Consider the following 138299-nt stretch of genomic DNA (forward strand, 5'->3'; position numbering starts at 1 on the left):
CATGTGAGTTAGGAGCTGGTATTGTGCCCTTACATGGTCAAAACGTGAGCCCCTGAGCAGGCACTCATGGGTGGGTTGCTGGAACACTGAGTAGTGAGGTGTTTTTTCTTTGTAGGTGGAGTTGGTGGGAGGGGGATAAACAGGGTTTTCCAGCTTGTGAAGAGACTGAGCAGGAGTTCCAGCCTGGCCATGACCTCAGTTTTAATTGTTTGCTAGTAATGTTGCTAAACTTTTCTGGTATTGAACCAGTCAACATTTATAGTATACACTCTTCTTGATCATGAATCGTCGCTGACACTTGAAGTGTGGCTGACACTTTAAAAACGTTTTTCTTTCTTAGTAGATAATGGATTATTTTTGTGGTGCTTCCTTTAGGGATCAGAGGAAGTTCTGAGTGAGTAGCATCCCGAAAGAATGTGCTTTTGTTGACGTGGGCAGGACCATGACCCAAAACGTACCAGTGAGAAACTGGCAAAGTTGTTACCTATATGGGCCAGGCGCCAGAGAAACGATAAAGCTTTCCTGGAGAGAATGAGAATGAATGTTTATGAATGAATAATTGATTGCTCAGTGCGAGCAATTACTGTGGCCCCCGAGTGGACGTTTACAGTCTGAAACTGCTCACCTACACAGACCTTCTATGGAGACTTGCTAACTCCCCTTCTTTGGTACCTAATAGACATATTAAGGTTCCAGACTGCCAAGGTTCTAGGTATCAGCAGGTTAGAAAACTCACACCGGATCCCAACGACACTGTGTGTCTGTGTATATCTGTTCTTTCTTTATTCCATCCCTGCCTGTGGTTAGGGAGGGTTCCAAGACCCAAGTCACACGTGATTGGACAGCTGTTCTTACTAAATATTGGTATCAGGGTTGTTACTGCCTCATAAAATGAATGCCTCTTTTCCCTTAGGGTTGAGTAAGAGATGAGAATTAATGAGTCTTTGGAAAGTTGGTACATTTTTTTGTTTGTTTGTTTAAGCTCTGACACTGACAACCCTTGGAGGGCAGAAGGGGTTGGGGTGGGGGAAACTGAACCTTCTTGGTATCTGGCATGAATTGTCTTTGCAGTTTCCTTCAGCCATTTCTTTTAGAAACCTATCTTACATTTGAGACTGCAAGTGTACTGGTATAAGATCTGATGAGGAGATAAGGCTACTGAAAGTTCAATGAATATGGATGAGACAACATCTTGACAGGCCCTTCTTACACTTAGCTGCTTGACTCAGCAATTCCAGTCTGGAGAAATGGACTTGCATGAAACGAAGGCTTCTAGATGAATTTATGACAGCTCTGTTCATAAACAGACCCACAAGGAATGGCCTAAAGCCATCAACAGTTGAATTGGTAAATTATGGTAGACCACTGGGGAATTCGAAGAAGTGAGCTAATCTGGATACTCTACATGAATTCTGAAATGTTGCTAAGTGGAAGAAAGCATTCTCTATGACACTGTGGATACAGCTCTTGAGGCAGGTAAGACTATGAAATTAGAGATAGCAGATTAGCAGTAATAGCTAGAGGCCTGGAGGCAGGAAAAGATTGGAAAACCATGGAAATGGCAAACTATTTTGTGCTTTGTAGTGGTTACAGGCAGGGTGTGTCAAGTTTATCAAATTCTATTTTTAGACATAGGCATTTTCAAAACTTAACATTTTAGGTGTATTGGTGTATTTCCATCATGTATGTCTGCACCACATGCAGGCCTTAGAGGGCATTGGGTCCCCTGGAACTGGAGTTAAGAGATGGTTATAAATTGCCATGTAGGTGCTGGGAACTGAACGTAGGTCCTTTGGTAGGTTAGAACTGCTAACCCCTGAATCATCTCTCCAGCCCCCAAATTGCATGCATTTCCTTCTGTATAAAATACAGTCTAATAAAATTTATTTTAAAGATTGGCATAAAAATAAATGTAGCACTTGTTTATAATTTAAAGAATACAGACCATCTCCTTTTTTCTAATATTATTTAAGCTGTACAAGCCTTTTCTGTTTTTCTTCCTTTCAAAAAGATTTATTTATTTAATTATATGAGTGCTCTATTCTCATGCACATCAGAACATGGCATCAGATCCCATTACAGATGGTTGTGAGCCACCATGTGGTTGCTAGGAATTGGACGCAGGTCCTCTGGAAGAACAGCCAGTGCTCTAACCACTGAGCAATCTCTCCAGCCCTCTTGCCCCATGCCCCAAGTCTTTTCTTAGTATTTGCTAAACTGTTTTCATTGATCATTTAAAAAATCTGAGTTTTGTTCTGTTGAGAAACTGTAACATTTTTCTTTTCACCCCTCTCTGCTTTAAATGCATTCGCCCTTTCTACTTTAGGCTGCTTTGCATTTCTTTTTCTAGTTTCTGGAATAAAATACCTTATTCTTTTTCGTGTCTATTTTTATAGGGTTGCTTCTCCCGTTTCTGCTTTAGTTGGATTGATCAGTGTTTCTGCTCTCCGTATTTCTCTGCTGACTTCAAAGTTGTCCGTTTTGTTTTCTTCATTCCATAGACAGAGTGTTGAGAGGACAGCTCTCAGGAGCCAGTTCACCATGTGGGATCTAGAGATCACTACACAAACATCTCTACCTGCTGAGCCATCTCTCCAGCCCTTCCTGAGAGACTGCTCATAGACCCCATTCTCTGCCTAGTTGTTGAACGGAGCTGTTAACAAAGCAGCCTCACATTTGGTGACCCAGTGGGCAGCCACCATGCATGGTATCCCACTGCAGAGTACTTCCCAGGTGGCTTGAGAAAACTACACTAGAGCTGCACCCATGACTGCTACTGCAGCCACAATGTCTGCTTAAGAGGCCTTGGTACGGTACAGCTACACCAGCTTACATTAGTAACAGGAATGTCAATCAACCTCATCCAGGCGCCTCTTCCTGTAGCAGTTCTCACTTAGGATGGGAAGGCGATAGGTGACTCAGGAAAAGAAAGAAAGAAAGAAAGAAAGAAAGAAAGAAAGAAAGAAAGAAAGAAAGAAAGAAAGAAAGAAAGAAAGAGCTGGTAATTTGGAGCTTATTCGAGGTTTGTGATTGATTGGTGCTTAAGTGAAGTTGAAGTGGGACTAGAAGCTCATGTGAGGCTGTGATTGGTAGAATTACAATCTATTCACAGGCATGTGCCACTGGTGATGTAAGCAGAATGATTTCCACACCTTTGAAGTTCATTTTGGAGGATTTTTCCTCCCGAGGGCTGCAGCATTGAGCCCAATAAGACATCTCTGAATGCCCTTTGACTGCCGTGTGGTCTGTATTAGTGGTATAGTGGGCTGAACAATCAGACTTAACAATAGCAACCACAGAAAAGAGGCAGTTAAGGGGCCCAGACAGTCACTGTGAGCTGAGAGCCCTGGTATCCAAGCTCTGAGATACATTATCAAGAGGCAGTTGAGAGTTCCAGACAGTCGCCAAGAGCCACAGCAGCTACAGTAAGCTAATACACTAGGAAGAATGTGAGAAGTATTGTGGTAAAGTCTATGGAAGATGACAGTGCACTAAAGGTTAAAGGATCAAACTGTAACTCCAGCCCCTGAGTCTTGGTCCTCTAAACCCAGAAAAGCGATCAGATTGAGCACACCCAACAATAAGCCTTTGTCACCAAAAGCTTAGAGCTCTCACTCTCTGCATTAGAAGCCTAGTTTCTAGCAAGCCTCCCGAACTCAGGGCCAGTAACATGAAGAGCACTGTTCCCTGCTCCTTGCAGTTGGCTTTAGATAAAGCAAAAGAGCCCACAGCCAACCACTTGTGACAGTTTCAGATTGGGGTGTGTGTGTGTGTGTGTGTGTGTGTGTGTGTGTGTGTGTGTTTAAACCAAAGTTGGTAAAGGACCAGCATGCAACAAACTGAACATATCTGAGACATAGAGCTTGATGAGTTCTGACATTTGTACACCTGAGAATCTATGCCTGCAAACAAGATCAAGAACACATCCAGCCCCATTTTCTCATGGCCTCTGCACACTGCACAAAGCTCCCACGGTTCCCTATTCATGCTTCCTTCTGTCTTTTTTCTGTCTCGTCCTGTGTACTTCCGTTGCTATGCCTGCATGTTCACTTGTATTTTCTACATCTGATGTCAGTGCTACCAGCATATTTCCACACCAGATTATTCTGTTTTTATCAGCAGGAGTTAATTGAATCTCTTAAAAATAGCCTCGACTTCTCTACTCAACAGAGCCCTTCTTTACTTTCCTCCACACAGAACTGAGCTATAACATATAGGAGTTAAAGTAATAACTAATTGTCCTTGTCTACACATCTTGTCACCTGAGTCATTTCTGGGTCTGTCTCAACAGGTGTGTTATTATTATTATTGTCGTTGTTGTTTACTTCATTATAGGATGCATATTTTTATATTCTTGTGCTTTGCTCTAGGGCATGGTTTATTACTTGGAAACAGTCAAAAGCTCCTTTTTGCACTTTGCTCCTATGCCTTGCTATTTGAAGGCAGAGCAACCGCTAAGACTCATTTTCCCTTTAATGACGGGACACCCTCTCTGAGGACTCCACCCGATGGGCGATGTATGAATTTGGAGGCTTTTCCATTTTGGCTGACAAGAACGCAGACTATTTCCAGCCCTGTGTGAATTCCAAGGATTGTTCCTTCTAATCCTTTCAAGTTGTTCTTTCCCTGGCACCGTGTAGTTTCCTCCCACACGGACGCTGATCAGTAGTCAGCTACAGCTTCAAGGGAGATCCTCACCACAGCTCCAGAAGGCTTTTGGCTCACTCTCTCTCTCTTCACGCCGCTTCCTCTTTCCTGGTACTCTGCTGGCAAACTCTTCTTGCTCTGACCAACCTGGACTTGGTTCCTTTTTCTCAAGCCAAGGAGACTCTAGGGCCCTGAGTGTTAGCCTTTGTTAACACTGCAGCAATTGGTATAGCCTGAGAGCTTGTTCTTTCTGCTCTTTTAGGGATAACCTTGGCTCCCTGATGGTCAGTGTCTGAAGTCATTATTCCATACACCAGGTTTTTAGTGCCTTCAGGCTGTTGCCTTCTATGTCCTCTGTTACGCCACCTTGATCCAAATGACTTTCTCTTGTTTTAATGCTTGAAAAATAACATTATAGTCAACTACTAAATTTTTAGATCGGTGGTCAGGACAGATTATCCTGATGAGTAGGTGACTTTTAAATGAGAAAAAGTAGAAAGGAACAGAGAGAAATGAATTCCAGACAAAGGGAACGGGATACACAAAGACTCAGATGATACCAATCTGGCCATTTCCTCGGTACAGACGAAAGCCTGCTTGCCAGGGGTATTGTGATTCTATTCAAGTAGAGAATGGTGTTTGTTGAGGTTGTAATAAACGAATGGGCACTTGGGTGTGTCCATTAGGAGGAATTCAAACTGTAATCTCAATAAAATGGTCATTTAGGAGTTTTATTTTATATTATTTTAAATGATAGAATGCAAACATTTATTGTATACACACATGCTGTTTTGATATATGTACACGCCATGGAATGGCTAAAATTGAGCTAATTAACGTATACCCGTGTACTTTTTTTTTTGTGTGTGTGGTGAGAACACCTTAAATCTCCCTTTAAAACTGCATTTATTTGTTTGGGGTGGGGATGCGCATGCGCCAATGTGTGTAAGGGAAACCAGATGACAACTTGTGGACATCTATTCTCTCCTTTTACTATGTGGGTCCTGAGGATCAAATGCAGACCTCCAGGCTTGGCAGCAAAACCTTTACCTGCTGAACCTCCTCTAGACCAGAAATCTATTATTACTTAAATGCTTTCAACAAATGTTATGATATGATTAATAATTTAAGATCAGTGTTACTGCTAGTTGGAGAATAACCCAAAACAGTAAGGATGAAGGCATGTGAGGTGGCTCTTATGGTTAAAGACGCTAAGAAACCCAACAACATGATTTCAACTCTCAGAACTCAACATGGTGGTAGAAAAAGAATTGACTCTCACAAATTGTCTTCTCATCTCCATATGTGCACCATGCCCCCATCCCCCCCCAAATATTTATAAAAAGCAGTAAGAACGGACAGGGTCAGAACTGTTAACTGGATCCTTCAAGAGTTAAGGGATAAGAGCTGGGGGTGCATCTGTGGTAGAGTGCTTGCCAGCATTTCTGGAGTCCCTAGTATAACACGGCAAGGAAAGGGAGTCTACATGAGTACTACAGGAGGCAAGAGGGTCACAAGCTCAAAGTTGACAACCTACAGAGACCTAGACTCAAAACACAAAACCTGAAAAGGACTGGGGAAGGCAGCTTAATGGTAAAGTTGTTGCCTAGCATGCTCAAGACCGTAGGATCCTCAGGGTTCAATCCCTAATACCTGGAGGACTGCAGAAAGTCTAGGTGTGAGTGAACCTAAATGGTGGCCTAGGATAGAAATGCACTGGCAGCAAGGAATGGCTAGCGCTGTAGTGCAGGGAAAAACAGAACTTCTAGGTCGCATGTAAAAACAAGAAAAATGGCATCACCTGAAGGTGCATGTCAGCTACCAAGTGGCAAGTGGTGCTTTCACTATGTTCCAGAGGACCTGGGGGTTGAGGGAGAAAACACTGGTGCCAAGGAGGGTCCATATTCTCGTATCTCTCCCCTCATCCTTTGATACATTTGCCCCTGCCCCTCCCCATTCTTAAATCAAGTCCTAAATGAACACAACAACTTTATCTACTTTTCAACCAGGTCAAATTATGCTATTCAGAAATTTTAGAGGGTGGCAAACTTTGACTGAGGTAGTCTGAAGATTAAGGGTACCATTATGGATACATTAATTTCTAATGCCTATTCTATATCTGAGTGAAGACGTTAAGTGGCCAAGAGTTCATATAGGTTTGGAGTTCTGGCCTTGAGATCGATTTTGGAAGGAAGTCACGTAAGGATGGTGTTTAAGTTCATGGAAGTGGGTGAAATAACCCAAGGAAAGGACCAAGATGAAGTACTGAGGAACATAGCATTTAAACACCATAGAAAGAAGACCAAGTAAAGGTGACTAAGGAGTATAGGGGAAGTGGAAAGAAAATGAAGTGAACTGAGGGATGGGTGACACCAGCAGGCAGCAGTCCATTTACCCAGTACAGGTGTAAGAGCCTCCTGAGTGCCCAGTTCTGTTATAGGCAGAAGAATAGGTTGAATAAAACCAAGGTTATGATGAGGAAAATGGGCAATAAAGAAACAATTATGTCTCTAATTAGTTGTCAGAACATTGTATTGGAAAAGTCTGATGAAGAAAAACAGAATAAGGGACTAGTAATGGGCAGATCCTGAAATCTAGGGAGGTCAGAAAAGCCCCTGAATAAGACAACAAAATGTGAACAGACTAGAAGCAACTGGGAAGCCAAGCCATGAAACTTCCAGAGATCATTGCAGGCAGGAGGAACAGCAAGCACTCAGGTGAGGTGGGAGTGCTAGATGTGTTTGAACAGCAAAGCCACTCCTATAACCAGAATAAGATGGCAGGTACAGATATTGGATTATAGATGGTGAGTGCCAAGCTGTGTAGGACTTATCAAAGACTTAGATTTTAGTCAAAATGAGGGAAAGCCACTAAAGATGTGAATGGGATATATCATATTTGAGATATGAACATGGAAGGTATAATTTTCAGCTAACTATGCTAAAAAGCACCCAAGAGTGCTTTAGTGGGTTCTTGGAAAATGTGGCTGAGTTTTCCCCACTGCTTGTTTGTATATAGCCTCCATCCTGTTCTGATAAAATAATGGCAGTTAATGTTCATTTGAAAGGTATTATATTGGCCTCTCCTAACAACTCCATGAGAGTTATTTCCTATCTCCCTCACAACTGTAAGAGACAGATTCCTTGACTGTTTGTAGACCGGGCTATTGGATCAGAGTATGGAAAACTGACCTCCCTAAGCTGACTCTGCCCATGACCCTGAGATCTGTGAGATCCCACGACCCCTAAACACTTTTAGAAAAACATGTTTATCACAGAACCTCTAAGATTTTTGCAATCTGAGAATTTCCAAGAATTTCTGGGTTCCTTCTAGACATTACTGAATGTGTTTCTACATTTTAAGTAAATGAACTCTAACTCCCCAGTTCCTTCTACCCACCAAGTCTATATACCTTCAACCTTTTTCCTGGTCACATGGATTTTGCCTCTTGCATTCTCTTGAAATGTTTCTCTCAATTCCTACTCCTGGTGTCCCATGGCCTACTTTGGATGGTTTGTTCCTTCCTGGCCTCTTAAAATTAACTCGCCCATAAAGAAGGCCTCTATCTATTTTTTTCTCTCCTTAACTCATCCTATATTCTGTGGCCAGAAACACAATTTGCTGAAACACAAGGCTTGATGTTCCTTTGCTTGGACGTTCTCCTGTGTTCCTTTGCCTTGAAGTCCAGACCTGGAAACCCAATTTTCCGTTGTCTGATCTCAGCGTTATTGCCACGCTGCCCATTGGAACACATGCTCTGGGAAGCAAGCCCCACTTTCACTTCTGTTTGCTGCTTATGTCTCTGTACCTCTGGCTTCCTTTCTGCCCTAAGAGATTCTATTCCAATGATGCTTGAGATTTAGATCAGGGGTTACCTTTCAATGAAAACATTTCTGAGTCACACGAATGACCCATCCCCCCTGCTTTTATTCCCACATCACACCTGATACATTCTCGAACATGGCCCCTGTTGCTCGCACCATCGTATTTGCCTCCCTCCCCATGCACATGGCTGGATGCATCTGTAAGTTTTTTGATGGACTGTGACTCATTCATTCATCTTTGAATTCCTGTTCATCTTTACTCAATAAGAATTATTTCATGGAAGAGAGAAGAAGGTAAAAGGCAGGTGAGCATCCTGGAGCAGATGGTAATGAATATTGATTTTCTCCATGTGTAAGGCAACTAGAATTGGCGAAGAGGGGCACAGTGCATACACTTGTGTGAGACGTCTACACGCCACAGTTCCCACATGGAGGCTAAGGTGGATGCTCTCTAATACTGTCATTGGGAGTTCGCCTGCCCTTTCCTCATTTGATCCACTCCCTTTCATGATGTTCAGTGCCTGTCTTTATGTTCCATCTCACCATTCCTGTGTGTAGAGAACAGAGGAAGGTCAGAGTGAATGTATGCTGTTGACATTGGCTTAGAAGGATGGCAAAGCCATGTGTGGATGTTAATGGTGTGTACAGAAAATGTCCCTCATAGCTTTCTCTCCATGGATATCTATAGCCTCAAGATCTCTCCTCCACAGAGGCTGTTCCTACCAAGTCCAGACCTTGTAGCCCAATCTCCCTTGTCTGATCTCAGCTTACCTTCAGCATTGCTGCCCCTCTGCTCATGTGAACACACTCTATGGGAAGCAAACTCCACTCTCACTTGTTTGGGCTAAACAAGACTTCTTGATACAGCAGTAAGCTCTAAGCCCTGTCTTCTTGTTTGTGCTTAAGAACCCAGCCTCTGTGTTCAACTGTATTTAATAAGCACACCGAGCTTCCAGTGTGCTGAGGTTTTTATCAGACAGCCCAAACCAGCCCATCCAAGATTTCTGCCCATGTGTGTCTGTGTGCTATCTTTTTTTCCATTCCCTCACTGCCCTGGTGAGGTCTGACCTTGGAGCTACGCTGGATGAGGCATCTACCCATATTCTTGGAGTGAGGTCATCAGATGATGTATTTTTGTAGCTCATGTCTATCCCTTGGGTTCTTTCTGTCTATGACTGGGACCAGGTAAGGTCTCTGAAAAAAAATGCTTAGGCCTCTGAGCCAGAACCTTTCCCCCTGTCAAGATCTAGTGGTCAAGGCACTTTGGGCTTGTGACATCCAACGGGCCATACCCTCTATATTCTTTCTCTTTTGGGATGTCAGACATTGCTTCATCACAGGGATCAGGATTGCTCTGTTCCCCATTTTGGAAGTTGCCAGTGTTATTCAGGTTTCCAAAAGATGCTAATAATTGGAACAGAAACAGAAACACAAGCCAAAATTGGAATGAGGGCTTATAACAGAGAAATCGCCTTACTTCATCTCTGGCTGGCCCGGTAAATTACAAACAATTTATGGGTTGAAGTATTAGTCAGTAAGTGTTCCCAGGGCTTCAAATCCTCATAATTAATTTGATTAGTGGATCACAATTGAGACATAATGAGAGCAGGTGTACATTTGGGATCTTTGTATCTGGCTAAAAATACAGGCCTGACAAAGCACCTGCCACTCCTCTCTGCCTTTCTCCTTTCTCCAGGGAAGTCCTAGACACTGAATAAATTTGGGGGGCATATGTTCAGTCAAAAACTTTTCCACATTGTAGAAATAACAGTGTTTAGAAGATTATAAAATTACAAATGAATTAAAATATTACCAAGAGATTATCTTTTGTTGTTTCATCTTTTTAAAGCGTATCTTCCCCCAGATTTGAGGTCATGCTGTTTGTTTTTTTCGTTTCTCCTGCACATTATCCTTGCACGTGCCCTTTAGGGAAAGGCATTCAGAGAGCTAATTTAGGAGGAGGGGGTTCTAAACCCAGATAGAGTACAAAGGCACCATTTAATTCATCATCCAGTATCATCCAAAGTGGGAGTCTGAGCTAGCAGGCTCTAAGGTTAAACATAACACAAATGTGTGAACTATAGCATATTCACGTGGTCTTATGCTTATGATGTCATGACCATTGTTCTTGGCAGTTAACATGGAGGACATTGTGAACTTTATATTTATAATACTAGTCTTTAAGATTTTATTTTATTTTTTAAAAGAAACTATCCCTCATTTACAGAAGAGCTTCTAGATTGCATCCATTTCCAGGAGAGTCCTTGGGTTAGAATTTTTTTTAACTCAGAATTCATTTGGGGTTGGTTTTATCAGCACGAGGATGGGGAGGGTAACAACCCAATAGGTTTGAAGGAGGAAAATAGCATCTGCTTTAAAGTCCTACTTCATCTATTCCTCCTGGAACAAAGATCAGAAAGAGGCAGAAATATGATTTTTATCTGCTTGCTTTAAAAAGACCCAGGTTAAGCAGGATTCATGTGCATGCATGTCTGTGTGTCTGCAATGGAATCATGTTTTAAAGAGGACTCAGCTGCATTATATTTATAACTGTGTGTTGCTCCCAGCTCCCAGTTCCCAGCATGGCTCCTTGTGGTGGCTCACGTCTCTATTCTCTGTGTCCTGATTTCTGTTCTAAAGCATGCAGCTTTGAAGAAAGTAGACTTTCCTTTCTCCCCACCAAACCCAGTGCTAGTTGTGACTTTCTGAGACTCCTACTCTGGTCCAGCATGGTTTCTTGCTCTGACATGTTGGGCTCATTGCAGGAGAAAGTGTGGCGTTGTGTGTGTGTGTGTGGAGGGGGGAGACATACCTCTCCCTTTGTTGTAATCAACCAATCTCTACCCAGAGACCTGCTCTGCTTGGCTAGTGTACACGGACAGTGAGAATTTAGCCACACCACACACTTATTTGCAAATATTAACAGCTTTCTAGGTTAAGGAAATATATTACTTCTCAAAAACTAAACTTTAGTGAAAGTGCTCGAGGAAGGGATTAAAATGCAGATTTCTGGGTTGCATGGTGATTTTGTTTTCATTATTTTTAATTGAACTTGGAATCTCCCTTTTAAGCAGATAACTGTTCGGAAATTCTGCTGCTCTAGGTCAAAAGAAGAAGAGGAAGAAGAAGAAGAAGAAGAAGAAGAAGAAGAAGAAGAAGAAGAAGAAGAAGAAGAAGAAGAAGAAGAAAGAAGGAGGAGGAGGAGGAGGAAGAAAAGAAGAAGAAGAAGAAGAAGAAGAAGAAGAAGAAGAAGAAGAAGAAGAAGAAGAAGAAGAAGAAGAAGAAGAAGAAGAAGAAGAAGAAGAAATGGCAAGGAGATAAGGAGATACTGGGTGTCCTGTATTTTACTGTCTATTGCCAATATGACAAAATCAACTCTGTTGTCAGTGTCCTGGCTCTATCCTTTGGGCTGCACATTTTGGATCACCTGGGGGTAGACAGTATTTTCATATTGACCTTAGTGGTGTGCATAGGAGCATAGTGGTGTGAATTAGGAGCATAGTGATGTGCATTTAGGAGGGGCATATAGTTCAATTTAGAACATAGCACAGGATCCCACCCACTCAGTAACATATGGGATAGACCGCTACATCTCTCTAGTTGTAAAGTAGACGTGCAGTATAACATGCAGAACTGAAAAGTTTCTGGGATGAAAGGCAGGGCACCTGTATTCTATGATTTGTTATGATGTAGTTCTGCAAGACTCCTGATTTCTGTTGACATACACATAACACTCATTCAAAGGTCCCTTTTGTGAACGTTGACTTTTTAAATCAACCCATCTCCTGTATTTCCCCTCTTTATAAACTTTCTCATATGTCGAAGTTTTGCACAAAGCTCTCAACCAGACATTGTATGTACAAACATCGGCATGTTGTAAATAACAGAGCATAATACAAATACATTGATATTTCAACCCTTTTATGTAGACAAACTTTTTGTAGTGGAAAGCATACGTTTTGAAGCCAGGTGACCTGAGGTTAAAGTCTAGCTCTGGCATTCATTGGCTTCTTGATCTTAAAGGTCCTAGTGACAATCTTTAAGCTCAAGTTTCCTCATTGGGATTAAACAAGGAATCCCGTAAAACACCCGCAAACTTGCTTAGACTCTAATAGGAAACCTCTGGATGTTAACTCCCATCTTAATTTTCTAATTTTCTGGGTGCTAAAGGATATAGTTCTCAAATTTCTCTCACAGAGCTTATTACTCAGGACTCTTTATAGCATACAAATCATTCAATTTAAGTAAAAGACCATCGATGAAATGTAATGAGTGGCTCTAAGACTTACTAAAAATGCTGAAGATCCAGATATAGGAGACAAGTGGGAACCTAGAGAGGCCACACCAGGACTGCAGCTCAGTTCACACCCCTGAGCAGGGTGGCCACCCAGCCTCCATCCACCACACCTAGCCCTGGCCCAGGCCCCTGATGCTGCTGCTACCTCCGGGCAAAACTGATTGTTCGGTGTGCCTGCCTCTTGCACTACTTTACCCAGATTCAGAAACCTATGTGTTAAGAGGTCACCCTGGCCATACTGGGGCTAGGGGCCTCTCCTCCAGCTTTGGTGGTTAGGAGGTGACTAGACTTTCTGGCTTCAGTATTTGGAACTGTCCAGATATGCAAAAAGAAGGCAAGTCGTGGCAAAAGGCCACCATTGAGCTTCCTCCTGATTCTGCATGACCCCATATATACATCACCCCTGCTTTCACATGCATTCATTCTCAGGGTGAAGGATTTCTGCTTCCGAGTTCACGGGCAGTTTTCAGTCCTTCGGAGTTCTTTCTCCCTTCCTCTAGACAGAATATGGGCGCCTTCTTTACTGCCACCAACCCTCAACAAGCCCAAATCTTGTCCCATCTTTCAAGTGCTAACACAGATGTCTCCTTTATTGTGGTCATCAGCCCCACCCCTGGGACTAACTTGTTCTTTCCTGAGTCCACCCTGCTCCTTCCCTATCTCTCCTACAATGACACCAACCGGCCTATTTTTTACAATGACTATGCATTATGCCTCTAAAGGTCTGGCCTTTCTTCCTCTCCTGGACCCAAGAAAAGGCTCCTCAAGGACACCGTTCTCATCCTGTAGCCTTAATTCTTAGAGCCTAGGAGAGCCTTAGTATATATTTGCTAACATTCAAACATTCATTTCTCAGTGCTTTCTCAACGTATTGTGAGTCCTTTCCAATAGACAGGAGACAATTCCATTTTAAAAGTGGGCATAACCCATGGAAATGTACGCTGCAAATGGAGAATGTGTAGGTGTAGTCTCTCTCTCTCTCTCTCTCTCTCTCTCTCTCTCTCTCTCTCTCTCTCTCTCTCTTTCTCTCTCTCCTCATTTTCTGTTAAAAAGGCCACATACGTTTTTTTAAAAAAAAGATTTTTGCCTAAAGGGTTTCTCCTCTATGGATTCTAATTTGGTTGGGGCCTCTTGGTTCTTTGAACCAGATGCACCAGCCAGGGCACAACAAAAACAAACAAACAAACAAACAAACAAACACCACACAGGTCTAAGCCCCAGGAGAAGTTATGCCAAGTCCTTGTAGCCTTTCTGTCCCTGACACCCAGAACAGGTGCAAGGAAACATCGAGTCCCAGCCTGCTTGATGGCCCGAGCAGAGCTTGAGCCGCAGCCCCCGCCACATGGTCCGCCCTCCGGGGTGGACTTTTCTGCTAGGCTCTGACCTCCCAGCCCCGGGAGACGGCACGTGACCGAGAAACTTTGGCGGGCGGTGTTGGCGCGGGCGGCGGCGCGGCGGTCGAGCTCCCCCGCGCGGCGAGCTCTGCTGCGGGGAGGCGCTCGCCCTGTGCCGCGCAGCCTGTGCGTGCGGGAACGGCCCCCGCAGCCCAATCGGACTCTAGAGCCAGCGGCAGCGCGCCTCTCGCAGGCGGCGGCGTCCAGCGCCCGGGGCCGGGCTGCGCGGCCAGCCCCGAGGGCTGCGGCGCCAGGGACGCGCGGGGCCCGCGCTCCGCCGCCGCCGCCGCCGCCGCCGCCTGCTGCTGCGAGGTCATCGGGATCTTATCTTGCCAGCTGATGCCCGCTTTTCCCACTCTGGATCTGGATGGGAAGTTGGGGAAGATGGATAGGGTCGTGTTGGGGTGGACCGCTGTCTTCTGGTTAACAGGTAAGAGTCGTTTGCTACAGCTACGGATAACTTTATATGTATTCCCACAGTGGTGGTGTTCCACTCCACCCTCGTTTTCCTCCTTTTTGACAGTGTTAAAGCTGCTTAGCCTGTGGTGTGTATGTGGTGTGTGTGTGTGTGTGTGTGTGTGTGTGTGTGTGTGTGTGTGTGTGTTTGGATGATGGGGGAGGCAAGGGAGAATGCCGGATTGCAAAGGAGCTGGATGGAGATGCAGGTGTTTGACTCACTAGCGCTATGAGGCTGTTCTTAGGAGGTATATTTCCCCTCCAGACAATGGTTCTTCCTCCCTCTTTCTCTGAGTTTGTTAGGCTCCGAGTCCTGGGCAAAGCCTGGGGAAAGCCCAGAAGGGGTTGATTCATTAACAGCACTGGTTTTCTGGAGGCAGGGGTTGGGAGGTGGGTAGGGGAGTGTCTCCCCAGCTACTTCCCTAGAAGAGGAGGGAGACCCAGGGACATTCTCTGGGGCTCTCTGGCTGTAGGGGAAAAGGTTTAGGAAGATGAAGAACAGCTTGATTGGCCCTGGAATTTAAGGCCTGATCAGTCTTACTGGAGCCATTTGGAGAAGATAAAAGGCAACCCTGTAATAGATCGACACCCCTCCCCCCAACAAGGTTAATTTGTATGGAGGTTCAGAGGTAACTTTGGCGGTGTCTGTAGCGCACCTCTTCTCCTTTTGTGAACTTTCTTCCCATCTTCTGGTGCTAGGAGAAGCCCTGTGTGTAACACTGTACAATTCAGCAATTCTGGGTTAAGGAACAAGTGGCGCTGGGGTGGCCACTTCAGATTCACAGAGTAGCCCACTGAAGGCAAAATGGGGCAGGGTGAGGAGGCTTTGGATGGCTGGTTGTGGGTCAGAGGCAACCAAAGAGACAGTGGAGAAGACAGAATAAGGTGTCAAAGGGTCATGATGATAGGATCGGGTCAGTGGTAGGCAGAAGAGAGCAAATGGCTGCAAGAAGAAGAAAGTTTGTTTCCTCTGGGGCATGCACCAGCTCCAGGAGGGTGCGGTAGGGTGGGGTGAGATGAGGTGGGGTGAGATCAAGACACTAGGAAAACAGGATCTAGCTTAAAATAGCCAAAGCAAATCTGAAACGAGAGAAAAGACATGCAAGAAGGAAGAAAGACAAATACCCCCTCTTCTTTTACTCTCAGAATGAAATTATCAATTGCCTGAGTTCTTTCCCCATGGCAAATGATAGGCCCTAACACTGCTCTTGCCCCCAGCTGGGATGAGGTGGGGGTGGGGAGGGTGGGGGGGTGGCATCCTCAGTAGAGTTAGCCTCTTATCTTGGCTGCTCTGAGTTCATCCCTCCCACATTATTCAAATATGAATCATCTAATTCCAGGGTTTGGCTGATTCTCGCTTCTCCCTCCTCTGGCCTCCCAATGCTTTCCACTGCCACCCTCACAGATCCTGACTCCCAGGTGGCCTCTACTGCTCACTTGCCATCTTCAGGGGGCCTGGGACTTGAGGCCTGTGTCATGGCTTCTCTGAAGTCAGGCAGGCATCTTAGGAGGTCCATGAATCAGAGATGCTTTTCTCGACGTCCCCCTCCCAATACTGGATCTGCCCAAGAGGAGTACTCTAGGGACTCACAGAGAGTGGGAGAGGAGCAGCATATGGGCTCTAGATGGCTAACAGTTTCTTATGAAATGGAAACCCATTAGTGGAGGGACCACAGGAAATCTAGTTCAGCCCCCACCCCCCTTGGTTTATAGAAACAGAGGTGCAGAGAAACAGTATGCATATTTGAATCTGGGGCGTCACCTCAGTCCCCAGCCAGAGTTCTGTGCCCCAGCTCCACCTGCTTCTCTGGCTTTCTGGGGGGAGGCTCTGTTGCTTTAATTTTGTGTGGAGGGAGGCTCTGCATTGTCTGTGCCTTCTGCCTTCTGCACCTGGAGAGCTGGCTCTGCCTGGAAACAGGCAACAGGTTACTTATCAGGGTGTCTCAGCTGTCAGATGGCAGGGGTGATGTGTGAGGGAGGGAGGCTGCGTCCTGGGGTGCCATTGACTACCCGCTGCCACCCCCTGACCTGCCCCCCTGCTGTCAGAGGTGCTGATGGACAAGGTTCCTCTCAGCCCCTGCAAAGTATGAGGGAGCTAACAATGGCTGCCGGGAAAAGGTGGGGGGGCTGAGGAGAGGGGATCAGTCAAGGATGAGAGGGCTTTAGACTCATTCCTCACACAGTAGCTCTGCGAGGAAAGGTAAGGCATTCCCATCCAGCTCAATCAATGAATTCTCTCCTGAGACAAGGTAAAAGGGGGAGGGAGAGAGGGGAAAAAAGCAGATTAAAAATGAGACAGAGCCAAGAACAAACCACATTCATCCTCTTCCTTCCTCCCTCTCTCCCCTCCTCCCCCATGCTCCCCCTCTCCACCGTTCTACTCCCCTGTTTTGCTTTGAGGCAGGCTGAGCAATTTCTAATCAACACTTGGGTTCTTCTCCTCAGGCTGTAACGGCTCCTTCCTTGTCTTTCCTTGCTGAAGTCCAATTTTTCCTGCTACATATTTAGCCTCCTGATTTCTCATTGTCAGTGCAGGGCTACTTCCTGCAAGAGATTGGTGTTGTTGTTGTGTTGCTGTTGTTGTTGTTTTGAACAAAACAAAATGCTTGCCAGCTGCTAGTTTAGCAACAGGTGCCCTCTAGCAGTGAGACTTGGAGGAGGGCTCATTCCGTCTTTGTTCCCTTACGGAGGAGGACCTTCAGGCTCAGTCTCCCCTGGCAGCAGAGGCTGTGAGGAACAAGGTAGCTCTACTCCGAGAGCGCCCACTCCATGGGCTAGCTGTAGGTTTTCCTAGATACCCTTGAGTGACTCTGTGATGGAGACTATTGGCTCCATCAGCTTTCCTGTGGGGACCCTTTCATTCGCTTATCAACCTATTCTGAAGGCTCGTCCCCCAACTCCTGCGGCTTCTAAAGGCAAGAATAAGTGCAGAGACTAAAAGTGCCAATGGGACACAATCCTTACCCTTGGAGAAGGGTCAGTCTAGTTGGTGAATTTGCCCTAATGGTTGATGATTCTGTAAGAGCAGTGTAGGCGCTATGGTGCCTGGACTAAGCATACTCTATCCAAAACATGGGGCTCTAACCCACACTTCTGAAATGAAGTTCTTCCTGAAGAAGGGACGGCTGAATTGAGAATGTTTTTATGCAGCCAGGGAGTCACCACCTTGTCCTACGCACTGTGCCGGGGTTAATAAGAATAAGATACAGCCTCTGCCTTCAGGGAGCTCGGTCCGGAGGCAGAGAAGCTGGCTGTGGGACTGCGGACAATCGTTTTAGCATCGTGCAAAAGCAGTAAGAGAAGTCTTCCCTCAGTATTGGGAGGTGCCTCAGACAATCTCCTTATGGTATTGGGGCATGGCTGTTACCTGGGCCACTTTGCTATCTGATGACCATGTAAGGATGGTGGCTTAGGTATGATTACCATGTAAGGTATGAAGACTTAGACTATATAAGTACTGCATGCTAACCGGTTGTCCACAGTCAATATTTCTGACCCAGAATTGTTCCTGTCTAAAAGAACTGCAGGGACAAAAATGGAGAAGAGACTTAGGGGAAGGAGGTCCAGTGACTGGCCCAAATTGGGATTCATCTCAAGGGGAGGCTTCAGGGTCTGATACTATTACTAATGCTATGGTGTGCTTACAGATAGAAGCCTAGGGTGTTATTAATCCTGGGAAAGGAAGGCTCTCTTTTAGAGATTGCTAATACCTAGCTTCCATCATCCCCTTTATGCCCTGTATGGTGCCTACACTCCCTCCCTTCTATGTTCTGCCTTCTTCCACAGAAGGAACATTGTTTATACCAAAACTTCTTTCAGTATTTTATCCTAGCTGTCCCCACTCACCATCCCCAGCCTGGGTGCTTCTTGCTGGATTAGAAGAAGGTGGCTGTTCTAGTACCCTTATTGCTGCCTACAGTTTGGACACATGAGTCTGCTGAGTGGCTGATTTACAAAGGTTTGAGTAGTGTACACTCTGTGCTCCTATGTGTTCATAGTTTTAGTCCAGGTACTCAGTGCTTGGTCTAGTGTTGGCAGTCTTAGTATAATAACTCGGTGGATGGAAAGATCCCTAACCTGGGAGTTGAAGGTTGGGTTCAAAAACTGGCCCTTCCATAAAGAGCTGTGTAGCCCTGGGCAGGTTTATACCTTGGTCTTCCAGTCTGTTAGATGGGTGGTTTCTAGGGTTGCCTTTGGCTGTGTGATTCTGAGTCTCCATTTAATTTTGATGACCTGCTAATTCACTGTGAGGGAAACAATAAATCTCAGTTGTATTCAGTGTTTTCCATTCTAACCAATGTTTAGAATGAAAAACAAAAAAACACCTAAAAAACAAAACAAAACAAAACAAAACAAAAAAAACAAAAACAAAATACCACCATCTAGGAAGGGAGACCTGTTGTTGAGATTTTCAGAAGAACAAATGATTAGCATTAAGCTTTTGGAAGACAGAATTGGGTGGTCAGGTTAGGTAGAGCAAGGTAAATACTTTGGATTAGGTGGCCTGAATCCAGGCCAGCATGGCCTTAGCATATTCCTCCAATTTCCAGAACCTACTCACCTTTTCCCTCCTTTGGGCATCTGTTCTTCCTAGTCTTTAGTCAGAAGCATACAGAAAGGTAACGGCTTTCGGTGGTGGTTCTTGGCATTTTTGCACTATGACGTTTTCCTCTGTGTTGAGTAGCTTTCATATACATTATCCCATTTGATCCTTTTAAAGTAAGGTCATTACTACCTACTTACACTCAAGAAGCCCAAAGCTCAGAAGAAATAAGGGACTTATTTGTCCATGGGGTTTTATGGATTAAAAAATTTCATGAGATAACGGCATGTCACCACTTTAGCATAACTTGGCTGTTTCAGGTGTCAGGATCCAAGGCAAGCATCCTATTTTGGTTAAGGCAGCTCAAACTGTAACTCTTGATGTTAGTGAATATATATGATGTGGTGTCTTGGATATCGAGGGTTAGAGTTTATGGAATTTACGGAAACAGGGCAGTGAAAAATGAGAGAGATCGACTGTTGGTTTTCTCTAAATTAAGTCCTGAGGTGTGTGCACAGGGGAGAGTGTATAGGAAATACTCCAGAGAGGCAGGGGCTGTGTCCTCTCGGCAGAACAGACACTGCCGAGAATTTGGGACTAGGTGTTAGTGCTCTACACCCAGGAGCCCTGCAAGATGTGGCTGTGCTGTCTGCATGCTTAAAACTGCGGCTATGGAGATAGGTTTTTGGCTCTCCGAAAACGAAAAGAAAGCATTTTGGATGACTGGAGCTCTCTGTGGGCCAAGAAACAAGAAAGAACTCAGACGAACAAGCTACTTCCTCTCTTCTCCTTCTTGTCTGGAGCTTACAGGATGCAGAGCTCTCAGAGTGCTCACACTGTTACTCCTTCTGCACACAGCCTTTCCAAGGGGCTGATACAGAAGAGAAGCAGGTCAGAAGCTGCAGTGTGTGTGTGTGTGTGTGTGTGTGTGTGTGTATGTGCACACATGTGTACATGTGTGTGCTTGTAGGTGTGTTTAGGGGTAGGGTTAGCACAAACTGACTTTTCTTTAAATGCTAGCTTAGTGTTTTATTTTATTTCCTTTGACTTAGACATGCAAAGCTCACTCATCTCACAGTGCTAGTTAAACAATTAAAATTAAACCATGTTAAAACTCTCAGAACAACGTTCAGCACCCAGTAATAGCCCAGCACTTCTCACAAACCCTGCAGGGCATATTCATTAGCATTTTGATGCAGCATTAAGAAATAAAACTCAATAGCTCACTGTAGTTGATATTTACTTTTTAATTATGTCACATGGAAGACGCAGCTAGTTGTGGCTAGCTGAGTGTTGACTTGGTGGACTTGACTCGGTACCAATTGTCCTTTACCAGTATGAAGGAACAGACTCTTAACTCACTATGCTGATCTCATGGTGGAGGGCAAGTGTTTGGGAGGATTGGGTGGGAGTATAGAGGCAGTGTGTAGAGCCAAATCACACAAGGGCCTTTAAACAGCTACTTGGACATGTCTCGTGACTTATCTGCTCATATTACACTGGGTAAAGGAGATCCTGCGGTCCAGCGTATAGCCTGTGGAGTTGGGACCAATGCAAGATTAGAAAGGGAACAGTGAAATCCATCCTCTAACAACTGCAATCTTGTCCTCACTATGTAGCAGAATCTTTAGAACCCTGCAGAATGGAACTGTTGATAACAAAGGCCGCAGATGGCTGAATAGGAAATTCTCAGGCAAGGAGATGTGATCCTGCTGTGTGCCGTGGTGAGAGCTGGAAGCAGCTTTTAGAGACAGTGATACTTGAGGAAGTCCTGGAGAATAAGTAGGAGTTAGAAGGGAAGGGAGCTATGGGGAGAAAGAATAAAGAAATGTGCAGGGGAAACAAGCTGTGTAAAGGCTGAGAACCAAGGCCGGACAGGACAATTTTTTTGTAAACTACAAATGTTTATCTGTGTTTGAAGCATTTAGTGCTGCAGGAGCAAAGAAAAGAGAAGCCCCTTTATCCTCCAGAAGGCTAAAGGGAATCTTGAGAAAAGGAGTCAGAGCCAGAGGCATGCCATGATCAAATGTTCATTTCAGAAAGAATATTTGTGCTCAAGGTGGTGAATAGATTAGATGTGGATAAGGAACCTTGTAAGAGAAGAAGGTATGATGTGACCTGAACCTGTATGGTACAGTGACATAACAGACAGACATGGGGCTGGAGAGATGGCTTAGAGGTTAAGAGCACTGGCTGCTCTTCCAGAGGTCCTGAGTTCAATTCTCAGTACTGATAGACATGGACAGACTTACATGGTGGAGGAAGTATGACTGGCTGGATGCAGAGGTTGAAAGGGAAGGAAGGATGCATCTAGATTTCTAGCTTGGAATTTCTAGGAATCCATGGACATGAATTAATATGAAAGGGGAGACACATAAAGGAGGGGCATGGAAATCCCTCCATCTCTTTCTCCTAATTATGTTGTAGGCTAGGCTGCTGTAATTAAGGTACCCTAAACCATACTGCATCAGTTACTTTATGCAGTGTTTGATAAAAGCAACTTAAGGAAGAGCTTGTTCTGGCTCAAGGTTCATGGCTACAGTTCACCATGGTGGGGTGGTCTTGGTGGTGGGAGCCTGAGACACCGATCACATTCTGCAGCCTGAAGCAGAGGGAGGTGAATGTTTGGCACAGCACTTTCTCCTTTTCATGGAGGTCAGTTCTTCCCACCTCATTTAATGTCATCCCAGACATGCCCAGAGTCTTACCTCCTCAGTAATTTCAGGTGTTATAAAGCTGATACTCTTACCTGTCATACATAGTGACTAAATAAAGTACTTTATTTTCTTTCTCATTACAGTTTGGATCTGTGGGGCTATAGCTACTATTTCTAACACGTGGCTCGTAGCTATAGGTTCTTCTCAGCATCAGGGACAAGGAAAATAGAGTTGAAGGTAAACAGCTTGCTGGCAGAGAGATGATAACCTAGAAGCTGTATACTTTGTTTCTTAAATGTAGTCATATGGCCACAGCTAGCTGCAAGAGAGTCCAGAAAATGTATAGCCTGGTGGTTGTCTAGCCAAATGAAACCAGGGATGTCTTATTACTAAAAAGGAGGAAATGGTTATTTCTCCTTCTCTAGAAGGATGAGCTTGAATATGGTCCTATCTGAAATGGGAGCATGGAGATTATTAGAAGGAAAACATACTAGAATGCTAGCATTAAAAAAATTTCCTTCAAATGTTCTACCTGGTTACCCCAGGTCTAATGTAGATGAAGGATTCAGGTACTGGGGCAGCAAAGAAGTGACCCTGGTGTTGGGGTTGGTTTTGTGGGCAGTGTTATTCAGGTGGTGAGTTCTATACTCCAAGATCTGGTTGCAGTCTGGACATGTATGGGAACAGGTCCAAGAATGGGGAGGTAGTGGTGGTGAGAGGTGATGGAGTCACATGATGAATCCTGGGAATCAGACTCCAGAGACCAGCATCAGGGTAAAGATGCTTATATGCAGTGTTTGAGCCAATCCAAGCCCCTAAATCCTTGGCCAATCATATTTCGCCACACCTTCGCTATGCCCCAATGAAAGCCCTGTTGATGAGGTTACTCACAAGTAGGGGGCGGGGCTGTTGAGGGGAAGGGATCCATCTTAGATTTGATGCCATGTGCAGCAGATCAGGACTCTTTGAGCAGCCGTAGGAACCTGTGATCCTCACTCTCCATGGCACATTTTTTCTTCACAAGGTTGACCTCCACATCTTCACAGACACCTGCACTGTACTGACCAATGTGCTGTAAGGAATGTTCCCCAATATCTCTGATTGGTAAATAAAAAGCTAGAACCTGTGACTTGGGCAGGTGGGAGGGGAAGATAGGACTGTGGATGAATAGGGGGTCTCAAGTAGGGACCACAAGGTAGAAGGGATAAAGGAGGAGGAGAAGAAGTGTGCCCTGAGGACACCAGTGGAACAAAGCAAGTCTCAGTTGGCAAGTAGCACAGGATCTATGGCTGGGGTGTGGAATAGAATAGCTCAGAATCTGCTCAGTTTAGGCTTAAAGCTTATCAATAAAGAGACCAGGTTTCTGTGTTTTCTATTTGCAAATTATACAGGCTAAAATGGGTATAGAAATGCCCTGGAGATACCTGGGAACAAAAGGGAGCATAGGAACCCTCCATACATTACTACAATATCATGGCTCTAGCCAGTTTAAGCATGGAAGAAATCTTTTTTTCAAAGAATTTGATAAACTTGGGATTCAATGGGAAATGTAGAGAACAAAGCTCAGAAAATAGGCAAGTACTAAAATGATGTCTACTATTCTTAGTAAAGACTTTTTATTTTATTTTTTTTAACCTTAATTGATCAAGAAGATGGTTTCTGCTTCCAGAAGAAAACTGTCAAGCTGCATTTTCTTTGTCTTTAAACCTTTTCTGTAGGTGGGCACTGGAAATGCTTTGCTCCCATCCCGAATACACAGGGATGCACGGTCTTTCGTTACTTGGTTGGATTATAGGCTAACCCCACTGAAGATGTGGGCATTCCTTCATTTGTCTACATTTAGAAAGCCTGCCCACTAGTTGTCTCTAAAAATGTCTTGGAAGGTTGAGACAACATGTTTAAAATGTGAAAACAAGTGATAAATGTTCTTACATTTTAACTTGAAGGCAGGAGACGGAACGTTTGAACTGCCATATTGACTAAAGACATACCTTAGTAGTCTCTAGAGAATAAGAAATTTGTCAAATCTGCTTTGGAGACTTGAAGACTGCAGGGATGGGTAAGCTTTATACAAAGCTTCTAGATGCTTGTCTCCAAGGATACTTGTTTGTGACCTTAGCAGCAACTTTGCTTCTCTAAAACCGGGGTGTGCTTACAGAACTGCCTCTCAACGATGCTGGAGGAATGGCTGTCAACAAGTGGGGAAAGGAACTTGCTTTAAAAGAAATGAAGGTGCTTAAATAAGAACAGCCTTGCTCTAGAGACCGCTTGTGTCATGAGAACACAGTTTGTCATGCTGAGCTGCCTCAGCTCACTTCTTTCAGGCAGCTCCCTAGATTTGGGCCAGAATGCATGCTCTGCACTGAGGCCCGCATGCTGAGAAGGCTACTCAGACAGTGTTGGTTCACCCCACATTCTTTTAGACCTCAGCTACATTCTACAGCCTTGCTGGATGTTGGGTATGCAGGCTCAAGGAAGTCCTGGCAACTAACCCCAGGCACCTTAAGATAAAACAAACAAGCAAGTTTAGATTAAATATTGTACCAAGATGTGGAACTTGCCTTTTCTTTGTGTTGCTAGTGCCTAATGAAGTGGTTTTTTTTCTTTCTTTTTTATAGGTTTTGACAGAATTAAAATACCCAAAGTCAATGTTTTCTAGGATCCAGGGAGACAGAGTATGTGTGAGAATAGTCAGTCTAGGATGTGACTCCTCCCTCTATGTACGTAGAAAACTCTTTGGGGTCTTTGATGGCTATATAGTGCTTCCTGTAATTAGTGTTTAACTTTTAAAAGGAGATCTGATCTTTACAGGTGTGCTCTGTACCACATACACTGCCCTGCCCCCTTTCATTTATTTATTTGCCTTTTTCTCTGCCTCTGCTTCTCCGCATTTACCTTAGTTTGGAGGGTGGGCCGGATTCTTTCTGCACCTCTTAAATGATTAAGAAAATGTCAAAACTCATGTTCTGTAAGTTGTCCTCAGTGCCTGGGCACAGAACACCAGCTTTCCTACTGTGTGCTAGCCAGTGCCTACAGTCAGAACATCAGACTCCCCACTGTGGACCAGTGCCCAAGCTCAGCATGCCTGTCTGTCTACTGTGTGCTAGTACTCGTTCCTGTATTTGCCACACCTCTCCTCAGTGCTCCTCTCTGGCTCCTTATAGCTATGTGTCCCTATAGACAAAGGATGAAAATGGATAGCTGGAATGTATATGGGGCCAATCATACCTAAGATCTGCTTTTGAATCTTATTTTGTTTATGTGTGTGTCTGGCATGTGTATGTGGGTGTAAGGAAAAGGTGCAGTGGGTCTCCTGGAGCTGGAGTTACAGGTGGTTGTGAGCTGCCCAATGTGGGTATTGGGAACTGAACTCAAGTCCTTTGGAAGAGCAGCAAGTGCTCTTAACTGCTCGAGAACCATGAATAAGATCTTAAATCATACCAAGGCATTGGGATGTAAGAATTTTACCCTGGAGAGACTGAGGAATAAGTAACCTTTAAAGCAAGAGACTGAGATGATTGGATGATAACAGGTTTAAAAAAGAACGCTTTAGAGAAATGTTGAGTATAGATTGGGCTAGAAGTGTGTGTACGTGTGTGGAGGTACGGAGGACACAGTTCTCACACCCAGCTGGTAGCACTAGCCCTATAAAGTGATGGTTAAGGACTTTAGAGCCAGTCAGCCTGGGGCTCAGCACGACTGTCACTTGCTATGCTGATATATTAGTCAGGATGTGCGTATTCTTAGAGCATCAGCTTTCATATGTAAAACAAGTGTGATAATAACGCCTATCTTACAGGTTTTTAAAGAATTTGTTAAAATGCCACAGGAGAGGGGCTTATCACACAACATCATACAACTATTATATGAACTAGAAACTTGGTTATAATGGGGTCAGAGAAAATCCAAGTTAGGGGCCAAAGGCAGTGAGCAAAGCATGCGGCCGAAGAGCTGACTACGAAGTACGAAGTTCAGTACTTCTCCCTCATGGTGACCACAGTTCCAAACAGAACTAACTTAAATGGAGGAAAGAAAAAATATATTCCAACTTATAGTTTCACGGGGTTTCAATCCATCATGGAAGGGGAGTCATTGTGGATGTACCATCATGGATTGAGATGTGACTTAACTATGCATGAGGAGATACAGGAAACATGCCTCGCCCTTTGGAGAAGGGGCTACCTCTGGGGTCTGGAAAAAGCAGATTGAAGTTCTGGGCAGGGCAATCGGGTTGCAAATTAGCATACCAAATTAGGAACAATTTCTGAATAAGGCAATCACAGGATGAGAACAAGAGATGCTGTCAAGTGGGCATGAGAAATCTAATCTCTCATCCTAGGGTTAGGGCCAGATGAGCAGTTCTAGACCCTCAACTTGTGAGGATGGGTTTCTGATGAATGGGGTTAGAGCAGCCTTGGAAACTGAATGCTACTTACTGTTGGAAACTGACAAAGTAGAGGCAGGGATTACCATTTTAGTTTTAATTCTTAGCAACTGTGGCCCTCAAAAGTCTGATAAAGGGGCACTCAGAACTTCTGGCTATGTCCTCTGAACCAACCCAACTCTGTCCTCAGTGCAGGGTCCCATTGCACCTGCATCTGCATCTGTGCTCACATAGTGTGCATGCATCCACACAGTGTGCATGCACACTCACACCCCCGCCACTCTCCATTCTGACTTCAAGGACACGGGCTAGTGACTCAGTAAGCATAGAGAGACACCATCACTGTGGAACTCCTGACACATTCCAGTGTGCTTGTGCATTTTCTCTCTGTGCTTCCATTTTCACAGCCAGCATCTCATGCCTGACTATCTGCCCTTGCCTGGCTTAGGGACCACAGCTCCACAGAAGCCAAGGTACTTCTTGATAGTGAGAGCAACAACAACAGCGGTTGCGTATTTCAGTGCTTAATATATATCAGCTGTTGCCATAAGTATTTAGGATAAAATGTCATCTAATCTTTGAACAACCCCATAAGACTGTTACTATTATTATGGTTTTACTCCTAAGAAATCTGAAGTTCACGAGTTGAGTACCTTGCCTAAGGCCATGTAGCTGGATTCTAATTTAGGACTGCTCTCCAAATTCAGGCCTTTGGACTAACCGTCATGCTGTAAAAAGGCAAATGTCTCTGAGAACCTGTTTCTTATGCTTTGGAGCATGAGTTTGTGTGCCTTCTTGGAAGAAGCTGAGAACTGACTAACCTCTATTAATAATTGATTAAGAGAGTTCAATGACTTGCCTTCTTCAAATGGCTAATCTCATTAACAGAGAATAGACATGGTGACAAGGTTATTCTCAGCAATTATCTGATGAACAAAAACCCAAAGTTGTCTCTCTCTTTAAAATAAAAGTGTAAATAATGCTTGAAACCCCAAGAACACTTTCACGTAGCGCTCTTTCCCCTTGATGATTTTATTTACCCAGAGAGACTAGGAAGTGAGATATTCCCAAGTAGAGCCTCAGCGGGGCACAGGACAGAGAACTGGCATGGTCAGGTGAGTGATATGTCCTGGGAATAATGCCCATGCTTCATTATCCAAACACAGCCATTATTAATTGAAAGCATTTCACCTTTCTGTCCCACTTATGTCACTGGGAGACTGGGAGGAGAGTAAAGAGTTGAAGAATTACAGGGCCGAAAATTGTTGCTGTACCATTTAAGGAGTAACTGTAAAGTCATGTACATTTTCTATCTCAGGTGTGTGAGTCAGAGAGAACGGAATTAGCGACATCAACATTTGGGGTGGGAAGTTGCAACTGAGTTTCCTGACAGAATTATTTGCCCCTTGATGGGGCCGGTCTACAGAATATGGTTATTATCAAGCTGGGTGCTAGGAGATGGTGGTTGAGATATAGTAGCTTCAAAACAGGATGTGAGGGCACAGCTGAAAATGGTGGTGGGGACTGTCACGTGAGATCTACGTCTCAGTGAACCTCTATTGAGTCTGTTCCCTGATGAGCCTGGTGTGATAGTGTGTTCATGTTGTGTTCCTGGCGGGGAAGACTGTTGATACTTACTGGGTAGGTGAGGAAAATGGATCTCAGATTGCTACACAGACTTTAAGGCCTTACCACTAAGTGTGTTGCCAGATGATATTCCAAGCCCTTCCTGTTTGGTGCCAACACTATTTTAATATACTATGCAATCTATGAGTCACCTACTATTTCCTCTGCACAGCCCTTGAAGCTCCCATACTAATACTCCTATATTGGCTCAGCCATTCCTTTACTTATTCATGGGCAGCCTCCAAGCACTTGGCTGGTCCAAAACACTCTCTTGTGTTCACTACCACGTTCTGTGGGATGCGGGAATCATTTTCTCACAACAAGAATGAGGACCCACATTTTTGACTGTGCCTTTCATGGAGGAGAGATGCTGCTCTGGAAATCAGGAGACGTGTGTACACCTTGTCCTTGTCAAGGTTGCTTCAGTAAAAAGGCACATTCATAGGAGGTGTATGTTTGAGCTGAGGGTGAGCACTTGGCACCCTTTCTCACCTGTCTCAGGTCCATGCTGCACTTGGAAAGCAAAATCTTCTGCCCCATGTTGGCTGGGGTGGAGCATGCTTTTAATCCCAGCACCCAGGAGCCAAAGGCAGACGGATCTCTCAGTTTAAGGCTAGCCTGGTCTACAGAGTGAGTCCCAAGATAGCCATGGTTATACAGAGAAACCCTGACTCAAAACAAAACACAAACACAAACCAAACCAAACCAAACCAAACCAAAAGCCTTCTGCTCCAAGCTACCTGAAACCAACCTGGCGATTCTTGCATTCAGCTTGGAAGCTGTCCCATCTTCATGTTCCTTTCTTTGCTTCGTATTACAATTCTTCTTATGCTTCTAACAGAAGTCTCTAGGTTAGACACTCTATAGACTCTCCTATTCATGTAGGAAATTGTGTTCTCATTGCTTAGAACTTCTAGACTCTAACTGATGAGATCCCACGGGCCTTTGTCTCTCAGACTCCCCTTGGTATCTCGATCGTTGAAATCCCCCTGTTCTCCCTGATCACCAGACCTCAGCTGGTGTCTCTTCTCATCTGGTTTTTAGTTTTTCTTCTTTCGATTACTCTTAAAAGCTGTTCAATCTAGTCTATTGCTTTGGGACTGAGGTCTCTCATAAAGAGACTTCTTTGCTTTGTTACTTCTTCCCCTTTGCTTGGTCACCATCTGGAAGGGAAGTTGATTTGTCTTGAAGTGTTACTTCCTGATTTCATTGTTTTTCTATCAAGTACCCATAGGCTTCATAATCCAGACAATATATTATCATTTCCTGAAATGGCATGAAAAGAAATTCTCACAAAATTGTCACAATAACTGTTTATATAGGAGATATGTTGCTAACACAAAGAAGGAAGGGACACTCTGGACAAAGAAGACATTAGGATTGGGTTTTGAAACATGGGAAACCGTTCTCCCAGGGAAGAGAAGCCAAGCATTCCAGAGACAAGGGTCATCATGTGCAATTACTTAGAGATGTGGAATAACAAGGGTCACTCGGAGAAACTCTAGGTTGTTTGGAATCTGTCAAGCTTGGTGTTCAAATAGAGTTACTTCAAAGGGGTGAAGCTGAGGGCAAGAAGCTAGATGATGCACTTTTAGGATATCTTGCCAAATGTGGTGGTTAGTTTCAATTATGAACTTAGTGAAATCTAGAATGACCAGAGTTATAGCTTCTCGACATGCCTGTGGGGATTATATGGATTAGGTGGAAGTGGGGAGACCTGCTCATCATGGGCAGAATCCTTCCCTGGGCTAGGAACCTAGGCTGTATAAAGGGAAGAACGTGAGCTATGCACACAGATTCCTAACTCTGTTTCTACACTGTGGGTTCAGTGTGACTGCCTGCCTCAAACTCCCACTGTTCTATCTTCCTTATCATGATAGACTGTAACCTGGAACCGTGGGCCTGAATACATGCAGAACAAGGATGTCAGGACGGAAGATGATATCGTGTGGCAAGAGGTAGGGTCCATGGTATGGATACTGTTCCGACATGTTCCTTCTGTTTTGCAGCCATGGTTGAAGGCCTTCAGGTTACAGTGCCTGACAAGAAGAAGGTGGCCATGCTCTTCCAGCCCACTGTGCTTCGATGCCACTTTTCCACATCCTCCCATCAGCCTGCGGTGGTTCAGTGGAAGTTCAAATCCTACTGCCAGGATCGCATGGGAGAATCCTTGGGCATGTCTTCTCCCCGAGCCCAAGCGCTCAGCAAGAGGAACCTGGAATGGGACCCCTACTTGGATTGTTTAGACAGCAGAAGGACCGTCCGAGTGGTAGCTTCCAAACAGGGCTCGACTGTTACCCTGGGAGATTTCTACAGGGGCAGAGAGATCACAATAGTTCACGGTAATGATGCCCCTGTTCTGAATCTAGCGGGTGGGAGGGAGGTTCAGGGTTTTCCCCAGACACAGGGGAAAGTAAGTCAACTCTTAGTCTTTCAGCCACTCAAGGATCTGATTTTGTGGGCGATGGGAGCAGCAAGAGCCCTGGCATTTTGCTCTGAGTACAGGGAGGGGGTGTGGACAACATGGCATGTAGGAAAGAGAGATAAGCTCTGGAGTAGGCTTTCAGAGCCTGGTCTCCCATCTCAGAGATTGGTGGCAGAACTGTTTGAAATGAGTTTTAGGGGAAGAACTCGAGGCAGACACTCTATACCTCGATTGCCTTCCCTGCCTCTTTCCTGACCCTGAGAAATAGACTTCCCTAACATCTCCTTTGCCTGGAGAAGGGATGTGTGCAAGCTACAGATCCAGGAGGGTGAATCAACTCCACAATCTCTCCAGCTCCCCAAGCTTTAGATACAAAAAGTCACATGTCTTTTGTGACGTGAGTCACAAGTCTCATGAATGATTTTATTATTAAATTATTTGAAGAAATCAGTTTGTTTCTAGGAACCCAGGATCATTCGGAAAATTACTGTGTTTTTTTTTTTTTGATTTTTAATATTTTTATTACATATTTTCCTCAATTACATTTCCAATGCTATCCCAAAAGTCCCCCATAGCGCCCCCCACTTCCCTACCCACCCATTCCCATTCTTTTGGCCCTGGCATTCCCCTATATTGGGGCATATAAAGTTTGCAAGTCCAATGGGCCTCTCTTTCCATTGATGGCCGACTAGGCCATCTTTTGATACATATGCAGCTAGAGACAAGAGCTCCGGGGTTCTGGTTAGTACATCATGTTGTTCCAAAAATAGGATTGCAGATCCCTTTAGCTCCTTGGGTACTTTCTCTAGCTTCTCCATTGGGAGCCCTGTGATACATCCAATAGCTGACTGTGAACATCCACTCCTGTGTTTGCTAGGCCCCGGCATCATCTCACAAGAGACAGCTATATTTGGGTCCTTTCAGCAAAATCTTGCTAGTGTATGCAATGGTGTCAGCATTTAGAAGCTGATTATGGAATGGATCCCTGGATACGGCAGTCTCTAAATGGTCCATCCTTTCATCACAGCTATGAACTTTGTCTCTGTAACTCCTTCCCTGGGTGTTTTGTTCCCAATTCTAAGAAGGTGCACAGTGTCCACACTTTGGTCTTCATTCTTCTTGAGTTTCATGTGTTAGGTGCCGCTGTAGACCTGGTTCAAAGACATCAACTACGCCTGAAAGTTGACTAGAACTACTTCTACTTGGCGGCTGTACCCTAATTATTCTCTTGCTTTAAGGATGCTAATTTGTATTATTTTGTTTGAAACGAAGTGAGCATTTTCCAATCAGTATCTGGGCAAAGGAATAGATACTCCAGAAGGGCGCCCCTGTCCCAGGCCCCATCGTTCAATGCCTTCCTTCCAGAGGACAGAGGTTTAAGAGCAGGTCCTCCTTTCTGTGATAATAGATGCAGATCTTCAAATTGGAAAGCTCATGTGGGGAGACAGCGGACTCTACTACTGTATCATCACCACCCCGGATGACCTGGAAGGCAAAAACGAAGACTCAGTGGAACTGCTGGTGTTGGGTGAGTGAGAACCAGGGGCAGCATTTTCATCTTAGGCTGCTTGCGTCCCGTTCATGTTCTCCCTGCATGCATTAGCAGACTGCATACATGATTTTTATCTTGTGTGAGCAGACCAGCCTATTGTAGAATATTCTCCTTCTGGGTTGTAGCTCTGCTCATCATGCCTTGCTTCAGGAAGGCTGGGGCTCTCTTTGGAGCATCGTGAGAAGTGCTTCTGATCTCCTGAGTGTCCCTACCTTTCCTACTTTCACCTTTAGCCCTGATTTCCCTTACCCCTTTCTTGTCTTTTTATGTGGTGGTTAATTATGTGAGAAAGGACCCTGGGACCGTCTGAGATGTGTACACATGATGCGATCTACCTCTCGTTAGTCTCTATCATATTTCACAGGCCTCTGACATTTTCTTGAACAATTAATTTGTCTCTGCTTAAGATAATCACGAATGAGCAAGGTGTGTGTAAGCCGGAGAGTCCAGTAATAAAATGCATCCAATGAGAAGAGCTATTTAGAGGTGTGCTAAGTTTAACCAGAAGTGTCCAAGTTATTCTCAAGCAAATATTTGTAATCTTTATTAACACTAACTGTTTCATAAAGGAAAACTCCTTGCTTTGGCTACTTTTCCTCTTGTGGGTTGGAGGAATGTTAGCGGGAAATGATCTCTTTGAAGACTGAGTGCATAGTTTGCATTTCATAAATGTTGGCTAGATAAAAAAATACTTAGGTTAAACCAACACAGAAAACAAAGAAAAGCCCTCTATTAATTGTAGGAAAAAAATAATTGAGGATATACCCATTAAATTGTATTCAGAAGACATCGTGGTTTTGTGTTTGTTGTTCTTGTAGCCTCCAAAAGTTAACTGAAAGTGATTTGTGGGAACATCCAAGAGGGCCTTGTTTAAAATGTAAATGAAGGTTAAGGCTGATTTTTTTTATTTTTCCCTCCATGAGAATCCCAATATGTAGGGATAAAGTGGCATTTTCTATTTAGAATTTTTAGGTTCCGTCATGACTTTGGCAGAGCAATAGTTCTCATGCCTTAGTCTTAGAGTCTTCAAAATGTTGGTTTTCCTTGTTAGACGGGTGATTTAAACATAATCCTTAGGGCCAACATAGAAACTAAACTGCTGTGGTTTGTACAAAAAGGGAGGAATATGAATTATTCAAAGGAAATTAAAGGAGTAAAAGACTTACTGACAATGTCAAGAACACAGAGAGGGTAAGACTTGAGCTCTGCGGTGGCTTTTTAAATCAGACAGAATCTAAGAGATACTTTTTTCTTTTTCGTTTTCTTTTTTGCCTAATCTTAGAACTCTAATAGCCAAGTTTGCAGTAACAAGAAGTTTGTTTGAGCTTGCAGTTAGATAATTGTGAGCACAGCTATTAGACCGAGGCAACCATCTGCAGAGAAGTAATTGTGTGTAGAGGAAAAGAGGCCAGGTAAGGAACCGCTTTAGATAATTTGGTCCCACTTCAGCAGATGTGGGGTGAAGTGGAAATGAATGGATGAAAAGTTTTGTCATCTGAGGATAGGCTAAGATACACATTCCTCTGGACTGAATCCAAGCTAACTGCGGAGCCTTTCTTGGGGACCAAAGGGGTCAGCAGCTGGTAAATGACTGGAAGGCTTGATGACAGTGGTCACCAGTGATGGGAGGAGAGATGAGGAGCAGAGCTCAGTACTGAGAAGAAGTGACCACAAACGAAGGACACTGCAGTCAGAGTTCTACATAAAAGCGGCATCACTGAACCGATGCACCCGATGCACCCGATGCACCCGATGCACCCGAGGGACAGGTACAGCCCTGCTCTACTCTACGCTAATTAGAAACATCCAGAATGGGATCATTTGCTATGGACAGTTTTGGGCAAGACTGTCCATTATTTAAAGGAATTGATTGCAATCTGTGAAAAATTTGAGCGCATTAAAACACTAAGTGCCAAACTCTGAGTCTTTAGCTTGGCCTCCCTTTATAATTTTTTTCAAAACTACTGTCACATTAAAAAGAAATTAGAATTGTTTGGTTGTTATAGTCTGCAGACTATTTTGTTTAATGGTCTTTTTTCCTGGGAAACCAGGAAAGTAACCTGATTTCTGGGTTCTCTGTCAAAGATTGGGGTGGCCTGAAAAGATTCCTGGAGTTCATAGTTTGCAAATTACAGCACCATGAACTAGTGGTTATCAAATTTTCTGTGAGGAATGGCTAGAGGATTCATTTTAGTAAAAAGAAGGACTTAATGACCAAAGGATATGTTTTCAATATTTGGAGTGAAGGTTTGCACAAGAGGCATTGGAAACACACTCCCTGCCTGGCAGGCGGCTCATTAGCGGGAGGAGTGCAAGCCTGGGTTGGATATGTAGGCTGCTGCTGAAGCACAGATGAAAGGTACAAGACTCTGAACCAAAATAGGGCATGGAGACACCTTAACTACAGTGCTGAGACCAAATCAATCGATCTTGAAGATGTATGAAGAAATTGAGGGAGATATGTCAAACAGGATGCAAAGATTTCTAACTAGTGGGTAACCAGCTATCACATTAACGAAGAAAAGGAATGTGGGTGGAAAAGCAGGTTAGAGAAGCAGAGGGATGAGTTGGGTTTTGAACATGTAGAATTTAAGATGTCTGTAGGACATCACCAGGGCTCCAGGGACTGTGTTTCATTGGGATATTTTTTATAGATTGAAACTCGTTATGTTAAGTAATATAAGTGGTGTTACCCAAAATTGTCCATGACAAATTGATCACTGGCAATTGCAAATGTAAGTCTGGAAATCAGAAAAAAGTGAAGACAGAAGACAGTGGGTTTAAGAATCATGACCAAAAACCGAATCCAAGAACACATCAAAACAACCATCTATCATGACCAAGTAGGCTTCATCCCAGGGATGCAAGCATGGTTTAATATACGGAAATCCATCAACGTAATCCACTATATAAACAAACTCAAAGATAAAAACCACATGATCATCTCGTTAGATGCTGAGAAAGCATTTGAAAAAATCCAACACCCCTTCATGATAAAAGTTTTGGAAAGATCAAGAATTCAAGGCCCAACCTAAACATGATAAAAGCAATATACAGCAAACCAATAGCCAACATCAAACTAAATAGAGAGAAATTCGAAGCAATCCCACTAAAATCAGGGACTAGACAAGGATGCCCACTTTCTCCCTACCTATTCAATATAGTACTTGAAGTTCTAGCCAGAGCAATTCGACAACAAAAGGGCATCAAGGGGATACAAATTAGAAAGGAAGAAGTCAAAATATCACTATTTGCAGATGATATGATAGTATATATAAGTGACCCCAAAAATTCCAGCAGAGAACACCTAAACCTGATAAACAGCTTCAGTGCAGTAGCTGGATATAAAATTAACTCAAATAAATCAATGGCCTTTCTCTACACAAAGGATAAATGGACTGAGAAAGAAATTAGGGAAACAACACCCTTCAAAATAATCACAAATAATATAAAATACCTTGGTGTGACTCTAACTAAGGAAGTGAAAGATCTGTATGATAAGAACTTCAAGTCTCTGAAGAAGGAAATTGAAGAAGATATAGGAAAGATCTCCCATGCTCATGGATCGGCAAGATTAATATAGTAAAAATGGCTATCCTCAGAAAAACACCTGGGTCGCTAGGGCGCAGGGTCGGCTGACATTCGCCAGCTACCCACAACACCCACCACAGGATCTTAAGACTTCTGGTGAGTGGAACACAGCTTCTGCTCCAATCCAATTGCACGCGGGATCTCAGACTGCATTAGTTAGGGAAGCAGAAAACTGCCTGACTATGACCACAGGCCTCTTCCAGCTGGACCAGCACCGGGGTACCGCCAGCTACCCACGACCCCCGCCACAGGATTTTGAGAATGCTGGTGAGTGGAACACAGCTTCTGCTCCAATCTTTAAACAGTGACAACGACAACAACTAACCCCAGAGATTACCAGATGGCGAAAGGTAAACGTAATAATCTTACTAACAGAAACCAAGACCACTCACCATCATCAGAACCCAGCACTCCCACTTCGCCCAGTCCAGGGAACCCCAACACACTGGAAAAGCTAGACACGGATCTAAAAGCATATCTCCTGATGATGGTAGAGGACTTCAAGAAGGACTTTTATAACACACTTAAAGAAATACAAAGGAACACTGGTAAACAGGTAGAAGACAGTAAAGAGGAAGCACAAAAATCCCTTAAAGAATTGCAGGAGAACACTGCTAAAGAGTTACAAATCCTTAAAGAAAAACAGGATAACCTAATCAAACAGGTAGAAGTCCTTAATGAAAAACAGGAAAACACATCCAAACAGATGATGGAAATGAACAAAACCATACTAGACCTAAAAAGGGAAGTAGACACAATAAAGAAAACCCAAAATGAGGCAACACTGGAGATAGAAACCCTAGGAAAGAAATCTGGAACCATAGATACCAGCATCAGCAACAGAATACAAGAGATGGAAGAGAGAATCTCAGGTGCAGAAGATTCCATAGAGAACATCAGCACAACAATCAAGGAAAATGTAAAATGCAAAAAGATCCTAACTCAAAACATCCAAGAAATACAGGACACAATGAGAAGACCAAACCTACGAATAATAGGAGTGGATGAGAATGAAGATTTTCAACTCAAAGGACCAGCAAACATCTTCAACAAAATTATAGAAAAAACTTCCCAAATCTAAAGAAAGAGATGCCCATGAACATACAAGAAGCCTACAGAACTCCAAATAGACTGGACCAGAAAAGAAATACCTCCCGACACATAATAATCAGAACAACAAATGCTCTAAATAAAGATAGAATACTAAAAGCAGTAAGAGAAAAAGGCCAAGTAACATATAAAGGCAAGCCTATTAGAATTACACCAGATTTTTCACCAGAGACTATGAAAGCCAGAAGATCCTGGACGGATGTTATACAGACACTAAAAGAACACAAACTCCAGCCCAGGCTACTATACCCAGCCAAACTCTCAATTAACATAGATGGAGAAACCAAAGAATTCCACGACAAATCCAAATTCAAACATTATCTCTCCACGAATCCAGCCCTTCAAAGGATAATAACAGAAAAAAACCAATACAAGGACAGGAACCACGCCCTAGAAACAACAAGAAGGTAATCCCTCAACAAACCTAAAAGAAGACAGCCACAAGAACAGAATGCCAACTTTAACAACAAAAATAACAGGAAACAACAATTACTTTTCCTTAATATCTCTTAATATCAATGGACTCAACTCCCCGATAAAAAGACATAGACTAACAAACTGGCTACACAAACAAGACCCAACATTTGCTGCTTACAAGAAACTCATCTCAGAGAAAAAGATAGACACTACCTCAGAATGAAAGGCTGGAAAACAATTTTCCAAGCAAATGGTATGAAGAAACAAGATGGAGTAGCCATTCTAATATCTGATAAGATTGACTTCCAACCCAAAGTCATTAAAAAAGACAGGGAGGGACACTTCATACTCATCAAAGGTAAAATCCTCCAAGAGGAACTATCAATCCTGAATATCTATGCTCCAAATACAAAGGCAGCCACATTCATTAAAGAAACTCTAGTAAATCTCAAAGCACACATTGCACCTCATACAATAATAGTGGGAGACTTCAACACACCACTTTCACCAATGGACAGATCATGGAAACAGAAACTAAACAGGGACACAGTGAAACTAACAGAAATTATGAATCAAATGGATCTGGCAGATATCTATAGAACATTCTATCCTAAAACAAAAGGATATACCTTCTTCTCAGCACCTCATGGTACCTTCTCCAAAATTGACCACATAATTGGTCACAAAACAGGCCTCAACAGATACAAAAATATTGAAATTGTCCCATGCATCCTATCAGATCACCATGGACTAAGGCTGATCTTCAATAACAAAATAAATAATAGAAAGCCAACCTTCACGTGGAAACTGAACAACACTCTTCTCAATGATACCTTGGTCAAGGAAGGAATAAAGAAAGAAATTAAGGACTTTTTAGAGTTCAATGAAAATGAAGCCACAACATACCCAAACTTATGGGACGCAATGAAAGCATTTCTAAGAGGAAAACTCATAGCTCTGAGTGCCTCCAAAAGGAAACTAGAGAGAGCACACATTAGCAGCTTGACAACATACCTAAAAGCACTAGAACAAAAGGAAGCAAATTCACCCAAGAGGAGTAGACGGCAGGAAATAATCAAACTCAGGGGCGAAATCAACCAAGTGGAAACAAGAAGAACTATTCAAAGAATCAACCAATCAAGGAGCTGGTTCTTTGAGAAAATCAACAAGATAGATAAACCCTTAGCCAGACTCACTAGAGGGCACAGGGAAAGCATCCTAATTAACAAAATCAGAAATGAAAAAGGAGACATAACAACAGATCCTGAAGACATCCAAGACACCATCAGATCCTTCTACCAAAGGCTATACTCAACAAAACTGGAGAACCTGGATGAAATGGAGAAGTTCCTAGACAGATACCAGGTACCAAAGTTGAATCAAGATCAGGTTAATGATCTAAACAGCCCTATATCCCCCAAAGAAATAGAAGCAGTCATTAATAGTCTCCCAACTAAAAAAAGCCCAGGACCAGATGGGTTTAGTGCAGAGTTCTATCAGACCTTCAAAGAAGATCTAATCCCAGTTCTTCACAAACTATTCCACAAAATAGAAACAGAAGGTACTCTACCCAACTCATTCTATGAAGCCACAATTACTCTGATACCTAAACCACAAAAAGACCCAACAAAGATAGAAAACTTCAGACCAATATCCCTTATGAATATTGATGCAAAAATCCTCAATAAAGTTCTTGCTAACCGAATCCAAGAACACATCAAAACAATCATCCATCCTGACCAAGTAGGTTTCATCCCAGGGATGCAGGGATGGTTCAATATACGGAAATCCATCAACGTAATCCAGTATATAAACAAACTCAAAGACAAAAACCACATGGTCATCTCGTTAGATGCGGAAAAAGCATTTGACAAGATCCAACACCCATTCATGATAAAAGTCTTGGAAAGATCAGGAATTCAAGGCCCATACCTAAACATGATAAAAGCAATCTACAGCAAACCAGTAGCCAACATCAAAGTAAATGGTCAGAAGCTTGAAGCAATCCCTCTAAAATCAGGGACCAGACAAGGCTGTCCACTTTCTCCATACCTATTCAACATTGTACTTGAAGTCCTAGCCAGAGCAATTCGACAACAAAAGGAGATCAAAGGGATACAAATTGGAAAAGATGAAGTCAAAATATCACTTTTTGCAGATGATATGATAATATATATAAGTGACCCTAAAAATTCCACCAGGGAACTCCTAAGCCTGATAAACAGCTTCGGTGAAGTAGCTGGATATAAAATTAACTCAAACAAATCAATGGCCTTTCTCTACACAAAGAATAAACAGGCTGAGAAAGAAATTAGGGAAACAACACCCTTCTCAATAGTCACAAATAATATAAAATATCTTGGCGTGACTCTAACTAAGGAAGTGAAAGATCTGTATAATAAAAACTTCAAGTCTCTGAAGAAAGAAATTCTAGAAGATCTCAGAAGATGGAAAGATCTCCCATGCTCATGGATTGGCAGGATCAACATTGTAAAAATGGCTATCTTGCCAAAAGCAATCTACAGATTCAATGCAATCCCCATCAAAATTCCAAATCAATTCTTCAACGAATTAGAAAGTGCAATCTGCAAATTCATCTGGAATAACAAAAAACCTAGGATAGCAAAAACTCTTCTCAAGGATAAAAGAACCTCTGGTGGAATCACCATGCCGGACCTAAAGCTCTACTACAGAGCAATTGTGATAAAAACTGCATGGTACTGGTATAGTGACAGACAAATAGACCAATGGAATAGAATTGAAGACCCAGAAATGAACCCACACACCTACGGTCACTTGATCTTCGACAAGGGAGCTAAAAACATCCAGTGGAAGAAAGACAGCATTTTCAACAAATGGTGCTGGCACAACTGGTTGTTAACATGTAGAAGAATGCGAATCGATCCATTCCTATCTCCTTGTACTAAGGTCAAGTCTAAGTGGATCAAGGAACTTCACATAAAACCAGAGACACTGAAACTTATAGAGGAGAAAGTGGGGAAAAGCCTTGAAGATATGGGCACAGGGGAAAAATTCTTGAATAGAACAGTAATGGCTTGTGCTGTAAGATCGAGAATTGACAAGTGGGACCTCATGAAACTGCAAAGCTTCTGCAAGGCTAAAGACACCATCAATAAGACAAAAAAACCACCAACAGATTGGGAAAGGATCTTCACCTATCCTAAATCAGATAAGGGACTAATATCCAATATATATAAAGAACTCAAGAAGGTGGACTCCAGAAAGTCAAATAACCCCATTAAAAAATGGGGCTCAGAACTGAACAAAGAATTCTCACCTGAGGAATACCGAATGGCAGAGAAGCACCTGAAAAAATGTTCAACATCCTTAATCATCAGGGAAATACAAATCAAAACAACCCTGAGATTCCACCTCACACCAGTCAGAATGGCTAAGATCAAAAATTCAGGTGACAGCAGATGCTGGCGAGGATGTGGAGAAAGAGGAACACTCCTCCATTGTTGGTGGGATTGCAAGCCTGTACAACCACTCTGGAAATCAGTCTGGCGGTTCCTCAGAAAATTGGACATAGTACTACCGGAAGATCCAGCAATACCTCTCCTGGGCATATATCCAGAAGATGTCCCAACCGGTAAAAAGGACACATGCTCCACTATGTTCATAGCAGCCCTATTTATAATAGCCAGAAGCTGGAAAGAACCCAGATGTCCCTCAACAGAGGAATGGATACAGAAATTATGGTACATTTACACAATGGAGTACTACTCAGCTATTAAAAAGAATGAATTTATGAAATTCCTAGCCAAATGGATGGACCTGGAGGGCATCATCTTGAGTGAAGTAACACAATCACAAAAGAACTCACACAATATGTATTCACTGATAAGTGGATATTAGCCCAAAACTTAGGATACCCAAGATATAAGATACAATTTGCTAAACGCATGAAACTCAAGAAGAATGAAGACCAAAGTGTGGACACTGTGCCCCTTCTTAGAATTGGGAACAAAACACCCAGGGAAGGAGTTACAGAGACAAAGTTCGTAGCTGTGATGGAAGGATGGACCATTTAAAGACTGCCGTATCCAGGGATCCATCCCATAATCAGCTTCTAAATGCTGACACCATTGCATACACTAGCAAGATTTTGCTGAAAGGACCCAAATATAGCTGTCTCTTGTGAGATGATGCCGGGGCCTAGCAAACACAGGAGTGGATGTTCACAGTCAGCTATTGGATTTATCACAGGGCTCCCAATGGAGAAGCTAGAGAAAGTACCCAAGGAGCTAAAGGGATCTGCAACCCTATTGTTGGAACAACATGATGTACTAACCAGAACCCCGGAGCTCTTGTCTCTAGCTGCATATGTATCGAAAGATGGCCTAGTCGGCCATCACTGGAAAGAGAGGCCCATTGGACTTGCAAACTTTATATGCCCCAATATAGGGGAATGCCAGGGCCAAAAGAATGGGAATGGGTGGGTAGGGAAGTGGGGGGCGCTATGGGGGACTTTTGGGATAGCATTGGAAATGTAATTGAGGAAAATATGTAATAAAAATATTAAAAATTAAAAAAATGGCTATCCTGCCAAAAGCAATGTACAGATTCAATGCAATCCCCATCAAAATTCCAACTCAATTCTTCACTGAGATAGAAGGGGCAATTTGCAAATTCTCCTGGAAAAATAAAAAACATAGGATAGCAAAAACTATTCTCAACAATAAAAGAACCTCTGGTGAAATTACCATGCCTGACATTAAGCTGTACTACAGAGCAATTGTGATAAAAACTGCATGGTACTGGTACAGTGACAGACAGGTAGATCAGTGGAATAGAATTGAAGATCCAGAAATGAATTCACACAGCTATGGTCACTTGATCTTTGAAAAAGGAGCTAAAACCATCCAGTGGAAAAAAGACAGCATTTTCAACAAATGGTGCTGGCATAACTGGCGGTTATCATGTACAAGAATGAGAATTGATCCATTCTTATCTCCTTGTACAAAGCTCAAGTCTAAGTGGATCAACGACCTTCACATAAGACCAGAGACACTGAAATTAATAGAGGAGAAAGTAGGGAAAAACCTCGAAGATATGGGCACAGCGGAAAAATTCCTAAACAGAACAGCAGTAGCTTGCGCTGTAAGATCAAGAATTGACAAATGGGACCTCATAAAATTGCAAAGCTTCTGTAGAGCAAAAGACACTGTCAATAAGACAAAAAGGCCACCAACAGATTGGGAATGGATTTTTACCAATCCTAAATCTGATAGGGGACTGATGTCCAATATATACAAAGAGCTCAAGAAGCTGGACCCCAGAAATTCAAATAACCCCATTAAAAATGGGGTTCAGAGGTAAACAAAGAATTCTCACCTGAGGAATACCGAATGGCTGAGAAGCACCTGAAAAAATGTTCAACATCCTTAATCATCAGGGAAATGCAAATCAAAACAACCCTGAGATTCTACCTCACACCAGTCAGAATGGCTAAGATCAAAAATTCTGGTGACAGCAGATGCTGGCAAGGATGTGAAGAAAGAGGGACACTCCTCCACTGCTGGTGGGATTGCAAGCTTGTACAACCACTCTGGAAGTCAGTCTAGAGGTTCCTCAGAAAATTGGACATAATACTACCGGAAGATCCAGCAATACCTTTCCTGGGCATATACCCAGAAGTTCCAACTGGTAAGAAGGACACATGCTCCACTATGTTCATAGCAGACTTATTTATAATAGCCAAAAGCTAGAAAGAACCCAGATGTCCCTCAACAGAAGAATGGATACAGAAAATGTGGTACATTTACACAATGGAGTACTACTCAGCTATTGAAAACAATGGGTTTATGAAATTCTTGGACAAATGGATGTATCTGGAGGATATCATCCTTAGTGAGGTAACCCAATCACAAAAGAAGTCATTAGATATGCACTCACTGATAAGTGGATATTAGCCCAGAAACATAACACCCAAAATACAATTTCCAAAACACAGGAAATTCAAGAAGAGGGAAGACCAATGGGTAGATACTTCATTCCTCCTTAGAATAGGGAACAAAATACCCATGGAAGGAGTTACAGAGACAAAGTTTGGAGCTAAGACAAAAGGGTGGAGTATCCAGAGACTACATCACCTGGGAAACCATCCCATAATCAGCCACCAAACCCAGATAGACACTATTGCATATGCCAGAAAGATTTTGCTGAAGGGACCCTGTTAAAGCTGTCTCGTATGAGGCTATACCAGTGCCTGGCAAATACAGAAGTGGATGCTCACAGTCATCTATAAGATGGAACACAGGGCCCCCAATGGAGAAGCTAGAGAAAGCACCCAAGGAGCTGAAGGGGTCTGCAACCCTATAGGTGGAACAACAATATGAACTAACCATTACCCCCAGAGCTCGTATCTCTAGCTGCATATGTAGTAGAAGATGGCCTAGTCGGCCATCACTGGGAAGAGATGCCTCTTAGTATTGCAAACTTTATATGCCCCAGTACAGGGGAATGCCAGGGCCAAGAAGGTGGAGTGTGTGGGTAGGGGAGCAGGGCGGAGGGAGGTTATAGGGAACTTTCGGGATAGCATTTGAAATGTATATAAAGAAAATATCCATTAAAAAATAAATAGAAAAAAAAAAGAATCATGACCAATAGACAGGCAGAACCACATGAGAGTAGACGAATCAGTCTAGATACTGCTATAAAACAACGGGGCCAAGAATAGAACCAACTCCTTGGCGGTATGTTCTGGTGTTACCTCCCAATAGTGGTAACATTGATACTATACGTGTTCTTTCCTTCCATTCTTTACAAAACTTGGAGTTTTGTAATCACGTTGAATGATGGATTCCACGTAGCCAAGGGCCGATACCTTTTCATGTTTATATCTACCATCTCAGGAGTGTTCGAAACTAAAGATGTCTTAAAATGACAACGGCGCAGAATGTCTAGGTCATTCTTATTTTGTGCCTCTTAAATGTTCCCTAACCCTGCATGTCTCTGTCGACAGAACAAACATCTGTAGCCTCAAGTGAAACGATATGGTTCCAATTCATTTCATCTCAGCATGAGATTCTGAACCAGAATAGGAGACTGAGAACCTTAACAAAAGCTTTGAGACCAAAGCAATCAATCTTGAGGAAGATGAGTTAAACAGGTTGCAAGGATGTCTAACTAGGTGGGTAACCAGCCATCCCATTAACGAAGGAAGGGGATGTAGGTGGAAATGCAGGTTAGAAAAGCAGGTGGATGAGTTGGGTTTTGGACATGTAGAATTTAAGATGTCTGTGGGACCCTACCAGGGCTCCAGGGACTGTGTTTCATTAGGACAGAAACCGATGCCATTAAATAAGTAATATAAGGACTTACTTGGTCACAATCATTGGTCACAATCTTCTTCAATGTATATAAGTGATTAGTAGTGATAGATTCATCAGAAACTGTGATTGAAAGCACTGGTTCTAGTTAACTTAAGGGACAAGAAAAAAAGAATGCATTGAAGGGTATCAAAACCAAAAGGAGACCTAACGAATATACCTTATTTTAGGAAAGAATTTATTAGCCTCTACACAAACATCTTCTAACCTCAGTGACTTTTCTGCCCAGAAGTTTATTTCTACATTTGCCGCAGACAGACAGATAGTTCCCCTCCAAGAGGTACCATGGGGGTCTAGGCTTCTCTTTTGCTTGGCTTTGCTGTGCTGGACTTCTGCTCCTAGATGAAGGGGAATGAGGATGGGGTGGGGATCAATAAATATATAGATGCTCAACTCGAGCTTCCTAGTATCTATATCTGGAAGTGAATGGAACACTTCTTTAGTCAGGGGTTTTTTTTCCATTAATTTATTTATTCACTTTACATCCCAATGGCAGCCTTCCAGTCCCACCATCACAAGCCCCTCCTCCCATTACTCCCTCCCCTTCTCTCAGGAGAAAAGGGGAAGCCCCTCTTGGGTACCACCAAAGGTACATCAAGTCTCAGCAGGACTAAGGGCATCCTCTCCCACTGAGGCCCCACTAGGCAGTCCAGCTAGGGAAAGGGGACCCAATGGAGGCAAGAGTCAGAAACAGCCCCTGCCCACACTTTGGTTGTTGGGGACCCACATGAAGACCAAGCTGTGCATCTGCTACAAATGTGGAGGGAGAGGGCTAGGTGCAGCCCCTGAATGCTCCTTGGTTGGTGGTTCAGTCTCTATGAGTCCTCATGGGCCCAGGTTAGTTGACTCTGTAGGTCTTTTCTTTAGTCATTTTGGGAGAAATAGAAGAAAATAACAGTGGTTAACATAGTAGTTGTTCTCAGCATTGCTCAAGATGCTTCAGGGCCCTTGGCTTTATGTTGTGGAAACTGTTGAAAAATATCTTTAGGGCTCCCTTGGTAGAAAAAAAATGTTATTTTCCATTCTTGTATTTTCCCAACAACAAGAACAAAAAATTAGCCTTAAGAGAGAAATCCCAATTGGCCCAATTAGGTCAGTTGTCCACTGCTTAGCACTGGGAAGTCAAAGGCCTTTGGGGGATAGTCCACCAATATAAAGAGAATGCACACGTGAATACCCACCACACACACACACACACACACACACACACACACACACACACACTCCAAGTAAATGTCATCTGAAGGGATGCCAGCGGATGCCAGCGCTGTGCCCACTCACACTGAAAATAAGCTGCACTTCATGATGCTTTTCCTGTAATACTTTTATGGGGTAGGAGAGTAGCAATTATTCCCCCCATCTTCCAATTTAAAGGAATCCAGTGCCCTACTGTTATGGCTGCATCCAGGTTTTCAAAGGTGTCAGTGATTCAACCCTATTGCTTTTCATCCCTAACGTTATCTGTTTACACAATACCACAAATCCTGAGTGTGCTAAGATGCTACCGTTTTAGCTATGGACTAAAAATCTGTGGTTGCTGCTAGGGGCTGTGGGTCAGGATTTCTACTCACCCCAGGCTCGCTTCCTTGGTTCTCTGCATTTCTTCCTTAAACTCTCTAAACCATTGACCTAGGCCTTCACGTCAAAGGCACAGTTGCTCCTGTCTAGATTGAGTACCTCCCCACTGAGCAGGAGTCGCCCCTCCCTCCACCCATACATCTGAACCTCAGTGGCCATGGAAGCTTGTTCAGAGGTTTCAGAAATATCCGTGACTGACTCCCAGAAACGGGAGGACAGCCACGGTTGCAACATTAAACAGGAAAACTCTCCCAAACACCCTTGGCTGCCCTTTTGATGATTCAGAAGGTAAAGTCATTCTAAAGTTGGAAAAGCACACGGTGGTTTGGTGCTTTGAGATGGCCGTGACAGATACCCTAGAGACATTTAGACAGGGTGGATGCTGGCAGGGCTGCACCAGCAGACAGTCACAGGAGGTGGGGTGTCCAGAGATCAGCCATTTGGGATTAGACATTGGTCTGGGATCAGTGGCAAAGACTGGCTGTCACCATGCCACTGTTTGGGTAGGAATAAAGTTCCCTGGTGCAGCTCCAGCTGGCAGGAAGAAGTCTTCACCATTTCAGGAAGGCCCCTGCCGGGAAGTTATTATTTTAAAATCTAAAAGCAGCCTGTTCTTTTTCTTACTTCTTTCTATGTACCATATGAGGGCCTGACCTCTCCTTTCTGATGTCCCTTGTAATAGCTTGTTGTTTAAAGATCTTTAATTTTAAAAGGGGGACAGGGACCCCTGTGGAGATGAGGCTGAACACTCCTGCCTCTAGCCTGAGATTAGAATAAGAGGATGCGAGCAAGGGTGCTTAGCTCAAGCTAATGGTAAATAAGAGGATTTTTCAAATTTGAAATTATAGGTGGATGGGAGAAATCACAGAAGCTCCCTCTTTGATGAGCTTTAACACATAGAACAAGTTCAATCCAGGTTGCTTAGATACAAGGAAAACAATATGGCTTTCCACAGGCCTTTCGGTGATTTTTTTTAAATTTCATTTCAAAGGCCCCTGGATTTAAAAATTAATTCTCCACAGAAGGTAATTTCTCAAATCGCCATTCACTGCTTTGTTTTGTTTTAATATTGTTTCCATCTCAGAAAGAAAAGATTTTGCTTATTGATCGCACTTTAAACCAAACAGCAAAGTGGGGAAGAAATTATCCCTGCTGTCACCTTGAGCTGTCACATTTCCACAGTTATTTTGATCGCCAGGGATGGAGGTTCCAACTGACTTAGGTGTTTCTTTTGGCATAGGTAACAGGCAAACCCCAGGGGCATCCCCAGATTCAATAAATGAATTCTGGTGGCTGATCGACCAGTGTGTCACAGAGCAGGTCTGTCCTTGCCTCTCCCTCCTGCTCCCTCCTCAGCTCCACTTTCAGGCAAGATCTCTTCACATGAAACAATGAGGACCTGGGCAGGCCCCTGACTCTGCCTGCCTCAGGATAGACAGCTGCTCTCTCTCTCTCTCTCTCTCTCTCTCTCTCTCTCTCTCTCTCTCTCTCTCTCTCTCTCTCTCTCTCTCTCTCTGCATAACTTTTAGCCCTGCTGTTGGAGGGAGGCAGTCCACCCCCACTGGGGCTACAGAGGGAAGAAGAAGCCCTTTCCCGAAGGAAACCAGGCAGTTGTTTCCAAATGAAGAGGAAAGGAATGCCAGGCAGGCAAAAACACACACTGTTAACATTTTGTGGAATTCGTCATCAGTTTCTGCTTCGTTATGGGCCAAATGTAGTGCTAACTGAGGAGGCCAGAAATAGGTGTGCTCTCAGCAGGTCCCCGAGAGTAGGCGCCAATTTGGGATTGATTCTTTCCCATGAATACAATGCTGTAGAATTACCTTTGTTTTCCTGTCATTTTTCTATTTTTTTCCTCCATCTCCTCCTACGACTTACCCAAGAGTACTGCGTAGATTACCTAGGCAAGTAAAAGAATGGGCGGGCATGGATCTCTCTCTCTCTCTCTCTCTCTCTCTCTCTCTCTCTCTCTCTCTCTCCCTTAATTCAAGCTATTCACAGTCCTGTGTCTGGTAGAAAATAAATGTCTCTGCTCACTAGTGATTTTAAAAGCCATTAAGAACCGATTAACTAATCAATGGATTTGGGGGAGGGGATATCTCCCAGGAGGTGAGATTTAATGGAAGTATTTTCTAAGATTGTGTGGAAATGCCCTAGCACCCACCCCTGCTTCCCTGCAGTTCCAGTTTGAATCCTGTCCCACATCCCAGTGATTTCAGTTCAGGCTGTTCAGAGAGGCTACTTGTTGCCAAGACTCCCCCTCCCCCTCATCTCCCTCTTTGCCAGCCATAGCCCGGTGCTGCTAACCAGGGAGATTTGCCCATTAGAAGGGCCTCAGCTCCCAGAGTTCCCATGGCAACAGCCTCCTTGGAGGTCTTTTGTTGCCTGCTAAAACTTTGATCTCAGAGAGTGGCTGCTGCTGTTTCTCTCTGGAAGATTTACAAACAGAGGGAGAAGGATAAAAGAATTGGGGAAGAAAAAAAAAGTTTACTCCTGGCAGAAGGGAGAGGTGGGGGAAAGGAATTGTAAGAGCCACACTCTGGCCCCAAGTCCAGAGAGAGAGCCTTTGGAATTTCCTACTTCTCTGCATTCCTCTCCCCACATTTCATTTGCAGACTTGACCATGCTTCAGGCTTGGGCTCATCCCTGGCAGGGTGGAAACATCCTACTTTAGCACACACCAGCACCTTCAGAATTCTACATGACTTGAGATAATTCCAAAGACTCCCATGAACAGAGCGGCCAAATGAGGAGTGGGCTGTCCTGGGCAATGCTGTCAAGTCTCTTCTCCAGCCTCTTTGTCCTATCCCTGGCCTGGTCTGCCCTAAAATTTACTCAGATGCCCCTGCTGTTTTTATGAAGAATGAGAAAATGTATTGAAAGGAGAGAGGAGAGCCAGAGGAGTTACCCAGGCATCTAACTCCTCTTAGAAACTGTAGCTAAGAGAAGAGGCAGAGAGTCCCTCCAAGATATGGAACCAAGCCTTTGATGTTCTGGGCGAGCTTCTCTTAGTTTCAGGAACTCATTGCATAGAGTCCTACCTAATCTTGTTCACTGATAGACACCACAGAGCTGGTCAGTATTGCTTCAGTTCAGATTTATATTTAAATTGTGATAAAAAAAATTTCATGAGTATTTTTAGCTGTACTGGGATCCCACACAATGAAGACACAAAATGCATAAATGACTTCATTGTGTCCCTATTAAAACTTTGTGTCCTTTATGAAGATAAAAGTTGTGGTTTGGTGGCGATGAAAGAACAGTTTAAAAAAAGATTAAAGCTGTGCTGGGATAATAAGTATCTGTCACAGGTTCTCAGTAGAGGGTGCTTGCTCTGCAGGAGACATTTGATAATGTTTGGATGCCTGTTTTGCTTGTCACACTGGCCAGGAGTTATGAACCCAGTGAGGAGAGGCTGGGAAGGCTTTGGAATACAGACCAGTTCACGATACCCATGCTCTGACTTTACACATCCCAGGTGCCAAGTGTAAGGAAGTCCGCTTGGATACTGCGCATGGTCCGGTGTGAGCATGGCATAGAGGCTTGGGGCCAGACAGCCCTTGGTGTACTAATACGAGCTTAGTTTCCCCAATCTGTAAATCGAGAGAGGGGTCTTAAAGGTCATCCCAAAGGCTGATTGTTAAGAAAAAACCCAGTAGATATTAGTTCCTTCTCTTACCTCTTGCCACTCTCCACATGCCCCCACCAGTGTGTCATCCCTAACCTGAGGGAACCCTCTTTAAGGAAATCTATGTTGAAGTACTCCTGCTAAACGGTTGGTTTTTCCTTAAGCAGATTTAATGGGCCTCTTGTGAATTGACCAAGAATAGACTCACATTTTCTCTTTGACGCCCCAGCCCCCTTTGAAATCATCCTGATGGTGATAAACTTGGGGATTATCTGACCAAACATACCTTGTTATCTTTGGGTTACCTCATTTTGGTTGCTATTGCAAACACCCCGTTTTCTGAGACGTTAGGATGTACAGCTCCCTTCAACTACATCAATCAAGCATTGCGGCCCAGGGAAAGAAGGTGCCTTCATGGAATGGTAGCTGGTTGGAAAATATACCCAAAGACTTCTGACCTGACACAGCTTTGAACTGCCCTGCGTCACTTAAAAACCAAATGAGGCCTGGCAGACGCTCTTCATGAGTGTCCAGTCCCTCAGCCACCCCAGCCAAGGCTGGCCCCAAGCTTGCTCTGCCCTCCCTCCTCATAAGCAGCCCAGCTCACTGTTTTTGCCTCACTTGTTGCTCATCCCTGTGGGAGGAACACGGCCTTCAATTAGCGTGCATTCCTGGCCACCTCGGTTGCCGTGGTTACCCCGGGAGGCGCTGGAGCAGCTGGGTCAACCCGTGCGCTCTTTGTGGTCTTCTGAGCCATTGCGTGGGGGAGGGGACACAGTGCCAGCGCTGGAGTGGGTGGTACCGGGAAATCGGCTCAGTCCCCCAAGGAAAGAATGGCAGTCCGTCAAAGCGGGTCAGGAGACAGTTCCATTTTCTCCAAAGCCAGCTGCCTCTATTCAAAGCATGCAGGTTTGGTTCACACGGGGACCGCGCCTCGGATTTTGTTGAATTGGCTTCCCAGAGAGGGCTCTGGGAAAGGGTCCATCATGGAAGCCCTTTATACCCCAAGAGCGCTTGGCCACCAAGGTAAGGGCAGGAACTCTGGCCTGAATGACCTTATAGCAGTGTACCCTCAGTGCCTGTCTGAGACCTCAGGGCTTTTTTGTTTAAGGAAAGTAGTGGTCCCTGAATATTGGATCAAGTCTAGTGGATATCATTGTGCTAATCTGTTTCACCCAGCACAATAAAGTGCAAGAAACCACACTGATCCCCACAAACTCAATTTCCTCCTTCAGTGGCGTCCTGCCATCCTCATCGAATTTTGAGTCAGTCTAGCTCTCTTCTGCATTCCACCATCTCAGACCAAGTCAAGCATGTTATATTACTAATGATATTTTCCATCCATTCACTGTTTGGGGGCCGGAGGTTGGATCACTAGAGCACTTTGCACAGGCCAAGTACCTTTGCAACCATTATTATTGTTTGTTAGTTTCTGTCTGTATGCCTTTTAATTAGATCACACAGTGTCATGATGTATCCAGTAATCATTTTTCTAGTTGCAATTGCAGGACGTGTTGCAATTTTTTTTCAACAATCTCATCCAACATTTTGTACATCCAGAAATTATAGTTTCATTATGTAAGCAGAGGGGTTCCACAAGCACAGACTGATTTCAGCCATTCAGTGCAAATACCAGGAGATTAAGAGGCACCATGACGTCATGGGGATGGGGGTGGGTGTTTGGGTGGGGGACAGTAGACCCCAGTTCTATTCCTCGATTGCTTTTTAGGCAGTTATACAACTTTCCTTAAGATTTTTAATCTCTCTGGTTTTCTGAAGACATCGGGTGGAGGCTGTGGTAACCTTTGTGGTCCTTTGGAGCCATAAAATATGATATAAAAATATGTAAATAAAAGAAGTCAAGGCCTTTGACCAAACTTACAACCCACTGCCAAAGAGCTGGAAGCCTTTATTAACAGTTAATTGCAGAGGGTCCAATAGTTGTCACTGTATAGAGAGAATTCACTGTCAGGGTGATTCTCCTCTAAGTCTGTAATTTAAAGTGAACTAAAATATAAAAAACACAAAAGGAAAAAAAATAAACACAAGAAATGCTTAAATACATAGTTTATAAATATATGTGAAGGAAAAGGAGGCTCTATCCACATTTGTGACAGATAGTCATAAACTATATTTATTGGAAGCATGGTTGCCATGGGAATATAGAATAAAATCAGGCATGTGTGTGCCCCTGGGAAAATTCCAAATATATTTGGTATTTTAAATAGCCATAGAAACAACCCTTAGGAGCATCTTTACACATAAGGACGAGGGCCAGAGGAAGGCACCTGCTCTCCTCTGAGAGGTAGAAAAGCAGTATATTTGAGAATTGGGAGTGGAGTGTGCAGAGGGTGGATACAGTACAGCCCTGCAGATGGATCCCGAGCATCCCAGGAAAGCTTGGAAGCATTCAGCAGAAAGGAGAAGCTGGAACCGCAAAGACTGGGGAGGCGTTTGCCACCCTCCTGAAGAGGAAGTTCGCTCTCACGGTGCCCTGGCATGCCTGAGAGTGGCTCTTGTTATCTTATTCAAAGAAACGGACAGAGATCACCGTGTTTTGGGCAACACAGGGATGGAAGGACTGCTCTCACCTCACCGTTACACGAGTTTCTCAACACTCTGTCTGCCTGCTGCATGCAAAGGAGCCAGATTTAGTCTCCGAAAACAAGTTTGTATGGTATCTAGAATTTCACCTCCCTTTATACCTTGAAGGCTTTCAACTATCAGACCCTGAGCAGAAGTGTGAAGGGCACAGACCAAAGCAATCTCTTAGGGTAAAATTTACATTCGTATTATATCTCTATAACCAATTCTTTTACCATACACTAGCCTTGTCTGTTTTCACTGGTGTGAGTGAGGTGGCAAGATGTTCTATTGCCTGGAGTACATCCTTGGCACTGAACACTGATTCCCCGGATGCTAACTGTTTTGCCATATGTTGAAAACTGATGCATGTGTGGATTGACAACGGAACAGCTCCTTTATCTTCCCTATTAAGAGCTCACTGGATTGGGTGGAAGGTTCTATAAAGAGCAACATGTCAGAAGTCTAGCTAGAGGTGCAGCCTACCAAACCATGGGGATTTACTGTTGGAAAGCCTTGAAAGTTCTGATGGGTTGGATGAGGGGCCTTCTGGTACTAGGCTGCTAAGATGCTGAGCCTAGGGCATAGTCCCCACTCTACTGGGACCTCTAGCCTGCTAGGCACATGTAAAGGAATCACTGCTGAGAGATAAATGCTCTGCTGAAGGTGTGTGCAGTGTCCCTGGGGAGCCTGGAAGAGGAGATGACATCTTATTGTAGCAACCACACAGGGCTCTGTCAGAACGTACTGTTAGAGTCCTGTAGACCAAGTAATAAGTACTGGACCAATGCAGTTCCAACACTTGTTTTGCTAAAGAACGAGATGAACTACCCTGAGGGCTGTGACTACCAAGGAGAGATTAGCACCTTGGGAGAAATGCGGCAAGGAAGTGAGCTATGAAATGTGCAAAGACAAAGCTACGGGATGGAGAAGTAGGAAGTAGAGCAAGGACTATGTCTCTGGCTAAAGCCCTAGGACCAGAGGGATCCCAATGTCCAAAAGGCAAAGGAGATGGCTAGCGGGTAAAAGCACATTGCTGGATAAGCATAAGGACCTAGGATCTCTGTAAGTGCCAGCTGGACAGACTGCCTATAATCCCAGCTCATAGAAGGCATAGACAGAGGACACCAGAAGAAGCCGGCTAGCTAGATGAGCTGAATCAGTGAGCTCTAGGTTCAAGTGAGAGACCCTGCCTCAAAAATTAAGGTATAGATCAATTCAGTAAGATTCCTGATGCCAATTTCTGGCCTCCATGTGTGTGTGCACACATGCACAGAAGCCTGAACACACATATGTACCCAAGCACATGTGAACGTGTATACATGTTCATACACATATGCACAGTCAAAGGAGGTTGACAAATTACAGTTCTTAGGTTGGTGTTTGAGCTTCGTGGGTGGGTGTGGCTAGAATGAGCCTCACAGATGACCTGTCTCTGTTCCTGCTTCCTGTCTACACCTGACAAAATATCCACGTCTTTGACAAGTGAATGAATGAATGGGTGGGCAAGAGACATTCCGAAGTGAGCTGGTTTCCAGGAATATGTACAAACAGCTCAACTGGGGCTAACTTAGAAGTGGCAGTCTGAGGAAACAGCTGGATTTGACAGTTAGGAGGTAAGAGATGCAAATCATGCATTCGCAGGGCATGCTCCTACTCTGAGCATCCAACCCGAGGACCACATGTAGTTGTGGCCTGGATGCCGGCGTGCTATGAAACTGATGCTTGTATGTGTGCATGCATGAGCTCTTCAAGTGCTTTATGCTTCTGGCTTATTCATGTGGAAATTTTCTTAAAGTAATGGATTTTGCAAGCTTTGCAGAAAACTAAGTGTGTACACGAGAGCCACATTTTCTACTGATCGTTTGAGCTATGATTTGAAGAGAGTAAATATGGCCTTCTTGCCGCAGGGTCTGCTTCTCCTCTTTCCCTTAGACATTAAAGTGACTTGTAATTACCTCTCTTAAGCTGAATTCTGGAAGAATAACAGTGATTCGCAAGCACGGTGAAGCTCTGCTGAAACCCAAGCTGTATTTACTGCTATTGTCTCCGAGATCAGACCCTTGCTGGGCAAGATAGGAGAGAAGAAACGGATAGCACATTTCTAACCGACAGTAGCATTTCTTAGGAATTGTTATGGAAGGAGCTGGAAGCAAAATGGTTTTCAAAAATATAAGACTGCGGCATAAATTCAATTTTTAAAATGCCGTTTAGTTCCAATAAAGTCAGAGTCTTGGCGCAAAAGCCGGAGAGTCTCATACCTTCCTGCTGTTGATACAGTGGCCTTGTCTCTTATACCGAAACTCTTACTACCATGTGAATTCTAAAGACATTTTATTTCACCCACTTGACTGCAAGAGTCTCTCACCCACGCCTCCCTGGGGCTAACTGCACTCAAGTGCATGATGGGAAGTCAGTCTTCACCTCTGGAAGCATCAGTTATTGACTGTTGCTTCAGGGAAAACGAGAGGCTTGATGTGTGCATGCCTGTTAGAGTGTCAAAGTTTGTGAATTCCTCTCCATGTTTCTGATACATTCTCTCTTTAGTTTAGAGTTTCCAATGACTAAATAATGAAAAAGCCCAGGGTGCAGGACAAAGGTCTCTTCATTGATCTGTCCCCCTATGATGCCCCGGTCTGCGTCCCCAGAAGTAAGAAAGGCTAAGAGGTGCTGTGTCTTACTGTTGCTTTGAAATCTTAATTTGAACACTGGTAACCAGAGCTGTCATTCTGCATGCAGGAGCAATGTGAGAACACTGTCAAGGGAAACCAAACAGCCTATGGGGAAATCCAGCTTTCGCTGTGTGCATAAACCCTTTGGAGGATGCGAGCTCATGATCTCAGGGTTCTGTACAGCCCGCAGACATATTTTGTTTAGCTTCTCCACTCTTTAAAAAAATATATGAATTAAGTTGTTGACATTTTTAAGTTATGATATTCCATCATCAAATCTGGGGTCTGGTGAACTTGAGTGAAGGTTCACCTTATGCATCCCCATTGGGCAACAATGGGCTAGAGCCAAAGAGTGGTGGCCTCATAAAGACACTGCCACTTGCCACATCCTGGTGTTCTCAGTTGTCTCACAGATACACAGCTGTGCACATTTGCACTACCAGCTAGCTCCTACAGACCTTTGGGTTTGAGGTCCCATTCACTGAGTATCAGGTTGGAGAACTAAATATGGTGTCCATATGAGGATATTTTGCAAGCAAAAATGGTACCTATTAATAATTACATCAAAACCATGGGCATAAATCAGGACTCTCAGAAAATGAAAAGATATATATGAACCATTACATCCCAGTCCTTCCATCTACTATGAGAAAACTGAGACCAGGAAAGGGAGGGATTTGCCTGAAGTAGTCACCGTATACACCATTCCCTACTGCCTTGACCCCCCCCCTCCAGTGTTTTTATGGTATAACAAGTGGAATAAGTATGAAAATCATATCCTCTTTGGCCATCTGGATATCTTATAGTTGATTGACATCATAGCCAGATGTGGTGACAGCACATCTGTAATCTAAGCACTCAAAAGGCAGAGAGATAGGAGGATCGTGAGTCGCATGCTAGGCTGGGCTACATAGCAAGACTTTGTCTCCAGAAACCCAAGTGAATGAAGGAATAAGTAAATAGTCAAAAACTGTACACACACACACACACACACTTGCCTATCATCTATAAATAATATGGCTAAGGTCATGAGACCACCTACAGATTAGTAGCTTATATACAGAATAAATTTATATTATGATCCAAATTAGTTATGTGGCCCATGATACACCTGGAGATATTTCAAACACTGGTAGACCTGAGGTCTTCAGAATAAGCATGATCATAGTTTCTCATTTAACTGCATCCAAGATAGAGATACCATTTGTCTAGGGAGGAAAACACAACAGGAACCTACCATCAAGCGTCTGATAACTGTTATGTTTACAAACCTTGTTTGTTCCTCTCTTAGTCACTGGCTATTATTATATGGTAACGAGCACTAAGTGTGTGTGAGATGTCTAAGATCCCAGTTTCTTAAACCCTTGACCATCTGCTTATTCCCTTGTTTCCAAGACGTATTTTTAGAGAACATTCTGGACGAGATCATTATTATAATCATGTGCTCAGATTTTGATACCAAACTCCATCTCATCTCTTACCTAGGGAGTTGTGTAAGCCCGAGGGGCACATCTTGGTATTTTGTGAAGGAAGTCTTCTATAGGACACCTTCCTTTTATTTTTTCTATTATTTTACTCTCATACGATACATTCTGACCACAGTTTCCCCTCCCTCCACTTTTCCCAGTCCTCCCCCATCATCTTCCCTCACTCCCAGATTCACTCCTCCTCTGTTTCCCTTCAAAAAATAAGCAAGTCTAATAGAGATGTCATGTAACAAGTTACAGTATGACCAGGTGCAAATTCTCATATCAAGGCTGAGCAAGGCAACTCAGTAGGAAAAGGGTCCCAAGAGCAGGCAAAACAGTCAGAGACACCCTCTACTCCCACTGTTAGGAATCCCACAAGAGCACCCATCTATGACAACTATAAGGTATATTGCAGGGGACCTAGCTCAGACCCATATAGGGTCCCATGACTGTTGCTTTTCTGTCTCTGTGAGCCCTTATGAGCCCCGCTTAGTTGATTCTGTATGCCATGTTCTCAAGGCAGAATGCCTTTCTTAATGCCCAGTTGGCTCTCCTAAGAGACCTTGCACGCCTCAGAAGCGTCTTCTAGTGTCAGCTGTGCAAAGATGGAGGTTCAAGAAGAGAGACTTTCTTGCCAAGGCTTGCTATAGCAGAGCTAGCCTAAAGCATCAGCCTATGATAATATTCCTTGAGAATATGCATGTAGCTTTCCAAATGTGGACCTGTTGCCCTTGCAGGAGGCTTGACTAGGATGCACGTTACCATGGTAATTTCTGCTCCTGTGGAGAGTCTAGGAAACAGAGCAAGTGATAATTTCTTTATCTCTACTCACTACTGCTTTTCCTCCCCGGCTGGATCCTCTCCAGTGTCTCAGGTGCCCTTCCCCTCCTTTGATCTTTACCAAAGCTGTTTTTTGGTGGACTTCCTTAAAGAAGAAGAAAACAGTGACTAGCTGTGACTTCTAGACTCAAAATGTAAACCACCCATTTGTTTTTCTACACTTGATCTTAGCCAAAAGGCTGGGAAGCAATAAAGTTGTTTTCTAAATGAGCAAAACCCACGTGCATGAGTTTTGTTTTTATATGAAAGTCAGACTTTAGACAGATGGGTGGGAAGGTATGGTGTGCTGTGTGTGTAAGTGTGTTTGTGTGTGTGTGTGTGTGTTTGTTCAAATATGGACTAATAGTACTTCCACATATACCTCTTGTTGCATCTAGTTAAATGAGAAGATTCATTTATGTTTACCTTTTAGAGCTCAAACATACCAGTGTTTTAAATATCTCTAGATATGTTGTGCTCCAAGTCATTAACTAGATTCATAGTGGAAAGCCATCCTTGGTATAAACTACAGCACAGTGGACCTGTGGAAATACGATGTTCAACAGTTACATGTGGTTACTGAGCCCTTAAAGTGACAATATGTTGCGGATACTGGCGTAAGGGAAAAAATGATATTAAGTTCATTGTTTCTGTTCGTGTGTACATTTGTAATGTTATTACTAGGAAAGATAAAATTAGCAGTGTTGTCAGCACTGTATTGCCATTGGATGGTGCTGTCCTAGAGATCTTTGCCATGTGCTGAAATAAAGAAGGATTCAGGTGCATGGCTTAGATGTATCAGGGTGACCGTTTATCATCACAAGACAGATGGGACGTTTGCTACTTGCGTGCTGGCATAGCTTTCTATGCTATAGTTCCAGGGTGGTAGTGATACCTCAGGCCTTTCCCTTGATATAAGAATATGGTGAAAATGTGCAGAGCATCTTCTATAAGTCAGGTTCAGCTCCCCCCTCACATCATCATATTTCCTGTACAGCTCTTCACTCCCTAGAGTCCCTGAGAGGCACCTGTTCTGACACCACTCTTAAAGTTTCTATGCAATATCACACAGAAGGCACTTGGGTACATACCACGCCAGCTGTGGGTGCCATATGGAAAAACCATACCATATACATATGTACGGAGTATTTCTGAAGCCAGAAGGAGTGGAGAGGAGTGTGTGTAGCCAGCCTAGCGTTATCTTTTCATTGCCTTTGAACATTTTAATCATTGAGATATCTTTGAGCCATAAATAGAACCATGTAGCTAGTTAACTCTAAGTTAAAACCAAATATGTACTTTTGTTTTGATATGGACATGGGGCTGTGTATGGATTGTATGAAAATGGAGATTGAATGTTTAGATACAGATGGGTTTGACTTTCCACTGAAGTGTGTGGAGAAGGATGTGTGAACGCACGGGGATGGTGAGTGTCAGCCTGCTCAAGCAGGATTTCTCCTTCGGAGGCAGAGATTTCCTCTTCCTATAAACAGTCAGAGATGGGGTCCCCTCTCTGCTTCCCCCTAGGGTAGGTGCACCCTTCCCTTGCACGGCCACCAGAAGTGCTTGGCATAGTCATTCCCTGTGACCAAGGCCAGCCTTGATGCACCTCTCCTAGCACAGAGCATGCAGACCAATGGCCCTATGAGGGCTTGGCACTGCTGGGTGCCAGGAACAGGGCTGAGTTTTCCTTTGGAGTAACCTCTTTCCTTCTTCTTTTGCTTCTACTCCTTCTAGGCAGGACAGGGCTGCTTGCTGATCTCTTGCCCAGTTTTGCTGTGGAGATTATGCCAGGTATTCGGTCATTTAACTCTTAATTTGCTGTCACTCCATCTGTCTGCTTCTGCGTTAGTCACTAATTACTTGTTTGAGGTTTTTTTTGTTTTTCGGGTTTTGGTGGTTTTTTGTTTTTTGGTTTTTTGGTTTTTTTTTGTTTGTTTGTTTGTTTTTTTTTTTTTTTTTTTTTGGCACATTGATCCGTGTAATATTTGTTGTCTTTTTCCAGGATGAACTAATTCCCTTGGATAAGCCTTTTGCGTACCTTCTTTTTCTAGGTCCTAAAAGAACATTGAGAATTAAGAATAAGTGGAGATGGGGACCCAGTCCCTTGCTGTCAGGCATGCCGCTTCATGGCTTATCTTGGGGCCCATCTCAGTATTTCACTTGTACCCAGATAATTATACGCCCTTAAGTATTATTTATGTATATTCCTTATTTCCCAGATTATATGCTTACCCATTCACTATTATACAATCATGTTACACTGAAGTGCCTTTGTAACTTTACTGAAAAGAATTTTTTTTTAACGTAAGAAAGACATATCTTTCTTCCTGCCAAAGCATGCATTCCCAAGCCCATACTTGTATATTTAGACCCTGGAAATTCCTAGGCACACATGGACCATATGTCAAGATCACGAACCCAAATACAGATCTGCATCTCTTCATATAGCTTCAGGTGAAGGTACAAGCCAGACAAACCAATCTGGTGCTGAGCTGTAGCTGTGGTTGAAGGAGGTTCAGGGAAAACTGAAATTGAATTATAGAAAAGATGAGACTCGTAAAAGGAATAGCAGAGGGTATAATTAGCTTTGATTTCTGCCATATCGTTAAGGTCCTCCTAATAGTCAGAGAGAAAGATAAAATAATTCTGGCCATTTGTTTTGGATTGATTGAAATTTTAAAAAACGTCCAGAGTCTTCAAAATCCAGCTTTACTAATTGTTCTGTGAATCAATCCAGCCTTGTATCTTTAGTTGGTCAGCCAAACTCAGACCCTTTTCCTTATTGCTATTATACTCAGGGACACAAAGAGACAATGTAACCTCTCTTATCAAGACTCCACTCCATTTTTTTTCTTTTTTTCTTTTTTTGGTTTTTCGATACAGGGTTTCTCTGTGTAGCCCGGGCTGTCCTGGAACTCACTCTGTAGACCAGGCTGGCCTCGAACTCAGAAATCCTCCTGCCTCTGCCTCCCAAGTGCTGGAATTAAAGGCATGGCCCTCCATTTTTAAACATTTATTTACACGGATAAAAATGTCACATACAATGTTTCAAAGTAACAAAGTTGTATCTCCCAAATCGGAGGAGGAGTTTCTGTATTTTATATCCAGTCATGCTCACCTCAGTTTCCTTCTCTTTGACCCCAAGAACCCCTTCACTGACTTGTTTATTTATTTACCTGTTTATTTATTGAGAAGGGCTCTTGTTACTGTAGGCTTGCCTCATCTGATACTTGCTGTGCAGCCCAGGCTAGCCTTCAATTCGCAGCAATCCTTTCTGGGAAAGCACTTTCCCGAGTGCTAAGATTACAGGCATGCTCTGCCAAACCGAGCTCAGACAGCATTCCTTTGTTTCTCAATATAACCTGCTAGTCTTTACCCATAACTGCTTCAATTCCCTATAGCTGACCTAAACAACCTCAGAGATAAACCCGGCCCTCTTTAGTTATTTACTTACAAGGCTTGGGCTCAAGCCACTTGCTATCGGTTATCCTCTACAAAAATGTTCTCCACACAGTTCAAGTCAGACACAGAGCTTTCTCCTTCCCTAGTAGAAGAGAGGTTGGCTTGGCCTTGAGTGTATTGCAGGTGAATAAGTGGGGGCCATTCAAAACTACGAGCTGTTTGTTTTCTCTCTGAGGAAATGATGTCCCAACCAAAGGTCAAATGACTCAACAACTGTCACAAAACTCTTTACATGTAAAAGTCACATTCTGAAGTTCTCAAATGAATATTTGTTTAATGGGAGGGACAGTTAATAACCAAACTTTTAAGAAAAACAATATCTACTGAAGCCCATCATAAAGGGATTTTGAGTGAATGGCTTTTAACTATCTTGATCTTTTGGCTTTTAAGGAAAGCATGGTTTGTAGCAGTGTGTCCAAGTCTCCAGGAAAGATGTGGGCTCATTGCAAGCCCAATAGCATGATACTGAGACAAGTCACCTGAGAGTCATAGTCACTTTTACATAAGCCAGATAGAATTTGCTTCCTTTTAAATCTTTTGAATGAGCAAATTAAAGGAAATTAATGTTCAGCCTCAGACAGAGTTATGAAAATTATAGAAGTCGACAAACATATTAGCTGTGCTATTCATCAGTGCTCTGAGTCACTTAATTCTTGGCTATGCTGGCTGGCTGGCAGCTCATCTTGAGGGTGATCAAGTCAAACCCATGCTCTAGGGATAGGAGCTATAACTCTATTTGAAACTATGCCTCACCCTTCTACCCCCACTAACCCTGGATAGTTATTGAGGTATAAGCAAGAGTTTTGGACCTCTGCCCTGGAGCTAATGATAGGAAAGGTATCCCAGGAAAGCTGACCAATACACTCTGAGCCTGGACCACATAAAGGTGCTCTATATAGGCCTCAGAGGTGTATAGGCCTACCTCAACCTAAAGATGTACAGATTTTGTTTGTTTGAGGTGGGGTCTCTCTTATAGTGCAGGCTGATTTGATCTTTCTGTCTTAGCCTTCTAAGTGCTAGAACTATGGCTACGGCCCACCATGTGAAGCAAGGATCTTTAACTTATAAACAAGATTGGCTTCGATCTAAAAGACATATGTTTACAGAAGCCACCAGTTAGGAGCCCAGCACACAATAGCCCACCCTTCAGCTTTTGCCCGACTTTTGTTCCAGTTAGGAACCCCAAAGTCTCCAGTCACAGAGCTGGCTACTTGATGTACCCCCAAGAGATACAGGCCACCTGGTTCTCTTTTCTCTGTGCCCTAGTATTTCTCACTCTGGGTTCTTCATGAGTCTGGAGACCCTATGTCCTGGCTAGATAGATGTCCTTTTTTCCCAGGTCCTTCCCACTCACCTCTTTTGCAGGGAGACACCCATCCGTGGATGCCTTGTCCTGAAAGGGGGCTACCTCGAGTAGATTTCTTTATGCATCCTTCCAGAGTGGGTGTTTGTCGGCCTGGTGATCCTGGGGATTTTCCTCTTCTTCGTGCTGGTGGGGATCTGCTGGTGCCAATGCTGCCCTCACAGTTGCTGCTGCTATGTCCGCTGCCCATGCTGTCCAGATTCCTGCTGCTGCCCTCAGGCCTGTGAGTAGGGGTATGTGGGGCCATGTGGAGCCATCCAAAGAAATATCACCTCTCCATCTGACAGCCATGTGCCCTGGGGCTCCTCCTCCACTCCTTACCTCTGGCTGCAGGGAAGACTGTTCTTGTTCTCCACCTCACCTCCATGCACATCTCTCCCTCTGCATGCGGTTTATCCACATGTGTCATGCATTCCTAATGCTCATGGACATTGCAGATGAAAGGAAGGGCGGGATCAGAATGGTGATGTTTGGGGTAACGCTGCACCCTCTCCTTGGAGCATTCAAACAATGACATTGGTCATTGTCCTTCGGTGCCGAGAACACCCTCCTTTTATAAGTGGAGTATAAAACCTGTGACTTTGGGGCACCATCCAGCAGATACCCATGAGTTGTATTTACACATAAGCTGAATATGACCACAATAGGGATCAGTCCACATTTGGGGATGCACAGGGTTAGCTCACTGGCCAAGCCCATGAAGGCATTGTGTTTGACATCCCAACCACAGACCAAATGCATCTTGAAAGAGAGAGGCACACTCCATCTTTAGAAACTTTAGGTATGAAACAGTGCTGGAAGGACCTGGGTTACTGTCTCTGTTTTTGAAAACACAGACAGGGGGCTATGTGCATACCCAGTGCTGGCTTTGCCTCCTGGAAACATCCCTGAATGACCCTTTTGCTAACCCCCACTGAAGGAACCATGGTAGCTCCTAGACAGGGCAGTTCCAAGTGGAGATGCTGCCACAATGGCTCCTAGATCCATTTCAGTGTTGGTCAGTTACCAGACTCTAAACACTGTAGTTCCTCCCATGGCTGCCTGTCTCATGGAGCTGGAGGAACCCAAGCGGGAGAGGGTCTGATGATTCCAGTGAACCAGTTCAGTCCTGGAAGAACGAGCAGATGTTTGTTTAGGAGCTCCTTGAAAGAATGGAACCCCAGGGATTCCGGGTGTGAGGGTTGTGGAGGGTGGGTCTACATAATCTCTCTTGCTCTTCATCTCCCTCCACAGTGTATGAAGCAGGGAAAGCAGCCAAGGCCGGGTACCCTCCCTCTGTCTCCGGTGTCCCCGGCCCCTACTCCATCCCCTCTGTCCCTTTGGGAGGAGCCCCCTCTTCTGGCATGCTGATGGACAAGCCGCATCCACCTCCCCTGGCACCAAGTGATTCCACTGGAGGAAGCCACAGTGGTAATTGTAGTCCCAGACTGCCCCACCCGATGTTGACTTGGGCCCTCCCTCATTCCTTGCTGATAAGGACAGTTAGTTCTTCAGTGATGTATCTTTGGAAAAACAGTGATCTCTGTTCCAGAAATGGGGCCCTTCCAGCTGAGGTAGATATCTTTTGGGGTGCACTTCAGGCTTTCCAGGGGGCTAACGGACACTCTGAGTCTCGCTTTCCTGTTCATGTTTTCATTAACTAAAACTATATTAAAAAAAAAAAAGGAGTTTGCTACGTAAACTACGACCATGTGGTTAATAGTGATCTCATGCCCACCTACTGTTCAGGACTGTGTCATCGAGTGTGAGGGACAGTAGACTGTGTAGGATGTGGTTTCTCAAAGGAGGGAATGGACCTTTGTTAAGACAATCCAACGCTGAAGAATATGGTGCTTAGAGTCCAAAGATAAAAGAGGTGGGACTACTACAGCATCTTCATGGAGGAGATGAGATCTGAACTGGACCAGGATGGATGAGAAATATTTAGGAAAACTGTGTGGCGGCTGACTACCCCAGCGAAGGAAGGTCAGTAGGTAGTACAGTGGAATCCCAGAGCACAGAATGTGAACCTGTCAGCGAGCAGCTTGGCAGGCTGCCTGGAAGAAGACAGAAAGGCTTGCCGGACACTACGGCCAGCCTTGACGCCTGTCTAAAAGGGCAAGTGAGAGCTGCTCCAGGTAGATGGTTGAGCAGAGAGCTGTCAGGTGGTAAGGTGGGAGGGAGGCTCAGAGACAGAGGACAAAGCTCTGGATACATTGCTCAGGTAGATGAACATCTGGTTTACTACGGTGGGAATCAAAATGCCAAGTAAATCTGAGAAATACTTTGAAAGAGAAGGGACGTTAAGAAATAAAGCAAAGAAGGAAAACTTCAGGATGACCTCAAGAAATCTGGCACTGCCGATCAGAGGCAGGAATTAGACCATCGGTAAAGAGGGCTGATTAGAGGGATAAGTAGAGGCCAAGGAAGGGGCAAGCAGGATGGAGAGGTAGAGATGTGTTGTGGTACAGCTTAACCAAAGGCATTCGAACAGGGTTACATGGCTGTGAAGGTTAAGACTGTGCGTAGTTGGCTTCAGTGCCTGCAGTTTGTGTATGTGGGAGGTGAGAAAGGGTACCCAGCCCACACAATGAACCTCCAGGGTCTGGCTGTGGCAGGAGTGGGTATCCTCTGTGAGTAATTGGTATTTGTGATTTTTTTTCTCATCCCTGGAACTATTAGTAGATTTCTGACGTCTGAGCCTGAGGATGAGTCACAAACTGAGAAGGAAAAGCTAATGATCAAGGGCGTGCAGGGAAAGCAAGAGACCGACAGCACAGTCAATTTCCTTGGAGGGAGGAGCGGGCAAAGGAAATGGCCTGGATGTCACACGGGTTTTCAGTTGCTGCGTTCCTTTTACACCCCGCCTTTCTTTCTCTGTATCAGTAGGACTCCTTCACCTTACTCTTTGTTTAGTGAATTATCACAATAAACTAAGGCTTATTAATAAGCCAGCAAGCATTCCCTCTCTCCACTTTTTTCTTTCTCTTTCTTTTTTTTTTTAATGTTTTCTTTTTTAAAATAGTGGCTTACTTGTAGCTCTACCTCTACCAAGTTTGAGCTACCCTCAAACTTGCTATGGAGACCAGACTAGCCTTAATGTTTCCTCCATTTCTGCTTGTTGCGGTTTTTCATCATTTTGACCCCATAGGATCATACTAACCCATTGCAATGAGAAGTAGAAAAAAAAAAGAATGTGTTATGACAAGAATTCCCAAGACTCAGGAGTTGCTGACTTGGCTGCTCACACAGTCTGGTGGCATCCGTGCAGGACAGATTTCTTTCCTTCGTGCTGTTCTCTTTAGCACATGCTTCGTCCCATTGGCTGGCTCCCTTGATGACATCGATAGTTAGGAAAGGCATCTGTGATGAGCTATGTAGAAAAGAGCCCTGTGGTTACCAAGTGGAAGAGGATAAGAGGCACCTGGACTCCTTTTCCCACTATTTACAGCTGCTACTCAGGTCCTTCTCTGTTGCTATGACAAATGTGGGCTTCTTCTGGGCTGGTCTGGATCCATCGCCTTCGGGTTGTGGGCCGGATATCCACACTTCATCTGGTTTACACCACCCAGCTGTAACCTTCTGTCTTGCTGTCACCATTCAGAACATGCTCGTGTCTCTCCTGTAGGAGTACAGCCGTTTGTAAGACACCCCATTGTCGCTTCTCCATTCACCCTCCACTCCTCGCAGCCAAACCCCTTGAAAGAGCTTTTCCTAGTCAATGTCTTGTTTCCTCCCCTCTCACTAACTCAGCTAACATCCGTCTTGCTCCTGCCAAGCCGCCTGATTGCTAAGTCTGATGGCTGCTTCTCAACCCCCTCTGTAAAACCTCTCTCCTCTCCTCTAAAGCCCTGGCCGCCCCGATGCAATCAGCCTTCTGTGCCTTTCTGGCTCCACATTCTGTTCTGTCTCTACCTGTTCTGACAGTGCTGCGTTCTATCTCTGTGCATCTTCCTGGCGTTGGTGTTCCTGCTTGGTCTGTGGTCCGCTGCCTGGAAAATCCTATCTACTCCCATAGCTTCAGCCGGCACCCATATGCTGATGATTCCCAGTCACGACTTTCCAAACTTCTGCTGCTAAGACCCTTACATCCAACTGTTTATGAATGTCTCCAGCCAGATGTCTTACAGACGTTTAAGCCTTAGCCTCTAAGAATTAGTCAACTGTTCCTCCCCCCCCCAACCCCCTTTTGCTTTTCTACTACAAACCAGAGTCTATATAACTCATCTTAGCGGGTAGCATCACTCACTGTCTGCCTAACAGCTCAAGGTATAAGCAGGAACTCCTTACTCTTCACTCCTCTTGTCCAGTCTGTCACCAAGGGCTTCCGATTATACTTTAACCTTGAGCTGTTTTATTTCCCTCCACCTCTTCCATAATTATCTTGGTCCTTGCTGCCACTTCCTTCTGCCTTGCTTCCTGACATCAGCTCCTCCCCTTACTCCTGCCCTGCTCTCACCCATTTTTATCTGAATATACTGGGACTCCATTCATCCTGCTGACAAAAGAATGGAGTAGACAAGGAGGATTTTGAAATCTCATTTTAAAATTAATAGAGATGGGTGTGTGTGTCTCTCTCTATATATATATGCCTACTGTATGTATACAGAATATGCAAATTTTAAGACTCAGTTCTCCCACATTTGAGCTGCTGTCACCCTGGGGGTGGAATCTGGCAGCTGTTCCATCATCCATAAACAGCCTTACTGAGCTCATTAAGATAGGACAGGAAGGACAAACCTAGATCCATGGAAGCACGCACACCTTGGAGGCCGCCTGCACAGGGTTTCTAAGTCAGATTCGCCTTATAAATGAGGAAATTGGTTGGAAAAAAAATCTAGCCTTAATTAGGTCAAAATAGCAGCTTAAATGACAAGGATTTTTTTGAGATTATAGTTTGGCATCATAGGCAATTTTCTAATGTCCTCTCTCTAGTAAAGTTGGAAAAGGAATAAGAGAGAGGCTGAGGCATGAAGAACCACACAACCAAAGGGCTGGGACCAGGCTGAACTGGAAAACAGAAATAAATCATCCGTGACCCTGAGCTGAAACAACCAGCAGGAAAAAGTCACGCTGGACTAAATGTGCTGGATTTCAGCCAACAGTCTAGGACATTTCTTATTAAAACACGACTACACTTCAAAATGTTCTCCTGTCTTTAAATTATAGATAAAAACCAACCTGATACAATTCCATGAGTGCACACACACACACACACACACACACACACTATATGACCTTGGATGGCTTCAAAAGTGTTGTATAATCCAAGCTAGCACCAACTCAGGGCAATTCTCTGGTCTCAGTATTCCATGGATGAAAGGCATGTGCCACAACACATGACTCTACCTTTTTACAAATCAAGGGATAACCCCAGCACTCAGGAAGCAGAGGCAAGAGGAGCCATGAGTTTGAGACCAACCTGGAATGCATAGCAAGTTCAAAGCCAGCCATTTAAAAAAAAAAAGTATGAATTTCCCCAGCTCGCAAAGAAATTAGAAAATTGTAGTCTGTCAGGATCGTTGCTGGCGGTTTGTTAAAGGAAGTAAAATGGGTAAGAAATACGGAGTTGTATATAGAGAAACTGTAGCACAGTCAGAAAGGAGAACCACATTGTCAGAGAGGATGGGAAAGATTTTTCTGGTGACTCATGTGCTCTTGAGCACATACGAGACACGGAGCCAGATTCTGTGGAAATGCAGGAAGAATTGAGTGTGCTCTACAATCAACCTTGCAGCTTATAATTTTATATAAAAATATCCACACCCTTTAAAGGGAGAATTGTCTTGATTTTTGGCAACTAAAACCCAACGGATGCTGCTCTAAGTCTGGAGAGCAGTCGTCTGCCTCTGTCTTTTGACAAATTAGAAGAATTTAAATCTCTGAAGTCTCCAGGCTGCTGTGGTGGAGAAGTCAAAGTTGAAATATTATGGCACAGTGGAGTCTCTTTTAAATGACAGTCTTGAAAGCTAAAACTGTTCTCTTCCCATGGGGCGGTAGTTACTGTATATTCTCGGAAATTGATAACTCATACATACAATCTAATCTGTATCATAATGAGGAGTGTAATTTTTTTTCTTATGACACTGAAAATGATCTAAACTCTAGTCCCAGCTCCCCCAACTGTGGCTCAGCATAGCTGTTCCCCCCTCTTCTGGGAGATAGCTAGTACCTAGTTATATGTAGTACCAACCCTCTCTAACCCATGACCTTTATTTTGGTGTCACTAAAGGTTTGCTGTAAAAGTGCTTCTCATATTAAGAACGCCTAGGCAGAGCGTGGACTGCAGGTAGAGGAAACCCCTCCCTAAAGCCGACAGTCATACTGATGACCTTTTCTTAGAAAATGATCACCAATAATGACAGACACAAAACCTTCTTGCTTCCCCAGACTCCCATTTGAACCCTTCCCTTCCTGGTTAAAATTCTCCAGTAAACCAAAGTATGGCTTCCTGTGCCATATTTTGTACCCCACAAAACACTGCTAGTCACAGTTTTCATTCATTCATTCATTCACCCATTTAATCATGCCTTCATCCATTCATTTGAATGTGCATGCTTTGAGCGTCTAAAATGTGCCAGGCTCTGTGCTAGATACCAGAGTTACATAGGCGAACAGAGAAATCTAGTAATTGTCTTCTGGGAGATTACAGCCTATGGATTAACACCAACAATACACTTTCCGTAGAAGTCATGAACCCCCTCCATAGGCTGGGAGACACTCAACAAATCCTCAGTATTTGTTATATATAAAGCACAGTCTTAGGCACATGCAAATCTTAAATTATAATGTCTTCAAAATTTTTAAGAAGATTATAGGCATCTATATAAAGAACTTGGAACAAACTAGAATATATTAAGGCCTATAATACAAATTCAAATCAAGTGATTTTTTAAGTTGGGAAAAAGACTGGAACAGAAAGAGACAAAATTATAAGAACCAAAGGACTGTCTTTGGATGAGGTGGCATTTAAGATGCTCCGATTCATTCTAGATCACTTCAGTGTCCCAGCTACTTGCTTTCAGTTGCCTCTCTTCTTGAAGTAATTACATGGAAACATGGAGTCCTGGTGGGTCTTCATTCTCTGGAGGTCCCTCACTAAACCAGCCTCAGCACGCCCAGACCCCTGTTTCTCAACCCTGCACCTCATCCTTCAGACATAGCTGCCTTGCCACAGACATAGCAGTTCTGTGGGATAATTGCATTTTAATTGAACTGTCTGTACCACTCTGTAAACACCTCTGCAGAGATGGAAGAATGTGTAGCTTGATAAATAAATTCATCTCTGCTAATAATTCCTTCTGTGTAGGGTTTACGGATGGACCTAACCTCTGGAAGAAGGTGCCACAGAGAAGTATGTGCTGAGAACTCATTAATTTTCTCTTTCTAAGTCATTTCACATGTTGAGATGGACACGGCCTGCCCAGTGTTCTCTCACATGGGAAGTCTGTGCACCTGCAAGAGGATGTGTGGGCGGCTTTCTCCTTCAGTGCCTGGGTTGTGATTAGAGCCCTGTAGAATTTTATCTCAATCTTTTATGTGAAGAGCTTTGGGCATCCAGAGACATAAAACATCTCTTTTATTGGATGCATACACATTCTGTGTTTTCTTTATTCTCATTCTGTGCACCACTGCCAGATAGAAGATAGGCCTGTGCCTCAAACCTTACCCTCCCTGGTGTGGTCTGAAGACCATGTGTGCTACCTACTTCACGTTTTATTATCTTGCCTTCTTCATTTGCCTCTTTTCAACCTACCAACCCACCAACCAAACCAACCAACCAACCAACCAACCAACCAACCAACCAACCAACCAACCAAAGACAAACAAACCCTGCATCTCCCTCTACAATTTAGAGAGGTATGTCGCCCTAATCCAGTTAAGCCTCAGTCAGTGAGATCCCACGATTCCATGCCCAGTGCTGCCCAGTGTTCCTCGCCATGCCCTAAAATCCTCCTTTGCCAGAGTGAGTTTTCAACCACAAAATTTGGCTACTTAAGCCACCTTTAAAACTTTAAAACGTAATGTTACGTGCAGGGACAACAGTCCCTACTTGTGTGATCGTGAGGAACAACCATCCTGGTAAGCATTCAGCAGAGGACCTGGCACATTGCCAGCATCCAGTAAGTATTGTCCAGTTGCCCCTGGTGCCCTCTCCTCATCCTCATTTCCCCCCTATTTGTCCGCTATGCCTGTTGTCTTGTCACCCCTTGGGCTGGTGTTGGGCTAGAGTTACGTGATGCAGGCAGAAACAGCCTTCGTCTCTGACACTGGGACTGATGGAGACGCAGAGGATGGTGTTAACCTGCTTTTTTTTGCTTTTTCTTTTCTTTTCTTTTTTATTAAGCCCTGAAAAAAATAACACCTGTCTCTAACCACAAAGCAGCAGGTCAAGTTAATTTAGTCACATCTGAAATATGGCATTCCTCTTCCTAAAAGGAAAATGTTAAGGAGATAAACTGGAAGTGTGATTAGAAATCTCTGTGTTGTGCAGCTTGTTTTGCGCCTCTGTGTATGGAGTCTAGAATCTAATATTAGCTCTTAGGCACGCACCATCCAGCTTAAGGCTTTTTTTTTTTTTTTTTTTTGTCATCTCCCAGGCAACTAGAGGGTTTCAGCCTGCCTTTGTGGAGATCTGTGATGCTTGGAGATGTGTCTTAAAGTTACGTGCACTTCTACCAAGGGAAGGTGTGGACTTCCTGCTGGAGAGTGACATGGGCCCTAAGCCGAGAATGGGGTCTCTTTCTCTTCCTAATAGCATGAGCTTGCTCCTCCTCCAGAACTCAAAAAAGCTATGCAGAGAGAGGAGCCTTTAGTATAGCTGTAGAAGGTCAGACAACAGGAGGGACAGGATAGCAAATGAATGAAAGCACACTGCAGCGGGTTTGCTTGTTCACTTCCAGGACCTTCGTCCTAATGGCAACCCCTGATTGAGGATCTCAAGTGTGCCCCCTGTGTATAAACTGTAGTTTACTATTTCTGGGCAATTGTTCTAACTGGGAACCATGTTTTTCTGCTTGGTTAAAAAGAAGAAAAAAAAATGGAGGCCTCCTGTTCTTGCTTTTCCTGTGTTTAGCTCACCCTCCTGTGCTTTCTCCAACAGTTCGCAAAGGTTACCGGATCCAGGCTGACAAAGAGAGAGACTCCATGAAGGTCCTGTACTATGTCGAGAAGGAGCTGGCTCAGTTTGATCCAGCCAGGAGGATGAGAGGCAGATGTGAGCATCTGTTAGTTTCATGTGATCTGTGCTTCATTAAGGATTTGGCAGCTGAAGATGAGATGGTGGGGGTTTGGGGGCCGAGGTCATCAGATTTGAAGCTCCGAGCCAGCAGGTGTGCTTGTAACACTACCACAAAAGTACTTCTGAGAACACGGAAGGGAATAGAAGGGGATTCTAGTGGAAGCGTGTGTGGTTGTGGGGCAGTCTGTGTCCATTGCTGTGGCCTTAGAATCCTGGTTTTAAAATGTTTCATTAGAACAGTCCCCTTATAAGACTCCATAAGCAATCCTCAAAAATAGTGACTCACAATGTGGGGTGGCTCCATCAGTAAAGCTATTGCTGAGCAAGTGTGGGCTCGGATCCCCTGCATTAGTGCAAGCACGAGGACCCATGCTGAGACCTCGGCATCCAGAGCCAACAGATGACTGCTCTAGCCCTGGCCCTGAGCTGGCAGAGGCAAGCCAATCCCTGGAGCTCAGTGGGCACCCGTTCTACTCAGTCAGAGAGCTCAGGTTCAGTGAGAGAGCCTTTCTCAAAACCTAAGGTCAAGAATATCAAGGAAGATATTATGTCAACCTCTCACATTTACATTTATGAGCTCAAATGCATGTACACATAGGCACATTCAAGAAGTAAATACGCAGTAGGAGATTTTTCCAACCTGAAGGGTTCTTGCATTGAACAACCCAGATGCTGACTTGCCACATGGAGGCTTCAATGAGAGTGAAAGAAGAAGTCTAGTAAATAAATCTAGGAAAAAGAGGCTGGCACCCCTGTGAGATGTCCAAACCGCAGAGATTTGGGGGTAAGCAACGAGGCTGCACTTTTTGTCAAAGAACCGTTTAATTACTAAGTCTGTTGGTGGCATGGCCCCAACCCTTAACTTATCCAAAGCCCTTGGAGGCTGCAGCTGACACTGCTGAATCTTTAGAGTGGGTTCCAAATTACTGTCTATCATGGGAGGCAGAACAGGGCAGGTCTGACTCGGATGGGCTAATTATCAAGAGGGTGCTGGCAAGCCTGGTAGTGAGGTCACTAGGCACTTTCTTTGAACCCTCTTCTTCTTGGAACCAACAAGAGACTTGATGGAGCTGTTGGGAAAACAGTCCCAGACTAGAGGAACTTTATTCAGATTAAGGACAACATATTCCACCCAGTTTACAATTCTAAATTCATCCCGTCTGGGTTGCAGCCATTGCTGCATCCTCCCACCTCCTGGACTATAAAAAGACCATCTCCAGATTGGAATGTCAGGAATGCAGATGTCACCACACTTGACGAGCTGGTTGTAACAGTGTTGTCATGGATCTCTGTTAGGAGGACAGAGACAGGGAGAGTCCTAGATCAAGGGGAAGCCAGGTATCACCACTTAGAGGAAAAGTTAATGTAGTGACGGAGATCAAAAGAATGGAATGGAGTGTGTGTGACTTATCTCGGCTGACTACCGTGATCCGAAAGGTATTCAGAAACTGGCTGGTCTCAGCCTAGTGGGGCCTTAGAGTGGAAAGGAATCCCAGCCTGTGCAGTGTTCAGATGAGGAAGCAGAAGCTCAGGGAGTGTAGTGATGGAATTAGAAAAACTCACATAGAATGGTTTCCAATCTTGTGACTCACACAAAAATGCTTTTGAGCTAAGCCCCAACTGGCCTCCCCACTGTGATAATACCAGTGCCAGCATGTGGCCAGGGATAAGACTGGAACCCAGACCACCTAGTACCTGCAGCTTGACAGTACACGGCTGTGTGGACTGACTCAGGAATAGAGTTCACGCTGGAGGTTGGCTCTATTCTGAATAGCAGGGCAGATCATGGACTGGGGCAATTTTAAAAATCTCATAAGATAGATACCTTGGCTTCACAGATTTTGTAAGAATTGGGGTGTGAAGTCCAGGTTCTTGAATTTATTGGCCACTGTGGTTCTCCTTTGTGTAACCCTTATAAGTGGTAGTCACTTCTGGTTGCTTATATTCTTGGGATGTCTAGAGCAGGAGTCTGCAAACAGTATCTCCTGGGCACAAGTATATATAACAATTTCTGGTTTTTTAAATAAAGTTTTATTGGTACACAGTCAGGCTAATTTGCTTGCATGTGTTCTATAACTTCTTGTTGAATGGTGGAACTGAATGGTTATAACCAGTATGGCTAGCAAAGCTTAAAATGTTTATTCCATGGCTGGTCCTTTACAGAAAATGTTAGTGTATTCCTGTCCCAGACTGGCAATATTATTTCTGTCAAGGGCGACATTGATGTCATATTCTACTTGGCAAAAATTTTAGTGTAACATACGCCCTGGGTAGCTTGTTACTATGAGTGGTCCAATGGTGATAGTTCTTACAATCTGGAGAAATGAAAAAGGTCAAGTATCCCTTGAAATTTCGAGAAAATTCTGAGCCAACAATATTGTTTTGCAATGTTCTCATTGAGTGTGTTCTAAAGCTCCCCACCCCCCACCCCTGTATGCCTACTAGAATTGGGACTCATGGGAACTGTGAGGGAACATTGTAGATTTTAACCAATAGTCTGTGAGCTGCTTCCTTTTAAAATAGGCATAAAGGCTGGAGAGATGGCTTGGTGTATAAGAGTGCTTCCTGTGCGGGCTTGGGGACCTTGGTGTAGATCCTGGCATCTATGTAAAAAGATAGACATGGTTGCAGTCTCCTGTAACTCCAGCTCTGTAATGGGGCAGAGAAGAGAGGATACCGGGGTTTTCCGGACACCAGCCTAGCTCCAAATTCAGTGAGAGAATTAGGTGAACACAAGTCCGCTGGAGACATACACATAGGCATGTACCACACACACACATACACACACACACACACACACACATCATCATCATCATCATCATCATCATCATCTTTCTCTAAGTGGTTTATGTTTAAATGTGTTATAATTTAATACCAAATGATCCCACGAGTAAATTATCATTCCTGTGTGCTCTCTCTCGGTAAGACAACACTAGGAGGTCACTAGGAGGTCCTGCTGTTGTAAAAAAATTCCTCTGGTCCTCCTTGTACCACAGAGGATGGAGGGGAGGCAGAGGGAACCTGAGAGACCATATCTCTGCCTCCCACATCTAATTTTGGCTTCACCTTTCACTCAGCAGCAAGGACTAGTAAATGTTGTCTTTAATAATATTTTCAAAGTCTCAGTTAAAAGATTTAGAAAACAAGTGGATTCAGTTACATTACAAATAGGTTCACTAGATTTGTTTAAGTAAAAGGAAATTCAATATATTTCTAAGGTTTTTTTTTAAAATAATCGAAATTTCTGTTATTTTTCTAGCCTACATCGTAACTCCAGTCCTAGTTCATAAGTACTTCTGCACAAAGCTAGGAAGTGAGAAATCTGTGACCGCATCTTTCTTCCTTTTTTTAGGCAGGGGCTAGAGTTCAAGCTACAGCCCAGTGGACACAAAGGCTAAGTCCACCTTCCAAACTTCTGGCCTAGCCACTCACAACCACAAACACCTGCAATCCTTTGGTAGGGAGGGAAACAGGTCTACCCAGGCCTTATGTAGGTCTGGTGATCCTTGGGCAGGGCATTACACAGCAGGAGCGTGGTCTAAAAGGTAAGTGAGCTGAAACCAAGGTATATGTCCTTCACCTTGACTTTGAGCCATTTGGAGAACAGAATGGGCCTCTTCTAAAGCACGGGGTTCATACTGGCTCTAAAGACCCCCTTTTGGGACTGGGCCAGCAGTAGAGAACATGCTATTAGTAGTGGCTTTTTTTCCCTTCCTCTCTTGGCCCAACATAGCCTGAATCATTGAAGTTCACCGCAGTGATTATATAGGACAGAGAAAAACATTTGAACAAGGGAGATGCACTAGGAGGCCAGCTGCAGACAGCCCCAGTTCCGGGAAGCCTGCCTTAGGTAGAACAAAGACAATTGTCTCCCTATTCCAAGAACAGCATGTAGGAAGCCTCCCTCTCTGTAAGCAAGTTGGGTTTGAGCTGGAGCCAATTCCTGCTGAGTAACACAAATATCACCTGTGAGCATCTACAGCTCACACTGCTCAGGACCAGGGCTCCCAGGCAGAAGATTCCGGAAAATGCGATCTCAGCCCTTAGCAGCACTCCCTTCCAACCATTTAGAAAACTATGGTGCCTGCTTTTGTTCCTGCAGATAACAACACCATCTCGGAACTCAGCTCCCTGCATGATGATGACAGCAATTTCCGCCAGTCTTACCACCAGATGCGGAATAAGCAGTTCCCTATGTCTGGAGACCTGGAAAGCAATCCCGACTACTGGTCAGGTGTCATGGGAGGCAACAGTGGGACCAACAGGGGGCCAGCCTTGGAGTATAACAAAGAGGACCGTGAGAGCTTCAGGCACAGGTGACGACCATGGGTGGGAAGGGACCACTGTGTGTCTGTTCTTCTGTTTCTATAGACTGTGGAATATCTCTTACATATATTACAACCTGTGATACTGTGTGTGAGAAGTAACCAGTTAAGCCTTTTTGAAATGAGTGTCTTGGGCCCAGTAATGAGCACAGACACTCTCTCCATATGTTTTATCCTAGAACCTTTAAAGAACCCACTATCTTCACCACCCTGATCATTTATCAAAAGAATGATAATCATGCCACCATCTCTTGTAATTAAGCCTTATACTTCTAAAAAGCAGCTACTGTTGATGTTCCTATTTTAAGGCCAGGAAATAGAAAGTTCCAGATGCTAAGGAACTTGCCCAGGGTGATAAGTCCAAGCAACATTTAATAATCTGTGTGACAGCTTGATTCCTGAATGGCATGCCTGCACTCATTATCTTTCCTTGGAGGACAGTAGGTTACCCCCCCCCCATTTCCTTTACCCACTACAGAGGTCTCAGGCCTCTTGACTTAATAGGCAGCTTGGTCCCTGCCCCAGAGAGAGATACAGTCCTTTCTATGTTACCAATTATTTCTGGTCTCCTGGGACCAGAGCTGTGTGTTGCTGTTTGCTGTGGTTGTGAGGGTGGGTGAAGTAAGACATGTGGCTGTCACCCAGGGGTCTCATCACGATCACAAGCTGATCTGTGTGTTTCGGCACTACACAGATCACAAGGTATTTTCAGATAACACAACCATTCTGGTCTTCCACACAAACTCATGAGAGAGCCAGGATTGCTCTGGCTGAATTCGCAGCACGAAAGGTGCCAAAGTTGATTCATCCTGCTGGGCTGAGGGGTAAGATTCAGCTGGGCCCCTGAAACTCCAGGGGTGCGCTGCAAGGGTTCCATGCAGTAACCAGTGACCATCTGCCCGCAGCCAGCAGCGCTCCAAATCCGAGATGTTGTCGCGGAAGAACTTTGCCACGGGCGTGCCGGCCGTGTCGATGGACGAACTGGCAGCCTTCGCAGACTCTTACGGCCAGCGGTCGCGGCGCGCCAATGGCAACAGCCACGAGGCGCGGGCCGGGAGCCGCTTCGAGCGCTCGGAGTCGCGGGCCCACGGTGCCTTCTACCAGGACGGCTCGCTGGATGAGTACTACGGGCGCGGACGCAGTCGCGAGCCGCCGGGAGACGGGGAGCGCGGCTGGACCTACAGCCCTGCACCCGCACGCCGCCGGCCGCCGGAGGATGCGCCTCTGCCGCGCCTGGTGAGCCGGACCCCGGGCACCGCGCCCAAGTACGATCACTCGTACCTGAGCAGCGTGCTGGAGCGCCAGGCGCGGCCGGAGAGCAGCAGCCGCGGGGGCAGCCTGGAGACGCCGTCCAAGCTGGGCGCGCAGCTGGGCCCGCGCAGCGCATCCTACTATGCCTGGTCGCCGCCAGCCACATACAAGGCTGGGGCCAGCGAGGGCGAAGACGAGGACGACGCGGCGGATGAGGACGCGCTGCCACCCTACAGCGAGCTGGAGCTGAGCCGCGGAGAGCTGAGCCGGGGCCCGTCCTACCGTGGGCGTGACCTGTCCTTCCACAGCAACTCGGAGAAGAGGAGGAAAAAGGAGCCCGCCAAGAAACCCGTGAGGGCTCACCCCGATCTCTCTCGAGCTGGGTCCGGGAATGGGGGTGGGGGTGGGGTGGGTGAGTTGTGAGGTTGCAAGGCCCCCTGGCGGAAAATATGGTGGAGGCTGAGTCATCAGTTTCACTCTATCCAGGGTCAGGTGGAGGAAGTAAGGGTGGGACCCTCAAGAGATGGCAACATCAACAAAACATATTTTTTAAAGTAGATAATGTATAGGTGATTGTAGGAAAAGACCTTCAAAGGGCTCACATTCCCGCTAGCCTTTACCCGGAGTTTCTGTGGACTGCGTGCAAGCTATTTTGTGCATGCTTAATGCGGACATTCCAGAGTGATGGCTATTTACAAAAGAGCCACTTCTTCCTGTTGAGTGAGTGTCTACTGAGTCGAGTCATTACCTTGCATGTGTGACAGGAGTCTTTGCTTCTGCTCAGTTCTCTTGTACATGGACGGACATAGACTTCATTGCTTTCTCTGTACACTCAAGAGAAGTCTACTTTTCCTTCAGCCCCTGAAAGAGCTCTGGACTTCGGAAACATTGGGGAAACAGTCACGTGTCCACAGGGAGGCACCAAAGTACTCCTGCACCCCTCCCCTGCCATACACTTTTTATATCACTCTCCATGCTCGAGAATTTCTGTTTGTCAGCTAACCTGACAGCACTATTTTCCAGACTCTCCGTTGGGTTGGCCTGCCTACCTTCCTGCCTTTTTTCCTTTTCACTGGAGCTCGAACCCAGGGCCTTGCCTGTGCTAGACAAGTTCTCTATCACTGAGCTGCATCCTCAGCTCTGGGCACTTTTCAGTATACTGTATGGGGAGCAGGAGAGTGAACAGGAAATAGGTGTTCGACATTATATTCATTTCCCCCAAGTGCCTAAGCGCTTTGCTTGTTCTTTTTTTTTTTTTTTTTTTTTTTGCTTTTTTGCTTTTCGAGACAGGGTTTCTCTGTGTAGCCCTGGCTGTCCTGGAGCTCACTTTGTAGACCAGGCTGGCCTCAAACTCAGAAATCCGCCTGCCTCTGCCTCCCGAGTGCTGGGATTAAAGGCGTGTGCCACCACGCCCAGCCACTTTGCTTGTTCTTGAAACTAGAGACATGCAATGACCAAGGAAGGTACTGTGAGTGAGGAAGAAACTCCCAGGAGACGTCAGATCAACGGCACACCATCCACATGCCAGTATTCTTAAGACAATGCCAAGCTATTCTGAGGCCATGGAACTGGGTTCTATCTGACATATGTTGGCTTTAGTATTTTCTGGGCTTTGGGATAATCACCAGAAATCTAACAAAGTCTAGAGTCAAGGTGTGCCTGGTTTTGATCAGGTTTTCAGCTCTGCCCAGTTAGCCACCAGTTGTGTCTGTTGCTTTCTCAGTCTGTGGGTTAACGGTGGGCTCTTTTTGCTTTTTCCCTAGGGCGACTTTCCAACCAGGATGTCCCTTGTAGTCTGATACTTATAAGACACCTCTCTGGATGCCTGGAAATCAGATGCAGACTATGGAGACAAGACCCAAATCTGAAAGCCGGCAAGCCTAGGACCTTCTCTGGCCAGCAACCACGTTGGAAGCTTTGCTGATCTCTGCTTTGGCAAGGGATCCTCCTTTAATAAGGCTGATTTCAAATCTTAGTGCCCATCTATCTCGAGCAACTTACCAAGAAAACGCTCTTTGAGAACATACCACGTAATAACCCATCAAGTTTATCTTACACCCCCCCACACCCCCCATTTCCTTAGCAGAAACAAGACTCTGCATCCAGTTCTGAAGCTGGTAGCTTTGAACCCCTGATCTCTAGAAATTACCTATGCCTGCAGTATGTTTTTCTACGAATGCTGTTCTGTGCTTAGACAGGAATTTACTACTACTGTTAGAAGACCGTCTGCTCACAAGAGAGATAAATGGTAAAATGTACCTTGTATCCCCTTGCTTCCAGTCACTGGTCAATGAGTCTTGTTATGCTAAAATCAGAAGGCCTTTAGTGAGCGTACTGGCCGTGACCTCCTGGGCAATCACAGAAATGGCTTCAATTTGCTGCTCTGACTCACAATTCTAAGTGGCTGGGACAAACACAGGAGAGCATTTTGAAAAACCATCTTAAGTGGTCTTTCCTTTTCCATTCAGAGGACACAAACTGCGTTTCATCTTTCTGTCGCACACAGTGACAATCCTAAGATCCATCACCCCCTCTGCCGCCCAACCCACACAGGTCCCTCTCTTCCCTCCCTCTCCTGGTCTTTTCAGGGCTGGTGCCTCTGAGGGTGTTCCACTCCATGCTTCAGTGTGAATAGCTTGTCATCAGGTGCCTTTGACAGATGCTTCAAACAAACATTTGAGAGAGAAGAAAAGCAGAAGTCAGTGATGCAAAATGAACAGGAAATGATATGTAGGCTCATTATATTTTGAATGTGGGTTGTTTCCCCACAAACACACTCAGATTTGTTTTTGTTTTTATTTTTGGATTTGTACTTCACTTAAGAATTATTTCTACCATCCTGATTCCGCAGCTGTTGGGCACCAGAGAATGTGGTGTCCACATCTTTTGGCCTCACTGGCCCGCCACTATTGATGCTTTGGGGAAAAGAAAGACAGCACTTCCTCTTCCTGCTGTTGGAAAAAAAAATTGATTTTGCCTGAATCCCAAATCGAACTTTTGCAGGTAGTGGTCACAAACTCTTCCCCTCTCATGTTCCTGTGAAGGGATTTGTCCTCTTGCTGCCACAGGCCCTACCAAATGCACCTCGACTATCCTACATGATAAGAGAAGAGCCTGGTCACTACCGTCATTATCTGTGCCCATCTTATCAACTTTAAGCAGACTTGGAAGAACATCTAGCCACGACCAACAAAAGAACTGCCTAGCTGAGCCGAGCCCAAACTGGAGATTCCCGCTTGAGAGGAGACATTCAGTATTCCTATGCGTTCGTTTATCATCGACGATAAACCTGTCAGAATATTTGTCTCTGGTTGGTCACTCATCCAACCTTGGGTGTCACACAACCTTCATTGGGTGTCACACAACCTTCACTTTTGTTAGCAGACTTTTCAATCTGCATTATTGTGGTGAGACACCTGACTGGATGAAGCGACTGGAGCAAGGAGATGCTTGCTATCCCCTAATCCAGTGGTGGTCTACTTCTACTTATTGATCTACATGTAGTCTCTGATTCACTGGTCAGTATTTCCATGGCCACGTGACTGGAATTCCAGAGTCCATTCTGTTAGCATCCATTGTACTTCATGAGATTTCCAGAAAAGGTTCTCTGCGAGTGGTGTAAGAGCTGCTGGGTTAGGGTGGGTGTTGGGGGTTAGAATCATTACTTAGAGGAGAACTGGCCTGCCAAAGGACTTCACGGTTGCTTTGGCCTGCCCTAGATGGATCAGGAGGATACTTCAGCCCAATGCTGGCACTTCCAAGGGCTGGAAGACAAAAGCCATAACTCTGGTGCTGAGTTTTAGACTTGCTAGTGTCCCTGGCCTCAGAACACCTAGGTCTGATCTGTCTGTTTGGGCTCTAAATCAATATGGCAAAAACATCACTTCTTAGTCACCAGCTTTTGATTTCAACTTGCTCAGGCACTTTTGAAGAATATTGGATAGCTGCAGTAGCTATTGTTATACTGAGCACTGTGTCAGGCTTCTTAGCACCAAAGAGCCCCATAGCACAGGCTACAGAGACCAAATATATTGCTTTATAGAGCCAGGGGCATGTATGAGCTTGGGGAAAGCTGAGGGAGCAATGAATTAAAGAAAAAAGTTAAAATTGGAAACTTAAGGTTCTAAAGACAACAAGTCTATAGGCTGACAAATTTTTTTAAAAAAAATTCAATGTAGAGAAGATAACAGGCTTTCAATATAACGGGGGAAAGTGGAGCACAGATTGTTCTTTATAGGGCACGAGTCACGTGGGCTTCCCCACCTTCAGTACAGAGGAAACTCAGTTGCTTCTGGGTCTGTGGATAGGAGACGATCTGAATGGACAAGGCTAAGCTGGCCACCCTCGGTGCCCTGGACATTTCTTTACACACCCCTTTGTTTCTTCTCCAAATACTGTGTCCTGCACAGGAAGTGCCTATGCGTATTAGTTCCTTTCCTGTTTTTCTAGGGCATAAGCAAAGTGTCATATAAGAGGTGTTCTCCATCCACCGATCGCCTACAATTTAAGAAGGAAGATAAGTCATGCCCAAGAAAGGATGAGTATATTTTATGCATATGATAAGAAATAGTGCTATGGATAAATTATAATAAACCCAGAGATTTAAAGCTTTCTTTAAAAAAAAAAAACCTTAAATGGGAATATTTTGATATTTAAGTGTTGTGTGTTTATCCATCCATCCCATTTTTAGGACATGCTCAGTGATCTGCAAAGCCAGGCTGTAGAAGTCTGAGCTGAAAGGAGGTGAAGGAGAAGAGAAAGGGATGAGTGGCCTCAGGGAGGGGGGAAGAGTAGAGGCCCCCTGCAGGAGCTTCTGTCTCTGCCTGTGACTCACAGCTGAGTCAGGGACAAGCTGGAGGAGGGAGTATGGAAGCAGGTGGCAGGAGAGGTCCCCTGGTGCTCAGAGCTCTTCTCTAGGCTATGTATAGACTCATTAGGAGACACAGAACTGTATTCAGTTCTTCCATCCAAGCAAGCCCAGGGGAGCTTGGGATTTAGTCCTCCTGGCACTTGTATCTACAGCTTGGGGTGCAGTAGCACCTCACATGAGTTGGGAACCTCATCTCCCTTCTCATGTGGTGTAGGGGTGGGCACCCCAGGGTGAGAGGGGGCTGGCGCTACATATAAAAATCTGGTTAGATCCGAAGCAGTCTTTGAGAGGACTGGAGTAACAGTCACCGCTTTGGTTCCTCCGCTCTCCATCCATTTCTAAATAGATGGATAAGCCATCACCCACATTTATGGAGTCACAAACCTGTCAGGTCTTTAGATTCCCAATCTATAGGCCTTTCCTGCTGGATCTGTGTCTTACAAAATTGCCTAGACATAAGGATTACTTGCCTAGGGACTGGAGAGAGATGGCTCAACAGTCAGAAACACTGCTTTAGCGGAGGACCCGAGTTTGACCAGCACTCTACTAATGCTCACAGCTGTCTGTAAGTTCAATTCCAGGGACCCGCTGATCTCATAGAGCATCTGGGAGCACTGAACTCACATGGTACACATATGTACCATCAAAACCTCTCAGACACACAAAATAAAAATAAATACATTGTTAAAAACTGAAAAAGAAAGGGGCTCTGTGATTACGTGTGCTGGCTACCCTTCCAGAGGACCCACATTCATTTTTCAGCACATGGAGACTCCCAGCACCAGTTCTAGGGGATCTGATATCCTCTTCTGGCTTCTGCGGGTACTGTAAACACACACACACACACACACACACACACACACACACACACACACGAAGGCAAAATACACACCTAACAAAGAAATAAAGCATTTAAAAACACTTGGTAAAACAATTACTTGCCTGTGGGACTGGGATGTGGCTCAGTTGGTAGAGCTCTTGATTAGCATGCACAAAGCCCTGGTTCAATCCCTAGCACTATAAACTAGGGGTAGTGGCACATGCCTGTGATCCCAACATCTGGGAGAGTTACAAGTTCAAGGTCATCCTTGGCTACATAGTGAGTTCAAGGAAGGTCAACCTGGGCTGTATGATACTCTGCCTTAAAGAACCAAACAGCGAAAATAACAATGAAAAAAAAACACAAGGATTACTGACTGCCACTGTCACAAATGCTGTTGGACTGTACCTTGGAGAATGGATGGGTGGATTTGGAGTAAGGATTTGTACTCTGAACATATCCTTTCAGAGTGCCTTGTGGTAGATGCATTTGGGTGGTGCTATACTGGATCATACCTCTGGTGCACCCCTATCTGCTGGCCAGGAATATTATTTGTGCTGTGGATTATTTCATTCCAATATCACTGTGAGGTCCCTCTAACTCCCCTGGGTCTGGCACTGGTGTGGCACCCAGCAGTCCCAGCTATGACACTGGAGACTGGCTCGCCAGAGTCCAGCTGAAAGGAAACATTTAAAGGGAGGGGGTTGGAGGACCTCCCCGGGAGACTTCTTGACATGTTCCAACTCCCAGAATAGTGATGTGTTGTGACAGGCTGAGATCAGACAACAGGAATTACAGACTATTTTCTTATTCCCTTACCATCCTGAATAAAACTTAGCTCATGAATAGAAAAAAAAAAGCCATCAGAGAAAATGGCAAACGTAAATCATTTTTAAAGGGTACAAATTAACAGCTTTGCTAATAACATAACTTTCATGCTAGGACCAAAAGTGGGTGGAGAAAAAATAGTAAAATATATATTACCTATTCCAAAACTGATTTAATTGCAGCCAGAATCTTATGTAAGTTTAGAAGTGATGTATAGAGTACAGGAATCACCCATGGAAATTCTAAGGTCTTAGAAAGCAAAAGGTTCCCTACCAGGACCCTACCTCCTAGTCACTTGGGATTACCTGTGAAGCTCAAAGGCCCAGTGGCATCAAAGGTGAGTAAGAAGAAGCCGAGATGCTTTAAGCAACAGCGTGAGGTTGGCATCAACGGGGCACATTTGTTCTTCACAGCAAGCCCACTGTTTTCCCATCTTACCCAATGTGGAGCTGGGTCTGAAAGTGTGCCAAGTGATCACCTATTGCCAAATAGCTTTTAGTCTTTAGATGGCCTTCTGACTGTCCAGGTCCCAAGCCTACAGTAATCACAGGCCCAGCCTCTAGTGTGTTCTCTTCCCAAGCAGATGGATAGTGGGGAGAACCCTGACTCAATATTCACTCACACACCATTGGTGAGGAGAAGCTATGAAGGCAGGCATTTGCCACTTCATCTATCCACAGTAGGTTCCTTGAAATCTGCCTTGAGAGGGAGGTGCCTTTGCTGGGGAGGATCTTCATCATCAGCATCAAGCTGTGAGGGGAAAAGCTTCAACAAAAGGGTTGCCACTTTCCGCATTCTTCTCAAAGAGGAATTTCTAAGCCAAGCTACAGATTCATCCAGGCTCAGAATTCCATGGCTGTGGGCAGGAGCTGTCATCTTCACTATATTTTGAGATACATTTTTTTTTAGGTAGAACTCAAGGTCCAGATCTAGAGGGGGATAAAGAAGATGAGAAGGATAAAGTTGTGGCAGTTGAGCTAAAAGTCATGTTCAAGTTTTTTGGTGGGTCTGACTGGACAGGGGTAAATGTGGTACGACTCCTTTTATCTAAAACGTTGGGAAAGATACCCCTAGCTTCTTTCTTGTCGTGTTTATTAACAAAGATTTTAGACACTACTCCATGAGAAATTTCCTTGTGAAAATAAAAACCATGCCATCAAAAGAGTCGGGTGCAAAGACGCCTACTTCATGAGAGTCACCTGCCCAGTTGTTTTTGTGCCTTGTCTGTGACATCAAAACTGAAACATTTATATCACTGTCACTCATGGTTTTCTTTTCCTGTGTCATACATACAAAGTGCATTTGATTGTAATGTTTTAAAGTAAATAAAGCATTTCATCTACTTTTGTTATAAAGAACTCAATTAATTATGTTACAATCTTACAGTTAGTGCGCTCTCCAAGATTAAAAAAAAAAAAATCATACGAAGTGACCTGTATGGAACTGGCATTATGAAGCTCAGTGCTTAGTACTGCTATCTAAATAATAACAATGATTAATAATAATAATAATAATAACAATATACACACTCCCCAAAGAATGGTCTAAGTGCTGTAGAGGCAGATGTTGGCAGCTAATGTGTGTTCCAGCAGACTTTAGTGAGCTGCGGGCTGGGTGAATTCTACTGACACCCGCTGAGACATCAGGACTATGTTATCTACATATGTAGATATGGTAGTTGGACAATGATGGTAGCTGGCTCATATTCAGGAAAAGAACCTTTGCCTGACTCTTTAGAGAAGGGAGAGGAGAGCCGTTCCGTGGGAGGACATTTTAGTTTCTGAAGAGATTTGGAAAGTCCTCAGTACCATAATTAAGGGAAGGCAATTAAAAAACCTTTGTGAGCATAAACAGCAGTAAGTAGCTCGTGGAGCTATTAATCTCTTTGATGGCCAGGTCCTGTCAAGAGATTCCAGAAAACCTGTCTTTGCTTGAAACGTTTGGGTTTAACTCTCTTCTTTTAGTAATTCTGTTAAAATATTTCCATGTAGGTTTAATTTAAAAATAGACTCTAAAGCAGTTAAACTCATACCTCTTCTGGACTTCCTGCTATTTGGCTAATGTTTTAATTCCATCTTGATTTTTCCAGCCCTTATAAAATAATATTTTTAAATTTCTCAAGTATGTTTAGAATCTTTCCTCCCCACATCTCCCCCTATAAATCTTTTCTGGCTACATTATAGATTTTCTGGATGAACTGTTTTTCTTCCTGAAGGAAATTTTCTTTTGTGCTGGTCCCTTGGTGGATTATGCTGTTGGTTTGTTGCTGTCAATCACAGTGTCTTGTTATTGTTCCCCAAAGGGAATCTCACTGATGACAGAAGTCACTTTTTCTTCACCAAACTGAAGTCATGGGTTTCGTTCCTTCTGATCCCCAGGGGTGCTTTTGAGACATCTTGTCAACCCAATTGCTTTCCCTTTGTCAGCAATCTACCTTGTGCTTCAGGATACTTTTCAACTTTGACCTTGTCTCTAGTGTTCTTAGGTTTTAAAGAATATGCTACTGTGGGTTTCTTTTTATTTATTACAACCGGGACTGTGCTTCCTCAGTCCGTGGGCTGGCTTCTTATCAAATATGGAAAACTTTAAGCTATTAACGCATCAAATATTTCATCTCCAAACTCTCTTTTGACAAATCCAATTAAATGCTTCATCTTTTTGTTCTACTCTCTGTGTTTCTTAATATAATCTTCACGATTTCTCTTTCTTTGTCTTCAGCTCTCTATTCTGCGTAATTTCTTCATGTTTATCTTACAGTTTTCTATGTTCTCATCAGCTGATTCCAGTCCCAATTCTTCTTCTTCTTCTTCTTTTTATTTTATTTATTTATTTATTTATTTATTTATTTATTTATTTATTTATTTATTTTTGGTTTTTTGAGACAGGGTTTCTCTGTGTAGCCCTGGCTGTCCTGGAACTCACTTTGTAGACCAGACTGGCATCGAACTCAGAAATCCTCCTGCCTCTGCCTCCCAAGTGCTGGGATTAAAGGCATGTGCCACCATGCCTGGCTTCTAGTCCTAATTCTAATATACTTTTCAGTTCTGGGTGTTCAACTTAGTTTTATTTGTTTTTCTTTTTGTATGTAGTCATTTTGATTGTGCCAGCTTATTCTTATGTACAATTCCCTTTTATTTCTTTGCAATCAATATAATAATATTAAATTTTATGGATTATATTTCAATACCTATACTGTCTGTACCTTTAATTTTGGAGATTGCTAATTTGCTCACTGTTGTTCATGATTTCTTGTGTTTTTTTTTAATTTTGAACATATCATAATGTGTTGGTTTCAGTCAAGAAAGACCTTTTCTAATTTTTAAAGTAGCCTACTCTCCCAAATATATATATTTAGATCAGAAAGTCTAAGGTTAAGGGGAAATTGAGCAAGAACTGGACCGTGCTGTGAAGAAAAAAAATAATAAAGCATAGCAATTTGTAATAAGATAAAACAGAATGGTTAGGGAGACTCAGATTTACATACAGTTCAGAATTGGATCTTTGAAAAACAATGGCTATTTAAATATCTGATATAAGCTGATTCTAGAGGCCAACTGTGAACAGATCATTAAGTGTGCGAAGGGACTACAGAAATTACAGATCTCAATCTCATTCAGGAAAAGATTAGACCCAAAGTATGAGATAGAATACGGAGAAACTAAACCATCCACTTTCCTTCACTTTGGCTAAATCTAATCAGAGTTTTTATGTACCTTTAAATCAAAGCAATAAGAGGTGGGGTAGTTTCAGAATCTCCTGGTAGAGACATCCTAACGCTTAGCCTCATGCCATGAAGGTGCAAGAACCGTTCTCTACTGAATTCGTTTTAAGCATTTCCTGAATGCCTTTCAGGTAGCCTGAGATGACTCACCCAACATGGCAGGAGTAGAGGAGCTTGCAAGGCCAGCCAAGGGACATGAATTGTCTTGACACGCCATCTAGTGGCATACATTCACTGGAAAGCATGAATCTTTTTTAACTTTCCAAGAGTCAGCATGCTGGACAGAGGCGGAAGAGCTTAGGGTTCTTAAAAAGCTGCTCATGTGTACCCCCCTTACACAAAGAACTACGAGTGATCAATGGCTCCTTGGAGAGAGAGAGTTAGTTTCCTCTAAGCATGTGCTCCCATATAGTATGTCTACTCACAAGTGCTCAGTTTTTCTTCACGTGGTACCCAGAGGAGTTTACCTTGAAAACATAATATAGAAATTATGCAAAGCATAACACAGAGAGGCTTACAACCCCCACATGAATAGTTTTTGGCACATGTAATATGATTTATAGGGTACATGTGATAAGTTAATTCACATATATCCTTCCTTCATGACTAGCACTGTACCTATATCACTCCTACTCCTTCCTCACCCTCCAACCAGTCCCATGCCCCCCCTTCCAAATTCGTGATCTCTAATTATTATTGCTATACACACCACACGTGCTCACATTACCATATGCCTACACACACATGCACACTGACATGCACATATGTGTATAAATCTACTCAGTCTTTTGGCATTGATCATATGTACATGCGTCCAGGTGTCACTATTGCACTGTCACATCTTGCAGGCAGAGCATCTTTTGTAGACTGGTTTGTAGCTGGGTTTGGTGTTTCTCCTCCAGTAGTGTCTTCCAGTACCATGAATACTAGGCTATAGGAATGAAGGCTGTAGGTAGGCACCATCTTGACTTCGCCTCCATGTTCAGTAAATTATATAGGTGTTGTCTTCAGCTCTAGGGTCTTACCATCTGTTTGTGGATAGCAACCAATAGCCTTGGTAGTAGCCTGGGTTGTTTGGGGTTTCCATGGGACCCTTTTGGCCAACAACTTGATTAGATGTAACTCATTCTTAGTACTGGAAGCTTCATATGGTGATGGGTGGTATCCAGTTGGGGCTCCATCTCCCCTGTTATTTGGTGATTTCATTTAGATTCATTCCATATATGTATATATTTCAAGAAGCTTCTACTGTATTAGGCTTTCATATGGCTCTTTAAATGGCCCTTATTTTTACTCCCCTCTGAATTTAATCCTCCTGTTCCAGTCTCCCTGCCCCCATGTGTGTGTGTGTGTGTGCACCTGTGGGGTACTTTGAATAAAAATGGCCCCCAAAGAATCATATGTTTGAATGTTTAATTATTAGGGAGTGCTATTACTTGGAAGGGATTAGGAGTGGCCTTGTTGGGGTAGGTGTGGTCATGTTGGAAGAAGTGTCACTAGGAGATGGGCTTTGAGGTTTCAAGGACCCAAGCCAGGGCCGTGTTTCTCTCTTCCTGCTGCCTGTGGATCCAGATGTAGAATGCTCAGCCCCTTCTCCGGCACCATGTCTGCCACCATGCTTCCTGCCATACTGGTAATAGACTAAACCTCTGAAACTGTAAGCAACCCTCAATTAAATGCTTTCTTATAAGAGCTGCCATGGTTATGGTGTCTTCTCACATCAATAGAATAGTGACTAAGACAATACTGTATTTATCTTTTTGGGTCTGTGGTACCTCACTCAGAATAATTGTTTTCTACATCCATCCATGGGAATTTCATGACTATTTCTCCTCCTCCTTCTCTTCCTGCTTCTCCTCCTCTTCCTTCTGTTGTTTTGTTTTCAGTTTGTTTTAATGGCCAAGTAATTTTCTTCTGTGTAAGTGTACCCCACTTTTTTTTAATTCCAGTAATCCATTGACAGATACCGAGGCTGTTTCCAATTCCTGGCTATTACAGGTAGAGCATCAATGAACATGACGGAGCAAAAGCCTTTGTGGTAGGGTAGTTTGGGTATTTGCCCAAGTTGGATCTTGAGGTAGTTCTATTCCCATCTTCCTGAGGAACTGCACACTGGTTCCTGTAGTGCCTGTACAAGTTTTCGCCTCCAGCCCTTACTTGGCATCCTTGCCAGCATGAGATGTCATTTGTTTTATTGACCTTTGCCATTCTAACTGGTGAAAGGTGAAATCTCTGAGTAGTTTTGGTTTGTATTTCCCCGATGACTCAGGATGTTGAACAGTAGGTATATCTCAGACATCTGTGTTTCATCTTTTTAGAACTCTCTGCCTAGATATACACCCCATTTCCAACTGGGTTATTTGTTTTCTTGATGTCTACTCTTCATCCTTTATATATTAAATGTTACCCCTCTGTCCTATGTGTAGTTATTAAAAACTCACACCCCATTTTATAGGCTGCTGCTTTATCCAGAGGACGGTGGCCTTTGCATGCAGAATCCCTTAAGTTCCATGAAGTCTCCTGTATTCATTGTTGATCATAGTGTGTGTGTTACTGGTGCTCTGCTCAGAAAAATCTTTGCCTTTTCTGACACTGCTCAGGTACCAAAACCATGAGACTAGAAAGTCCAGGGACCTAGGGCAAAAGCAAATACTACTTTTCTGCTAAAGAAACATAGCCATAAAACAACTCCTAAAGACTCTGCTACACTCCTAGAGCAGTGCCTTGCTCAGCCATCGTCAGGGAAGCTTCCTCCTGCAGCAGACGGGACCAATACAGAGACCCACAGCCAGACAATGTGCAGAGGGTGAGAAACCTTGGAATACTCAGTCCTAAGTAGGGTGTCCCCAGTAAGTCCCTCTCCTCTGGGTTCAGGCAGCTAAATACTGCAAAAGGCAGTGGTGCTGGAAAACACCAACAGAAGGCCTTCTAGACACAGCCAGGCAGATGTACTGGTCCTGTACAGTTCTAAGCCCAAGGGGATCACAGAGCTGAGAGGGGAAGTGGACACAGACTCCATCCTAGACTCTATCTCCACTTGATAACCACTCTCAAGAGAAGTTATTTTATCCCAGTAGAATCTTACTTGGTATACAAACCACACTAAAGGACAGGTCCCATGCTCACCAGTAGATGGCTAAGGCAAAACAATTTCCATGGTATTTTTTGGAGGGTTTTGTTTTGGTTGTTTGGTTTGGTTTGGGTTTTTCTCTCTCATAATACTGTATCTGGTACAGGTCTTTTGCTTCTATATTATGGTGTGTTTTTATGGAATGTTTGTGTGTCTGCATCTAAATGTGTTTCTTCTGCTTTTTCTTTGGCTCTTTTTACTGTTTGTTTGTTTGCCTTGTTTTGTCCTCTTCTGTTTTCATTTTTGTTTTTGTTTTCATTCTAGTTTAGGGGTTTTTTTAGATGCCTGATTTCTAATGAGAGAGAGAGAGAGAGAGAGAGAGAGAGAGAGAGAGAGAGAGAGAGAGAGAGGGAGAGGGAGAGGGAGAGGGAGAGGGAGAGGGAGAGGGAGAGAGAGAAAGGGTATGGTTTTGGGTAGGTAAGGAAGCAGAGAAGATGTGGGAAAGGCTAGGGGAGGGGAACTCATAATCAGATTATATTATATAAAAATCTATTTTCAATTAAAGGAAAGGAACATAAGAAATCTTGTGGCTACAAATGACAGAAAGCCAATCCAGACTAACAAGTTATTTTTAAAGCAGAAGGATTATAAGTGGCTTATAGGAAGATCCTGCAGTGACTTGAAGAACGGAAGGTCTATAGGAGCTGGGTATGAACCTCACTGAGGGCATCATCACCTGCATCTACTTATCTCCTATATCTATACGTAGCATCTATGGCTTCCTCCAGGGAAACTAGTCTTTCTCTTCAAGGCAGGAATATGGCACTAGCAGTCCAAGAAGAACATTTTATGAATGTATTCAACCAGACATGGGAATGACTTTACTAAAAAGAATAATCCTAGTTACTGATTTACCCATGTTGAGTCCCATGCTCACATTTTAAATAATCATTGTGATCAGAAAGAGGCAAGTCCACTTACACCAGGAGTATCTCCCCAAGGCTCTAGTGTCAAATGCTTTTGGAACTATTGGGACGCACTGGAACTTTGGGAGACAGTGTCGGCTAGGAAATGATCCTTTGATCATTAGGGGTGTTTCCTTTTGGGGAATTGTGGGTGTTTAGCCCTTCTCTACTTCCTGGCTCATCAAAGCAAGAGGGCCAATTGACCATGGGCTGGAACTTCCAAAACCTAATAAATGTCTTCTCTTTATAAATTCATTATTTCTAATATTTTCATTATAGTGGTGAAAATCTAACACAGTGGGATAAAAACAACTCACCCAAAGGAGGTAAAAGATACTAATAGAAATGGGAAAACCAAACAAAAAAGTTATCCATATTCTTCTCCTGTGGTTATAAAAGCATGAAAAAGCAGCTCTCCAGCTCTGCTCTGCTGCCAGACTTCTCAGACAGAGCATCCTCACCCAGGACACCAGAGAGGTTATTTCCACTGCAGCTCAGTGACAAATCCCACTAAAGCCCTGGACAACTTCTTGGCTTCACTTGTTTTGGACTTATAAACCCATCTGTGCTGCCACCTTAGTTAGAAAATACCTTTAGTGTCTTTCCTTGATCGCTCCAGTATCTCCATGTCTCCTCTCCCACTGCAGGCGCTGTGTTCTACTGTATTAATTTTCTGCTTTGTTGCCAGAGGCTCTAGATTTAAGGTTCTCAACCTGCGCATCTTGATCGACCCCTTTGGCAAACCTCTATCTCCAAAAATACTTATACTGTGATTCATAACAGTAGCAAAACTACAGTTATGAAGTAGCAACACAAATAATATTATGGTTGGAGGGGGAACTCATGACACGAGGAACTGTATTAAAGGGTTGAAGTATTGGAAAGGTTGAGAACCTTTTGAGAAAAATACTGTATGTTGGGCAAGGTGCCTTCCCTCTTCAGGAGAATTCTTTGTTTCTCTGGTTCTGTGGACTGTTTGTGCCCGAAACCCTAGTCCTCTATTCACTAATCCTGAATGTCATGGTTACGGTCTTTGGATATGTATGTAGACTTTTGAGCTATGTTCTAGTTTCCCTCTGTTGGGATAAAACTCTCAGACTGCAAGCAGCTTAGGGCAGGAATGAATTTATTTGCTTACACTTCCAGATCACAGTCCATCCCTGAGGGAAATCAGGAAAGGAACTCAAAAGAGGAAGATGGAGCCAGAAGCTGCAGAAGAACACTGCTCTTTAACTCACTGTCAGGACCATGCTAGCTTTCTTATACACGCCAGGGACACCTGATCAAGTGATACCCATGAGCTTGGAACTCCTACATCAATTAACGAAGACAATTCCCCATAGATGTACCAACAAGCCAAGCTGATCTCTTGTCTGATGACTCTAGGCTCAGTCAAGTTGATAATTAAAGTTAGCCGGGACAGGAGGTAATTAAGTCATGATGGTGGAAACAGGAGAAAGCTTGATTTCTTTCTTTGTGATGGGGAGAACACAGCAACAGGACATCCACCTATAATCCAGGAAAAATTACTTTACCAGGAGTGCAGGAACTAGTACCTTCACCCTGGACTTCCTAGGTTCTAAAACTGTGGGAAAGAAATTTACAAAGATGAGGCTGTAGAATCTGTGACTTTTTTTTCTTGCAGAAACCTCAAATGACTAAGATAGTTGCCAACCTGTGCTGTCTTTTCAGTACAAGCAGGAAAGACATCCTGAGTGCATGAGACTGTGAGGTTTGTTGTGCTACATTCCCAGTGTCAAACTGAGTCATCTTGCACCCCCCACCCCACTTTCTGGCTCCATATCCTTTTGTTTTTAATTCTCAGGGACAACTCACACCCTTGTGCTTCCATTTTTTTTTCATGTGGACAGAACAGTTGGGCAGAATTCTTCCTATGTGTTTAGACCAAAGCTTCGTTTTCTAACACGGTTATGAGAACTCCTATATTGGGAATGGATTTGTCCATTGGTGAGTTCCCTTCCATTGAACTGAACTCACATGTATGATTTAACTCATAAATTATAACTGAACCCACATATGTGACTTAACTTTAAATTGTAACTGAACTCATATATGTGACTTGATTTGTGAAATATATATATATTATACATATATAATCACTTATATAACTTTTAAAATGGAGGTAACTTCTAAATTAAGAAGAAAGGATTTGACAGGTGGTGTGTGTTGGGGAGGGAGAGGGGGTCATATGCCTTTAATCCCAACACTCAGAAGACAGAATTAGGTGTATCTCTGAGCTTGAGGCCAGCCTGGTCTACAGAGTGAGTTCCAGGAGAGCCAGGGCTACACAGAGAAGCCCTATCTCAAAGAACAATAACAAAAAGATTCATGTGTTTCCTTCACGTAAGTAAAACCTCAAACTAACCTGAGCCGCACTTTCCATACGATCACATTTTCTTTACATTCTCGCCTTTGACATAGAAATTCAAACAGCATTTCAGACAATTTTTTAGCAAATCCACAACTGTAAATTTTTGTGGGAAAAGGCCATTTATTAAGAGAGGATTCCCTTGAGAAAAGTGAACTCTGTGCTCGAGGCAATCTCCACAGGAGAGCACGAAGAGCGCACGTTCCCCGTGGTAACTCTTCAGATTCGAATAGCTGAGAAATGAAGTGGGCTTCATAATGAGGCAAACCCAAGGCACTCAGAACAGGCTGGGCAAGTCGTCCGTTGGTTCCTCTTCTCCAGACATCGGAGGGCTGTGTGCACACCATCAGTGAGAAAGCGTTGAGAACTAACAAACTGCCCTTCCTCCTGGCAAAAGCACTGCTCACTCGAGAACACATAATGCATGTTGCCAGCCTCTCGAGGATGCTCAAAATGAAATGGAATGCTTTGCTTTATTTCTTTTAACTTAAGGGGAATAGCATTTTAAAGTTGTCAAGTGTACCTCGTGCTTTAAAATGGAAGACTTGATGAGCACTGTAAGAATCTCAAGGTTGACAACTCCTTAGCACTAGGTTACCGCAGAGGAGAGCAGCAACGCCCCGCATTTACATGGTAGACTCAGGCCCCGGACACATAGGCGATAATGTCCCTAACTTGATGGGTAACTGGATGCTGGTGAGAAACTCAATTACAACATATATCATGCAGGAGGGCAAGCCCTAACTTCACACACAACCATGTCATATCTTAACTCACCGATGACATTCAACATGTGAAAATGTTTTCTACCTAGAAAACAGAGAACTCAAATAACCAGTGGCTCAATTGGCAGGACATTTTCTGGCAAAGACTTAAGTCTGATGTGCCATTGTCTGGACCTCTGCAGCCTGTCTGGCATAGTCAAGTGGCTTAGGGTGCACAGGGTTCTCTGCAAGCTGAGCTTGCTGCTTAGCAACAGTTTCTACATTCATTTTTCTTCTTTTCCAAGCCCTTGCTGCTGTGTCATGAGGGCCATTTATAGCACATGACTACATTGCATAGTGTGTGTGTGTGTGTGTGTGTTTTCCCTTTACTCCAGAATTCCTTCTGCCCCACCAGGTTCCAGTGTCACGTTTCTAAATTAGTTTGTGTTCTGTCGCCAAGTTCAACACACAAATTAAAAACTCCTTTTCTGTTTATATATTTACTGTTCTAAAAGTAATCTTATTTTTGTTTTAGTTTCATTTCTGTCGCTGTTATAAAGAGAAAATATGCCAAGAGAAAGCTTTTTTTTTTTTTTTTTTTTTTTGGCAGGGAGAAAGTGTTGTTTTAGTGGACAACTCCTGGTGTTACTCCATCACAGCAGGGAAGTCAGGGCAGTGAGGACTTAGAACATCTACTCCTATCTCACCTTCACTCAGGAGCAGAGAGACATGATGCATACACACTTGCTTGCCAGCCCATCTTTTACTCTGGTATAGTTAATATATGGCCTAAACTATGAAATGATGCTGTATACCCTCATGGTGAGTCTTCCCATATCATCCAACCCAAGTTCAGAAAATTCCTGGAAAATGTGCCCACAGGCCAACCTGATCTGCCCAGTGTTTGTTAAGACCCCCTTCACAGATGATTCTAAATTATGGCAAGTTCACAATTTAAACTAATCATCTCGTACTATGATGGTACAGAGCGCACAACAGATTCTCACATACTAGCTTAACTAAACCCAAATAAGACATATTATAAAATTCCAGAAGCCTAATCTTTAAAAGGCTGGCAGAATCACACTCAAAGAGGTTGATCGACCAGACACTTTTCTAGTTAGGTCATCTCAGCCACCACACATGGTATCAGACACTCTGGGATCTTCAGCCTAGCTATAAGCTAAGCAGAGTTTGCAAACGTTTTCAAAGGGACTTGCCAAGAGACAGTTTGCTTTCTCAGTGATAGAAGACGGCAGGATGTGGGTCTTAGGTCTACTTACCAATCCCTTCTAAGCAAGAGGTTCTGTAATAGCAGCGCAGTGCCCGAGGCAGTACATCAGCAGCCAACCTGGCTTCTCTTCCTAACTGAGAATTTATAGCTATGGCGATTCTTGGTGGAACTGATTTAGAGATAAAAAGCCAGCTTGCTCATGCATTCTCTCCCACCACCCCACTTCATGCCTTCCTCTCTCTCTCTCTCTCTCTCCCGCTCATGTGTGTGTGTGTGTGTGTTAATCAGCACCTAGACTTATACCTACTATTGCTAAGTTCCTAGTCTCAAAGGAAGAGAAGAAACAAAAGAGTAGAAGCTATCCACTCAAGATATCAGGATTGGACATCAGAAGGACACGGAAGATACTATGCCCAGATTGAGGAGAGACATTGGAGTACTGCAAACAAAACAAAACAGAGAACAACAAAAATCCAGTCTCAGGTAGACACGGCTGTAGTCTGCTCTTCTCCATCATCTCTGAGACTCATTTTTCTTTTTTTCCTATAAAAGTCAGCAAATCTAGGTGATAGGTAAAAGGGATGAGAGGCAGCCGGCTCACCTCCCCCTATTCATGGTGTAAAGTGACATAGTGGGTCAAGAGGTCATTCAGAGGCCTCCTGTCTGACTCGATCTGACTCAGACGCATCAGAGTACAGGAGAGGAGAGGGTGAGGGCTGTGTTAGGAGATTTGGAAGATGAAAACCAGGGTGCTTTGATGCATAAACACTATTTATGCCTGTGATTTTTGAGAGGTGCATGAAGAGATGTTTAAGGGTTTGTTTGCTGTGAATGCTACACTCTCAGGAATTTTTGAGAGACTGCCAGGATGAAACGCTCGGGTTAAACTGATTGTAACAGCATTTAAACAGCCCCCCCCCCTCTTGGGGAAGCTTCGTCTTCTCATTTAGCACTATAGGGTTTTGTTTCTTTCACAGCTTCTTTGAGGAGGCATCTATATGCAGCAACAAAACAAAAGAAGGAACCAGGATGCTCTACTGTGCAGCGATGGGCTTCAGGGGCCGTTCCCTGGATCTACACAACTGCTCCTGGCTCTGTCTTACTCTACCTTTTATTTCAACAGGATTTTAAGATCATTCCATAGAATACTCATATGCATTGTCATCTGATCCAAGCTGGGAGAGTGGCTACCTCTGTTTTACAGATAAGAAAACTCAAGACCACAAGCAGGAGAATGGTGTTCTCAAGCCTAGAGTGTGTACACACACACACACACACACACACACACACACACAGAGGCACTGAGAAGAACTGGAGCAAGCATCTGCATCTCCCGATCCTTTGTTCCTTAACCACCTTGCAGTGAATCTATGTCATGTAAGCAGACACAGTGGTTATAGAAGCTCATATGAAAGGCTGTCACAGTAAATGAAGCATCCATTAAAGAAACATAGAGCCTTGCATGCCTTTTGACACAGCACAAAGCTGTCAACTAGTGAGAGACAGGAAGAGCCTGCTGGTCCATGGGCGGTGGACAGAGCCAGGATCAAATTCAAAGAGAAATCTAGAGACTGGAACAGTGAGACAAATGAAATCGGGAGGTGTTGAGGCAAAGTCTGATTATTTTGATCTATAAAAAAAAAATAGTTCAAGGACAGGTGGGGATATACTGGTTCAAGTCCTTTTGTTTAACTTGTCTTAACAAGTATTTGTTGGGCAGTCACCATGTCTGTGCAATGTTCTTGGCACACAGGTTACAGCCGTGAAGAAGAATTAGACAAATAAGGTCTGCCCATACAGACCTCAGCCCCCGTGGATGGTTTCATAAGAAACCCAGTACCAATAAAAACAATAATAAAGTGAGGTGACAATAAAGACATTGGCTCACAGGGAATAGGATGACAATAGGAGGCGGTCCAGAGAAGACCTCTTTGAGAAGGGAGCAGTTTCAAGCTGTTATTTAAAGGAAAAAGAAATGAAGATTATTAAGACCACTAGGCAGCCTTCCAGGGAGAGAGCAATCGAGAGTAAGTGTGACTTTAGGGTATATTAGGAAAGAAGGGAGGCCACCATGCCCCAGAGTCAGTGGAAGAAGAAAGACATAGAGCTGCCAGGGGGATTTCAGGGTTTAGGTAATTGGTCTCTGTTGGTAATGACCACTGGCCATTCTCTCCAAATCAATTCTTTTCTTTCCTTGGTAAAGGACTTATATGGGCACTTAAATACTGAATTTCCCAGAGTTCCTTGCAATGGGTGAAAGCACATGACAAAAGCTATTACCAGTGGAATGTGAGCAGGAGAGATGTGTGTAAGAAGACCCCCATTTTATTGAAGGGCAGTTGTGTTTAACTTCCTGTCTTACTACTGTCTTGAATGACAAACATCCAGATAAAGACAGTGTGCTAGTCAGAGGAATGGAGGTCAAGATGGGAGGGACCTCACTCTCAAATGACAATGCAGAATTATTCTGCCATGTGTGAGGATGGTTCATTCTGATTGTCAACATGCCACAACTTAGAGCGATGGAAGAGGAGAGCCTTACTTGAGGATTGTCTAGATTAGGTGGAGAACCCCGCCCATCGTGGGCAGCACTATTGCATGGGCTGGGTCCAGAGCTGCCTAAGAGCAAAGAGAATCGGGCTGGAGAGATGGCTCAGTGGCTAAGAGCATGTGTTGCTCTTGCGGATGTCCTGGGTTCAACTCCTAGCAACCACACAGCAGCTCACGGCTGTCTATAATGGCAACTCCAGAGGATCTGATATCCTCTTCCGTGGGTACTGACTGCATGCGCATGTTGCACAAACATACATGCAGGGAAACATCCATATACATAGAATAAAAATAAATCAAACATGTGAATGACTAGAGAATGCTTGCAGCAAGTGAGCAAGCTAACAGGGACACCTGCGCACTCTCTGGGCCTGTGCACTCTCTGCTCTTGACTGTGCATGTGCTGCGACTAGTTGCTTGAATTTCCTGCCTTGACCTCCCCCCAAAAATGATGGACTGTAACTTAGAACTCTAAGCCAAATACACCCTTTCCTTCCTTAGGCCGCTTGTTGTCACTTTTTTTTTTAATCATAGCAACAGAAATAAAAATAGAACACCAAGCTGTGCTGTTAGGTGAGAAAAATAAATTATCTTATTTAAACTCCAGTGCTTTGAGGCCTTCATTACAACAATGTAGATCTTCCTATAATTAAATCCATGAGATGTTTGTCCTTTATGAAGTTAGAAGCCGCTAGAAACATTCAAACGGATGACTGCCCAGGCTTCACAAAGCTCCTTCTGATTCCTGCATGGAGAACAGATTGCAGGAAGCCAGCAGAGAAGGAGGGCAGCCCTGCTGCCTGAGATCACAGGCTGAGGCTGTAACGGTAGAGGAGGAGATGCTGGGGAGAATATGAACACTTTGGCAGTAGAACAACTTGGCTGGCTGATTTCTAAAATTGTTGGAGAGGGAAAGGAAGAGAAAAAACTATGATTCTGAGGTCTCTGCCTCGAATGACTGGTGAGACTGTGGTGAGATTTTCTGAAGTGTAGGGAACTAAGCACAGGAGGAGAGGGATTGCATAAACTTGTCATAAAAGTAGCCATAGACTGTTACAAACAACGAGGAGATGAAGCAGATAGCTGGTTTAGTCTTGCCAGTGAGCTCCAGGTTCAGTGGAGATCCTGGCTCTCGCCTAAAGTGGAGAGTAGACCAGGATGTCAACCTTGGGCCTCCACACTCATGCACATGTATGCTCATGCCCTAGAACACACATGCAAACATGTACATACGTGCTCATACATTCACACAATCACAGAAATGCCATATACTCAGATGTGTGCACACACACTCTTACACATTTAGACACACACTCTGATACTCACACACATTCACAGACTGCCAAAAACACATCGGCAAATTTGTGCAGAGACACACATTTGGACACATACAATAAGCTCTAATACAGATGCACACTTCCCCATATATATTTTCACATTACGCTCACATCCTCACACTTACACACACTCGGACACACTGCATACCCCGACACATTCCATACCATACACATCCACCCACTAAAGTTCTCTAGACACTTGAACACATATATGCATACACCCAATCAGATACACTATCAAATTCACAATCACACACACTTACTTGCTAACACACTCACATACACTCACTCATTGTTTACACACTTGTACACATTGACACTCATGCTCATTCTCACAGACTCACACAAAGACACCTGTCGATGTGCTCACAGTTGCACTGCTAAATATGTTGCACTGCTCACACATTCACATTCACAGACACACAATATCACACAAATACACACTCATATGCCCGTGTTCACTTTCACATGCTCATACTGTCACCAACACTTGCCTATATTCACACACTTGCACACTCCTGTATGTCCAGACACACATACACTTTCATCAGCTCTGACTTACACACATAAACACTCTCACACTTTTATGTTCAAGCACATTCACTGTTAGGCACACCTATACATTTCAACAGACACAGAGTACTCTCATAGTTTACAGTCTCTCAAATATTCATGTTCAGTCACACACTGACACTCACACATGCACATAATCTTGACACTGACCCACATTGACATGCAATCACATAGCCATACTGCCACATACTCACACACCCATATCCATGCACCCACTCACACATATAAAACAACACACTTGCTCACTTACACACTTGCATTACACATGGCTTCACATCACAAACATACTCAACACACACTTCCACAAACCCACATATTCACAACTTACACCCACTGAACTTGTACTCACAATCTCAATTATACACATTCACACACTCAGATATACTCACACAATCACTCATGCACACTCACTCACATATGCATCCAAACACATACAAGCTCACATATTTACACTATCACATATACACACTCACAGATTCAAACACCCATGTACACACTCATGCAGCTACCAACTCTGACTCACACTCTTTCAGACTCAAACACACTTTCATACATACTCACACATGGACACCCTCACACATACTCAAACTCAGACAAAATCATACTTGCACATGCTTTCACAATCACATGCTCACCCCCTCCCATACACAATCTCACACTCAGATTCAACCATATATACATTTTTTGCTCACGCATAAACACAATCACACAAATACCACACAAACCCTCACGGTCACATACCCACATTTACACACTCTCACATACTAATAATACACATTTACTCATTTGCACAGAATTGGAGAATGCTCATGTACCCCATACACTCAAGTGCACTCACACACTCATACATACACACACATTGACACACTCACATATACTCTCATAGACTCACCCTTAGACACACATTGCCACACACACTTGTGTTCATGAATACATATTCACAAAGTTACTCACTTCTACACATGCCCACACACTCACACACCCTGACAACACAAACACATCCAGACACACACTCACCATCTCACAACTCACACATACACATAAACACTTTCCCTTACACCCAAGTTTATGTTCGTGTTGCTGATTTCTTTTTCCTTTGCGTTATGGAGTGCTGGAAGTGATTCCTAGGCAAGAAATGGTTTTTGAGGGGGAGGTTCTCACTACATAGCCTAGGCTGCCCCCCCATGTAGCCTAGGCTGGCCTGCAATTACCACTTTTCCTGTTTCATCCTCCCAATGCTGGAGCTATACAAGCCCGTCTCCGTCTGAGAAAGAGATATATGCACAGCCATGGGAGAAGAGAAGGAACACAGAGAGATTTTTGTGTTTGTCAGAAGAAAAATTAATATTCTTCCAGAGTTTCACTGCCACTAATGAAGAGGCTCTTCTCACTGAAGTGACCCACATTACAAGCATGCAATACCGGCGAGCCAATGTGAGCCACTGACTATGTTTGGTGACACGGGTATGTTGTCTGTAACTGATGAATCTAGGTGACTCTGCAGGGAACCAGGGCGGAAGACAGCCAAATAAAAACTCGTGCTGCTCCTGGCCTTTGTGCTGTAGAGATGTAGGTTTCCGTGTGCTGGGGACTGATCACAAAGGTTTCTAAATGTGTTTCCCTTTTGTAAGTCAGCTCTGTGACATTTTGAGGAATCAGGCCTTGACTTTGAAAAACAAATTGGGCCAGTTCCATTGAGGGCAAAGGAAGCATTGGTCCGGGCAGGATGTGGGTGATGAGAAGAAACAGCCAACAGCGGTGATGAGCTATCAAATGGTTGCCTCAACACTCTGCCAGGGGGGTGGCTCCCTGGCTGGGCAACTTTCTTGCTTGCCATTGTGTGAATAAGAAAAGGTTTCAAACTTGTTTACAGTTGGAGGCATGGAGAGGAGGGTCTCAGTCAACCTTCATGACAGTCCCAGAACATCAGATGATGTCAGGTTAATGTGGGTCATGGCTAGGGCCTAAGAGGAAGAAAACAGTCTATTCCACTGTGGATGTTTCCTGACAGGAAAACTCAAGCACAGAACATTTAGGGCACTATCAGAGATGCAGAATCTGAACTTCTTCTAGTCCCAAGATTAGCAGCAACTAAATGCCCAGAACAGGCCACCAGCGCATCCTTTGCTTGCCAGGGTGCTTTTCCTATTCTCCCTCAAAGTCAGAAGTGAGAATCTCTCCTAATCCATCTTCCTCAGTGAAGAACGTTATTGTAGCAGTTCTATGTCTGCATCAGAAAAGATACCTTCCCTTTACAGAATACAGTTAACATTGTGTTTAATTGTTATGAAGGTAGAACAAAGAAATGAGAAAATGGAAAGTAGGCAATTTTAAAAAATAACCTTAGAAGTAACTTGGGAATTATGGGGCTGGAGAGATGGCTCTGTGGTTAAAAATAGGCACTGCTTCTGTACAGGTCCCCAGTCCAGTTCTTTACATCCAGGTTGGGCAGCTTACAGCCATCTATAACTCTAGCTCCAGAGGTCAAATGTCCTCTTCTGGCCTTTGTAGGCAACTACACTCATGAACATATATCTACACATGTACATAAAATTAAATATAATTTGTTTAAAAATTATACATGGGGGAGTACCCTCATAGAGGCAAAGAGGAGGATGGATGGAATCAGGGGTGTGTGGAAGGATAACCAGGAAGGGGGATATCATTTGAGATATAGATGACAGGAATGATCAATTTTTAAAAACTTGGAGAAATTTAAAAAGAAAAGACGTAGGAGTTTTAACATGTGAGTAATTAGTAAATTAGAATAATCTACATTATCCCTAAAAAATCTATTCTTTCACCTCTTTTCCCTGTCTCTCTTTGTGGCCTCATGGTTGGCTTAGGTTTTTCAAAACCTACTTTAATAAGGGCTATCAAATGCTTCGACCCCAGTTCTAGTCCACTATTCAAAGGAAGGGGAGAAAAGGTGGTAGATGGAACAAGGGGATGTGGACCTGTTTAGAAGTAGTTCTTTCGGGGTGATTCCAATCTCCATTTTTCAGGATACCAGCAGTCCAGTTCAGTAGTGTCAGAAAACCAAACCCCAAAAAGCAGCAGTGGCATAATCCAGCAGAAACAGCCAGGCTTCTGCCAAATCGACATGAGTCAGCGGGAGCAACCAGAACCAGCTGAGGACACTAGAAGTTCTCTACCCTGCTTCCCTCAAGTAAAGATCAGAGAAGATGTGAGACCAACAAAACGACTGGCCATTCTTTGTTGGTCATAGTTTGTCCTGACTTTGTAGAGAGAAAGGCACCAAAAAATGTCTGATGGTGTTCCTGCAGCTTCTGGCTGCTTCTGCAGACTTGGGCCAACTGGTAGAGCCTCTCAGCTTCTTCTGGATCAACCTGCCATTGCTTATTTGTGAATGGTGTTCATGAGTAGACTGAGCTGCCACTGCTGATTCATGTGAACTGAGTTGCTGATATCCCCACAACGCAGCTTTAATTTGCTCCAAAGAACTATTTCTGAACAGGCCCACATCCTCCTTAGCTCTGCTACCCGTTCTTCTCCACTACCTTTGGTGGGTGGTGGGCTAGAAGGGACTTTAAAGTATTTAAGAACCCTTCTTAAAAGTAGGTTTTGAAAACTCTAATCCTACCAGAAACTTCCACCTCACCTCACTAGCTCAGTTCAGTGGGGCCCCAGGAGTCACAGCACATCTCTCTCCCTCTCATGCCAGCATGAAGGGATAGTGTAGAGTTCTGAGATGTTCAATATGTTGAAATCCCATATTTGCCACTTTGCAATTCAGTGAACTTAGGTGAGTTAGAAATCTTTTCTGTTGCTGTGATAAAATACTCAGGCACAAGTCACATAAGGGGAAAATCACTTATTGTAGCATACAGTTCAAGGTTATAGCCCATCATCCAAGAGGAAATCAACGTGGCAGGTGTTTGAGGAAACTGGTCTCCTGGCATCCTCAGTAGGTGAACATGGGTGGACAATGCTGCTCTGACAGGGGATAGTAATTGAAAACTTCAGTGCGAGCAGACATGAGATATCTCCCTATGAGTTATTGGTAAGAAGGACCCCAGAAGCCCCCACAATGGCAGAGGTTGTTGTCGTTGTCCTCAGTTATCCAGCATGGCTAGATGACTAAAGCCCTGCTGCTGAAGACACCACACACTTCGGTTGTAAGACATGGAGAACTCAACCTGGTACTTACTGGAAACGCCCTCCCTGCTATTTAGCTTTCTAGTGCCAGAAGGTGCCACACGGGCTAATGAGGAAGAAAACATGTCAATCGTCTTACATAGTGCTGGATCCAGGATGCTGTAACACCAGTCTGCCAGGCGACACTGGCCACTGGTACAATAGTGGTATGAAGATGGTTGGGGTAACCCGTTATTTTCTGATTGAATTTGAGGCCTATACAGAGGAGGGAATTCATGCCCACTATGGTAAACCTGGCTATAAGGCCACAGGGCCCACTGAGTGTAGACTAGAAGTTCTGAAACATCAACCCAACCCAAGTTTCTCTTATTTTAAGTTATTTATCACAGATGTTCCATCACAGTGATCCAAAGAGGACCAACACACACACACGCACATGCACATGCACATGCACACACAGGCACATGTGTATGCACCTACACAAACACATGCATATGCACACATGCACACATACACACATGCACACACACATGCACACATGTGCACAGACATGAACATATGCACACACAAAGAAGAACCTAAGCATACAGGCCGTGCTGTCTCTCTTAGTTTGTCAGTCAGATCTTTCTATCTAATTTTCCTATCGTATTTCTCAACTGTCTACTTGTCATCAAATCTAAACATAAGAAGGCACATATTGAGCTGGGCATGGTGGCGCTTGCCTTTAATCCCAGTACTCAGGAGGCAGAGGCAGGCAGATTTCTGAGTTCGAGGCTAACCTGGCCTACAAAGTGAGTTCCAGGCCAGCCAGGGCTATACAGAGAAACCCTGTCTTGAAACCCTCCCCCCCAAAAGGCATTTGTTTCTTTAGGCCTTCCTTTTATTTTCTGAAAGTTCTCATGTTCATATAACATATTAAAAATCACCCCTCAGACAGGGTCTCACTCTATAGTCTTGTCTAGTTTGTAGCTTGCTGTGTAAACCAGGCTGGTCTCAAGCTTGCAAAGATCTGCCCATCTCTACCTTTCCTGGGTAATGATATGTACCACCATGCCTGGTTATTTCTCTCTTACTAATTTGACTTCCATTATAGGGTCCTCAGCTCTGAGACTAGATTGGAAAGAAAAAGTATTCTTCTATCTCATATGGCATTGAACCCCAGCTTGAGCTCTTCGGTGAACACATCCCAGGCCCTGCAGGCTAAGTCCATCCGAGTCACCTCTGAGCTTCCGCTGTGCCTCGTTATAGTAAACTTGACACAGTAAGTGACCACTAGACAGACTATTTGAGAATCAAGGAGAAGTGGTTTTGTGATCATAGTACTTACGGTGCTATATTGAATTGTGTTTGCACACGCCTGTGTGATGAGCTTCTCAAGGTCATGTCTCTGTCTCTTCACCTTCGAATCCGATTTTCTAGTTCAGTGACTTCTGTCTCTAGCTCCAGCTCCTCCTCCATCTCCCTTCCTGCTGTGTGTGTGTGTGTGCACATGCGCACACGTGTATGTGTGCTACATTCATGTGCATGTGTGTGCCTGAAGGGTACACTTCTCTTTGTGAGCATGTTTAGAAGCTAGAAGTTGATGCTAAGTTGTCCCCGGTCACCTCTTTATCTCATTTTTTGAGACAAGGTCTCTCATTGAGCCTGAGATTCACCATTTCCCCTGCCCTGGTTGGACAAAGAGCCTCCAGAATCCACCTGTCTGGGATCTGCTTGCCCCCCGTCCCAGTACTGTGCTATACGTGCATCTGATGAGCGCTTTTCTCACTTACTAGACTCCCCGTGGTTCCAGCTGATACTCCTGGGAGAAGAAGTATACAGACTAGCTACACACACTGTTTCTTCTTCTATAGTCTTTCCTCCATCTGCTCCAAGATACCCTTACACTGTTTATTTCTGTTCAAGATATACCTAACTGATGACCATGAAAATGATTACCAACCACACAAGGCTTTCATTTTGACAAGAATTCAAAGGCTTATGAGAAGTTGGCACAGGAAGCACAGAGAGGTTTTGCCTGACAAGAGGGAAGAATTTGGCTGAGCAGAGAGGTTTTCTGGAGTTACTCAAAGCCTACCTCATGCAGGTACTTCTTGGTCCATAAGATTAAATCATTTTAGAAATGTGTGATAGTATAGCCACTTTAGAAGATGGTTTGGCTGTTTCTTACGAAACTAAACATACTTTTACCATATGATCCAGCAATCACATTCCTTGGTATTTACCCAAATGAGATGAAAACATATCCACACAAAAAAAAATCTGCACATGGATGTTTATAGCAACTTTATTCATAATTGCCAAAGTCTGCAGGCATCCAGGATGCTGTCAGTAGGTAAAAGAATGGGTGAAGCACAGTGGGTTTAGACAATGGGATAACTTTTCAGTGCTTAAGTGAGAAAGACATAGAGGGCACATCAACGATGGAAGAAAAAGAAGCCAGTTTGGAAGCTACATACGGTAAGAGTCAAACTGAACACAACATTTCAGAAAAAGGCAAATGTACAAAGACGTTTGTATCAGTAATTGCCAGGAGTTAGTCTGGCAGGAGAGATGAGTGGGTAGATCCAGAGGACTTTCAAGGCACTGAAAGCATGTTGTAAGATAATGGTGGATATTATCGCTATACATTTGCCCAACTCTACAGAATTGAATGTGAAGAATGAGTGTCCACTAATGTAGACGGTGGACTATGGATTGTAGGTTCATTGCAACAAATGTGCTGCTCTGCTGGGACAGGGTGAGAGTGTAGGGGTTACATGTATACGAACAAAAGAGGAAACTCCCAAAACTACTCCAAACAAAAGACTATTAAAAACTAGGGACAAAGAGTATGGAATGAGAACAGCATTTGTCTGTCAACATCTGTGGTGATTGAGGGGAAAGCAGCCTTCTTTATGCTCCATCACCCAGAAGACTTTCCGGGTTGCACACTGGGCACAAGCATTGCGTACCCACTGCTTGGCACAAGGTCTGGTATTTGGTGGTACTGATTGCCCATGTGCAGGGGAAGTGAATCTGAACATGTAGCAAATCGGTTGGCTTCCAGGCAGACAGCTTGACTGCAGCCTAACTCTGCATGCCTTGTGCACAGTGGTCATCAGTTTGTACCCTCGCTGTCTTTGATGCTCCAGGTGGTATGTTCAGCCATGAAGATGGGGCATGATCCCCGTGGTGTGCTGAGTTCTTCAGGACAGGTGATCTGAAAAAAGAGCCCTTCTCATGGAGATAGCACAGAATGGAGACATCATACAGTAGGATAGCATTCTTGACCGACTGAAATATTTATTTCTGGAAGGAGAAAATATTACAGTAGTGTAGTAATAATTATCCAAATAATAAATCCCAGCATGGGGACGCTACCCACCCAAAAGGTTTATGTACCTGAATGAAAGACACACACACACACACAGCCTTTATACTTTAATATGCCTTAAACAGCACAATAGCTGGACCACTGCTTAACCTCCACTGCTGTTAGAATCTACCTCCCGCTGATAATACCAAGTTAGTACTTACTAAATTCTATGTTCAATCTTGGTTGCTCTAAACCCAGTTGGACAGCCCTCTGGGCCACACTCTCCGAACTCCTTCACATGGTGTCTCTCCTCTCCTCCATTCTCTCTCAGCAATGGTAGATCTTCTCCTTCTCTCCCTGCTCCCAGTCCCAAGCTGGGAAAATTCTAAAATCTTGCCTCTGCCGGTCCTCCCCAGCTGTTGACTGTTGGCATCTTTATCTATCAGAACCAATTGGGGGCAGGTTCCCAGTAGCTATGTGTAGACACTCATGCAAACAGTTCTGGGGAGGGGATATAATTCACATCTGTAATTTAAACAGCTACACAGTAGCCAGTGGAAAACCAGCGAGGATTAGTGTCAGCCCAAGGCCTTTGACCCTCTGACGCCATGGAAGTGAACAGGTCTGTAAGCATGGACAGCCTGCTGGTTTGTGAACAGAATGAGCACACACTTAGTGTGGTAACATCTATGTGCTCTTCGCTATTGTGACGTAGCAAAACCCCAAGGCAAAGGAACTGGTTTTAGACTTCAGGGTCTGTACCTTTAGTGAATCATCACAGCAGGTCATCAGCTAAGCCTGCTATGCCTCCTTGCATCAGCTTGTCGCATTGTCACTGGCAATGACTTTTATTTCATCCTGATGCTGGTGCTCAGGATGCTTTAGTCTAGACCACTGTGTGCCTTTCTCCTTCAGCTGCTTCTTCAGTGGTTCTTGCTGTTGGGGTCCAGTGGAAGTTGAGCAGAGGGCCAGAGACATGTCTTCCCAGGCCTTCCCCACTAGATTGGCTCACTGGGGCTACCATAGCCAATAATTACCACAGATTAGGTAACTTAAAACAACAGAAACTTGCTATGTTCACAGTCTGGGAGATCAGAAACCCCAGGTCAAGCTGTTAATGGTTTTTGGTTCTTCCTGGAGGCTTTCACAAAGACTCTGCCAAATCTCGAAGCTTCTGGTAGCTGTTGGCAACCTAAGAAGTCCTTGGCCATTAGATACATCAAGCTTTGCCTTCATTTTCAGAATTTTTTCTCCTGTGTGTGTCTATTTCAAATCTCCCTTTTCCTGTCTTATAAGATTACCAGTCTTACCTTGCCATGGTAGGGTATACTTGTCATCAAAGCTACTTGAGAGGCTGAGGCAGGAGGATCACTTGAAATCGGTGAGATTCCCATCTTAATATAGAAGCAAAACCCCTTCAAACCCTAAAATCCCAAACTCTAATGGTGTCAACCTTAAATCCAAGATGATACCTATTGGCTATTCATGTCAACAAAGCGGCAAGGAAGGCTTCCCTGTCCTGGACTCCCTTTGTAAACTTTGTAAACCTTCAAGGCAGGAAAATGTTCAGACCCCTTCCCCAGACTGCCCCAACGGTCATAACTGCATTTCTAGCCTCCATAACGGTCACAAAGGTCATCTCTAGACCCTCAGCAGGACCTTTTCCAGATTATGTAATTTTAGGTGAAACATCTGAACAACAGCCACCAACCCCTGAAAAGGAAAACCCACCAACCCCTGAACTTCCCACAGAAACCCATCAATCCCTGAACAGAGAAAACTACCAATTCCTGAGCTCTCCCAAGCTCAGGATTGAAATTCCACCAGTCTTCACCTCCATCACTGTCCATTGAGTTCTAATCATCCTGTGCACACACACACACCCCAAATGGGTCTTGCTTTAGCAAAACAACATGTGAGTCAGCCACAGTAAAACACCACGTGAGTTTGTATCATCTGACATATCCAGAAACTTCCACTTCAAGGTTGTCATCAACTGATATCATTTCGCACAACTGAAACTCAATCTCAGCAGGGACTTTTGGGAGACTGTAGGAACAATGCCCCTGATTAAGAAGTGAGAAATCTGAACCTACTCCTCATGCCTCCCACCCCATTTCCCTCTCCTACTCTGAGAACATGGGCCCTCTATCATGCTGCATTCACCCTCTGACTAGCTGTTTTGATTTTTGAAGAGAGTCGGGTGTTTTTTTTTTAATGGTGAATATGTTGGCTTGTACAGGAAAATATTACAGATACAATTAAGGCATTGACCTAGCAACTGTTCTAACACCAAGACCAGGCAACCAAGGAAAACATTTAATTGGGGGCTTGCTTGCAGCTTTAGAAGGTTGGTCCAATATCCATTCCCACCAGCAATCTATGAGATCATCTGCTTTCCCCTTCAGCTTTGTAGCATTCACTGGGTGTCATCTTACAGCTGTGTTTGTCAATCTGAGAAGCAAGGGAAAAAAATCCTATGATCATAATGGTGGGAAGTGCAGTGGCAGCAGGGAGGCATGGCGCTAGAGAAAGCAGTTGAGAGGAGCTACATCTTGATCCTCAGAGGGAGGTGGGGGAGAGACAGACAGAGAGAGAGAGGCAGACAGACAGAAAGACAGAGGCATGGGGATTTGAAACCTCAAAGTTCACTCCCAGTAACACATCTCTTCCAACAAGGTCACACCTCCTAATCCTTCCCAAATAGTTCCACTAACTGGAGACCAAGTATTCAAACATATGAGACTAGGGAGATCATTTTCATTCAAAGCATCACAGACACACAGACACCAATAATATCAATTTAAATGTCATTTAAAAAGGGAAGTTAGATTATATTATATACTCCAAAGTCTTCAATTCTTTTCTGCCTTGTCATGAATGGCTGACTGTGTGATTACCTACGCTACTTAATCTATGTTTTCTATGTAACCTATGTTATGTAATATGAGGTTAAAAGCTGTAAGATATGAGGTGATATAAGAGTTGAAGATTTTGGCGATTTGTATGGTTTGACTTGATCTCCTTGGGTGGCAGTAACTATGTTTTTAACTAGAGTTCCACATTGGGATTCAACCTAACACTGACATGGGTTAAAATATAAATACACAAATAAGTTATGCAAAATGTAGTTACTGCAGAATTTATTGCAGAGGCAAAATTTTAGAAAGAACAGAAGAAAGGTGAATAAGTTATGGCATATTCATACTATGTCTTTTTATGATGTCTTTATATGGGGAGATGTGAATGGTGGAAACCAGGAAAAGCAATTTCCAGAGCTATAGATAGTTCCATTTTGTAGCAATGAAAATTATAATTATGCATAGTCAAAGATACAAATTTGCATCTCTATTATATACACAGAGAAAAAAGATGAATGCAAAGAATATCTCTGGCTATTGCAGTAGAGCGAAGGAAACCTCTGCTGGCTGATTCTGAAGTGCTCACACGGAAGCGTGGATAAGATATTAATGAGTGCAAGCTCCAAAGTGATCATGAAGGCTGCTTTCTTTCTCTATGCCAGCTTCTGTGTCTCTGGGAACTGTTTCCTGTCATTCGTTTCAGAAGCTCGTGCAATGCACACAGCCACCTCAACATACATCTGTTTATCTGTTCCTTGTCACCATACTGGAGAACTAAGAGCCAACTCGCTGTCCCCACAGAGACATCATGAGTCCACCATCTGAACTTTCTGCCAGACAACTTGTCCCTGCTAGTGGATGCTGGGTGTTTCCGGAGTTTCACCTTTCCAAAAAGCAGTAAAGCAAAAACATCCTTTGTGAATGCATTTTGACTAATCATACCTAGCTATATTGACAGGGTAAACGTCTGTAGAAGGAGACATGCATTTTAAACTCCGACACACATCGCCAAGTTCTCCAGAGTGGTCACACCATATCCATTCCCACCAGCACTCTGTGAGGGCATTTGCTTTCCCCTTCAGCTTTGTAGCATTCATTGGTTGTCATCTTACAGCTGTGTTTGTCAATCTGAGAAGCAAGGAAAAAATCCTTTTGATCACAGTTTTATTTGATGAATCATGAGTGAGATCATGTTCCTTTTCCTACAACAGAGGCCTTGGACCGTTTTCCTCCGGGATTGAGCATCCTTTTCACCGTGACTTATAAAGGCTCTTTGAAAACTGAAGAAGTTCGACACTATGCCATTCTAGTTTATAGATACTACATTCCAGTTTGTCATTACTCTTTTGACTCTGTCGCATTTTCCCATGCAGCTTTTGAAAGGCTAGATGAACAAATACATTGATTATATTTTTATGACTTCTGATTTTGTTCCTCACTTAGCACAACTTCTTCACCGCAGAGGATAAGTTCTTGTGATTTAAAGTATTTTATGCTTAAATCACTAATCCACTAAGCACTGATTTTAGTGGGGAAAGAAATATTTACTTTTAACGTTATAGGCATTTTTTTCTAAAATGAGTGATCATTTGCTTCTATCATTTAAAAATTCCAGTAAATCAAAAAAGACAAGGAGGCATTATGACCCACAGGATGAAGCCTGGAGGCAGAAAAGGCAGGCTACTTTAATAGAGGTGTTTATTCAGTACGTTGGGCACCTGTAATTAATCAGGTCCAGTACTAGGTCCTGTTGACATAATAAAAGCTCAGATTCAAGAACTGGCAATGGCAATTAGGAGGAGCAGCATTGATGGAGGTGTTTCAGACCGCAGAACAATCACCATGGCAACGAGAGCCTGCACCATCACTATGGAGGTACAGCGCTTGAAATTATGGCTGGCGAGAGAGTGTGACATTGTTGGTGAGGTTTTGAAAAAGGTGCACAGGCATGTTACAGATGTTTCAAAACCAGGCTTTTTTAATCTGCCAGACTGCGGCTTATCGTCTCCCTTTCCCTTAGTGTTCTCTTTTGGGAAAACTAGAGACAAACTACTTAAAAACCAATGCAGATTATAAACAAGAACTAGCTTGAGAAAGTCATTGTGACCCATGACTGTCCCAGTGAGGGAACAACAACAAGCAGCTTTTGACTCTAAGAATTACTGTGTCATAGAATATACATGACATATGCAGTGAGTGTCCTTGTGCCTTGAAGTTCTGATCTTGCTGCTCATTGGAGAGCCTGTTTTTGCCCATAGCCATGTCTTGTTCTATAGACCAGGCTGACCTTGAACACAGAGATCTGCCTGCTTCTGCTTCTCAGAAGATGGGATTAAAATGATGTACCACCACCTTTCTTCGTACAGCAGCCACAAGATTTCTGCCCAGCATTTAAAGCCAAGAAGAAACTGACACACTTGCATTTAGGGCTTGGTTTCAATGGTAAAATTTGAACAGGTTTTGAGTTAGCAGGAGGGTCCAACATTTTGACATTGCAAAAACATGTTACCATCTACAGATTTCTTGGGTCACATTGACAGTTTTCCTGGGTCACAAACAGCCCCCGGGCCCCAGGTGGGACATGCATACTGCTTATTTTGTTATGTGGCAGATTTCATTTTTTATAAATACAAGTGAGGTCACATTTATCATGTTGCCCCCTTCCATCTTCTCTTCCTTCACTGGAAACCTCACTTTGGGGGACACTAGGGGCTTGAGCAACTCCAGGGCATAGAGGGTTCATACAGGCCCCGTCAGTCAAAGACAATCCTTAAACTTCTGCCACCATGTTCTGGGTCCTGCTCCCTCCTGTCCCTGTGCCCTCTGTCCCTGCCATTGCTGCCACTATTCCTATACTGTTCAGCTGCCACTTCAGCCTAACAACTATTGCTGCTTCTCTCTTGTAAGCCCGACCTTTGACTCTGCCCTGATTCCCCAGCACAAATCAAGACTGGTCCATCACATTGAGAGCTTTCCATCCTAAATCTCATGGACCTGAGGTGGAAGAAGGCCAGCGCACGAAGGTTTTTGGTTTTCTTTTCACTATGCCTCTCCATCCACAAATGTAACTAAACCCATAACCTTCTAACTTAGTACAACACAGCTGTTGCAAAGACACACTTCCCATTGGTCGTGCAAACTTTATATACTTCAGTACAGGGGAACACCAGGGCCAAGAAGTGGGAGTGGGTGGTTGGGGGAGTGGGTGGGGGAGCGTGTGGGGGACTTTTGGGATAGCATTGGAAATGTAAATGAAATAAATACCTAATTAAAAAAAGTTTCCATTCTGACTAGGAAACAGTCAAGTGCATCACTTCTCTGAGGGAGAAACTTCCTTCTTCATCTTGGAGTTAACTATTAAGATACGTGAATTATAAAGATCTGGTATATATAAGGGCGGCTGAAGACAGCATCAGCTGCCCTGAATACAGCGCTTCTCACCACCTTGCATCAGAGGAGTCTGTGAGAAGTGTGCCTGAGCATCTCTAATAGGCTTCACAGTAGAACATAGGAGATCCTGTGTGGACTCTGGAGCAAGACAGCTTGGGCCAAAGCACAGCCCTCCCTGTCAGTTCTTAGCTGTGCACTGGTGAGGAAGCTTCTTAATCCCCCATGACTGCTTAGTGTTTCCCTGTGAACTAGGAACAATGATTACATAACGCGCTCCACTAGGCTGTGGGAGGAGCCAATCAGTCACTACCAAACCCACACAGCTGATTTTCTATATCTGGGGTGGGGGGGGTCCTCATTCCACAGATTCTACCAACTTGACACTTTAAAAAATAGGAATAAATTGGCATCTTATTTACATCTCAGTTGTTCATTTCTCTTACTCTTTGGTCAGTGAAGACACTGTATCGAGGAAGAGTGAATCAGGCTGTGAGCATCCTTATCTCCTCCTAGGCTTGAAAGGAAATGTTCTCCCTTCCCCAACTCAGTACCCCACTGGCTGTGGGTTTGTTTTACATAACCATTCTTCTGGTGAAGTAGGCTTCTTCTGTTCTTAGTTTCTTCAAGGCTTTTATCATAAAGGCATGTTAAAATTTATTGAAGTTCTTTTCTGTATCAATTGAACTAAATATATAATTTCTATCCCTAAGTCTGTTTATGTGCTGTCTTAAATTTATTGTTTGCATGTGATAAGCCAATCCATGTATGCTTGATCATGGTGTATAATATTAGAGAAAAAATGTATACACGTATACGTGTGTGTATCTAATTTTATTTAACATTTGAGAACATCATATATGCATACAATGTAGTTTAATGATATTTACCCAACTCCTCCCCTAACCTCCTCTCCCACTCCTCTCTCAGCTTCACCCTGAGAATTCAAATTCCATATCCTTCTCTCTCTCTCTCTCTCTCTCTCTCTCTCTCTCTCTCTCTCTCTCTCTCTCATAATTCACTAAGTTCAACTTGTGTTGCCTAAATACTCATGGGTGTGGGACGAGCCACTGGAATGTGGTTGACCTACCAGGGCCACTATCCTTAAAGAAAACTTACTCTCCTTTCCCCAAAGCCAACTGTCAATAGCTCCTCAGTTGGGTGGAGTCGAAGGAGCCCCTCCTCACTCTATGCCCGAATGCTGACTGGCTTGATTGCATGCTGGCACTCACAGCTGCTGTTGAGTTTGTGAGTCCAGAAGACATCCTTTTGCTCCCATCCTTCCTCACCTCTCACTCTTACAATCTTTTTTCTCCTCTTCCACAGTGTCCTTGATTCTGAGATGAGGTGCTGTGGCAGAGATGTCCCATCTGTAGCTGAGCACATCACAGTTACTCTCTGTACTTTGACCAGTCATGCGTTTCTCAGTTGGTTTACTTCACAAAGATACTTCTCTGATGATGTCTGAGAGCTGCACTATGCTTTTGGTTTAGAAATATAAATTTAAGGAGCCGGCCGGAGAGGTGGCTTAGAGCCACCTGGTTAAGAGCACTGACAGCTCTTCCAGATGTCCTGAGTTCAAATCCCAGCAACCACATGGTGGCTCACAACCATCTGAAATGGGATCCAATGCCCTATTCTGCTGTGTCTGAAGACAGTGTACTCACATACATAAATAAATGTTTTTTAGAAAGAAATATAAATTTAAGGGGCAATTTGATATTGTTTCCATTTAGCAAAAAAATAGTAGTAGGTTTACCCTGGGGGCTAGTATACGATTGTAATGTGTTCTTGAATTTGATTTGCAAGAATTTCATTTTCATAATTTCTATGTCTACATTAATAAGGCGAATTGGTCTAAAGACATGGTGAGAAAATGCTTAGATCTACAAACACTTTTAGTAGTACAATACAAAAGCAACACACCCAAAATGAGTAGCTTTTCTATGTTCCAATAACGAGTATGTGAGAAAGAAATTCTATTCACAATAACTTAAAAATAATTCCTGGGAATAAAGTTAATGAAGTTGGTGAGAGATCTGACAGTGAAAACTTCAAGGTACTGAAGAGCAAAGCTAAAGAAGGCACTAGAACAGCAGTGTGAACCTGCCAGCTGTAGAGCAGCAGTGTGAACCTGTGGGCTGTAGAGCGGCAGTGTAAACCTGTGGGTTGTGACCCCTTTGGGGGTGGAGCGACCTTTTCAGAGAGGTCTCCTAAGACCACCAGAAAACAGCACACTTGCAGTTATAAAGTAGCAGTGAAAATAATCGTCTGGTTGGGGATCAGCACAGCCTGAGGAAGGGATCACAATGTTAGGAAGGCTGAGAACCTCCGGGCAAGGAGACAAAAAGATACCTCATGGTCAATGATAAGCAGAATTAATATCGTAGAAATGGCTGTAGTATCAAAAGAGGTTCACACAATTTGTATGGTCCCCATCAAAATCCCATTTACACTCGTCCCAGAGTTAGAGAAGACAATCCTAAAATTCAAATGGAAACACCAAGTACCCAAAGCATCAAAGGCAATCTTAGCAGAAAGAACAACACTGGAGGTGTAACATCCGCCCTCAAACGATATTACAGAGTCCCGGTGACAAAACAATCATGGCAGTGACACAAAACCACGCAAAGCAATAGAGCAGAGCGGAGGACTCAGCAATAAACCCACACAGCTACAACAACCTGCTTCTTAAACGTACTTTTATGTGTATGAGTGTTCGCCTAGATGTTCTCATGCATCATGTGCATGCTTGGTGCCCTGGGAGGCCAGAAGGCGTCAGATCCCCTGGAACAGGAATTACAGACACTTGTGCGGTACCACGTGGGTGCTGGGAATCAAACCCAGGTCCCCAGACTGCTCTTAACCACTGAGCCGTTTCGTCAGCCTTGAGCAACCTACTTTTGACAAAAACAAAAACAAATACAAACAAAACCATATATTTGAGGAAAGATAACCCATGGAATAAATGATGCTGGAAAAACAGGATTTGCATTATAGAAGAGTGAAAGACCTATATCTCAGTCTTCCAAAAACCTATTAAAAAATGGAGCAGTGACCTAAAGGTCTGGAATTTTGAAGCTGTTAATGGTTATCAACCTGGGGGTTGTGACCCCGTTGGGGGTTGAACAACCCTTTCACAGGGGTTGCATATCAGATGTTTACATTACAATTCATAGCAGTAGTAAAATTATAGTTATGAATTAGCAATGAATATAATTTTATGACTCAGGGTCCTCACAAGGTGAGGCACTGTATTGAAGCGTCACTGAGCTAGGAAGGTAGAGAACTGCTGTGCTACAGAAAAACGCAGCAAAACAGCTCAAGATATCAGCAAGGCAAAGACTCCAAACCCAAGAACTGACAAACAGCTGGATATGAAATGAAAACACTCAGCACAGCGAAACAAGCAGCAGTGTGAAGACAGCCTGGGCAGTGTTCATCAAGGTTAAACGTTTCCAGATGGGGTCTTTGCCAACTACACATCCAAAGCGGATTAGTGTCTCCCAGAGAAAGAACTGAAAAAACTAGCGCTATGCCACCCCCCCCCCCCAAGTCATTAGATGGGTTGATACTCTGAATGGGCAGTCCTGGAAAGGAGACTATATACATTCAAAAGACCAATTATATAGTTTTAAAAAGGTTCAACATCCTTAGTTATCAGGGAAATACAATTAAAACTGCTGTGATTCCGTCTCGTCCCAGTCAGATTAGCTATCATAAATCAACCAAACCAAACCAAACCAAACCAAACCAAACCAAACCAGCTGACTACGCATGCTGGCGAGGGTGTAGGAGGAAGGAACCCCCATTCACTGTTGATGGGAATGGATGCTATGCAGCCATCATGGGAATTGTAGTGGTTCCTCGAGAAAACTAGAAACAGACCTGTCACGTGACACAGCTGTGCTACCCTGGGGCGAACGCCAGAGGGGCTGAGTCAATACATCCCAGAGACGCTTGTACCTTCCTGCTTACTGCTGCATTGTTCGCAAGAGCCAAGAAATTGAATCTGCCAATGACATCCATCGACAGATGAATGAATAAAGAAAATGTGGTCCGTGTACACAATGGAGTTTTACGCACTATAAAGAAAAACGAAATCATGACATTTCCAGCGAGAGAGATGAAATGGGAAATCCTTATGTACAGTGAAATAAGGCAAACGCAGAAAACAGGTGCCACATGTTCAATCTTATATGCAGAACCTCGGTTTGCCTTTGTATCCGTGTGTATAAGTCAACAAACTAGAAAGGGGGTCAGAGGGAGGAGGAGGAGCTCTAAGGTGGGATCGGTAATGAATACACATGTTAAGACGGCAGGAGGGGACACTGTGAAGGAACGTACAGAGTGAGCCAGAGTCAGGCAGAACAGACACCTGGAAGGCAATGATGGAGGGAAGCAATTGAAAGCCAAATAGAATGACATGTATGTATGGAAAACGCCATAGCGAAGCCTATTGCTTTACGTACTGACCTGAAAAATTAATTATAAAATGTGCTGCGAAGATAGTTTGGCATATGAAACGCTGGCTGAGCAGGGACGACCTGAGTTTGATCCCCAGAGCTCATATAAATGGTGGCACACGCTTGTGATCCCAGCACTGGGGAGGCAGAGATAATCTACCAGCTTTTAGTCTCACTGAGAATCTGGTTTTTAAAACAATGAGGGCAGGTCCTGAGGAAAAACATCTGAGACTGACCTCTGGGCCCTAAATACACTTTCTGCAACCACACAGGCATGAACACACACACACACACACACACACTCATACATACTTATACACACTCTTACATATGGACAGACACTCACACACCAACAACACACACATACCCACACTCACACACACTCACACACACATGCACACTCATACACACTCACACATTCATAATGCTCACACAGACACATACTCACACACACTTACACACACAGACACACAGATACACTCTCATATACACTCACACACACATACACACTCACACACTTACACACTCACTCATATACACACAAACACACAGATACACACACACACACACACACACACGAGTTTTGGTCAGAGTTCTCTTGCTGTGAAGAGACACCATGGCCACATCAACTCTTACAAAGGAAAACGTTTAACTAGGGCTTACAGTTTCAGAGGTTTAGTCCATTGTCATCATGGCAGGGAGCATGTATGGCAGTATGCAGGAGGACATGGTGCTGGAGAGAGAGGTGGCTGAGAGTTCTACACCAGGATCTGCAGGCAGCAGGAAGAGAGAGACTCTGGACCTGGCTTGGATCCTTGAAACCTCAAACTTCCCCGACCCCAACCCCCATAGCATACCTACTCCAACAAGGCCACACCCACTCCAACAAGGCCACACCCTTTCTAACAAGGCCACACCTCCTAATTCCTTCCAAGTAGCACTATTCTCTAACGACTAAGCATTTAAACATATGAGTTTATGGGGGCACTTCTTTTACTAACAACCACACACACACATGCACAAGGGTTGCTGAGGGATGTAAAAAAAAACCCAACCAACCAACCAAACAAACAAAAAACCAAAAACCCTGCACGTAAAAAAGTAGAGACATTCTCTTATTTATTTTTTGCCCCCCTAAACAATATAGTAGGAAAGCTATTTGCATAGTATTTTTATTATACTACACCTTACAAGGAATCCAGATGTAAGGTTTATTAGCTGGATGTGTATTAGTTACATGTGAATATGACTCTACCTTATACAAAGGACTTCATGCCCAGGTTTTTTTTTTTTTTTTTTTTTTTACATGTTTAAGACTTTTAATCCATAATACTCTATAGAACGTCAAAACAGTGATGTTAATTTACAGTATTTCCTATGCTTGATGTGCATTTTCCACATTGTGATATATGTTTAAAATATAATGCTTTGTTAAATTTTTTTGTTTTTTGTTTTGTTTTTTAGCTCTGTTTTTTAAAAATATTTTTTATTACATATTTTCCTCAATTACATTTCCAATGCTATCCCAAAAGTCCCCCATACCCTCCCCCCCACTTCCCTACCCACCCATTCCCATTTTTGGCCCTGTCATGCCCAGTTTTGATGTATGTGAATCCTGCCCCCGTGGAGTGACGACAGAATTCAGATATGAACCATTGGCTTGGTTAAAATGTCAAAGTGCCATTCGGACTGAGTTTCCCCATCTTGTGTCTGTCAGTCATTCTGTAATCCTGGGCAACTAAACATGATGGAACATAAGAGAACAGTTTAAATCCAGTGTGGTACAGTTTGGGTTAACGGGAGCAATGCATGGCCCTGGCTTTAGGTAGGCATTCAGTATCTGTTATCATTATTCATGGGCCTGGTGAGAAGAAGCCCTCTCAAAGGCTTCTGCTATTTCCCACCACCATGAGGGACAACATATGTAAGGCCTCCCCTGTCTTCATCACTCAGCTGACTAAAGGTTGTTCCCAAATACAAATAATTGTTTGATTTCTTCCTGCAGAATTCAGTTTTGAGTACAAGTTTAGAAATGTTACTTTTGGAAAGACTAAAATAAATAAATAAATAAATAAATCATCTTTGGATTGTCTGATGTGTCCAAAGGCCAGGGCTTCCTAGAGTCTCAGCTGAGATGCTTGGTGGCCCTTGGAGCCATCTGGCTCCGGAGAGCAAGCTATGATTCTGGCTAGCGGCTGAACAGCCTGGTGCAAAGGTGAGGAAGCATCGCCCCCTGGTGGCCGCCGGGTAGACAGCAGCTAGCCCAGTCGGAGTTGTGTGCCCGAAGTCTCCTGTTTATCCAGCACTGGACTGTGGACCAGGAAAGTTCGTCTCTGCCTGTCCTTTTAGGAAGTACCTGCTAACCTCCTAACTCCTGCCTCAGGACAGCTTTTTCTTTTTGGCAGACAACATAATAAACATCGCAGAAGACATCTGTATAGAAGCAACCCAATTTCAAAAAACAAATCACGCAGTAAGGCAATGCGAGATGTAAGACTGACTCCTGTTCTGGGGCAATCCCAGCTCCCAAGGATACAGTAAACTCAGGAGCAGGTGAATGGTAATGCTGGTCGGGGTAATCACAGCTGTGACACCAGGCAGCAAACTGCCCCCCTGATTTTGGCCAATGAGCCTTGACCAAATCTTGTAAACCTCATTTCCCCAAGGTCAGATTTTCCTTGGGAACACCAGATAGCACTTCATCTTTCTAGGCCAACAAGGTTTTTTTTTTTTTTTTCCCTTCTCTGGGAGGTGATTTTAGAAGCTCATTCTGCTTCCAGCAGAGTCTACCCACATTACGAGCAATTCCCGTGCCAGTTTGAAAGCTCGGGACATCCCCCAAGCCCCTGCCCCAGTGCCAAATGCCTTCTGAATGAGTGACCATCACCACACAGAGCATGTGTAGCACCTTGTAGCTCCCAGCCACATGGTGAGCAATGCTCACAGTGTTTACTGCTTCCTCCAGATTCCAGTTTTAGCTCGCTGCAAAGGTTGCAGAGGCAGGAAAGGGCTCTTTCCCAACAGGTGCAGTTTAATAACGCACACTTGAAACAGGTTTTTTAAAGGTCTCATAAATATCATTCATTATCACACCCAGGGACAACTTTCCCTTTCCCTGGAGCTCCTGAAGCCATCTGCTCAGCTTCACTGCAGATGGTGGTGTTTTTACTCCCAGGTAGGACCAAGGAGGTGCTGGCTGCCAGGCTCCCATAGTGAGAAGCGGGACAGAAAGATGCTTTTGAGGTTGACTTCACAGAATTTGTCTAGGGAGATCAAAGGGTCTGTTCTTACAACTGGTGTATTAATCAGCTTTCTGATACTGCACCAAACGCCACATACTTAAAAGAAAAAATATTTTGTTTCACAACTTTGGAGACATCAGCCCATGCTCAGCTGGTCCATTACCCTTGGGCTAGCAGGAAAGTTTGACCCCTAATTTATTTTAGGCACATTTAAGCACAGCATAAATTTGGTAAAAAAAAAAAAATTATTCTGCTGATAATTAACTCAATCCTGTGTTCACAACAAATATACACATACATACATTTCTTTAAGGAGCAAAGTAACTACATTGAAACTCTTTGTAAAATCCATCAAGGCAGGTTCTACAGATTTACCGAGAAAAACAAATTTATGCAAAGGGTCTGGGGAAGGTCTGGTGCTGGGAGAGTCTCTAGCCACACAGTAGAGCATAGGTCACTAGGCTAGTAAACATGTCTGTTCCCAGCCTTCTGTGTGGATAACAGGTTTTGCTTTCCTTCCCTTGGAGGAACAACCCTGTGTGCTTAACATTACAGACTGTGCTCACACTTTATCTGTGCACACAAAGACCCCTGTGCCCCCTACAGGAAATGAAGCAGAAGCCATGGAAGAATGATGCTTACTGCCTTGCTCCTCATGGATTGCTCAGTCTGCTTTCTTATACCCCCCAGAAGCACCTGCCCAGGAGTGGCCCTGTCCACTACAGGCTGGGACCTCCCTCCTATATCAATCATTAATCAAGAAGATGTTGTACAGATATGCCTATAGGCAATCTGATGGAGACATTTTTCAATGGAGGTTTCTCTTCCTAGACATCTCTAGGTTTGATGTAAGTTGACAAAAATCCAACCAGCACAGTGTCCTTAAAAGAATAATCATACACACAGGCATCTCTCTCTCTCTCTCTCTCTCTCTCTCTCTCTCTCTCTCTCTCTCTCTCTCTCCTCTTGAGAATTCACTGAGGAAAGGCTAGGGCACAGGAAGACGATAAATCAACAAGCAGAGGGAACAGAGCTCTCACAGAAACCAAATTTCCTAGCCTCTTGATTTTAGACTTCTAGCCTTCAACAGTATGGAAATCCATCAGGACCCAGGCGTTACTGTATGTGTGTCTGTCCTTTCTTCATTCCCTCCTTGCTCCTAGCCAAGTTCCAGTATCCAAGCCACATGGGATGCTGGCACGTAGCCTAACCAGTGCAAGGCGAGTGTCTGCAAGCTTTATAGTGCACACAGAGTCTAAAGGGTCTGTTGACAGAACTGTTTCAATAAAACTGTGTCAAGTGTAAACATATGTGAGTAGTCATTTGAAAACATTATTCTTAGAATGACTTCAAAGGCATCAACAGACTGCCAATAAGGTCCAAGATGCAAACCCAAACAAAACCCCAGACAAAACCAAAACAACTCCTCCTCTGACCAACTTCTTTATTGTTGGTTCGTCTCTCAACTTGTAAACCATAAATTCTACCAGGGTCCAATATAACTCAAGTCTATAACTTTCAACTCTATTAGACTCTATTGTTTGATACAGTGAGACGGTAAAGAACAATATACAGAATCCTCTAATGTATTTGACATTTACCAGGCATTTGTATTGAGTATGAGCCACTAAATAACACTATGTAACCTTATGTATAGGCATCATATGTTTAGTTGACATGTGCATGTACCATGTGTGCTGCAGCACACTATTCAAGTCTTTCAAATGACAGCCAACATCCCAGTAAATTTGACAAGGACATAAAATAACATTACTGATTAGTCAGGGTTCTCCTGCCTAGCAGAGATGCTGATGTCTGAAATGGAAACAGCCCACACACTTAGTGATGATGTGTGGAGAAGTGTGGAATTGGTGTTTCCCCTGTACCAGGGACTGTAAAGGGGTCAACGGTTCCTAACAAGGCCTAAGGAAACCAAGCAGCCTTTGTTAGAGGAAGAATAACCATTGTTAGACTTCAGAGCTGGGCCAGCTCACAAGTCCATCAACAGCAAACACTAGGCAAGTGTTGGTGAGCATGTGGAGAAACTGGGATCTCCGTCTTTTGGTGTAAATGTAGAAATGGCGTAGCCATGCGGGGAGCTGTAAATTCTGCAAAAGCAAATATAGAGATAGCATATAGTCTAACAATCTGGGCATTTAGTCAAAAGAGCTGATGAAATGGAGTGCTGAGAGAGAGAGAGAGAGAGAGAGAGAGAGAGAGAGAGAGAGAGATCACTCCTTACAATAGCTAGGATGTGACCTAGTCTAAGAGAAACGACTTAACAATAGTTTCAATAGTTAGAATGTGGTGTTGCATGATACTGGATCACACTGTGAACTTCAAGATTGTGTTATTTACTGAAAAAAAAAATCTGTTTCTTGTTGTGGTGTAGCTCAGCCCTTAGCACACACCTTTATTTATTTATTTTTTAATTTAAATGTTTTATTTAGCATTGTATTTTATAATGAATTTGTAATACGACATCAAAATATGGAATAAGTTACTTGAAAGTAATAAAAGATACCTGGCATGGTCCTTTGTCCTCCACACGCCTGTCTGTACACACGCATACATACAGTCTCTATAAATTAGAACATAAACACACAACCAAACAAAGATATATAATCCCAAGATCCAGAGAATCAATTTCTTGTCTAAATATGCTTTTGTGTTTGAGGTTGGAAAATACTCACATTTAGAATATTTTGTTAGTGTTGTTAGTTATCAAAAGAGAATTTTATTTTATTGTCTTTTTTTATGTAGGTCCATCTTTTATCTTCTTAGAAATACTAAATATTTTTCAAAAAGAAGACAATGTTTTTATATAGTCCATGAATTTTGTGGTCAGTATTGTTGAAATGTTTAAATATACAATGCAATAGCATACACCTTTAATCCCAAATCATGTAGGTAAAGGTAGTTTGTAGAAGGAAGCACCCATGTTTGAAAGTGATGTCTAGTGAGTGGCAGACAAAGTGACAAATCAGAGAAAGATTTGACAGAATAGGATACACCCAACTCTCAGGAGAAAAGAAGCTGCTTAAGAGAGAGCAATGCAGAAAGAAAGAGGAGGCAGTTTTACTGGGTGAGTTTTTACTAAGACAAGTAGTTGAAAAAACAAGTTAGACGCAGAGAAGTCCCTGTTGCTATGTATTGTAATGCTAAATTCTGTAGGGAAGTTCTAATTGCCTACAAATGAATTCTCCTTTTACCAGCTTTTGTTGTGCAAACCTTGTTCCTTAATTAAAAACTATTTGGTTAAATAAAAATGGCTCAGCCAATTTCTGGAGGGATTAGAGGTAGACAGGTTTTGAGTTTACCTGGTAGGGGGTTGCAGAGGCAGAGAGAAGAAGGATTCAGGGGAGAGGAGGAAGCCTCCATGAGGGGAGGTGGACCATGAGCAAGCACATGGCCAGGAGAAACAGCAATTGTCTGGGGCACACCGCTGGGGAGGTAGCCAGGCCGGCAGTTAGAAAAGTAGATTAGGGGCTATCTCCAGTGATTGTCAAAGCCAAGTAAAATAACAGTAGGACAAAAAAACAGACGCTGCTTGGGTCCAGCCAACCAAGGAGGTGTGGTACTCCCAAAGGTTGCATGGTTCCATAGCATTGGAGTCCACACTAAAGAGAGCCTCCAGAAGGCTCCCTCCCAGCACAAGGTGCAAATGCATGCTGGGACACAGCCCCAAAGGCAGGGCAGGGGCTGGCTTTAAATGTAAGTTTCTCACTGGTACAGAGATCCGATCTGGACATCCAGAGCTTGACCCCTCGCTTTCCTTCCCAGGTCCCCACATCCAGGCCGCGCACAGGGCAATCAATCCCCACTCTCCCAGCCCGCCACACTGAGGAGGCTGAAGCCTTGAATTGGTGTGCAAGCTGCAGGTTGCAGTTCAGGTCCACACCCTGCGCGAGACACATCCGAGGCTTGGAGCTGGACTTAGACCATTTTTTTTTCCAGTTGAGAAAAGGCCATAGGTCACGGCACAGGAGACAGATGACAAAACCGTCTCAGGAGCATAAAAGCCACAGTTTTGTTTTGTTTTGTTTTGTTTTGTTTTGTTTTGTTTTGTTTTGTTTTCTTCTACAACCTACGAATAAAAGTACCAGAAACCTCTGTGGTGTTCCGAGTTGAACACCAGAGAAAGACAGAGACACAGAAAACACCGGATCAGTTAATAGGGTTGGAAGTTGTTATTTTGAAAAGAAATTGACACGTAAAGATGATAAACACCTTTTGGATTTTAAGTAATACTATTTTGAACAGTTTAAAAGAGATGGATCTAGAGGAAACTGGCACCTTGCCAGTTATAATTATTACATTGTTAGGCTTCACTCATATCCTAATAAGCATCTTAGTTTGCAATGTCTTTTCAAAAAACAAAAAAAAAAAAAAAACAAAAAACAGGGCTGTAAAAAAAAATTCACAAGCCTTAGAAAAAGGATTAAATATTTTATGAAACAGAATGAAAACAATGTCAAAACATTGGGAGGGGAGAAAACTGAACATTATAAATCAGAATATAAAGACTGTACAGATGTCTGAGAGACAGGAAAAGGAAACGGGATAAATGTGAAGGCAGACATTAAGAGAAAAACTAGACACATTTGTGAACAAAATCGCGGGGGGCTGTAAAATAATAAAAAGAGGAAAACAAACATCAAAGGAGAATTTAGAGAAATTTATAAGCAAAATTGAGGAGGAGATTAAGATAATAAAGATGCAAGAAAAGGAAAATAATAAAAATGGGAGAGAAGTCTTAGAAGAAAATTTACACAAGATTATAAGTAAAATGGCAGTGTATACTAAAATAGGGATAGAGGAAGGAAGGCCAAAACACACAGCAGAGCCTTGGGACTGAAGAAGTATTAAAAAAGTATAGCAAAGTAAAAACAAAATTCAAGGCTTTTGGGCCCAGGCTTGGGAGTGTAGCCTTTGTGGCTTAGTGCTCCAGGTACTGGTCATAAAACAGATAGCGACATTCCTCCACCTACCCGCTTCCTGGGTTCAATTCAAAGAATGGCACCCTGACCATTACTGGAACCTGCAATGCAAATGTGCTACCTTTAGGGGCTCTTAGATTGTTAGGGGCTCTTAGAAACTGCCTTGAGAGATAACCTGACACTTGTGACTTTATACTTCCTTGTGACTCTTAACTGGTATTTTTGGTATTTTCCAACAACGCCCTCCCCACCTCCATGAATTGTGGTTTCTTCCTTTAAATATCCCCTTACTCAGCTACTCGGGGTGCCATGGTCCTCTACCCCTGCGTGGTGTATGACCATGGGCCCGAGAACGCTCTTGAATAAAAATCCTCTTGCAGTTGCAGCAAGATCGTTTCTTGTGGGTGATTTTGGGGTGTCGCCTCTCCTGAGTCAGAACGTGAGGGAGTCCTCACGTTGTGGGTCTTTCAGGACAAGACTTTGAGAGGGCAGTCTATTTCTGTTAAAAAAAGACTAAAATGATTTTCCCAGCTTTGATAGGGGAATTGGAAGAAGATGAAGAAATCCACAGGGTTATCAAGAACTCAATGGCAACCTATAGAGGCACAGGATTTAAAATAGTTAATGAGCTATGGCTTACATTCACCACATGTCAGCTACTTAATAACTGGGCCACACTGAATCGCTTAATTCCAAAAGATTGGAGAGATTTGATGACAGCCATCCTAGAGCCAGTTACAATGGCTGGCACGATGAAAAGGTGAGGCATCAATTATGGAGCAGCAAGTAGGACTAGAGGCATTGATACTATCAAGAGTCTGTTACCAGGTGAAGGCCCTGAAGGCCTTGAGTAAGGCATAAAGATTGCCCCTGAGGATGCCGCCCTAGAACAGTGTCACACAGTAACTTTCTTTTTTAAAAAAAGATTTATTTATTACTTATATGTAAGTACACTGTAGCTGTCTTCAGACACACCAGTAGAGGGTGTCAGATGTCCATGTGGTTGCTGGGATTTGAACTCAGGACCTTCAGAAGAACAGTCGGTGCTCTTAACCGCTGAGCCATCTCTCCAGCCCCCATACAGTAACTTTCAATGCTTGGGACAAGGTTGAACAACTGGGGCAAGCCCAGTCATTTACAAAGATAACCCAGGGTTCAAACGAGCCCTTCCTGGGCTTTTTACAAAGACTAGCCACAGCTCCTAAAGAGAGCAATATCAGATCCAAATGCTAGAGAAATCTTAATTGAATCTTTAGCTTTTGAAAATGCTAATGGTGAATGCAAAAAATGCTATTAGACCATTTCAGAGCAAGATCTGCACCTCTTTATGAGTGGATTAAAACTACTGCGGACACAGAAGCAAATGCTTGAAATCCAATTATGATTGGACAAACACAGGAGATAAAGAAAAACATGATACCCATTGCTGTGACTGAAAGATCAAGTAGTTCCCTAAGTAACGGGTAGCCAACGCTCCCTAAGCATAAATCCCCTACAATGGCAATAATTCTGGGAGAAACTTTTCTGTGAAGGATCAGGCATACGGCTCATGAATGCAGGTCATCCAAAGATAGACAGGGCAATTCCTTAGCTTTGGAAAACTAACTAAAGGGCTTTGCTTAAGGCCCAACCAAAAACCATGAACCTGTCCAATAAGGAAAGATATTTCTGAAAAACAATTACAAAATTCAAGGTCTGATAGGATAAAGAGAGCTGCTCAAAACTTAATTAAACCACTTAACAGAAACCGAGTGACTCCTAACGATGAAACAGGAGGTTCTAAGGGTATGGGAAAACAGATATTTTGGAGAAAGAGACCAAAGTTTAGAGTTAATGGAATTGAGATTGAAGGATTAGTGGAGACTGGGGGAGATGTAACCTTAACATACAAAATTCCCAGAATCCATCTTGGCTGCTTCAAATGGTTTTTATACAGCTCCTAGAGATTGAGACATTGTCTCAGGTACAATGAAGTCTTAAATGGATAGGACCAAGATGTCAAATAGGAAGGTTAAGGCTGTATGTGGCAGATATAGCCATGAACGTACAGGGAAGAGTGCTATTGCAACAACGGGAAACACCAATTAGCATACCTCCAACCTAAGGTAGGAGATATTTCTTATTAAAACAACAACAACAAAAAAGATGTTATCAGGGACAGTGGCAAGACAGTCCAGGCTATCGATAGACATAACACAGCAGAGACTAAGTCTTTAATCTCGGCTGAGGGAGCCACTGCCAATAAAACAGCAACAGCCTTACCACTAAGGTGGTTGATGTATCAACCTGTTTGAATTGAACAATGGTCTATGACAAAGGAAAATTACAGACATTAGAACAGCTAGCCCAAGAGGCTCAACACATAAAAGAGTCTACCAGCCCTTGGAACTCTCCTATATTTGTCATTATAAAGAAATCTGGCAAATGGAGGATGTTAACAGATCTGAGAACAATCAGTAAAATTATCCAGCCAATGGGTTCCTTGCAGTCTGGAATCCCATTGCCTTCCTTGTTACCTAAGGAGTGGCCTATCATAGTGATTGATCTAAAGGCTTGTCTTTTTACAATTCCTTTACAAGAACAAGATAGAGAGAGAGAGATCTGCTTTCACAGTGCCCACATTTTACCACTCAATGCCAACCAAAGGTTCCAATAGAAAGTCCTGCCACAAGGAATGTTGAATAGTCCTACCTTAGGCCAATATTTTATATAACAGCCATTTGAAATAATTTGTAAATAATTTCTTCAGTCCATAATTTACCATTGTATGGGTGATATTTTGCAGGCTGATTCAAGTAGAGATCCCTTAGAACAAATGTTTAATGAAGCAAACACAATTGTCTTACTGGGGATTGCTGCTGAAAAAATACAAAAAGGAGATTCTGTTAATTATACTCTTAATGATTTAAAAAAAATTGCTGGGTGATATTAACTGGCTTCGGCCTACAATTGGTTGGACCACTCAAGAGCTGAGTAATTTATTTCAAACCTTCCAGGTAATAAAGAATTAGATTTTTAACTGAAGCTGAAAAGAAACTGGCTCTAATAGAAAAGAAATTACACATTGTCGGTGTAGATTGTATTGACCCAAAGATGGCCTATATTTTAGTTATTTTGTATTTTACTCATTATCCCACAGCAATTCTTTCTCTTTTTTTTCAATTTTTACTAGATATTTTCTTCATTTACATTTCAAATGCTATCTCGAAAGTCCCCTATACCCTCCCGTGCCCTGCTCCCCTACCCACCCACTCCCACTTCTTGGCCTTGGTGTTCCCCTGTACTGGGGCATATAAAGTTTGCAAGACCAAGGGGCCTCTCTTCCCAATGATGGCTGACTAGGCCATCTTCTGCTACATATGCAGCTAGAGACACGAGCTCTGGGGGTACTGGTTAGTTCATATTGTTGTTCCATTTATAGGGTTGCAGACCCCGTCAGCTCCTTGGGTACTTTCTCTAGCTCCTCCATTGGGGGCTCTGTGTTCCATCTTATAGATGACTGTGAGCATCCACTTCTGTGTTTGCCAGGCACTGGCTTAGCCTCACAAGAGACAGCTATATTAGGGTCCTGTCAGCAAAATCTTGCTGGCATATGCAATAGTGTCTGCGTTTGGTGGCTGATTATGGGATGGATCCCAGGGTGGGGCAATCTCTGGATGGCCCATCCTTTAGTCTCAGTTCTAAACTTTGTCTCTGTAACTCCTTCCATGGGTATTCTGTTTCCTATTCTAAGGAGGAATGAAGTATCCACGCTTTGGTCTTCCTTCTTGATTTCCTTGTGTTTTGCAAACTGTATCTTAGATATTCTAAGTTTCTGGGCTAATATCCACTTATCAGTGAGTGCATATCAAGTGAGTTCTTTTGTGATTGTGTTACCTCACTCAGGATGATATCTTCCAGATGCATCCGTTTGCCCAAGAATTTCATGAATTAATTGTTGTTAATTACTGAGTAGTACTCCATTATGTAAATGTACCACATTTTCTGTATCCATTCCTCTGTTGAGGGGCATCTGGGTTCTTTCCAGCTTCTGGCTATTATAAATAAGGCTGCTATGAACATAGTAGAGCATGTGTCCTTATTACAAGTTGGAACATCTTCTGGGTATATGCCCAGGAGAGGAATTGCTGGATCTTCTGGTAGTACTAAGTCCAGTTTTCTGAGGAACCGCCAGACTGATTTCCAGAGTGGTTGTACCAGCTTCCAATCCTACCAATAATGGAGGAGTGTCTCTCTCTCTCCACATCCTCGCCAGCATCTGCTGTCACCTGAATTTTTGATCTTAGCCATTCTGATGGTGTGAGGTGGAATCTCAGGCTTGTTTTTATTTGCATTTCCCTGATGAGTAAGGATGTTGAACACTTTTTTCAGGTGCTTCTCAGCCATTCAGTATTCCTCAGGTGAGAATTCTTTGTTTAGCTCTGTACCCCATTTTTTAATAGGGTTAATGATTTTCTGGAGTCCACCTTCTTGAGTTCTTTATATATATTGGATATTAGTCCCCTATCTGATTTAGAATTGGTAAAGATCCTTTCCCAATCTGTTGGTGGCCTTTTTGTCTTATTGACAGTGTCTTTTGCCTTACAGAAGCTTTGAATTTTATGAGGACCCATTTGTCAATTCTCGATCTTACAGCACAAGCCATTGCTGTTCTGTTCAGGAATTTTTCCCTTGTGTCCCTATCTTCCAGGCTTTTCCCCACTTTCTCCTCTATAAGTTTCAGTGTCTCTGGTTTTATGTCCCACAGGAATTCTTATGCAGAGGTAAGATTATATCTTACAAGGGCCTTTTATTTTATTTTATTATTATTTTTTTAGCACACAAAAAGAATTAAGAAATGTAAAGTCCTATATAGATAAGGTCTCTGAACGAATTCTCAAAGGAAAACTGAGACTTCATCAATTAGCTGGAATGGATCCAGCTGAGATCTCAGTACCCTTTAACTAATGCAGCAAACTGGCAAAGAGCTTGCAGTAATTTTGTGCAGTGCGTGTGTGTGTGTGTGTGTGTGTGTGTGTGTGTGTTAGTTAACAGTAAATACCTCCAAAGCAAATAACTTCAGTTTATAAAAGAACTAGTTAGATTCTGCCTCATATAATAAAAGGGACACCAATTTCTGGAGACCTTACATTTTTTACTGATGCAAATAAATTGAGAAAGGTGGAATATAAGTCAGAAGACATAAGTAAAGTGGTTGAGAGTCCTTATAATTCAGTTTAAAAAATCAGAGTTATATGCAATCTTTATGGTGTTATTAGATTTTTAAGACTCTCTTAGTATAATAAATACTTTTCAATATGCAGAGTTGTTTTGCATGTAGAAATTGCTGAACTATTCGGGATGATTCCAAATTGACTTCTTTGTTTATTCAGCTAAACAAGTGATCAGAAATAGAAATAATCCATTATATAGCACATATCAGATCCCATACAGGTCTACCAGATCTCCTAGAACAAGGTAATGATACAATTGTCCAGCTATTGATAGGGAGTGTGCCGGAGGCTACAGAATTTTATTAAAAAAAAAAAAAACATGTTAACAGGTTTAAAAAAAATAATTTTCTATCACTTGCCAGCAAGCTAAGGAGATTATAAAGGCATGACCTATTTGTTCTACATATAACCAAACTCCATTACCTACAGGAAGTAACCCTAAGGCACCCAAGGAAATGAAATTTGGCGGTGTTTCCTTTTATAAAGTTTGGTAAACTTTATATGTGTGCTATAATATAGAAATATATACAGGATTTCAGTGAGAAACTACTTTAACTTCTGAAAAGGCTGATCCTGTAATTACACATTTATTAGAAGTTGTTGCCTTTATGGAGATACCTGTACAAATTAAGACTGACAATGCTCTAGCATATGTCTCTAATAAAATGAAAGGATTTATTTTTTACATATTATGGTATAAAATGTATTCCAGGCATACCACATATTCTTACAGGACAAGCAATTATAGTGAGATCTAATAGTATTTAAAGAGATGCTTAACAAGTAAAAGGGGCGAACAAAGACTGCCAGAAACAGATTTGTATAGTATTTTTTTAACTTTAAATTTTTTGAATGCTAGCAAACAGAAATTACAGCTGTTATAATTATAACAGAAATTATAATTGGAATATGGGGAAAACTGCTGAACTAAACCAGCCTGTTCATTTTAGAGATGCCCTAACCTCAGAATGGAAAAGAGGAATTTTGTTGGGCTGGGGGAGAGGTTATATTTATATTTCCACAGAAAAAGAAAAGCTATGTGTTCCTTCCAAATTGACAAAAACCAGACATAATAGGTAAAAACATCCTGGAGATCCTGACGACAGAGAAGAAGGAAATCAAAAGGTTCCAGATAGTCAACATGCATGCTGGGTGGTCCCTTATGAGGAACAAATTGATTGGAAACCGACTGGAACTTAGAAATGTCTCCAGCCATAACTTCAGCTATACATGGCCAACAAATCTTTGCCACCCTTTTATAAGGCATAGATAGAGATTTACTGCAATGCCAGTTACAATCCAAACTAGCTCAACTGTTCAAACAAGGAGCAGAAAATCATCTTTAACTGATCTGTGAGCACTGCGCATTCTGTACAAATGTCCTTAGAGAACTATATATTGCTTATTAAATCTGTATGTTGGAGAATGGAAGGCCAAGGATGCAGCCCTAACAAGGCTCAGCCTTGGGGATGCTGAGGTGCTGAGACTTGCTGTCCCACCTTCCTGCCTGACTCTACTTCAGAGTACAGCAATGCTGTTTCCTCTAAAGACAGCTTTCAGAACAGCGTCAAAACAGCTAGCTCACTTGGTCCAGAATCACAGACTGATCCAGTGAGGACTTGTGTTAAGCCCTGAACTTTCTCAGCACATAGAGACTGGACAACAAACAGGACAGCAGCTTTCTTAAGACTAACTGTTTTTCTAATTTTCTTGAGTCCCCCAAAAAGAATTCTATGTCCAACATCAGCAGGAAGCAATTCTAAGACCATTGTCCCAGTCCCTTAAGTTGGGTTGGGTGGTTTTGGTCACTGTATGAGTTATATATACGTTGTCATTTTAGGGGATGGTTACAAATAATTTGGACAGGGAGGAAACAGAATAGGGAGCCTAGACTTGGGGATTTCTATCTTCCCTTTCCTTTTCCCTACCCTTCTTTTTTCTTAGATAAAAGGAAGGGGCTTGCGAAGAAAAGGGGGGTATAGAATTATCATATAGAATTATCATATAGAATTAATAGTATAAAAGGTAGATTATTGAATCTACTCTTCAACTTATAGCTCTTGTTATTCTCAACTGAGATTATTTTTATTTACATTGATATATTTCACTATATATTTATACAGGTCTAAGGTTTTTATTGGTATGAATCTTTGTATATTTATACAGAATTTTAGGTTAATTTTGTTACAACATAATGTATACATGTTTTAACTATTATATAGATATTAAGCCTATGCAGATCATTTGAAAATGCAAGATTTATCCCAATCCTTTTAGTAGATGCTATTGCAAACTGTTAGGGATGGTTGAGAAATGCAAGTTAATGGTCAAACAGTCAAGCTAATGGTCATGTTACATACTAGTCTGGATTATCACAGAAATGTAGATGCTGGGTTAAACAAGTAATAAATAGCTAGAAACAGGCAACATTTGCTTGTTCAGGTATGCTATAAGTAGGTAGATGGTCTTCAAAAACCTCAGAGACACAAAATATGGTATTTAAAGATTTTTTAAAAATTAATGTAAGGCTTTTTTGACATAGAGACATGTCAGCTCCTGGCAGTATCCCATTTGACTTGGAAGAAAATGTTGAGCATTGAAGGACCTCTAGTTGGAAGCTTAATTTGTGGCAGGCTAGCCACCAGGCAAAGAAAATGCCTTAGCTTCGTCTGTAGACAAATGATGTCCAGGACAAACAGACACAGGGAAGTCACTGCCAAGCTCTGCCAAGACAAGCAACTCCTTCATAATTTCTGCTTCACAAAAGATCTGTTAGACATTCTGGGCCAGAAGGCTGAAGATGATGCTCAAGTGTTTTAGAGAATATTGGGGACTGTCAAAGCAGTAGCTATCTCTGTCATTTCTGTAATTTTCGGAAGCTGCATCCCTGCACTTCCTGCATATTCGGGTAATATATATTTTTCTTCTCAGATCTCAGATTGAGACTAGATAGCCTCAATTGAAGATTAGATACTCTTATTATAAGCTTAGTTGTTTAGGATTAAGAAGATGTTCTAGAGCTAAGAAGATGCTTGTAGCCGGGCGTGGTGGTGCACGCCTTTAATCCCAGCACTCGGGAGGCAGAGGCAGGTGGATTTCTGAGTTCGAGGCCAGCCTGGTCTACAAAGTGAGTTCCAGGACAGCCAGGGCTACACAGAGAAACCCTGTCTCAAAAAAAAAAAAAAAAAAAAAAAAGATGCTTGTAGGTTGATAATGCAAGTTAGGATAGAAAATTGATTTGGATACAGAACTCTGAACTCATAGGATAGGATACTTCTCCATAGTTGCTAAATAAAAATATTTTAAATGTAACTCTTACTCACAAGTTAGGATAGAAAATTGATTTGGATACAGAACTCTGAACTCACAGGATAGAATACTTCTCCATAGTTGCTAAATAAAAATATTTTAAATGTAACTCTTACCTAATAATTTTCATAGTGGTTTCATAATTATTCCTATTGTATGTTGTTTATTTTATCGGGGAAAGAGTCTTTTAATTTAGACAAAAAAGGGGAATTGTTGAGGTTTGGTCTGTTGCTATGTATTGTAGTAGTAAATTCTGTTCCTGAAGGCTTAGTTGTCTAAAAGTGAATTCTCATTGAATTCCCGTGTCTACCTGCTTGTGCTTTACAGCCTTGCTTTGCTTCTCTTCTCTTCTCTTCTCTTCTCTTCTCTTCTCTTCTCTTCTCTTCTCTTCTCTTCTCTTCTCTTCTCTTCTCTTCTCTTCTCTTCTCTGGCTGTCCTGGAACTCACTCTGTAGACCAGGCTGACCTTCAACTCAGAAATCTGCCTGCCTCTGTCTCCCAAGTGCTGAGATTAAAGGCGTGCGCCACCCCTTCCCAGAGCAACCTTGCTTCTTAATTTAAAACTATTTGAAGCCGGGCGTGGTGGCGCACGCCTTTAATCCCAGCATTTAGGAGGCAGAGGCAGGCGGATTTCTGAGTTCGAGGCCAGCCTGGTCTACAAAGTGAGTTCCAGGACAGCCAGGGCTATACAGAGAAACCCTGTCTCAAAAAACCAAAAAAAAAAAAAAAAAAAAAAAACTATTTGGTTAAGGGCCAGGTGTGGTGGCGCAAACCTTTAATCCCAGCACTCGGGAGGCAGAGGCAGGCGGATTTCTGAGTTGAAGGTTAGCCTGGTCTACAGAGTGAGTTCCAGGACAGCCAGGGCTACACAGAGAAACCCTGTCTCAAAAAACCAAAACAAACAAAAACAAAAACCAACCAACCAACCAACCAAACAAACAAACAAAAAACAAAAAACAAAAAAACAAAAACAAAAACAAAAACCAACTATTTGGTTAAATAAAATTGGCTCAGCCAATTTCTGGAGGGATTAGAGGTAGGCAGGTTTTGAGTTTACCTGGAGGGGGGTGGCAGAGGCAGAGAGAAGAAGGATTCAGGGGAGAGGGGGAAACCACCTTGAGGGGAGGTGGACCATGAGCAAGCACATGGCCAGGAGAAACAGCAATTGTCTGGGGCACACCGCTGGGGAGGTAGCCAGGCCGGCAGTTAGAAAAGTAGATTAGGGGCTATCTCCAGTGATTGTCAAAGCCAAGTAAAGACTCAGTAGTCGGAGTCTCACTCATTTGTAAGCCTGACAGGAATAAGTTTAAATTGGTTTAACTACATAAAAAGAACCAGAGAAGAAGCCAAAAGATTAGAGCATATTGCCACAGTTAGTATGAGGCCAAGCAGAGAAATTTAGGAGAGGCCAAGAGAAAGAAGCCAGATTGAATCAGTCAGCTTGGAGAGCTGGAGCCAGAGCAGCTGAGTTGAACCAGCCAGCCAGAGTTCATAAAGAGCTAGAAAGGGTGAGCGCAGTCAGCAGTAAGACTCAGAGGCTGAAAATATTCTAGGCCTAGATTAGAAGCTTTCAGGACTAGGCTTACAGATAGAGGCAGTAAGCCTCCTAGACATTTGCATCAGATGAATAAAAGTTATTTTTACAATGTGGCCTGGCCTAAACAATAGTCACATTAGTTAGGATGTGGCCTAGCCTAAGAGTCTGTTGACAGATGAACACCTTATGTGTGTGTGTAATATATATTATATGATATGATATAATACACACACATATATATAAAGAATTCATATATATGAATACAAAGTGTGTATATAAGACATATAAGTGTATATAGGTGTGTGTATATATATAAGTCATTCATATATATGAATACAAAGTGTGACAACACAGTTCAGTTGCATCTTGAGGACATACTATGTGAAATAAAGACACAACATTAAAAAAAGTATGCCACAATTTCATTCATAGGAAGAATTTAAAATAATCAAATTCATAGAGTGAAAGGTTAGTAGGGACTGGGAGAAGGAGAAATGGGGAGTTAATAAACAGAGTTTTAGTCCAGCAAGATGACTAAGTAGATTCTAGAGATCTTATACACTGTTGCACACACAGTGACGCATAGTTACAAAATCTGTTACAGGTAGATACTGTTACAAAATCTGTTACAGGTAGATCTGTTACAGGTAGATACTGTTACAAAATCTGTTACAGGTAGATCTCTTGTTGTGTTCTTCAAAAAAATATGCTAAAGCAAAACCAAAACAAAACAATGCTGTTTAAAATGCTGAAAACTGAGAAATAAACAGAGACAAAACTTTTATAAATATGCAAGTAAAATAGTTATATGAAATCAGGTGGTGCACCGGCTCAGTGGGTAATGGTGCTTCTCACGGAGCCTGATCACACATGGCAGAAGGGCAGAACTGAGTCCCACACATTGTTCTTTGACCTCACATGTGGGCTGTGACCCTTGAGTCCCTACACACATACACATGTAAATAAATAAATGAATGAATAAATAATAGTAAATTAAAAGCTGCTATGAAAAATAAACCAGTGGGTATCTTCCTTTGTGTTGGCCTTGGAAATAAATTGCAGAAAGCAGGCAATATGTAAGAGTAATATTATCTGCCCCCAGTCACCCACCCTACTGGAAGGGACTGGGTACCAGGTGTGCAGCAGAGGCCATTAAATGCACATGATGAAAAGTGAGTAGCCCAACCACTTCTGCAAGCACACGGAAGGCTGCTGGGTTTAAACTGGGGCTTACTTTTGAATATACGGAGGATTATTTTAAAAACTGGGAGGCGCTTGACCACAGGGACAAGACATTCATAAAGATTCCTGTCACCCGATCCCATGATTCTCTTACAGGATTCTGTCCTAAAGTAATAATTACAAATGAGGAGAATCTGCATAAAGATGCTTGTTAAAATATTTCTTTTAATACCGGAGAAAAACCCAGTTTAATAGTCAGGAAAGAAGTCATTGTATGCATCTTATCTGTGCAGTATTTAACAGGGCCCCTGCTCACAACCACCTGTAAACTCACTCACAACGACATCTACCTAAAAATAAAATCTTTAAAAAATTATGCTGTCATTAAAAGTATGAACATTAAGGCAAAATAATAGCCTGGTGTCGGATAGCCAGGGCTACAAAGAGAGACCCTATTTCAAGAACAAACAAGCTGGGCATGGTGACCCATGCCTTTAGTCCCAGTACTTGGGAGGCAGAGGCATTTGGATCTCGGTAAGTTAAAAGGCCACTCTGCCTCAAAACGAGAGAGAGAGAGAGAGAGAGAGAGAGAGAGAGAGAGAGAGAGAGAGAGAGAGAGAGAGAGAGAGAGAGAGAGAGAGAGAGAGAGAGACTTTAAAAGTAGGCTTTAAAAAGTTTTAAGCTGAACACCGCTATGGCTTCCTAGGGTAGTATATATGTGCATATTCGAGTGTGAATTTGGAATCTGAGCGTGCATAGGGAGGTCAGAGGACAAGCTAGCTTGTGGGTCCTTCCACTTGACCTTGACTTGAAACGGGGTTCTTTGCGTCTTTTCCTCTGTGGGTCAGGCTAATTAGTCGCTGAGACTCCTCCTGTTACCTCCCCTAGGAGCTTTGGTAGTCCTGCTTGGGAATTATTTTTATTTGATCAGTCAATAGTGAATGTTCAGAACTTGAGTAACACAAATCCTGCCTTTAGGGAGCTCTCGTTTTAGTTGCAGGAGGCAGAAAACGAGATCGACCAACTAAATGTCA

The 138299-nt window shown here is 43.3% G+C and overlaps 1 protein-coding gene across 5 annotated transcripts; it reads left to right on the top strand.

Annotated features, from left to right (window-relative positions):
* The first annotated feature begins 14197 nt into the window (after positions 1-14197).
* Positions 14198-83200, top strand: Ildr2 (immunoglobulin like domain containing receptor 2). Of its 5 annotated transcripts, XM_021168537.3 has the most exons (10): positions 14198-14592; positions 29838-30170; positions 31662-31781; positions 58765-58821; positions 61932-62078; positions 63089-63265; positions 70938-71051; positions 75178-75391; positions 76306-77002; positions 78415-83200. In XM_021168537.3, exons 1-10 carry the CDS (start codon positions 14502-14504, stop codon positions 78448-78450), a joined length of 1986 nt encoding a protein of 661 aa, XP_021024196.1. In that variant the 5' UTR covers positions 14198-14501; the 3' UTR covers positions 78451-83200. The 5 variants fall into 5 exon arrangements, with proteins under 5 accessions (XP_021024196.1, XP_021024210.1, XP_021024205.1 ...); XM_021168551.3 differs by lacking the exon at positions 63089-63265; XM_021168546.3 differs by lacking the exon at positions 58765-58821.
* Positions 83201-138299: the final 55099 nt, after the last annotated feature.

The sequence above is a fragment of the Mus caroli genome, unplaced genomic scaffold, assembly GCF_978045245.1.
Source record: "Mus caroli unplaced genomic scaffold, Mus_caroli_1 scaffold_1, whole genome shotgun sequence".
Lineage (NCBI taxonomy): Eukaryota > Metazoa > Chordata > Mammalia > Rodentia > Muridae > Mus > Mus caroli.

Bases quoted from the DNA above. Each gene is read 5' to 3' on its own strand.
- Ildr2 (XM_021168537.3), top strand. From the start codon at position 14,502: ATGCCCGCTTTTCCCACTCTGGATCTGGATGGGAAGTTGGGGAAGATG. The intron at 31,782-58,764 runs GTGAGTGAGAAC...TACTCCTTCTAG, and splicing joins AGTGGAACTGCTGGTGTTGG to GCAGGACAGGGCTGCTTGCT. The intron at 75,392-76,305 runs GTGACGACCATG...ATCTGCCCGCAG, and splicing joins CGTGAGAGCTTCAGGCACAG to CCAGCAGCGCTCCAAATCCG.